This window comes from Sparus aurata, chromosome 5, assembly GCF_900880675.1.
Source record: "Sparus aurata chromosome 5, fSpaAur1.1, whole genome shotgun sequence".
Taxonomy (NCBI): domain Eukaryota; kingdom Metazoa; phylum Chordata; class Actinopteri; order Spariformes; family Sparidae; genus Sparus; species Sparus aurata.
The window spans coordinates 34897815-35039070 of NC_044191.1; the positions used below are offsets into that span (position 1 = coordinate 34897815).

Below are 141256 nucleotides of genomic sequence, written 5' to 3' on the forward strand. Positions count from 1 at the left end.
AGTGGCAGAGAGGGAATCTGTCTGAGATGAAGCACCAATCAGCCTCTTAACGGCTTCTTACAGGACGAATTAGTGGAATCTGTAAGAGCAGATGGAGAAGAGTGAGTGAATTAAAGTTTTAAAGGATGTGGGATACGTCTGTGTCTTTCAGCTAACTGTTAAAGCTCCACAAGTCACCTGTTCATTACCTGCCCAGCTCCAAAACACAAAGGTAGAGACGAGCTGGTGAACGTAGTCATTTATAACACATTCATGTGCTCATCCGACGGTCCAGAGTCGTGTCTTTGTGAGCCTTCTTCCTTAAAAAACACTGAAATATGTTTGAATATCAAAATACTTCTTACAGCTTGTAAAGACGTCGCTCTGAATAATGTAGGTCGCTCTACACAGACAGAAAGTAGCGTAGCAATATTTAAATTCATACAAAAAAGTTTCTTACCATCAATCAAACTGAATTTGCTTTCATCCAACATGTTTCTGCATGTCAGACGTCAAAGTCAGCGAGTGTTGTCTCTGTTGCAACCTGAGGGCGTGTTCGTGTCAGCCAGGAGCTCATTTCTCCAATTATTCCAACAGCACATGAACATGACAGAAGAGCCAGATGTTGCCTTCAGGGGTTTGTGGAGAACAAACAGAGATAAATATAGTGAATCTACAATTAAAAAAACATTGACTTTAAGTATTTTAATAACATTAAATTTAAATTTACATCCAGGACTGAGACATTAATCCAACATGAGCGCTAACGTAGCTTCAGAATCTGCTTTTGAAGTTTACAGTGATTCCTGTTTTATTTTGTACTGTTTTATTTTGTTGTGTTACTTCCTGTATTTGTTAGTTTTACCTGTCTCTCATTGGCCTGCTGTGTATTCAACTCTCACTTCCTGTCTTTGTTTCTGCGGTTCATTGTTCATCTCCATCTTTTCTTGGTTTGTACTTTGAGTTTTTGAATGTTTGGTTTTTAAGTTTTGGCTTTTTGTTTCAACGTTTGTCTGCATGTGGCTCATTTTTGACGATTGCACCTCCCTCAACTAAAGAAGTAATTATCCAGGTGTAGCACTAAGGCTAATAATGCTAATTATAAAGCTGAATCCTTTGTAAAGTCTTGAACTCAATGTGGTTATAAAATTCGCTGCACATCCAGGATCCTAATGTCTAGTGGAGTGCGTGTGGTTTGTTGGCATTTTATCCGTCATCTTCTCTAAATGTACGACTTTTATAAACACACCAAACAAACAAAGAAGCTATTGAATTAGCTTATAAAAAAGGGACCAATCAAACTCTGCTGCTCACAGACTGTTAGTCAAACTGCTATTATATCAAGATAATCGTGAAAATGTGAGGAAAATATTGCCCTTCATTGTAATATCCCTGAATAACCTCCTCTTACGCCTGAGCAGTAACTCTTTAAGCCCCGTCTCAACAAAGCCATCATCCCGTCTGCTGCGTGTGTTTTATGTCGGCGTCCTCGGCCGGATTAGACGGATGATGAGATGATACAAAAGAGCAGCTTTTGTATCCGGTAAGGCTTTAATAGCGCCACATCTGTTCACCTCAAAGTAAGAGCGAAACCATAATCTCACACCTGCTGTTGGCTTTCGCTCAGCTGCACCGACAGATAAATCTGGTGGACTGACACACACACACACACACACACACACACACAACTGTCAGTGTGAATCCAGACGTCTGAGGCTGAACATCTGGAACTAACGCTCAAGGAGAGACTCTGATTTTATTGAGTAATTCTCCCTCCAAGAAGAACTCTATCTGGTCAACACTTCAGAGAGACGAGCGTTAAACCGACATCTGCGGCGCGTCGCCACGAAGCACAAAACACATGAAGTGCAGCCGTCCTGTTTCTGAAGGGCTGAAATTTCCACATCACGTTTCCACAGCGATCCTGTTAGCACTGTCTAATCCGACTCAGACTGGCAGACTTGAAGGAGGCCTCAGAAACAGTCGGAGGATTACCCAGCTTCAGTTTTATTGACACCACACTTGGCTGCGACCGAGAAGGCATATTCAGGGAAAAAACACAATCGGGAGGAACTGCAGCCACGCAAACTGTACAAACTGTACAAACCACGGCTATTAAAAACCAAGAAGACAACAACAGACCACAGCAGACCAGCAATGAACTGAAAATCTGAAGAAAGGAAGATATTTTAACAGCTGTGACGGAAAGAAATCAGAAATAACAACGTCAGTAATAATGTGGTCTCACCAAATAACATAACAATTCCCCAGGGAATCTTTTTCTTCTTCATCTTCTTCTTCTTCTTCTTCTTCTTCTTTTACTCCTTTTTTTTCTTCTTCTACTCCTTCTTCTTCTTCTTCTTTTTTTACTCCTTCTTCTTCTACTCCTCGTCTTCTTCTTCTTCTACTCCTTCTTCTTCTTCTTCCTCTTCTTTTACTCCTTCTTCTTCTACTCCTCGTCTTCTTCTTCTACTCCTCCTTCTTCTTCTTCTTCCTCTTGGTTTTGTCTGTTTGTTTGTTTGTTTGTTTTTGCTTTCTTCCTTTTCTTTCTTGGTTGTTTAGTGCTGCTGATGCACTTTTTGGGTTTGAGAATAGCAAACTGAAAAAATAAAGCTATTTTTAAAGTCAAAGTCTTCTTCTTCTTCTTCCTCCTCCTCTTCTTCTAGTAGTACTAGTAAATAGTCAGAGTGACTTGGCGATTCAAGCCGCAACATATAACAGTAGATCCAGGGCTTTTATTGTGAAAGGGCACAGAGGGAGTAAACGTTTGCAGTCTTGGTTCTGACTACAGACGCTTGCATTATTATTTTATTATCTGTTTGTGTAAAGGTGTACATTTGAACTCTCCTTTGCAACAGTTATCAATAAAACCAGGTTGACCTTCCTCCTGGATGCTGCAGCTGGATGTGCTTCAGTAACAATCAGTTCCTCCTCCAGGAAGTTAAAATGTCACAATCACGGCAATTAAAGCAAATTCTGTTGATTCTGTGTGACCTTGCAATTTTTCTGCAAATTAGACAAATCAATATAGTTTCCAGTGACAATCAGTTAACATTAATATTCTTCCCCTGTGCAGAAAACTTAAAACTCACTTCCTCATTTGTGGTTGTGAAGATGATGTTTGTTTCAGCAAATCACAGAGACGGCGACTTTATATCGACGTTACTGTGATGCACACGTCTTATCACGTTACATGTTCATGAATCACAACCAAGGAGACCTCAGTGTGAGACACGAGAGAGGGCTGGCAGTAATTGGGAGGTTGCTGGTTTGATACTGACATGGATGAATGTGACAAGTGTTTCAAAGAGCTCCGAGTGGTCAGTAGACTGGAAAAGCGCTGCAGAGATGCAAAGTCCATTTAGCATTTTATCTTTGTAAATGTGACATGATCCACTGGATGTTTTAAAGAGACCTCGGATCTCCAGATGTGTTTGTAGGGACAACAATATATATTGTTGAGGAGAAGTCGGGATAGTTAAAACAGAAACATGATCTTTTTCTGACCATCAGCAAGTGGTTTTTGTACACAGCTTTATCTCAGACTAAATTAAAAACTAAACCTAAAGCAAGTTTCAACATGGTGGTTTGTAGAAACGTACACAGACAACATTTATTCTAAACAAACCCTGATGTTCTGCACAGAACCGGTACAGCAGCTGACAAATAGTTACATTTAAAGGGATATTCCGGTGTAAGTTTAATCCATGGTCTAAATCACCGTGAAACTGTGTTAGGCTCCCTCTCGAGAGATCAAGTTAGCAGACCGCTAATTTACGGAGTTTTATCAACCTCAGAAACGACCGTGCGACAACAATACACTGCAGTAAATGGATCCAAATATAAACCGCCACCAAAAAGCCACAAATAATGCTCAGAACAGCACCAAACTTCAGCAACAGTACAAATAGGGTCTCAGCACATAGTCCGGGGCATCTAACCTCCGCTAGCTTAGCTGGATTTCTATTGTGAAGCTAAAAACAGATTTCAACTCTCCTCCATCAGCTTCCGGGTCGGGGAAGACCCGACGCGACGATTACCGAGTGCGGTTAGAAATGCTCAATTCCGTTCTTTTCCCTGTCCGCTCTCGATAATAACTGTTATAAACTGGCAGGTAAGACACATATGAACTTTGATTGCTTTTCCATGGAGTCATAATCATACATTTTCATCCATGAGCCGCGGAACTCTACTGCACTCGGTAATCGACTCGTCGGGACTTCCCGTCAACAGGAAGCTGCTGCAGAAGAGTGGTAAATTTAGTCAGCTTTTCAGTAGAAATCCAGCTAAGCTAGCGGAGGTTAGATGCCCCGGACTATGTGCTGAGACCCTATTTGTACTGTTGCTGAAGTTTGGTGCTGTTCTGAGCATTATTTGTGGCTTTTTGGTGGCGGTTTATATTTGGATCCATTTACTGCAGTGTATTGTTGTCGTGCGGTCGTTTCTGAGGTGGATAAAACTCCGTAAATTAGCGGTCTGCTAACTTGATCTCTCGAGAGGGAGTCTAACACAGTTTCACGGTGTTAGACCATGGATTAAAGTCACACCGGGATATCCCTTTAATTGCAAAAAGAAATGCTTAAAAACATCCGAACATGCATTGAAACAGTTTAGAAATGCTGCTCTGGGATCTGTCTTTAAGGCCGCAACAATCCCAGAAAACCCTGAAGGGACGGACGTCTGTGGTCAGTGACATTCTCAAACTAAAAACGTCCGTTGTTGTCAAATGCACACATTAAAGACTGAACTGATGGAGAAAGAAGCAAAACAGCAGCAACAGAGAGCCGAATGCAGCACAAGCAGCATGCGCCTTCCAATTGTAGTCGACACTCGGGGGGCCGCGGTCTCACACGGCTTCTGAAGGCTGTCAGTGTTTGATATTTACCAGTATATCTACATCTGTTCCTCTTGTCTGTGCGGGTATTAGAAGTTTTTGTGCCGCAGCTCTGTTTCACTTCTCATTTAGCCGGCGCTGCCAACATGTCTCTCTGTCTGGCTTTCTGCTGTCCGTTCAGCCGCCCAGAGGAGAGGAACGCTAAATCTTTCAGGCAGCGGTCTATATCATGTCCGAGGTTAACACAGAGAGGGAGGACAGAGGAAACTAAAAGGTAGTCCTGCAGCACTGCTGAACATCGCAACTTAAAGTCATTATAGGTAAAACGCAGCAGATAAATGACTTTCTCCCTCATCCACTTACACAGCATTCATCAGAGAGTAGAATACATTAAAGCTAATTGAGCATTTTTGCCATTTGGGCTGTATTAATTGAAAAGCCATCACTGCCAGCCATGCACCAAATGACCACATTAACTGTCAACATTATGTTTGACATCCCACTAGATGAAGTAGTGCTCGGGGAGCTCTCAGAAACACCCGACGAGAGCGAGAGAGAGGGAGAGGAGTCGTGCTAGGCTTGTGTGTAGGTGGTCGGGCCTAAAGTCAGAGAACAAATTGCCGTCTCTTTGCGTCACTGGTGCTAATCAGCGATGGATGGATTTGCCGTGTCATCCAGGATTTGTGTCTGCCGGGACGAAAGCTGCACAAACTTTTCACGGTGCGTTGTGGGTTCAGACGGAAGCGACACAGAAAATAGAAAAACGAGCCCCGCAGTCTATTTAGAGACGAGCGCTTACAAACTGTTTTCTTCTATTTGCTCCTCGTCTCTGTTTGGAGAGCATCTATCATGTCATATCTTCTGCCTGCGAGATATTTTCACCCTCGTCGCTCCTCGGGTCTCACCCTGCTCGAGTTCGTGAGCTTGTGTTTCACAGTGGGGAATAAAAATGCAGATTCCTGTCTCCTTTGGTGCTCGCTGCACTCAGTCATGCGCAGCCCTGTACTGTGGGTTGCTTGTAAGATGACAGCGGTATTTAATTTCAACATAAAGGTATGTGCCAGATCCCCTCAGATATTCTCTGACTCGTGCGTTTGCTCGAGGATTATGTGGCATTGTGCGATGGAGAGAGCTCTGCAGGGAGGAAATAGCTGAAACAATACATTTAGAAACGCTCAGATGTTTTGAAAAAGGGGGAATCTCGACGAACAAACAAACCAGACGAGATTTCACGAACATGGACAGACGAGCAAATAAACACAGCACACGACAGAATGAGGGTTCATCCTTCCAAATGCACGTCGCCACATGTCTCACTGGTTATATCCGTTTGTATGTTGCTGTAATGTGAGAAAATAGAACATCTGAAACAGTTACATGCATTGGAATGTGAGATATTGGATGATAGATGAGAAGTTAGTCTTATATTCAAACCACAGCATGTGCAGCTCTGTGCAAATGTGTCCCTGGTGTGGTGAAAAAAAAAAAAGTTTTCTTTATTCCCAGCTCTCCAAGCTGCCGGATCTCCAGAGGATTCCTTCATCTGGAGACACGAGTTCACGCCTCTGATGAGACTTCCTCCACAGACTCTCATTTCCATTTTGGCTTCACTGCTAATAGAGAAAATACAGTGACGGGTGGAGACAGGATGGGGTGCTAATCTGGTGAACGAAGGTGGTGGTGCATCTTTGTTATTGTTGTGGGTGGAGGCCAGGGCACACGGGTAAAAAGGTTTGGATTAGCTGGAATTAATTATCATAAATTATCAGCGGGTGAGTCAGCGGATGGAGAGAAATCATGTCCAATCCTTTCATCTGTTTTAAACGCAGAGCTTTTCCCACTGAGGCACACTGAGGGTCTGTTAATGGGCTGAAGAGTCCAGAGGAAACCTGTGAAGTCTCTGTTCAGAGGTTCCATGCTGTATAATGTGAGACTTCCCTGTCTTTTTTTTATTATAAAGAAGGTGTCTGGTGTATAAACACTGTGACGGTATCAAAACGCTCATAAAGGCCGAGCTGTGAGGACTTCTGTGAGGTTGTCAGCTCGGTTCACGCCAGTGGACCGTTTATTCACAGTGATGGTGGATCATAGAGCTGCTCGATAGCTCCTGGAAGTTAGCTGCCAATGCTAGCAGTGCATTAGCATCCCAGCAGAACATTTATGAATTTATTGACCACTAAAGGGGCGTTTAGACCGAACGCGATAGACGCGAATGGAGCGGCAACTCTACATTGAAAGTTAATGTAAATGGCGCGATGACATGCGATTCAGGCGGCGGCGGCGCGAATGGAGCATCTGAAGCGTCTGAAGCGACGTGAATAAAGTTGAAAATATCCAACTTTTCAGGCGGCATCGCGCCGCAACATCCAGTCAGCGATGAGTTCAAGCCGACGACGTCACTTCCCTCACGTACGGTTGTTCACGGTCGCTCAGAGCAACGATGGAGGAAAAGCTTATTGTAGCTGTGTGTGGGCACCCGGTGCTGTACGACACCACTGCGGTGTTCTACTGGGACAAATTTTAAAAAGAGGAGGCGTTCAGACCGCTCTCTTTCCACGTCGATCATGGCTGATGTCACCACCGTTGCTGCACTGTACCGCCCCGCCCCGAGCTAACAGGTCCTCGAACTGGGCTCCGGTCTGCCTGAGGTACCGCTGGAACCGGTCGTCATCCAGACGGAGCTCCTGGAGGAGACAGTCAAATTCCCCCAGCTCCGTGCGTCTCCGGGGGACTTCATGAACCCAGACACAACGGCGGGTGGTTTTCCGGCGTTTCTGGGACTTGTACAGCAGGTACAGTGCAGCAACGGTGGTGATATCAGCCATGATCGATGTGGAAAGAGAGCGGGTTGAGAAATACCGGTTCAAAAATGAGCAAAATGATCAAGCGGTGCGATAGAAGCGTCTGAAGCGATTGTATTCGCGTCTGTCGCTTTCGGTCTGAACGCCCCATAATTACTAAAATTGGCTGCTCCTGGGACTGACTGAGGTTTACGTGACGATCAGAATGTTGAACTTGTTGTGGCGACTCTCTTTCGGCTCTGATTCAGAGAGCAAACAGGAAATAAACCCGGCAGCTAGAGTAGACGCCATCTTTGGGTTAATTATCCAGTTCTATTTAAAACCCAACACAATGGGCGGTTCCTGCTCAGGCCTGTGAAAACTCACCAATCAGAGCAGACCGGGCTTTTCAGGAGGCGGGGCAGAGCGTGAACAGAGGTGCTGCAGCGATGGCCTGTTAAAAAATAATGTTTTTTTTTTTAATTAAAGTATGAAAACCGATGAACATGAAGGTGAACATGTGTTTCTAGACATATTAAAGTCCAGCCGTCAGCATTTCCTCATTTGCAGTTATTAGACGTTTGCAGCGCAATTCATATAAAACATGTACCGAAGAACTCTGCAGGCTGTCTTTACTTTTTTAAAACTGCCCTAATCAATATTTTTATATCAATAATGAATCATACAGCTGTGAATAATGTGAGGCTGCACAACCCACCGAGAATTTGCTCCTGACCCTGCAGCTCTTAGTCGCCCGTTATTTGGGAGTAAAGCAGCTGTCGTAATGAAATAAAATGTTAAACAAAGTTATATCCTGAATCAAGATAACACGAGCTGAACTGTGTCTCTGATTAGACTAAAACAGGAAATAATGTGTTCTTTATGAGACGGTAAAATCAATAATACCCTAAATATAAACCATAAATCATGCTGTAATTAGAAACTGCATGTAATGCCTCATTAGACCATAAATTAAGTGTAATAAGACACTATCAAACTATATCATACTCTCATTAGAAACTAAACAGGAGATGCTAATAAACTACTGCACACTCTTATAGGAAAGCATGCATTATAAATCAACTGCACAACAAAAAATACAGCAGGAGTTGTTGAATATAGTACTTTTAATTCTTCACTGACGCTCACTAACCACGGATTAATAACGTCACAGATCGAGGATCATCCCTGAGTTTATCAGTGAATATTACACTCGTGCTAAAAAGGTTAACGTACATGATAAGTTGTTTGTTTTAAAGACAGATTAAGCCGTGGAATAAAAAACATGAGGATGCCATCAGGGTCTAATAGACCTGCTCAGACCTGCAGGAACACGCAGGTCCACAGACAATTTTCCAACAGCCAGATTGTAATCCTGTTATAACAGGCACTCCGCTCAGACAAATGAAATCATCTGCTGCTACTGGAGGGAGGCCAAGTTTACATAAATAAATTAGGAAACAGATTCACTTCCACCCCCTTCAGTGATTGCACCTGGATTCCCTGAACAGAAAAACAGCATAATTGAACTGATAAGGGCCTCTAAATAAATTGCACTCAAATCGCATTTGATTCAAACGGGTCGTCATGTTTTTGGTCCTGTAGAATTTGTAGTCTATTGTTGACTGTATGCAGACTGATGATTTCTGCAAAGAGCACGAGGAACGCGCTCTGAACCGTAAACAGATTAATTCAGCAGTCGAACGGGAGCATCGCATTATCGTTCTGCCATCAGGAGGAAACAGAAATGCTCGGGCTTCTTTGTATTTCTTGAAACGAATCACAATCGTCTCGGGCAGCAAAATGCTCAGGATGCAGCAACAATAGTGTTGGAGGGAGCTTGTTTTGATGAGCCTTGGTATGATAATGGTTCTCCTCTAAGCTAAATGACTGAATGGGTTGATTGCCAGAGTCTCCCACAACACAATAACAACATGTGTCACCAGTCCCAAAAACAAAAAGGCCGTCTCAGCGCACCAGCGCCAGGCGAACTGGACCTTTGCTGCACGGTCGTAGTTTGTGGAGGTCACGGCAACTACTTAGTTAGATTTAGGATCATTATTTAGGTTAAATAACTTTATTTATACGTTATATACGTGACAACATTAGTAAGATAAAATAACTCGCTGTTCACGTCTGGTTTCTTACGGCAGTGATCTCCTCAGTGAAGGTCCTGAGCTTGTTTCACTCAATTACCATCCCTGACCTCCTCCCCGTGAGGCCTTTTCTTCTCTTTATACTACGTCTCCTGAAGTCCGGTTGGGTCAACGACCCACGAGTGGCCCTAACGACTCTGAAACTCAGAGCTCACGCGTGTCTCTGTAAGGTCGCTCCCACTCAGAGGTTAAAAGGCTGCAGCTCCTCCAGTTAGTTAGAACTGATGGAGCCTCTTGGATGAGAGGTGAAACTCTGGCCTACGATACAGCACGTTTTTTTAAATACATCTGCTATAAATTGCATATTGACTCCATTCCCGCTTCCAACAAGCACCGCAGCCCGTCTGTGATTTGTATCTGAAGTGTTGTGCCGGAAACAGTTTTAACAGAAGAGAAAACAACAACAGAGCCATAGTGAAAGAAGCGTCTGTGAAACTTTCGATGAATTAATTTGAGCATCACAATCCCCCCGAGACACGACTCGTTTCACCGTCAGAGTTTGAGCCATTCTGTCCAATAATTTTGGAAAGTCTAGGAGAGCCACAGGGTTCAGTTATTTAATGATATTCAAATTAGCCGGGCAATAAACCGGAAGTTCCAGGTATTTCCACGGCCGTGAGGTCGAGCTTCTCATTATTGTTTCTTATTCAGGTCTGTCTTAGAAAAGAGACCTTAACCTCAATCACTGCGTGATTATATAAAGGTAGAAAAATAAATAAAATACAGAGGAGGAGAATAGAATATGAAACAGCCTTTATATCATTAAAAACTCAATGAAAACAACAAAATAGGACCAGTGCGTCAAAAGACACGCCGCCCAGGGAAACGAAACAAACAACCCCATGAGTCTCTTTATTAAAAGCCTATAAAATGACGTGTTTTCTCCTGCGGGACAGGAGAAGACACAAAATCAATGCTTCTCTATTATTGTGCGGGCATAAATTCTCAGAGTTTTGCAGGTGTGGGCGGGAGTGGACATACACATTGCGGGAGCAGGCGGTAATGGTCAGAAATTCAGCGGGAGCGGGATGAAGAAAACAGTCCCGCGCAGGGCTCTACTTCAAAACACCACCGAGCAGCTTTCATAGGAATGAACTGGGCTCCTCCTCCAACACTGTGTCCAGTAACAACACGTCCTTGAATCGACCGCGTCCCAAACTTCCTTATTTAAAGTGAAACTCTCACCAAAAGGCTTTTATTGTGAATGTATATGAGTCAAACCTTCACGTAAAAGCATAATTACAATGAAAGAGGCACTTTTGAGATTTACCGTATTTTCGTTTTCAGGTCAAACTCATTTTCAATGGGAGTGCTACGGGCACTTTTACGATAGCATCAAAATCTCTCTGTTTAAAACAGTAAGAAGTCTCGACACAACATGAAACTTTGCTGGTAGTATCACCAGGGTCTCTACACATGAACACGAGCATTGAGAACATTGTTTGTGTACACAGAGTTTACTAAAAAGAAGGTTTTTGAACTACTCACGTTAGCAGTAGCTTGTTCCGCTCGCCGCCGTCCTGCCAGTGGAGAAGTGTCGATCTCAGAATGTGACGTAACCTGGAGGACAGTTAAGGTGGAACGCTCCTAAAGCTTAGTTCCAATATAAATGCAGGATAATTCGTTGTTTTGTCGTTAGCGAAAAACAATATTGACCTTGAAGTTAAAAAAGGAGCCTCATATAAGAAACAACGCTAAAATCAAAAGCTGGAAAAGTCACGTGAGATCTCGCGTCACGTTGTTGGTGGAAGACAGTAGTTCCACCTTAACTGTCCTCCAGGTTACGTCACATTCTGAGATCCATAGTATGATAAGTCCGAAAGTTAAAGATATCTTAATTAAGTGCAGCGTCTCACATCCTGAGGACGGAAGCTGCTCTCCAGTCTGACGACGCGTCACTCAAAGTAAACGTCGCTCCGCCCTCGTCACCTTTCGTCCGCAGGAGCCTCCAGAATAAATCAGAAATAAAAACTTCCTCGTAGCTTTGAAAAAACATCCAGTTTAAAAGGAGTTCAAGTGAACCTGATGGGTGGTGTAAATGGAGACCTTGAATACAAAAAGGACCCATGTTGACAGCGTGGCGGTGGTGATAACACGCGCACGCTCCTGCACGCGCAGCGTAAAGAGGGAGTACATAACAAAAAGTTAATGAGGTTGAGCTTCAAGGCAGCGGCCGTCTCCACAGGGAGCAGCAGGAGCCCAGACTCTTACAGACTGAATGGATGGGGCTGTTTGATCGCTTGTTATCCAGGTGCGCTGCTCCAAGGTTGTTGTGTTATTGCATCTTGCCCAATTATATAAAGTCAATACCAAAGTGTTTTCACATCTGAATTCATTAGACCTGGCAAGGACCTTTTCCCCCGCTGCTACACTCACTGAAGCTAAACTATGAAAGTCCTGCGACTTCATTACGATCCCTGCACCCTGTTAACGGCCCGGCGTCACCGCAGGGCGTCTGAGCTGCTCCGGGCAGAAAATAAACTTTACTCTGGTCGTTCTGTGTGCACGTGTTTTGTGGGGTAACTAAGTGAGCAATGAGAGCCTTTGTTTCCTGAAATAGTTTCATTTCCCCTCTGATTTAGCAATGATAGATGGGCGCAATTTTAATTTAAAAATCCCTAAAAGGGGGAAGAATATCCAGCTAAACATTTCATTATCCTGGCCCTGCAGAAATGATATGATGAATTAAAAAACAGGAATTGAAATGAGGACTTCACTGACAACGAGAATTCCCATTAGTAGCCAAGAAAATGAAAGATCTTTCATCAAAGCCCGAGCTGACAGCGCCGTATCACTCACGTGGAGCAGCTGGAGGATCCTTTCATCTGCACCCACCTCAGATTAATGCTTATCTGCACCTCCACATTGTAATACTTGAGTTTTTCTCCTCCTATTTAATCTGATTATTTAGTGCATCCGTGGAGAACAATCTGCAACAATGAAGAAGAGAAACAGCCCGTTCCTCTTGTCGCGGCTCAATCCACTGAGAGGCAGTTCTGCTGATTTGAGAAGTGGATTTCATCACCTGCTTTTACTTCTTTGTGCTGCAACACGCAGCTATGTCCAATGCGAAGTAATGATCCCGAGTGTATTACATTTTAATGGTGTTATTACAGCATACGAGTACAATTAGTCCATCGGCCGAAAGAGGAGATAATTTCCAGCGGCTCAGCTCCGTTTAATGGCCGTCTCAGGGATGCTGGCGCAGCAGAATGAGAGCGTTCACCAGACGACTGCGACGCCGGCTGACATTTAGACCATAAACAGCTTCTTATAAGTTGTGATTGTGTCTGCAAATTACCTGACGAGCCGCTGCACTTAAGATTGGCTTCTTTTGCTCACGGGGGGAATGTATGAAATATGCGGAAATCACTCTGGAATTTAATGTATATTTAACGGCGTAATTTAGTTTCTGCAGGCAGGATTAATTCTGGCGCTGCTGCGTTATATTATCCTGCGATGTAGCGTCAAAAAAAAGGTAAGTTGGTGGAGATCGGATGATGCACAGCTCCGGCAACACCCATCCCATGACATCAATTATTCTCTGACAGCTTCACGGTTGTCGGGCCACATGTAACGATGTCCGATGGGTCAACTCGAGGTTGGACAGGTGAGACGGTATGTCACCCTGACGTGAGGACAACAGGAGCAGCAGGAGCTCTGATGGACGGAGAAATTGACTTATGGGTATTTTTACAACATTTCTAACCGGCGTGAAGATCATGCTAACAAAACCCACTGGAAGGGAACACTGAGACATGAAAAACAGGTGATATATAGTTTATTCTTGCTTGATTAAAGTCCAAATTAATGGTCAGGAAGGTGATTCTGAAGAAAGATAGTTGATTGTTGAGTCTCTTGAAATCCTTGCAACACTCAACAATCAACTCTCTCTCTCCAGAATCACCTTCCCGACCATCAAACAGGTAAAAACTGTCTTAAAACAAGTCAAATTATCTCACTGAATTACAACTTTGTCTTCTATCAGGTGTAATTGGATGTTAAATTAGAAATAAGATATACACTGGGTAAGATTTAGAGTTTTGCGGTTCATTTCACAAGTGATCGATTTTTTTTTTTTTGTAAAGCAATCTCCAAAAGAAGAAAACCCCGAGAGGAAAAGAGAAGAAGAAGAAACGTCTGGACTGTTTTTACTCTCCTCTGTTTATTACAGGTGAAGTGAATTAATGGTTTGTCGGGATCATTTTTACCAAGTTAATTTCATTTCGACTGTGAAAAGATGTGGGAGGAGGAGAGCGGGCCGGTCGCCAGGACCAAGTGTTGGCAGGTGTCGTTCTGCAGAACAATAAGTTAGCAGTTCTGCGGGTCTGTCGGGTCCAAACACCATATTGACAGTGAGACAGAGACAGAGAGGCGACAGGAAACAAGGTTGGCAAGCCAGTGACCACAGTTCAAGACTGTGTTCCCATATTCCTAAAGGCTGGGAGAGAGATGGCTGATTATTCAGTCTCATGGTTGAATACTGACCCAAAATCTCTGCATGTGATGACCTGAGACTCCAGCACCTCCGACCGTTAAAGTGAAACTCTCACTAAAATGCAACCGAGGCTTTTATTGTGAATGTACCCGAGTCAAACCTTCATTTAAAAAGCATAAGTACGACGAAAGAGGCACTTTTAAGATTTACCGTATTCTTTTTCAGGTCAAACTCATTTTCAATGGGAGTGCTACGGGCACTTTTACAATAGCATCAAAATCTCTATTTTTAAAACAGTAAGAAGTCTCGACACAACATGAAACTTTGCTGGTAGTATCACCAGGGTCTCTACACATGAACACGAGCATTGAGAACATTGTTTGTGTACACAGAGTTTACTGAAAAGAAGGTTTTTGAACAGCTCACGTTAGCAGTAGCTTGTTCCGCTCGCCGCCGTCCTGCCAGTGGAGAAGTGTCGATCTCAGAATGTGACGTAACCTGGAGGACAGTTAAGGTGGAACGCTCCTAAAGCTTAGTTCCATATAAATGCAGGATAATTTGTTGTTTTGTCGTTAGCGAAAAACAATATTGACCTTGAAGTTGAAAAAGGAGCCTCATATAAGAAACAATACTAAAATCAAAAGCCGGAAAAGTCACGTGAGATCTCACGTGGATAGTTGTTGGTGGAAGACAGTAGTTCCACCTTAACTGTCCTCCAGGTTACGTCACATTCTGAGATCAACACTTCTCCACTGGCAGGACGGCGGCGAGCGGAACAAGCTACTGCTAACGTGAGTTGTTCAAAAACCTTCTTTTTAGTAAACTCTGTGTACACAAACAATGTTCTCAATGCTCGTGTTCATGTGTAGAGACCCTGGTGATACTACCAGCAAATTTTCATGTTGTGTCGAGACTTCTTACTGTTTTAAAAATAGAGATTTTGATGCTATCGTAAAATTGCCTGTAGCACTCCCATTGAAAATGAGTTTGACCTGAAAACAAAATTACGGTAAATCTTAGAAGTTCCTCTTTCGTCGTAATTATGTTTTTACACGAAGGTTTGACTCGGTGTGAAGCCCCTGGATATTTGTGACCAGGGATCATATATACACCATTCCTCTTTCTGTCATTAGTGTGTCTGTATTTAGTCTTCGTCCGTTCGTTTCATGATGCCCTCCATGATGTTTCTGGTTTCCCCATCTTGGTCTGTCGTTCCTCGTCTCTTCCTCTTGGTATGTTTTTGGTTTTGGGTTCTTACTTCTCGTTTTGATTTGAACTATGTTTGAGCTCTTAGTTGCTACTTTGCGACTCATTTTGTTTTCTCTCTCTTTCCTGGTTTTTGTTCTTTTTCAGCTTGTTAAAATAAAGCTCACCTTTAGTTTCCACCATTTCCTGCCTCCTGTATGTGTGTGTGTGTGTGTGTGTGTGTGTGTCTGCATTTGGGTTTTAAAGCATAACCATAACTGAGAAGGAGAGCTCGGGACAATTTTCACCAACAAAATAAAATGACAATTTAGAGAAGTCATGAAATCTCCAGCTGTTCTCCCCGAGGCAACAAATCCAGATGTTCTGATGAGACATGGAGACAATTCTCAGCCAACAAGTCCAAATATATTCAGCCAAAACACGTAGTTTTCCCAAAACTGTGTCTGACCTGAGCAGATGTGAAGTTGAACATTTGTACCAGAGAAATTCAACATATCTGTGGTTTGCAGATCCAAACAGCGCCAGCAGTCGTTGCTCTTTAGTTTCCTCTCTCTCTTTTTTTATTCTGTTTCAAAAATATTCCAGAAGAGGCGAACCAGGTGAGGTACGAGTGGGCGACCTTCACCTGCAAATAAAAACACCTCAGCTAAGACAACAGTTGTCACAATGGTACGACCCAAACACAGAAAACACTCGGCAGGCTTCAGGATTCAGGAACCACAGACGAGTTTCATCAGACAGAAACTGAATGATACAAAAGAAAAAAACAAGAATCCGGGAAAAAAAACAAACACGACTCAAAAACAAAAAAAAGCATTTCTGTTGGATTGTATTTATTTCTTTGAGTATATTTTTATTTTACTCTGGATGAATTCATATCTTGCGTTGCTACTTGTTGTTTGACTGAATTTCTCCGACGAGGGACGAATGAAGATTCATCTCAACTCAACAAACAGTTGGAACAAATTCTGCACCTGGTAAAAAATCTGGTGTTTCACTGATAAAACACAAAATGTTTCCCGCTTTTTTTTCACAGAAGGGAAGAAAAATCTGCCAATTTCTTTTCCCCAGCTGGCGATTTATTTATCTAAAACATGTTTCACTCATTAAAACAAATAATTAAGTAAAAAAAATATCCTGGTAGAATCTTTTATCCACCTGTTGTTGGGTCAAAAACTGAACACCAGAATAAACGTTTCTCTTGTTTCTCAGCAGGTTTCCGTACGAATAAAAAAGCTTTTACTGGATGACGGTGTTTGTACAACATGAACCTCCACATCTCGATAGAACGCAGCACAAAAGTTAGATGTGTTATGAATGTGTGTTCAGAATAAAGACCTCTGAAAGCCTCAGTCGCTCTGAAAACACTCGCACTTCTTCCCTGAGAGATAACCGGCGCTGCCCGGGTTGCCATGGCTGCGTGGCGAGGAGCCCTGATGTTTATTTCCCCCCGCTGCTTTTAAAAAACTGCAGGACGGGAGCCGACTAATCAGACGCAAAGTTCCTCCATCGCCACAGCGAATCACGAAGCCTCTGCAGCCGTTGTTGCTGCTGCCGCCTTGTTCCTGTCAAGTCCTTTAAAATGATAAATGATTTTGCAATGTATTAAATACATTACCTTGAGCGTTGCACGACGAGGAGAGTGCTGCAGATCTGTGGGCGGGAGCTGATAAAGGCGTCCTTGAGGTATTTTTCATGCAGTGGATTAAAACAAACTTATATCTCCGTTCTGTGGAGCTGCGAGCTTCTGACGACGAGCCTGCAGAACCTCACGAGGCTCGGTTACCGTCAGCGTGCAGAAACACGACGGTGTCGAAGGCTTCAGACATTAGACGTGAAGTTACTGTTCGCTCGTGTGATTCGTTTTAACTGAGAGGAGGATAATTGATAATTGTTCCGTTGTTTAATGACACGATGAGAGAAAACATCCTCCGTCCATCTGTGACTCACTGTGTTCATCTTCCTCACAAACATGTTTTTTATTGCTGCGATTATAAACACAGACGTGAAGTCAGAAGTCAGATGTGGTGAATAAAACATATTTAAATCTGCCGTCCAGATTTTTATTTCGTTACCAGCCCCCTGATCCATTTATCATTCCCTCAGAAATCAAGACAAACGTCACAGGAATCATCTCACAATGTTACAGAAAGTGAGACAAAATAATCCTGGATCTTTTATCTGGATCGGCACCAGAAGTTCATGAGGAATATTCTGGGCTGAGACTCGTCCTTCATCCCAAGTTTCGGGGGAAATCTGCTCGGTAGTTTTTGTGTAATCCTGCTCACAAACCAACAAAACCAACAAACACACGACTGAAAACATGAACACACATCACATACATGAAGTGGAAGTAGCAGAAAATACACAATAAACAGACTTTGTTCAAGATTTAACTGATAAGAACGAAACGACGGAGCGCAGACGGACTTTAAACCTGCTGGTTGCAAAAAGAAGTCTTATAGTAGGCTTATGAGAAAATGACCTCACTTCTTACGTGATTTAAAAGCTCAATAAACGACATTCTGATGAGTTCATGGTCTCAAACCGGAGCTCCAAGTCTTCTTCAACACAGCCTGATGTTCATTCTGTAAATTATGTTCCTATTAAGAGTAAATTAGACGAGATGCTTTTGTACGTGACCGTCTTGTAAATGACAAGTCGCTACCGCGGTTAGCTTCGGATCAGTCGGGATGAGCCGCTAATTAAAGTGAAATAAATAGTTTTGTTGCTGAAGTGAACTGGATCCAATCAGCTGCGAGCGACGAACAGTTTTCTGTTTAACACACAGCAGGTTGTTAATAAACCAACATGTGTTTCTCTGACTGAAGACAAAAAAACACATTTATATTCAGTGTTTTCAGCCGTCAGAGGTCCTGAAGACCAATCAGCTCCTCACTGTGAGAACAAATAGGGTCTCAGCACATAGTCCGGGGCATCTAACCTCCGCTAGCTTAGCTGGATTTCTATTGTGAAGCTAAAAACAGATTTCAACTCTCCTCCATCAGCATCCGGGTCGGGGAAGTCCCGACGCGACGATTACCGAGTGCGGTTAGAAATGCTCAATTCCGTTCTTTTCCCTGTCCGCTCTCGATAATAACTGTTATAAACTGGCAGGTAAGACACATATGAACTTTGATTGCTTTTCCATGGAGTCATAATCATACATTTTCATCCATGAGCCGCGGAACTCTACTGCACTCGGTAATCGACTCGTCGGGACTTCCCGTCAACAGGAAGCTGCTGCAGAAGAGTGGTAAATTTAGTCAGCTTTTCAGTAGAAATCCAGCTAAGCTAGCAGAGGTTAGATGCCCCGGACTATGTGCTGAGACCCTATTTGTACTGTTGCTGAAGTTTGGTGCTGTTCTGAGCATTATTTGTGGCTTTTTGGTGGCGGTTTATATTTGGATCCATTTACTGCAGTGTATTGTTGTCGTGCGGTCGTTTCTGAGGTTGATAAAACTCCGTAAATTAGCGGTCTGCTAACTTGATCTCTCGAGAGGGAGTCTAACACAGTTTCACGGTGATTTAGACCATGGATTAAACTTACACCGGAATATCCCTTTAATACATCACAGAGACGACACAGAGGTCTGCGCTCACATCATCAACGTCGTCGTCTCATTGGTTTAGAGGAGTTGATGTCGGCTGTCACTCAGACGCCCGCGCGCTGCTGACGAAGCAGATTTACTGACTTCTCACAGTAAACGGTTCATAGATGTATTTTTTAAACTGTTGCTTATTTTTCATCTGTGAATATTTAATGTGGCAGAGAAAAATATTAAAGGATTCGAGTCGAGTTTTTAACAGTTCGTTCACAGAGAATCAACAGAAAAACTGCAAATGAGTTGTAAGAATACATGCTCCTTCTTCAGTTACCGTCTCTGATTATCGTCTGTATTCCTACAGATGGAACTTGATTATTATGTAAGACGCTGAATTAATCCACGACCTCGTCCTGCAGCTGAACGATGTCAGCTCTGTGTTAGATTGTATTCAGGCTTTTCTCAGTTTATGGCTCCATCACGAAACAGCAGCAACAGCTTCAAGATATTTCTGTGGAATAAAAAAAAAAACACCCACTCAGTCTCACACACACACACACACACACACACACACACCCCACACACACACACACACACACACACACATACACACACACACACACGCACACACACACAGACACACACATACACACACACACACAGAAATAAACAGGCTCAACAAACTAAACACATCTCCCAGAGACAGAAATCCACAAACACACACAAACAAACTGACGTGTTTCTGTGACTTCACTCTGTTCTGTTTTAACTTGGAACGGAGGAAGTCATGGACCCGTTCAAGGTCCATTATAGAGACTGGACCCACTGCAGGCGGTGTGTGTGTGTGTGTGTGTGTGTGCGTGTGTGTGTGTGTGTGTGTGTGTCCTCTCGCTTTAGGTCAACGAGCTTCAAAATCCTGGTTCTGGTCGGATGGAAACAAAATAACAAGAAGAAAAAGTTTCCAGGAACAGAAAATAGTTTTCTTTTCCTCAAACAGGTTCTGAGACCTTTACGCTCCAGCCGGTACCGACCCGACACCAGTGTGTTACAGATATATAAGATGTTTTCACGCAGATTGTGTGTGATGTTCAGATATTATGTATGAAGGTTTAAATTTAATTTACAAATTTACATTTCGTTTACAGATTACGACGATGAGAGACGACTGCCTGAGATCACACAAACAGGAAGTTATTAGATATTTTCCAGCTTCGTTAGTGAAAACAAAACCGTGATGACGCACAAACTGACACACGTGTTACTGGTTCAATAAGAAGTCTGCAAGGAACAGATGTTTGTCTCTGAGAACAACAAATATGTTGATGTTACACCTGAAACTTCACGTTTCTTCAGGTTTAATTTTGCATTTTTATCTTGTGACAACGCTGCTGACGCTCTGGTTAGGTTCAGGCACATAAACACCTGGTTAAGGTTTGGAAAAGATGACCTGGTTCTGGTTCTGTTGCCGGAGTTCAAGACCTAGAAGAACTTCCAGCCGTGCGAACACAACAGCTGATATCTTTGAGGTGAAGTTGACGTCTCCTGTCCTCAGGTTCTGTTCACACCAGCTGGTAATTCCCTTTAAAAATATCGAGTGGTGCGACTCTTACAAATGTTGAAACTGACCCGACCCGAGTCGTTCTCACCTCTAGCTCCACCACCTCGATATAAACATGTAACGTGAACATGTCTCGCCTGTCCGTCACCGTCCTCGTCTTCTCGTGTAACCTGAACGTGAAACGTACAAACGTAACATATCTGCAGAAATGTAAAATACCAACATTTCATTCTGCAGATGTGTCGGTTCCGACGCTGCTGGGAAGCATCAGAATCCCGTCTGTAATAAATAGATGACAGCTCGGTTCGGTCCGACTCTCAGATATCCTGACGTCTCCGTGTGGACGTAGAGAGAAACGATCTCTGCACGATGAAAGGATGAAGACGTTAATCCGTGTGGAGGTGCTCTTGATTTCTGCAGCTCGTGGGCTATAAATCGCAGTTCTAAAAAGATAATATTCGCTCCGTAGTCGGTGGAATATATATTTTCATTCACTCTCCTCAATGTGTTATTAATGTACAAGTGAAACAGCCCCGAGGAGCCGCAGAGGGCACGGCCATATCTGAGATGAGAAAGGAGAGAGGGAGGGAGAGAGAGTTGCAATAAAACCAAAGTAAATCCCCGTGATGCCATTTGGCAGACGGCTGCTTGATATACCTCAGGCTGGATATTAAAAATCTCAGATGGGCCGTCCGACTGACAACTTAATCCATTTAGAGACACTGAGTAAGCAGCAGGAAGCTGAGTCAGGGTCAGCGTGCACACAGGTCTGTCATTCCACACACCAGGCACGATGCGTTTATCTCAGGTGATCTATATTCCAGAGCTTAAAGAGTCGGACGCAAACAGCAGAGAAACGCAATCATCCCGCTCACATGTGACCACGGCGGGAAGCGAAGCGGGCCGAGGTTCAGACGAGGAGAACAAACGGTTCAGAGAGAGAGACGCTGCGAGAGGACGTCGTGGTGTTTCCTGGAAAAATCCTTGAATGTTGAAGGGCGGAGAAAATGACCTCGTTTGAAAACGGAGCAGTTCAATATGTTAATTAACACGGCCGTGTTCTCAGGTAGAGGCTGACTGGCCGCGGGGCTCGCCGCTCACTCTCACTCTCATATTAGCATCCGCAGAAAGATAGAAGGAGAAATTTGATCCAAATGGAGAAACGGTTCAGAACAAAGTCACACTGACGGTCGGAAAGTGAAGCCGGAGCTGAAGAGAGAGAGAGAGACTTCTGTCACACGTTAACTTCCAGATATTAAAGGGAAACTTAAAAGTGGAGTTTGACTGTTTCTGGCTGAGAAGAAGCTCTCATGTCTGCAGCTACACCAGCTTAGCTTAGCTTAGCTTAGCTTAGCATAGAGCTATCATGAGGTCAGAGTTTTTGGCACAGATTGTAAAAGTCCACACATTGTTTCCTCCAGTAGAAGTTCAGGTACTTGTGCAAAAACTGACTCTGATAAAAGTAGAAGTACTGATTCAGCTTGTTTACTCCAGTAAAGTAATAGATTACAGGCTCTGACATGTACTCAGAGTATCAGAGTAAAAAGTCTCCCTCTGAAGGACATTTGTGGTCAAAGCTAACTGAAGCTCACGTCATATTAATAGAATTCAAAGACTATTAAAGTTAAAGGTAGAATCAGTAGGATTTGTCCCAGCTGTTCCTGAACGCACCACAAAGACAGTTGATTGTTGAGTCTCATTCCCAGGACGTCAAATAGACACATGTTGGGTTGGTAAAGCGTCCCGAGCAGCAACAAAGAGAGAAAATCAGAAACTCTCTGCAGATACGAGACACTAACACGCCTTTTCTCCACATTCCAGTCTCCCTCTCTGTCTGTTTACGCCTTCTGACGGCTTTTACGTCTTTGTATCGTCTGTTTGTGTGAAAGTGTGTTCAACACTGAGCTGAGAACCTTCCTCATGCTAAGCTAAGCTATCGTGCAGATGTGAGCGTGGTGTTTCACATATGACTCTGAGGAGAAATGAGCTGATTCTTTCTTCCAAAATCTCAAAATATTAATGCAAATCAAATCTGGAGGAACGACACGTGTTGGGTTTCTGGTTCTGCTGATCTGAGCAGAAACAGTCCGGACGGTTGTCATGACGTCGTTTTGTGTTTCAGGGCTTCTGATCAACATCCTGCATTAAAGAAGAGACACCTGCTGAAATAATGCTGACTGCTGGGTTCTTCAGACAAAGCTTAGATAGAAAGATAGAAAGATAGAAAGAAAGATAGACGTCAAACTCTTGTTATCTTTCACTCACGAAGCCGGCGGCGGTTTCTCAGACACGACACACGAGTTTGTTTGTTCTGACTGTGAATATGAAAGCACACAGCCGGTTCTGTTAGCTGACGGTGACTCATGTGTTGAGAGAAGAATTTACAGTCGGTGGGTCGGAGCTCCGGCTCTGACAGGTGTCAGTGTGCTGCTGACTTCACCTCAGCCACAGACAGAGGAGGAGGAGGGTGGAGGCTGATGGAGGCTGATGGAGGAGGTGGAGGAGGTGGAGGCTGATGGAGGCTGATGGAGGAGGTGGAGGGGCCACACTGTCCCTCTCACATGGTTCTGATGAGATCAGATTGTGGACCTCACTGTGCGAGCTGCTGCTTCCACACTGCCATCTACTGGATAAAGTGGTTTCAGATCAAAGCTGTCACAATAAAAAACTTTGAGTTTGAGGCACAACAACAAAAAGACGTTTAAAAACTGCTGCTGTTTTTTTCTTTTGTGGTTTTTGATTATTAAAGTTTAAATTCTTGTTTTCAGACGAGATCCTGACCCGAGCTGACGGAGCTGACGGAGCTGACGGAGCTGAAGCTGTTTCTATTGAATGTTTTCAGACTTTTATCTGCCACGAATTCCCAGAACGTCTCCGTTGATGTCTGAAACAGAAACATGGGATTTGGTTATGAAGTGAATCTTAAACTGAATATAAGATGAATTGTCCACTCTGATGTCTGAAAGCTGATCTGGGACCAGCTGAGCTCTGCTCCAGAACCACCAGGTGACCAACATGTTGTTGGATCAGACCGAGCTCCCTGCAGCGTCAGCCATCTGACAAATGAGACAGTAAATTATTAGGAACATGTTACTCTGTATCTGCAATACACCTGTCTGAACTGGGCTTTAACCAATCCTGCTCAGTCTGTTGGTAATCACATCATACCTGGTGACAAAAATCAAAGGACTCACCTGCTGTTCAACAAACAGAACAGTTTTTGTTTTTGTTTCTTATTTATGTTCTTTATATTTTCCTGTTGCTCTTTTCCTGATATTTTGATATATTTTTAACGCATTAACTAATATATAAATGTTCATACTAATATAATTCATATTTTGTTTTGAAAGAGCTTACCGGAAATTGTGGGTGCTGGTGTGTCTGCATTGACGCTAACTTGCCTGTAGAGCGTTTACTCTTTGGCGCCCTCTGGTGGTCACAGCGTGTAACTGCATATGTATTTATAACACCAATGTCGGTGAAAATTTACTCATTAAACGTTGAGATGAACTCGTGATATTTGCTTTAATTCTGACATCATAATAAAGTATAAAACATCCGTAAATGTAATTTTAATAAAAGTAAAAAAATATGGAGTTGTAGTTACAATCTGTGACCACCAGAGGGCAGTGTGCATCTGCCATGCTGCCACTGTCAAGATAGACACGGTAGCATACGATCTCTTCCGGTACAGACCATCAAAATAAAAGTTCCTACTCTGACAGGAAATACTTTTGCTCTCCACACAAACTGTTTCTGACAAAAAGCAGAATATATTCTCTTCAAAAGTGTATCATCATTATTTTCACGTATCTGTTGTTCTTGTTGCAGTTGTTGTTGTTCTCTCGATTTTGTTTTAAGCGCGAAAATAAAGTTTAACGTAAAAGAAAAAAAATAAGAAGTCCCGTCCGTTGATGACGTATATTTCAGGGGACGGATGGAGGGCGGTTTGAACGCGAAGAGGCAACTTTTGTCAACATGTTTGAAATAAACCAAACAACCTGACACGAGAGAATAAAGCGTTCACTGTCAGCCAGATACGTTATCAGTAAGTTAACTCAGAATACTGGTTTATATAATTTAGCCTTTTTCGCAGGACTTAAACGTTTATTTATCTCGATGCTAGCTAGCTAGCTAGCTACCGTTAGCTGCCTGCTGGACTGCTGGCAGCTCTCTGACTTTTCTCTCCGCCGAGTGTTTGACAGTTTTGGGTTAAAATGGCGAGTGTGCACGAAAGTCTGTACTTCAACCCCATGATGACGAACGGGGTGGTCCATGCGAACGTGTTCGGTATCAAAGACTGGGTGACCCCGTACAAGATCTCCGTCCTGGCGCTGCTGTACGACATGACCGCGACCAAGATCACCTTACCGGAGAGGAGGAGACTCAACAAGCTGATCCTGCCGCTGCAGCAGGTGATGGATCGATCAGTGTGTTCGTGTTTGTGTGTGTGTGTGTGTGTGTGTGTCCACTGCTGTGCTGGAGTCGGTGCTCACGTTGTGTTGTTGTGCTGTTGTCAGGGTCCAGATCTGACTCTGGGTCAGTTCCTGAAGACTGTGGAGGAGTGCTGCCCTCAGGCAGCTTATGCTGTCAAACTCAGGTACACACACACTGCTTCAGGTACACACACTGCTTCAGTCACACACACTGCTTCAGGTACACACGCTGCTTCAGGTACACACACTGCTTCACGTACACACACACTGCTTCAGGTACACACACTGCTTCATGTACACACACAGCTTCAGGTACACACACAGCTTCAGGTACACACACTGCTTCAGGTACACACACTGCTTCAGGTACACACACACACTGCTTCAGGTACACACACTGCTTCAGTCACACACAGCTTCAGGTACACACACTGCTTCAGTCACACACACTGCTTCAGGTACACACACTGCTTCAGGTACACACACAGCTTCAGTCACACACACTGCTTCCGGTACACACACTGCTTCAGGTACACACACAGCTTCAGGTACACACACTGCTATAGGTACACACACTGCTTCAGGTACACACACTGCTTCAGTCACACACACTGCTTCAGTCACACACACTGCTTCAGGTACACACACAGCTTCACTCACACACACTGCTTCAGTCACACACACTGTTTCAGGTACACACACTGCTTCAGTCACACACTGTTTCAGGTACACACACTGCTTCAGTCACACACACTGCTTCAGGTACACACACTGCTTCACGTACACACACAGCTTCAGTCACACACACTGCTTCCGGTACACACAATGCTTCCGGTACACACACTGCTTCCGGTACACACACTGCTTCAGGTACACACACTGCTTCAGGTACACACACTGCTTCAGTCACACACACAGCTTCAGGTACACACACACTGCTTCAGGTACACACACTGCTTCAGTCACACACACTGCTTCAGTCACACACACTGCTTCCGGTACACACACTGCTTCCGGTACACACACTGCTTCAGGTACACACACTGCTTCAGGTACACACACTGCTTCAGTCACACACACAGCTTCAGGTACACACACACTGCTTCAGGTACACACACTGCTTCAGTCACACACACTGCTTCAGGTACACACACAGCTTCACTCACACACACTGCTTCAGTCACACACACTGTTTCAGGTACACACACTGCTTCAGTCACACACACTGCTTCAGGTACACACTGCTTCACGTACACACACAGCTTCAGTCACACACACAGCTTCAGTCACACACACAGCTTCAGGTACACACACTGCTTCAGTCACACACACTGCTTCAGTCACACACACTGCTTCAGGTACACACACTGCTTCAGTCACACACACTGCTTCAGGTACACACACTGCTTCAGGTACACACACTGCTTCAGGTACACATATTGCTTCAGGTACACACACTGCTTCAGGTACACACACTGCTTCAGGTACACACACACTGCCTCAGGTACACACACTGCTTCAGGTACACACACACTGCTTCAGTCACACACTGCTTCAGGTACACACACAGCTTCAGTCACACACACTGCTTCAGGTACACACACTGCTTCAGTCACACACACACTGCTTCAGGTACACACACACTGCTTCAGGTACACACACTGCTTCAGGTACACACACTGCTTCAGTCACACACACACTGCTTCAGGTACACACACTGCTTCAGGTACACACACACTGCTTCAGGTACACACACAGCTTCAGGTACACACACACTGCCTCAGGTACACACACTGCTTCAGGTACACACACACTGCTTCAGTCACACACTGCTTCAGGTACACACACTGCTTCAGGTACACACACTGCTTCAGTCACACACTGCTTCACGTACACACACACTGCTTCAGTCACACACTGCTTCAGGTACACACACACTGCTTCAGTCACACACTGCTTCAGGTACACACACTGCTTCAGGTACACACTGCTTCAGGTACACACACACTGCTTCAGGTACACACACTGCTTCAGGTACACACACTGCTTCAGGTACACACACTGCTTCAGGTACACACACACTGCTTCAGGTACACACTGCTTCAGGTACACACACTTCACATCAGCACATTCTCACACATAACTGTAAGGAAGCTAGTTTACCTGGCAGGGCAACAAATAATGTAATAAATCTGTGTGACATCATGATAAACAATAAATCTGCATCTCCTCTAAAGCGCCTCATAAAGGCTCAATACAACCGACATGATTTAGATATTCTTATATATTTCTTAGAGTCTGACCGACCTTCCATTATCTTCAGACAATGTTGATATTGGTGAGAAATGTATATAATGCACACTTACCTGCTGTATATGATGCATATAGTGTATAGTCCTTTCTATATTGTATCTTTCTTTCTCTTATCTAAATACCTTTTAGTATTTTAAAGTCTACTTATTGTGTGTCTGTCTACCTGCTGCTGTCACAAGTGAATTTCCCCGATGTGGGATGAATAAAAGTCTGTTCTGTTGTATTCTAAACACATCGGTGTCGATGAATCGGATCATATTCTGTGTCAAACACACACAGAAACAGAAACAAACAGGATGTTTATCAGTCACTGAAACATAAACGTCACCCAGAATTCAATAACTATAAATTACTCCGAGCATCTTTTCCTGTGTTATAATCTCCCAGAAGTTTTCACAGCAGCACATATTAGATAACATGTATACTGATACTGATTTCTACATGTTATTAATATCAGCCAGCTGACGCGTCGGTCGAGCTCTCCGATAAATCCGTTGATAAATCCATCATATGTTTGCATGCACACAGACAGTAAGTGTTATATTCAGCAGTACTCTGGTGGTTTTTGGATTTCTCTCATGATGTTTTTGACCAAATACCTAAAAATCAACATTGAAACAATATTTGAGGGATGACTGTCGGCACCTTCTCACAATGTTAATGCAGTTTTTGATCAATAATCATCAGTAATGTAAAGATAGAAAGATAAATCCTTTATTGTCATTGTATAGTTAACAAATAGAACATATAATAGTTGGTTTAGCTGCAACAAGTAGTTAATTAATCACCAACTCTTTTGATAATGAAGTTTGAGATCAGACTCTGTGATTCTTCAGCTTCTTCTCTGTGACATTAAACTGAATATCTTTGTGTTGTGGATGAAACGAGACACCTGAGGTCGTCTGGAGCTCTGGGAAACACTGATTGATGATTTATAGATCAAATAACTCAAGAAAAATAATCGATAATGGATTGAATCATTGGTTGCAACTGATGTTGACATGTAGTTTCTGTTTCTTCCTTCCAAGGCTTCATGAAATGGCCGACGGAGAGCTGAAGGACATGGAGTACTTCTTCTCCACCCTCCCCACACCTTTCACTGCCTTTGACTCTGAGGCCTATAAGACCAGTGTTGTCGGTGAGTGTTACAGCGTGCTGAAACATCACGTCATCGTTGTCATTAAGCAGATTTACATTCAGCTCCGCCTCGCGTCTCCTTCAGGTCTGTTTATGAGACACATGCTGCTGGCCTACAACAAGCTGTCCTTCAGTCAGGTCTACAAGCTGTACAAGTCCCTGCAGCACTACTACCACAGTCACTACGCCAAGCCTGCAGACGGACAGGCGGGGCTGCCGGCGCTGGCCGCTGACGACTCCGACATGGACCTGACCAGCACCGAGGACACTGTCGGGGACAGAATGGACAAAGAGGAGCTGGACGGCCCGCTGCACGAGTCAGAACTCCGGTTAGTAATTCACTGTGATGTGACGTTTGTTCTGTGTTGACCTGCAAAAGTGAGCAGCTGATGTTTGTGAACACCAGTGACCACAACATCACCAGACTCCATTAACAAATGTGGTGATTTTAAGAGTTGTTTCAGGAGGAGAAACTGAACAAACTTTATGAAACGGCTGCAACAGAATCTGAATCATTGTGTCCTTGTTGTAAATTCAGCATTAAATCTTTCAGCTGAAGTTGTTTGTCTCCTTGTAAAAAGTGTCAGTTTGTGGCAGCATGTCTGTACCAGCCTGTCTGCTTCTGTGTCTAAAGTGCTAAAGTCTTACCTGCCAACATTGATCAGCTGTTTGAACACACTGTTTACACTGATTTCACCATTTACACTCCATTTATGAAAGAAGAAACATGTTATTGATCTAAACATGTCACATGTTACAAAGACACTAAACAGTAACAATATAGGCTACTTCTTTGTCCCCGTGGAGAAAGTCACTAGACTCCATTTAAAAAAAGCTTAATTTAGTGAGTTGTTGAGTTGGAGACACTTTATAAACTCTGTGAAACTCTGTCTCTGACTCATTCTGCATTATTTGGACCTTCTTGTAAATTCGGCAAATGTTCTACATGAACTTCTTTCTGTCTTTGTGTATAAAACATTGTGTGTGTTTGTCTCAGTGATGAACATGTTGTGTTCTTGTTCTAGAAATGACAATAATCCCAGCAGAGGTCCGCTGTCACAAAAACAAGCAGAGTACTTTCTTGCAAGACAGGTGAGTGTTTAACCCACCAGATGTTCTGCTGCGTCACTGATTGGCTCGTACAGATCGTGAATCCGTCTCTGTGCAGGCGTATCTTCTGAAGAACGATGAGAACAAAGCTCTGAAGCCGGCCGCGCTGCAGGAGGAGCTCAACAACATGCTGAAGTTTAATCCAGATTTTGCTGAAGCGGTGAGATTCATGAACCTCCTACGTCAACAGGTGTGTTAGAGGAGGATCACTTCTTCATCAGCTCTGTGGTTTTCACTCTCTCCTCAGCATTACCTGAACTACCTGAACAGCATGAGGGTCCAGGACATCTTCCTGTCGGCTCACAGCCTCTTACATTATTTCGACCGACTCATCTTGTCTGGAAACGAGGGGAAGAGTAACGGGGACGAGGGCTACGGCCGGAGCCTCCGCTACGCTGCTCTCAACCTGGCCAGCCTGCACTGTCGCTTTGGACACTAGTGAGTACAAGAACTACTTGGACAGGTTCCTTCTGTATAAAGCTCAGATTATACAGCAGCTTTCTCTCCCCTCAGTCAGCAGGCGGACCTGGCTCTGCAGGAGGCGATCCGCATCGCCCAGGAGTCCAACGACCACGTGTGCCTGCAGCACTGTCTGGTAAAACTCTTCCCCTCCTCTGATCCTCTGACTTCCTGTCGCTGCAGCAGCAGGATGGATGGATGGTTCATTATGCCCCAGTTAATTCCTCCCCATCTCTTTGTGTCCCCCGTCAGAGTTGGCTCTACACTCTGGAACAGATGAGGGGATCTGACAGCACTGTGTTAACTGAGGATTCAGTGAAGATGGCCGCCCATTTCTGCCTGCCAGTGAGTGCAACATGAGCTCATGAATAGAAACGCCTGCATTAACATGGCTGTGGCGCTTCATGATTCTTTAATTACTTTTAGATCACGTTTCACTTTGAAAAATCTGCTGATTTTCACCTCAGAACCTCACAAAGAAATCAAAGTGATGAAGTAAAACACGACCTCGTCCGTCTGCAGCTGCTCTCTGGATTTATCTTATCAATAACATCGAACAATAACAGTTAATAGAGTGAATTGTCCATTTTAAAAGATCAATCTGGAAGCATTTTGTGGAAAACTCATTCAGATTACAGTTTTATTAAACTTTGTGAAATTTAATCATCACTTCCTGTTACTGCGTCGTTGGTTTGAGCCTTTATTCTGAAATTTTGGCTTCAAAGCCGCAATAAACTAAACTTGAGTTTATCAAAAGACAACGTGGCCTAAACACCAGACCTGCTGTCTGACTGTCACTGTTTCTGCTCCATATTAACCACAAAGACACCAAAACCTCAGAGGATTCAATATACAGCAGGTTTATGATCTAAACACATTAAATATAATGATTCTAATTCACACGACTACAACAAACAGTGAACTCAACATTTTGTCAGCAATCAAAAGGAAATCAGTAGTTTTATTTTTTACTGTAAAGGTTCCAGAAATGCTTGAAAACTCCCGAGTCATTGATTCAGAGATCTGTGAGCTCAGTAAAGATAATTAAACGTGTGTAATGAGCTCGCTGCATCCTGATGACTCAGCGTGTGATTTTAGACTTCTGCCTTTTCAAACTGTTGTAAAAACGCAGTGAAGAAACAGTCTCACAGCTGCTCAGAGCTCCAGACTGAACATTCAGGCTCATTAGCTGATAAATCGTAAACCTCAGAAAGTTTTTATACGACATCACACGCTGCCTCTCCTTCTCTCTGTCACCCTGCAGAGTTCAGTACATTTAAACATTAATAGATTAATAATCTGGAAAACTTCTGTATTGTAGTCGGCAAATCTTCTTTATATTTAAAACCTTTAAACAAATCACACGTCTTTATGCATAAATTTCCCACAAGTGCAACAACTTCTTTAAAAACACAATAAATGGAAACAATGAATTTCTCCCAGTAAGAGAAGAAACACTGTAGATTTAACATTATTTAAACACAATGTAAACTTTTTATCACTTGATGGTTTATATAATATATCTGGTTTTTAGAGGAGCTGCAGCTCCGATTGAGAAACTTGCAGAAAATTACTTTCTCTTAAAGATGTTGTTCCTCTAAATTGTTCAGTAATGTGTTGTGTTTTATGACGATTTAAAGCAACAAGATGTAACTTCTTATGTTTGGTGGTTGTTGGAAGTTACTTTTTGTTGCTTTAAGTGGTTTTTCTACATTTTGTTCTGGTTCTCCTGAATATTCCAGGAGGGAGCGGCAGCGCTACGGGTGGAAAAAGTCTTTAGTCTTATTCTAATAAACAGCTGTTAGGTGGAAGTTAAACATGTTTGTTGTCAGCAGTGTAATATTTGTGTTCTGGTGCACATTGTTTGTCTTTAAGTCAGTAATTCTTCATTAAATAACTGACAGGAATACACAGAAAGCTTCAAATGAAAAGAACGATCACTGAGTGAAACATTGCCTGCTACACACACACACACACACATTTGATATTTTTTCTCGTGTCATCCTCCACGCTGATTGATCCCTCCTCTCTGCTGCAGTACTTGGCCTCTCTGGGCATTCAGTCTCTGGTCCAGCAGGGGGCGACACAGGGCAAGACAGCCCACAAACTGATGGACGCCCTGAAGGACACGGACATCCTGCACTGGAAGCACAGTCTGTCGGAGCTGATCGAGATCAGCCTCGCTCAGACGACGTCCATCTGGAGGATGTACGGCAAGAGGTGAGAGTCTTCAGCCGGCCGCCGGTCACCTGACACGCCGTCAGTTCTGTTGTGTACTGAAGGCGGACGGCTCGTCACAACTCGACTTCTCCTCAGTCACAGAACATCAGCTCTGTGAAACACGCTCACTATGAGTCAGAAAAGTTTGTACAGTGCTTTAAGGGATAGTTCACCACAAATACTTCAGTTGTTTAACAGAATGCCTCAATATTTGAAATGAAACCATCCTGACCTCGAGTCTTTTTAATCTCCTGGCTTCAAAATTAGCAAGAATTTAATAATCGTAATCAAATCTTACAATCAGAGTTCAGAGTTACTTTAGATGTTTTGATAAAGGCCCCAAAGTTTTGAACTTTTATTCTTAAAAAGCTGCACAAACCTGTTTAACATTGCAGATGTCTAACACACACACGATCTTGTGTGTTAGTGTGTGTTAGTGTGTGTGTGTGTGTGTGTGTGTGTGTGTGTGTGTGTGTGTGTGTGTGTGTGTGTGTGAGTGTGAGTGTGAGAGAGAGAGCCAGACGAGTCCTTCATGTCTCCCTGCCTGTGTGTCCTGCAGCACCATGGCTCTGCAGCAGGCCCAGCTGCTTCTCAACATGAGCAGTCTGGAGCCGGTCAACTTCGGGGTCCAGCAGAACAACACCGAGGCGTTCGCCGTGGCTCTGTGCCACCTGGCCGAGCTGCACGCTGAGCAGGTAACACATTTTTGATTTGATCTCGCCGGTCTGCTTTCTGCCCCGCTGTTGTATATCCATAAGTCATTTGGCCCGCCATCGCAGGGAGGTTATAAACATCGATTGGGTCTTCTCTCCTGCTCCAGCTGAGTTAAACACTTCACTCTTTGTCCCGTGTCCGTTTGGCTTGTGTTGCAGGGTCTGTACAGCGCAGTGTCAGAGATTCTCCTGCATCTGAAGGAGCAGTTTCCTCCTCACTCACAGCATGCAAAGGTGTGTTCTCTCAACCACGATGGATCATTCAGAGCTGTGCTGCAAAGACAGAGAGCAGTCTCTGCGGAAATGTTGAGTTCTAGACAACAGGAGCTTAAAGTTTGGATGGTTAACTTTTTTAAACAGATGCTGAATTTTTTGTCCTGTTTGGTCTGTTTGTTTAATACAATCTGAACATATTTGTGCTTTAAAAGTAGATAAACTGAACCAAACCACATGAATCCAAACGCTAGTCTGCTAAGCTAACACAGGCAGGGAAATACAGAATATGTTTAGTTTTTAGCTTCAGCTGGGTCTAGCACACCAGCTCGCCTTCTCTTGATACAGCCCTGTTAACTGATCTCAGCTGTCTCACTGTGGTTTCCAACCTGTGGGTCCCGTCACCCTGTAGGGGGCACTAACATTCAACAGTGGCTGCAGGGAGTGTAAGACAACTCTTTGTAAAATAAACAGTAGGTCTGTATCTCAGCATCTCATCCATCTTATCCAGTTTGTGATTGGAAGTCAGATTCTGATGTTTAGTCAGTGTGATTTGATGCAGCAGAACTCATGAGAGGAAAAAACATACAAACTACTGTTGTTCTCTGTTTCAGCTGTGGATGCTCTGTGATCTGAAAATCCAGTTTGAGAGACACATGAACGAAGGAAAATACCATCTGGCCGAGCCGCTGGTCACCGCCATCTCCGCCTTAAACAAAACAGAAGGCCTCTACAGGTAACACCGCGGCACACGGCTGCCTCATAAACACGCGTGTGGTTTGTGTTGAAGCTGTAACGGTGTGTCTGCCGACAGGAAAGCTCAGGTTCTGAAGGCTCTGAACCGCAGCACCGAGGCGTACAGCATCCTGCAGCGTCTGCAGGCGCACTGTGAGAAGACTAAATGCACAGAGGTGGTCATCAGGTACGATCTGTGAGCCGTGATCACCCGCTGCTGTAGAGAGAGTGACACAACTGAACTCTGTCTTTTATTTGTGGAACTGAATGAGTCACCTTTTGTAGAGCTTCCATAAATATTTAATGTGTTCTGTTCACATTATGAATCCTCTTTGGACACGCCGACTGTATTTTAAAGAGACTGAAGAACAAACATGAAAAGCGTTTCCCAAAATATCTTTCTATTCCTGGTCTGTTCATGTGTCACACAGAGTGATGCTCTCCACCGCCGAGCTCCACTGGGAGTCTTCTGGCTTCTCCACCGCTCTTCCTCTCCTCCTGCAGGCCTTGGCTCTGGCGAGACAGCACCACCTCCAGTCTCTGGCCTCGGAGAGCATCCTTCATCTGGCCTTCACTCAGGTCAGCCACCGCAGCAGATCCACACTTTATTCAAACACTCTTGCTGTTCCCAAAAATGCAAATCAGTAAAGGAAATTATGCAAAACAAAAGAGGGACGCAGGCAGTGTCTAAAATTAACTTCTCCACTCAGTTAGTTGACTCGTAGATGGAAAAAAAAGCCCGGACGATAAACAGCTTGTTTTGTTTTACATGTTCTTCATTTCAGTACATTTCATCGAGATGATGCGTTATAATGTTCAATACACATCTGAATATTTATCAACGGTTGATCAATTTAAGCCTGAGTGAATCTCAAGAAGTCAAGATCAACTTAAACCACCTCATCAGACTCTGTCAGGAAAAACAACATATTGGGGTTAAATACATTTTTAAAATTAGCTTCTTTGGTTCTGATGTAGCCGGATCCAAATGTCCCTCTGGACTTCAGACTTCAGTCGAACATCCTGTGATGTGTTCACTGTCGCCACGTCGAGCCTGCGAGGGCGTGAGGATGCAGGCTGTTTAAGCTGCTAATAGCCTCTGTATCATAATGTGGTTGTTTTACACATTCCTAATAAGCTCTACAAAGTAACGTCTGTATTGCAATGAATTGTGGGGGATTAAATCAGTGAAGTGTGCAGAAAGTCTCCCGGAGTGTCCCCGTGGTCTGGATGAATTCTGGGTTCTGACCGCTCTCAGCACTCGCAGAATTCCCACGAGTCTTCAAGAGCAGTGAAGTTTGGACAGAAGTGATGCCGCCTGCAGCCGCCTGCAGCCTCCTGCAGCCGCCTGCATCCGCCTGCAGCCGCCTGCAGCCGCCAGCAGCCTCCTGTAGCCTCCTGCAGCCGCCTGCAGCCGCCTGCAGCCGCCTGCAGCCTCCTGTAGCCTCCTGCAGCCTCCTGCAGCCGCCTGCAGCCGCCTGCAGCTGCCTGCAGCCTCCTGCAGCCTCCTGCAGCCTCCTGCAGCCGCCTGCAGCCTCCTGCAGCCTCCTACACCCGCCTGCAGCCGCCTGCAGCCTCCTGCAGCCGCCTGCAGCCGCCTGCGCTCTGTTGTCTGTTGTCTGTTTTAAACTCCCCTGCTACACTTTTATCTGATGAAGAACACGTCACTAGTTACAACCTGTCGACTCTGACGGCTGCTGCGTCACAGAGGCTGAGCTGTGGTGAGACACATTCAAATCTTGTGATCTGTTTCTTTGATGACAACCACGTTCAGTTATCTCCAGTTACTTCTGTGAAGATGTTCCACGTCACAGCCGACAGGATTTCACTAAACGAAGGCGAAAGCAGCTTTAAAATCCGTCACTCATCCTTCAGCCAAACGCAGCACATCAGTAAAACTGTATTTCACGCCACGATATTCAATTTTTCATTTAATCCACCGTTCACATGAGTGTGGTACTGAGGGGGGAACAGGCTGCAGAGCACAGAACCGGCGCTCATACATACACAGAATGTCATCATCAGACTCTCAGCTTGTGTCGTCACCGTGCTGGAGTCTGTGACATCGACACAGCGCCTTAAAACATCAATATTTGATGCCATTTCTTTATTTGACTCTCTGAGTAGGAACATTTCCCTGCAGGTGTCGTGTCGCCTGCAGACATTCACACTCTGACTCTGTGTTTCCTGCAGTTGATGTTGGGGGTTCCTGAGCAGGCTCTGAGTGTTCTCCACGAAGCCATCGAGCCGGTCCTGGCTCACGGATCCGTCATGGACAAAGGCCGAGCCCTGCTGCTGACGGCCCGCTGTCAGATGGCGGTGGCTGGGTTCAGGCCAAACGGACACGGGCGAGCAGGTACCAGCACCGCCCCCCACCCACACACTGATCTCTATAACACTGTGTGGTGTTGTACATCCTCTATTTACACACTGCTGCTTGTTGTCGCCCTGCAGATTTGCATTTGGCGGTTTTGGCTGTTGACACTCTAAAGGAAGCTACAGCGTATTTCTCCAAGCTGAGCTGTAAGGAGCGTCTGCGGGATGTGCACTTCCTGCAGGCTCAGCTCCACCACGCTCTGGGACAAACCTCGCAGCGCAACAAAAGCGCCATGCTCTTCCGTCTGCTCGACCAGGAGCTGCAGTCGCCGGCACCACCGGTGTCCATGCGGCTCTGAGGAGTTCTTCTGGATTCACCTCCTCCTCTGACTGTGCAGCTGAGTCCCTGCTGCTCACCACTAGGTGGTGATAAAGATCTGTTCTGTTCTGTCGGCGCTGAAGCATTTCATGTATAAATATTTTGAACAAGTGGCATCTGTGGATGTGTTTGCATGCGGTACGAGGCCAATAATCAGAGAGGACAATGTCCGCAGTCATAAACAAGCCTGAGCTTCCAGTAAAGCAAGGATAAGGTCAATTATCTCTCTATCCCTCGTGGTCAGGTTCACATTTGAATGATTGCCTGATGACAAACAGAACATGAGCTTTAACAGCTTCCCTCACAGCAGGAGTCCAGTTTTATCAGACGGACTGAACACGGCAGACGCCGGTGCGGTAGAAATGTCCAAAGTTTATCAGGAGCTGTCACGGCGGCGCTGATTTACCCTGCCGCTTTGTGATGAATGAGGGTAATATCACAGTTAGCTGCAAGATGAATGTGTTTCAGTGGCCTGGATGATTCATATTTCGCCGGGAGAATACTGATGAAGCTGGAATCCGGAGGAGGAAATCGTGATCACATTTATAATACGACAGCAGAAACTGTCTCTGTATTCCACTTACGCCTGACACAATTTGTGAGAACAGTTTCAGCGGATAACGTTACATTTAGGTGTCCCGACGGGCGCGTCATCCATTACACACTGCACCTCTTTCAAGGAAATAAACGACCGGTTTCATCTCTTGTAGTTTTCAGTTAATCAGCCACAAGTACAGGAATTATTGTGAGGGGAATATATCCACAGTGGGAATATCTCAGTTCCAGTAGTATTTAAAGTTTGCTGCTCGGTCTGTGGGACTGACGACACGCATGTTCCCTCTCTGTGCCGACCCCCCGTCAGCTCCTGCTGGCAGAGTTTACGGCTTCATGTCCTGTAAAGCAGAACCAGACGGGCTGCAGCAGTCGGTCTGAGCAGCAGGCCTGTTTTTTATGTAAATATTTCACATGTGTGGCCGCCGGCTCTCCGCTCTTTTACGGTTGCTGGTTGTGTTTTAGCTTCAGGCGCAGGAACATATTCAGATCCTGTATTTACATGTTGGTCCTGATAAAGAGAGGCGGGCCGGTCCACGTGGTCCGTTTAGGATGAACCGATGCTCTTAAGGAAGGAGCATGTGTGTGTTCACAAAGAGCCGCGTCTGTTTATGCTTTAAGGGACGGTTCACCCCAAGATGAAATGCAGGTTTCCTCTCACCTGAAGTGTTATTTACCCATCTGGGTTGCCATAGAGATGTCTGCTCTCTCTCCAATATAATGCAACAAGATGGCGTCAAAAAATACATTTGAAAAGCTCAACAGCAGTGTCTCTCTCCAGAAATCATGACCCTGTTACTCAAGAAGATCCACAGACCTTGTTAAGAGCAGTTTCATGTAGGAACTATTTTTCTTAGCATGTCACGAAGCAAGAGAAAGAGTGCATCGGCTCACAGACAAGAGGCTCAACCAAAAATGTAAATCCAGTCGTCATTTCCTCCTCCTGATGATATAAAGTCAGATGAAGTGTCGTAGTCCACAGAACAGTTCTGGAGCTTCACAGTAAAACAGAGTGGCATTAAATCCAAGATATGCAGTAAATGGATCCAAATATAAACCGCCACCAAAAAGCCACAAATAATGCTCAGAACAGCACCAAACTTCAGCAACAGTACAAATAGGGTCTCAGCACATAGTCCGGGGCATCTAACCTCCGCTAGCTTAGCTGGATTTCTACTGAAAAGCTGACTAAATTTACCACTCTTCTGCAGCAGCTTCCTGTTGACGGGAAGTCCCGACGAGTCGATTACCGAGTGCAGTAGAGTTCCGCGGCTCATGGATGAAAATGTATGATTATGACTCCATGGAAAAGCAATCAAAGTTCATATGTGTCTTACCTGCCAGTTTATAACAGTTATTATCGAGAGCGGACAGGGAAAAGAACGGAATTGAGCATTTCTAACCACACTCGGTAATCGTCGCGTCGGGACTTCCCCGACCCTGGAAGCTGATGGAGGAGAGTTGAAATCTGTTTTTAGCTTCCCAATAGAAATCCAGCTAAGCTAGCGGAGGTTAGATGCCCCGGACTATGTGCTGAGACCCTATTTGTACTGTTGCTGAAGTTTGGTGCTGTTCTGAGCATTATTTGTGGCTTTTTGGTGGCGGTTTATATTTGGATCCATTTACTGCAGTGTATTGTTGTCGTGCGGTCGTTTCTTAGGTTGATAAAACTCCGTAAATTAGCGGTCTGCTAACTTGATCTCTCCAGAGGGAGTCTAACACAGTTTCACGGTGATTTAGACCAGGGATTAAACTTACACCGGAATATCCCTTTAATGTTTTCGTCCCCGTCATGAGCACGCGCCTCTGGTCCATCAGTGACTGTTGGTGGTGATGCATAACGAAAATTGTTCCTGCATGAAACTGGGTCATGATTTCGGCGAAGAGACGCAGCTGTTGAGTTTTTCAAAAGGTTTTTTTTTTTGTTTGCCACGTTGAGCACCACACGCTGAGTGCCATCTAGTTCCATTATACTGGCGAGAAAACCGACAGTACCAAACAGTCTGAGTGGATAAACAGTCTGCTACAGGAAAATCTGTATTTCTGATTTTGGGGGGGATTGTTTTCCATCAGGTTGTGCAGAAGCCTTTAAAGCAGGAAGCTTAATGTTGCTGCTGGTTACAAAGTGGTTTTAATGCAGCAGAGAAACTTAGACAAGCAGAGGGATGTTTTAAAAACCTGATGAAAAGAAGCGAAGACGATATTTTTACCTTCTGAAAAGTCATGAATGACAAACAGCCGACATTTTTCCAGATTGAGCCTTTTACCCCGAAGGCAAACAGACATTCTCATTGTGACTCCTACTCAGTTTTTCATTTGCTCAAAGAGCACACATGAGTGGAGATATTTACTGAATGCTGATTGAAACTCAGTGGACGGTGAAAGACTCTTCGGGGGTTCTGAGTCCTGCACAGGTTCTGTTTACCTCATTCGACCGTGACTGAACCCTCGTCCTCAAAAACGTTGTTCACTCTGAATGTTCTGGTGCTGAAAATGTGAGTGGATGAATCTATTTAAAGTCGTTAACCAGCAAAAATGTCAAAACCTTCAACTAAAAGATGAGATGTAGTGATTTTGTGCCAAATATTCCAGCACAGCAGCAGCAGCACAGAAATACCCAGAGGGCCGTCTGGTAAAATATAACATCTTTGTTCAAAATGTTTAATAACAAGCATGGCAACAAAACATGGCATAAGAACAATGCATGTTTAGAAAAATATATCTGCAAATGTATTTTTCAGAACACACTATACATTCACTGAACCTCTACTCGATATTAAACATTTACAGTTCAAAAGTAATCGTTTCAATAAAGAGTCACGGTAGAAAACAACACAGGTTCTGTTGCGTGGAGACGATCAGGTGGAACAAAACAGCCTGAGGTGTCCTTGTGTTCGTGGTTATACCTGCCTCCACGTCTACTTTATAATTAATTAATGGTTTGACATTAAAACGACCCCCCCGCCCCCCAGTTTCCAGACAAATTGTCCAATTATTCACAATCTTTTTTCCTTCGACAATAAAAGAAATGAAAATACTAAACGGACATCCTACAACCACTCAGATCCTTACCTAGAACATTTCTTAATTTTGACATGATCATTGGCCCTAATTATTATTGTTATAATTATTATTATTATTATTGGTACTTACTTGGTTGTTTTCAATGTGTGTGGCACTGTGTCATACATAAAATAGGGTTATTAAATAAAGCAGATGTCATCACCGGTTCCCAGTAGTGATGATACACGAGTCAAACTAGGTGCAACCTCTCAGTTTACTTCAAAACTCAAAAAATAATTCCAAAACAAGAAGTACTGCTGAGAAATTGAGTTTGAGTAAAAAGAGGTTCTGTGATGAGATTCATCTCGCCGAGTCTCTTAGCTTAAACGCTGCTGGAGTTCTTCAGTGCAGACTTTGTGTCGCCGCTCCGTCCGAGTGTCTTTGAGGAGACTGTCCAGACGAGAGCGGCGGAGGAGGACCTGAGGTCAGTATCCCGCTGGATAGCCTCCTTTCCTGGGGTCGGACTCGGCACAGAGCCGCTCTCCCTGCCGCACCACCGCTTGGACCACGGAGTCCGGAGTCCGCAGCAGCTGCGTTACGTGGTTCTTCTGGACCAGACCCTCCAGAACACTCTGCCAAGGTTTCATCAAGACACAAACACAGGAGAGGAGTGTGCAGGTAAAGGTGATACTGGTCTTCATACATGTAAACAACAGATTTCTGGCTATTTATTATCTGAACTATGACAACAACATTTCTGATTGATGTTTTTCTTCTCTGTGCCACATTTTCCTCCCTGTCAGGAAGTTAAAACACATTATAGATAGACCGATTGTCAGCCTGATATTCAGCATCAGTATCTGTGATTTTTCTGTTGGATTGCCCATAAAATAAACTAATTAAATAATGTTCATGACCCACCTGCAACAGTCTCTAATAATAAACTGAATCTGCAAAGTAACTAGAGAAAGTATAAAGCAGCAGAAATCGTGCCGAGCTTCACTTCATCAGTTTTGGCACTGAGATTAAAACTTTTACAGCAAATGTTGTTTATCGCTCTCCTTGATTTCTAATAAGCTGTAGCAGTATTGATGAATTATTTATTAGGGATCCTACATATTTAAACCGCATTGTGTGTTTTTGATTTGGGGTGAATTTTCCCTTTAATGTGATCTCAGACTAAAGAAAAAGAAATACCAGATTTGTTTTTGTTTCAGGTTTTCTGCAAGTTGATTTTCAAACTGACATGTTTGAATTAAACGTTGTCAATCAATCAAAGAGCACAAGGCATGCTGGGTAAGATACTGTAGGTTTGTAGTCTAACTAGCAGCGTCAGACACTGTTGTTGTTGGTGTGACTCACCTTTTCAAAGCCCTGCTCCACTACTGTCATATTTGGGTTGAGCTGATTGTGAACTCGCGGCTCCGTCACAGCTTTCTTTAGGTCGTAGTTGAAGAACAAGGAGTTCAGGATGACCTGGTTCAGTCAGACAAAAGGAAAGAGTTTCAAATCACTGACTGAGCGTCTGCAGGACGGAGACGTGACCAAGTCACACTTACTAAAGCGGTGGCCGTGGTGATTTTCGTGCCGCCGGACGCTCCTACCACCATTTTCACTCTGTTTTCTTTGTCGAAGATGATTGTAGGACACATGGAAGACAGCGGCCTCTTGCCTGCAACAGACAGACAAAATGTGGTAACCACTGCTTATAATGATGATGATAATAATAATGAAACATTTTATTTATGCAGCATCTTTCTTTCAGTCACAAAGTCCTGAACAAGAAAACAAGACCAGACGAGGCAGATTAGATGTAAATCACTGTGTACCAATCGGAGACCTTCTGTGGGAGGCCTGGCTCACATCCCAGTACAGAGCTTTACCAAGTCAAGCTGAGAGCAGATACAAGTATGTTCAACTCTGTAAATTCACCAGTGATTAAAAAAAATGACACATATTTTAGATTATCTTGAGCGGGAGGAAACGAGATTGAAACCCGGTAGTTTTATCCTTCTCTGTTTTGTAAAAGGGACTTCACCTGACTGCATCAGGTGTAGCAGACAGAATGTCCTCAGACTTGTCATCATTAAATTCAAGGACATTTTCAGACATTCAGGATTTCATGTTGTGAGGTTCCCCAGGATCAGTGGATTTTGGGGCATGTGTAGCTCAGTGTTGTCTTCATAAAAATCTTACAGCACGTCATGGTCAGAGTTTACCTCAGAGCGACTGTGCTCTTAAAATGAGACTCGGCTTTCTTTCTTCAGAATCGCTTTACATTAATTTACTTCTCCGCCTGTATGCGAGCACGCTGGTCTCCGTCTGTACCAGCAGCTTTATCTGGTTTCATCGTCTTCATGTGGCGGAAGCTTGTTGCTAATTATGTAGCTGATAAAAAACACAACGTGCACCAAACAACCTCACGACAACCAGGTCCCCGGGCGACATGGGGCACCTGGAGAGCCTGTGTGACCAACAGGAGACGAGAGGGACAGAGTGAGGGCTGATAGTTGTCACTCATGTCAGACAGATAAAAAAGTATAAAGTGCTAATATGGGTCAAGAAATATACATGGGCGGTGATTATTCGACTGCCCAAACACTGATCATTCTGGATAAAGTGGCTGAGAGACGGCGTGTGTATGGAAAACAGAAGGGGTCAAAGAACGGAGCCTCGAGGGACGCCACAACTCCTGAGAACAAAAAACAGAGAAGTTCTGTTGGAGAGGCCGATTGTACGCTTGAGACCTACACAAGTCGAGTCTCTACGCGATGCAGGAGGATATTAACCCGTTTGAAGTCAGCAGTACGTCATTATAGAATGGATAAACATTTAATCCCCGTGCCACATTAATTGAACATTTATTTAAAATGACTTCAAACAAACCAAAGAGCAACAGGAGAGGTTGGAAAACGACTCCTTTCTTTAAGAGCGCTGCTGTTTGAGAGCGATCAGACTTCCTGACAGTGACGGATGCAGGAACAAGTGAAAGGCTGGTGAGAACATCACCTCTGCCTCCAGATAAACGGTCCAACAACATCCGCTTTGTGTTTGTGGAAACAAAACTCTCCCATCCATCAACACAGACACGTGTCCATGAAGTCTAAACCTAAACTCGGAGTCGGACGAGAACGAGTGTGATAATTCAGTCGAGACACACCTGGTTGGATGAAATTGTTCGGTGAAGGAGGGATTCCAAACCCGTTGGTCATGTACGGAGAGCTGAAGTCGTCCATTTCATCGTTGAAAATGATCCCAGTCGATCGAGACATGACTTTGGAACCAAAGCTGGGGAAATGAAACGGCTTTGTAATGAGTGAGTCACAGATAATAATAGCCACAGCTCAGGAAAAGCATGTTTCACTCTGAAGGAAGGCGTAAAGCTTCTCACTATAGGTTGATGGTGCTGGTGGCCGCCACCGCGCTCCCGTCCTCCGCTATGACCGACAGGTGAGCCGTCCCGTGGTTGTCTGGGACGAAATAGTCTGGCTCGTAGTAGCTGTCTGGATGAGTCGTGTCGTCTGTAATTTTACTTCTTATTCCGTCCGCAAAGTAGTCTGAGGTCATGTTGTGGATGAGCTGAGGAGAACAAAACAAGTGTGTCATGAGCAAAAACACTATGAAGGCTCAATTATTACCTCTGCCAAGCTGGTTGTGTTTGCAGCAGTGTCTGTTTGTTGGTTTGTCGGCAGGATTACACAAAAACTACAAAACAGATTTCTACCAGACTTGGATGGAGGACGAGTCTCAGCCCAGAATAAAGCTCATTAAAGGGATTAAAGGGATATTCCGGTGTAAGTTTAATCCATGGTCTAAATCACCGTGAAACTGTGTTAGACTCCCTCTCGAGAGATCAAGTTAGCAGACCGCTAATTTACGGAGTTTTATCAACCTCAGAAACGACCGCACGACAACAATACACTGCAGTAAATGGATCCAAATATAAACCGCCACCAAAAAGCCACAAGTAATGCTCAGAACAGCACCAAACTTCAGCAACAGTACAAATAGGGTCTCAGCACATAGTCCGGGGCATCTAACCTCCGCTAGCTTAGCTGGATTTCTATTGTGAAACTAAAAACAGATTTCAACTCTCCTCCATCAGCTTCCGGGTCGGGGAAGTCCCGACGCGACGATTACCGAGTGCGGTTAGAAATGCTCAATTCCGTTCTTTTCCCTGTCCGCTCTCGATAATAACTGTTATAAACTGGCAGGTAAGACACATATGAACTTTGATTGCTTTTCCATGGAGTCATAATCATACATTTTCATCCATGAGCCGCGCAACTCTACTGCACTCGGTAATCGACTCGTCGGGACTTCCCGTCAACAGGAAGCTGCTGCAGAAGAGTGGTAAATTTAGTCAGCTTTTCAGTAGAAATCCAGCTAAGCTAGCGGAGGTTAGATGCCCCGGACTATGTGCTGAGACCCTATTTGTACTGTTGCTGAAGTTTGGTGCTGTTCTGAGCATTATTTGTGGCTTTTTGGTGGCGGTTTATATTTGGATCCATTTACTGCAGTGTATTGTTGTCGTGCGGTCGTTTCTGAGGTTGATAAAACTCCGTAAATTAGCGGTCTGCTAACTTGATCTCTGGAGAGGGAGTCTAACACAGTTTCATGGTGATTTAGACCAGGGATTAAACTTACACCGGAATATCCCTTTAACTTCTGGTGTGGATCCAGATAAAAGTGACGGATCCAGGAATGTTTCTCACTTTCCAGAATCCTGATAATGAGTTATGCTTGATTAAATTAAAGGGGACTGTTCGGCTTTTAACTAACAAAGTGTATCTCTGCAACTACAAGATCTATAGGTTTCATAATGAAGACAAAATGTTCGTTATCTGTTCAGATGTGTTAGTATACATCTCACTGAGTGAATTAAGTTGGCACGCAACATAAATGAAAGATTTGATTTCCGCCAAAAGATAATTACGATTTTTTTAGAATGAATATCCCCGAGGAACGATGCAGCTGCAGCTCCAGATCTCTGGCAAACGATACAAAACATCTGAACGTTACCTCCGCCAACGTTTCTGCTAATAAAGTGGATCACAGCAAAATTAAACAGAGGTTTTAGCACAGAGCACTCGGGCGGGAATCTCAGGTACCGAAACTATATAATTCACTGATGTTACCAGAGATCTTGAGGATTATTTTCCCGCTGATATGAGGTCAGTTCATCTCATCATCTGTTGATAAACTGTTTGTTTTGTCTCGATAACGCAATAATTAACTCGACATCTCGAGATGGCGGCTTTATAAAAGCTAAGAACAGATTTGAAGAACATCAGATGGAATTTAAAGTGAATGTATGTACAGTTTTGCATCCTGACAATAAAGTATAGCCAGCAGGAAATGCCTGATGATACAGAGTAAAGTGAAGCTGGACATGCTCCAAAATAAACGTCTGAAGGAGAATAATACGAAGAGGAGTTACATCAGTGATGTTGAGATATCGCGGGTCCCCCAGTCGGCTCCTCTTGGCGTAAGCAAAGCGAAAAGCCTCGACGATGCGATGGTACGTCAGAGTCTTCTTCTCTGCTGTCGACACGCTCGTGCCTGTGAAGTTGTATCCTGCAAAACATCCACAGGAGAAAGAAAAAAAAAAATAGAAAACCATGTCTGGAGTAAATTAAGAATCACATTTTCTCGGCCTAATGAGTCTTCTCCATCATCGTGCTAAAAGCCCCTCTCTCAGCTCAGAGACAGGTCATTAAACTGCCCGAACCGCAATTCTAATAACAACATGAAGCCTCTCAGCAGTTTGAATATGCGATCATACATGAACACATTAAGTCTCAGCCTTCATTTGAAGTTAATGATGCTGCTTTTTATTTAAAGCATGACTAAACACGCCGTGGCTGAACAGATGGGCTGCTGAGGGTGAATTTAATTTGGCGAGCAGAGTCGCAGCTCTGTGTTCTCGTCCAGAATCGGGACATTCCAGGGACGACCTGGGGAAACCTGACATCCTTTTCTTCTGCACGGCTGCACAAGCACTTGGCCGGCTCGCTCACCATCCACTATGTTGAGTATGAGCGCCAGCACGGGGCCGCTGGAGGGGGCGTCTGGGACGTGCATGGTGTATTCCCCAACGTTCAGCCTCAGAGGGTTTTCATTCAGCACAGGCTGGTACTCCAACAAATCATCAGGGGTGATGATGCCACCTGGGACGAGCACACATGTCAGAGTGAGTTTAAAACCAGGGGAAAAAATGCTCAAATGTGGCAGTGAAAACAGTAAAAAACAACACACGACCTGCCGCCTGGATGTCCTCCACGATGCTCTGCGCCATCGAGCCGTTATAAAACACATCCGGCCCCTCGTCTGCTATTCTTTGGTACGTGTCGGCCAGCTTTGGAAATTTAACGATGTCGTTTTCCTTCAGGATGTTTCTCTGAGAATCACAGAACACCTCGCTGACGAGAAAAACAAAGAGAAGACAACAAGTAAACTGTAGAAGTCTGTGGAAAACTGCAGACAGCACTGTGTGAGTGGAGGGTGAACATGTCTGTCGTTGGCGCCCTCAAAGACCCAACTGTCACTTTGGTTAACGTTCGACTGGAGAGCTAAGCTAACCATCTGCTCGCTGTAGCTTCACATCTCATGTACTGATGTGACGAGCGTGTACACCGTCACAAAAATAGAAAAAGCAGCAGAATCATGGCAGCTGTGTTTTCTGCCTTTTGAGACATCTTCCTCACCACATGTTGGCGTCTCTTTGAATGGAATCTTTGCTCTTGAAGATGGCGTGAGCCAACGCTTTTCCTATCGGGAAGCCGTCGCGAGCCAAGGCGATGCTGGGCTCGAACAGGTCCTTCCACGGCAGCCGGCCATGCCTCTTGTGTGCCATCTCATAACCGCGGATCTCCCCGGGGATGGCTATGGACAATCCACCTGTTATGAAACACTACTGTGAATTTCAGAAGGACTTTTGTTCTTTCTATCATACTGAGAGACAAAATCCAAGAGATAAAGTGTACGGCACACACAGATTTAGTGTATTATTGTGATGCAGGCAGCAGCAGATGCGAGAGAAGACACACACAGGTTGTTAAGCGTGATGAAACATCCAAGAGGGGCTGGATTTGATAGATTTAGGATTATTTATCCCCTTTAAATCCCTCTCGCTCTGTTCCAACAATACAGAGACGTGTTGCAGGAGCTGCAACAGCTTTCCAGACCACAATCAGTCGGATCAGCACTGAGTGAACTCGTGCCCGGGAAATCCTCCAGCAGCTCGTACCTGTACGAGAGAGCTTGGTGTTGTTGCCAAACATGTCTTCAGTGGCGTTCATGGGCGCCGTCTCCCTCGCATCGATGGTTTCCACCCTCCCTGTTCAGCAGAAATGAGGGCAGATGGGTGACTGTGCTTTTGCTCAGTAAGCTGTGTTGAGAAGTCGTGATGCACACTCACCTGTGGTCGCGTTGTAGATGACAAAGAAGAGCCCTCCTCCGATGCCCATGCTGTGAGCGTTCAGAAGGCCGACACACAGCAAGGCAGCGATGGAAGCATCCACGGCCGAACCGTTCTTCTTCAGAATGTCCCTGAAAACACGAGAATACACTTAGTGAAGCCGGCACACATTCAGAGACGGGAGTGTCGTGTCAGAGTCCTCTTACCTTCCCACTTCTGAACACTTTCCAGCATCGGCAGCCACAGCAGCCTTCGAGTAGAAGTGGTCCGAGGGGGGAGGAGTGTTCTTCTTCCCCAGGCCCATGAACACCCCCAGGAACAGGCTCACCGCAGCCACCAGAAGGACCACCAGACCAGCAATCAGGGACTTCCCAACCATTTTCCTGTGAACATCAACACACAGACGTCAGACCGGATCGTCTTCATCTGTCAGATCCAGAGCGGCGGTCAAATGTGCACATGACAGAACACATATATATCATGAGAAGCAGAAAAGTCACTCACCCACAGATAGACGGAAAATATCAGACGGACAGAGACAGAAGAGGAGAGCAGACCGTCAGTGTGTCAGTGATAACGCCAAGGTGTTCGGTCTGACCCGCTTCAGACTGCTGAGAGAACACGATGTGTCATCTTTGTTATTCAGGTGTGACGCTGTGGCGCTGATGAGCGCTGGTTTCTGGGTAATAAGCACGTTCCCTTATTTGTGTGTGTTTTAGAAAAGTACTGAGAGAGAGAGGAACACTGAACCACCTCCAGGATAAAGTCACACACTCCTCTCAAACTCCCTTCAGTCTGGCAGGAATCTGAAGTCTCTCGTGTTCCGACTGCAGCCACGAGGCCGCCAGTCCTGACTTCTCTCTGCTGGCTCCATGTCTGATTTAGAAATAATTTCTAAAGAAAATCCAGTCCTCCTCTCCTCCTCCTGATGATATAAAGTCCTCCTCTCCTCCTCCCGATGATATAAAGTCCTCCTCTCCTCCTGATGATATAAAGTCCTCCTCTCCTCCTCCTGATGATATAAAGTCCTCCTCTCCTCCTCCTGATGATATAAAGTCCTCCTCTCCTCCTGATGATATAAAGTCCTCCTCTCCTCCTCCCGATGATATAAAGTCCTCCTCTCCTCCTCCCGATGATATAAAGTCCTCCTCTCCTCCTCCCGATGATATAAAGTCCTCCTCTCCTCCTGATGATATAAGTCCTCCTCTCCTCCTCCTGATGATATAAAGTCCTCCTCTCCTCCTCCTGACGATATAAAGTCCTCCTCTCCTCCTCCTGATGATATAAAGTCCTCCTCTCCTCCTGATGATATAAAGTCCTCCTCTCCTCCTGATGATATAAAGTCCTCCTCTCCTCCTCCTGATGATATAAAGTCCTCCTCTCCTCCTCCTGATGATATAAAGTCCTCCTCTCCTCCTCCTGATGATATAAAGTCCTCCTCTCCTCCTCCTGATGATATAAAGTCCTCCTCTTCTCCTCCTGATGATATAAAGTCCTCCTCTCCTCCTCCAGATGATATAAAGTCCTCCTCTCCTCCTGATGATATAAAGTCCACCTCCTCTCCTCCTGATGATATAAAGTCCACCTCCTCTCCTCCTGATGATATAAAGTCCTCCTCTCCTCCTGATGATATAAAGTCCTCCTCTCCTCCTCCTGATGATATAAAGTCCTCCTCTCCTCCTCCTGATGATATAAAGTCCTCCTCTCCTCCTCCTGATGATATAAAGTCCTCCTCTCCTCCTCCTGATGATATAAAGTCCTCCTCTCCTCCTCCTGCTGATGATATAAAGTCCTCCTCTCCTCCTCCTGATGATATAAAGTCCTCCTCTCCTCCTCCCGATGATATAAAGTCCTCTCCTCCTCCCGATGATATAAAGTCCTCCTCTCCTCCTCCCGATGATATAAAGTCCTCCTCTCCTCCTCCCGATGATATAAAGTCCTCCTCTCCTCCTCCTGATGATATAAAGTCCTCCTCTCCTCCTCCTGATGATATAAAGTCCTCCTCTCCTCCTGATGATATAAAGTCCTCCTCCTCTCCTCCTGATGATATAAAGTCCTCCTCTCCTCCTGATGATATAAAGTCCTCCTTTCCTCCTCCTGATGATATAAAGTCCTCCTCTCCTCCTGATGATATAAAGTCCTCCTCTCCTCCTCCCGATGATATAAAGTCCTCCTTTCCTCCTCCCGATGATATAAAGTCCTCCTCTCCTCCTCACGATGTAAAGTCCTCCTCTCCTCCTCCTGATGATATAAAGTCCTCCTCTCCTCCTCCTGATGATATAAAGTCCTCCTCTCCTCCTCCCTGATGATATAAAGTCCTCCTCTCCTCCTCCTGATGATATAAAGTCCTCCTCTCCTCCTCCCTGATGATATAAAGTCCTCCTCTCCTCCTCCTGATGATATAAAGTCCTCCTCTCCTCCTCCTGATGATATAAGTCCTCCTCTCCTCCTCCTGATGATATAAAGTCCTCCTCTCCTCCTCCCGATGATATAAAGTCCTCCTTTCCTCCTCCCGATGATATAAAGTCCTCCTCTCCTCCTCACGATGTAAAGTCCTCCTCTCCTTCTCCTGATGATATAAAGTCCTCCTCTCCTCCTCCTGATGATATAAAGTCCTCCTTTCCTCCTGATGATATAAAGTCCTCCTCTCCTCCTGATGATATAAAGTCCTCCTCCTCTCCTCCTGATGATATAAAGTCCTCCTCTCCTCCTGATGATATAAAGTCCTCCTTTCCTCCTCCTGATGATATAAAGTCCTCCTCTCCTCCTCCTGATGATATAAAGTCCTCCTCTCCTCCTCCTGATGATATAAAGTCCTCCTCTCCTCCTCCCGATGATATAAAGTCCTCTCCTCCTCCCGATGATATAAAGTCCTCCTCTCCTCCTCACGATGTAAAGTCCTCCTCTCCTCCTCCTGATGATATAAGTCCTCCTCTCCTCCTCCTGATGATATAAAGTCCTCCTCTCCTCCTCCCGATGATATAAAGTCCTCCTCTCCTCCTCCTGATGATATAAAGTCCTCTCTCCTCCTCCTGATGATATAAAGTCCTCCTCTCCTCCTGATGATATAAAGTCCTCCTCTCCTCCTCCTGATGATATAAAGTCCTCCTCTCCTCCTCCCGATGATATAAAGTCCTCCTTTCCTCCTCCTGATGATATAAAGTCCTCCTCTCCTCCTCACGATGTAAAGTCCTCCTCTCCTTCTCCTGATGATATAAAGTCCTCCTCTCCTCCTCCTGATGATATAAAGTCCTCCTTTCCTCCTGATGATATAAAGTCCTCCTCTCCTCCTGATGATATAAAGTCCTCCTCTCCTCCTCCTGATGATATAAAGTCCTCCTCTCCTCCTCCTGATGATATAAAGTCCTCCTCTCCTCCTCCTGATGATATAAAGTCCTCCTCTCCTCCTCCCGATGATATAAAGTCCTCCTTTCCTCCTCCTGATGATATAAAGTCCTCCTCTCCTCCTCACGATGTAAAGTCCTCCTCTCCTCCTCCTGATGATATAAAGTCCTCCTCTTCTCCTGATGATATAAAGTCCTCCTCTCCTCCTCCTGATGATATAAAGTCCTCCTCTCCTCCTCCTGATGATATAAAGTCCTCCTCCTCCTCCTCCTGATGATATAAAGTCCTCCTCTCCTCCTCCTGATGATATAAAGTCCTCTCCTCCTCCTGATGATATAAAGTCCTCCTCTCCTCCTCCTGATGATATAAAGTCCTCCTCTCCTCCTCCTGATGATATAAAGTCCTCCTCTCCTCCTCCTGATGATGTAAAGTCCTCCTCTCCTCCTCCTGATGATATAAAGTCCTCCTCTCCTCCTCCTGATGATATAAAGTCCTCCTCTCCTCCTGATGATATAAAGTCCTCCTCTCCTCCTCCTGATGATATAAAGTCCTCCTCTCCTCCTCCTGATGATATAAAGTCCTCCTCTCCTCCTCCTGATGATATAAAGTCCTCCTCTCCTCCTCCTGATGATATAAAGTCCTCCTCTCCTCCTGATGATATAAAGTCCTCTCCTCCTCCTGATGATATAAAGTCCTCCTCTCCTCCTCCTGATGATATAAAGTCCTCCTCTCCTCCTGATGATATAAAGTCCTCCTCTCCTCCTCCTGATGATATAAAGTCCTCCTCTCCTCCTCCTGATTATGTAGTCAGGTGATGTCTGTGACTACGACACTTCGCCTGCCTTCACATCATCTGGGTTTTACCCCGACACATGTAGCAGAACTGTTGACCTCATGTGAGCCGGTTCTGAAGTCAGGGTTTCATCAAAATGTGGTCTCGCTTTTGCCATCAGGGCCCGTCGACTTTGGACCGACCAACCTGAGGAGGCGAGACTCACAGAATCAGCAGCAGCTTCCACTTTTACAGACTTCATATTGATATTTTGTGTCCTTGTCTTTACCTGCTTTTGCTTTACCTGTCAGTCACTTTGTAAAGTCAGTTTTTAAAGATGTTTTATGAATAAACTGATCATTATTATGATGGAGGAAGATCAGCGACGCTTTCTTGTGTCACTGCTGAATGTTTCTGAGCTCTCAGAAACATTCAGCGATGCGTCGAGAAGGTTTGAAATAATGACAGACAACCAAACATCCAGTTATTTACAGAAATCTGGATTTGTTGCCTTTTATTTGATCATTTTTTTAAATCTAGACGGCAGTTTTTCAGATGATGGATGCCTCCTTTTCCCCACTTTGAAGTGAAACTCTTGAATTTGTCTTTTCAGTCGTTCCATAACCTTGGATCCGTCTGATATCAATCTGGCAGGCTTGCCAAAGTGAAGGTGAGAGCGATTTGTTAAACGCAGGCAGAGCTCAGCCCGACTCGACTCGGGGCTCCGTGTGATTGGCTGAGCCGGCGGCGTTGCCACGCTCAGCAGCCGTGTCACAGTCGATTAAATGGCTTAAATTCTGGAGGCATCGTCAGGCTGATTGAGATGCCCGAGCCTTCTCCAGGCAGCGCAGGTCCAAGCTGGAAACGTCAGAGACAGAAGCTACTCGACAGCAAACAGTCCTCTGTGGTACCTCGGCTAATCCAGCGTGCTCTCCTGCTGCTGGGCCTCACTGATGAAGCACTTTGACAGAAGCCTGCAGGCTGCTGCTGCTGCTGCTGCTGCTGTTGTTGTGATTGTGTCCAAATCTAATCACTACTATCCTGCTCTGGATCTCCCAGGCTCAGAGCCGCCCCAGGATCAGAGTTTACTTAATGGATGGGGATGATTTATAGCAGAAGAGGACAATTACATATCTGTTTGTTGCAGATCACAAAAGCCTTCCTTTAGCTTTTGTGCACATGTCAATGTCACTGGAGGAGGAGGAAGAGGAAGAGGAAGTGGAGGAGGAGGAGGAGGAAGAGGAGGAAGAGGAGGGGGGTGCTTCATGAAACATCAGCTGGAGCTCGGCCGTATTTTTATCCCTCAGCTGGAGGAGACACTTCACACTCCTCGGGCTGTAAACGCACGATGTCCTCCTGCTGTACTCCAGGTAACAACAAAATCGTGACGTCAGAGGAAAATGGCCGCCGTGGGACTGCGGCCTATGTCTGTTTACTGAGCGGCAAATCAAATCACACAGCGTTGTTCCCCGGCAACAGGTCGAACCGGCCTGCAGAGACGCTCAGGCGGCCTCAGTGGAACACGGGGTGATGTCACGTGTTTTGATGTGTGGCGTTTTAATGGCAGACGCTGTGTGTGCTGCTGTTAGGAGGTCAGCTTCTTCCTCCTCAGCAGGGACGGACGTGTGTTTGTAGATGTCTGGCATGAATAGATACAGCTCTGTTGTTGCAGTCAGACAGTCAGATGCAGCAGAAAGATCCAACAAAGGTTCCTGACCCGACGTGAACCAGTGATGCTGCAGTTCATGAGCAGCTACTGACCTCGACCCGGTTACATCCACGTCTCTCTGCTGTGATGTCTTGAGAATGCTCCTCTTGTTTCCACTGTTGTCTCTTCAACAACAACCATCTCAAAGACATCTGGATCAGAACCGTCTGACCCAGCCTGCTCTTTTTATTCCCACAGTCCCTCAGTGGTGTTGATGCTGCAGTCAGTCATGTTTGCACATATTGTTAAAATGAGTTGTTCATCAGTGTTGCTCAGAGAGCCAAAGCTCTGACAAAACAAATCAGCAGCGTCGGGGATAATAGATTAAATTAAGGGCACAGACGATCATAATTACAACCTCTAGCATGAAACCCAGCCGGCTGAGCCCAGAGAGGAAACAGCAGCCAGCGTTCTGATCCACTGACTGAAGAGGATCCAGGATCAGAACAAAGACTGCACCCAAAAATAGAAACATCACAAACCAAATCTAATCTGAGAGAAGATGCCTTCATGTTTACAGGAAGAGCAGGTGTCGTCTTAAAGGAGCAGTTCACCACTCTGCTCAGCTCCCAGCAGCATGTTCACAGTCCTGTCTGTTTCTGCTCGCAAATTAATACCATTTATTTTTAGATATGTTTATTTGTATTTAAAAGACTCTCTAAGCCATCGTCCCAGGCTGGGGCTTACTGTTCCACACTGTCGCTATAATGACATGTTCAGTATGAGCTTTATATAATTTTCCTCTGTTTTAAAGGAGCAGTTCACCCACGACTTAAAATTCACTCATAATCTTCTTAAAAATGTGAAGTCAATCTGTTGAGACGGACGACAAAATAAAATCATTGTCATCATTTGAAGAACATCTTGGTCCTGATGTGCCTCTCAATCCAAGGAGGGAGCAGGGATTCATCCAGCTACAGCAGCAGCAGCAGCAGCTCTCAGTTAAAGGGACAGTTCACCCAAAATTAAAGGTGAAGTGTCGTCATCCACAGAACAGTTCTGGAGCTTAACAGTAAAACAGCGTCGCAGTGTTCTGCTGAACAACTGAAGCAGCTGAGACTTGATTTAAAACGTATTTCCACTCTGTTTCAGGTTGAACTCTTCCCTGTAGCTGCTGAGTAACCAGGTGCACCAGGTAACACCTTCAGCTCAGCAGCTGCAGTGAAGAGTTCAGCTTAATATCAGATTTTCAGATCAGATCTCCTCACATGTGCAGAACCTGCCTGAGAAACATCCTGTTTTTAAGTTGTCTTCAGTATCACAGTGATCCAGTGATAGTTGTCTGTACATCCACAGGTTCACTGCTAACAGGAAGTGCTAACAGATAATTCTGCAAAGTTTAAATGTAGTTTTGGAGAATTGCATTATGTTTCTTTGGTTGTGCTGCAGCTCCAGAGATGTTTTGTGGACTGTGAAACTCTGGGTGAACTGTTCCTTTAAGTGAGATACACAGTTAATGATCCTTGACATTGATTTTGTGGATTTTCTGATTGACAACAAGACTCCAGGTTAAATGGCTCATGGAGAATTTGTGAACTTTATTTTGGAGGATAAATCTGAAGCCTCCCAAAAAAAAACCAACCATGAGTGTTTGTGGTGTGTTTGTGGTTATTTCGAGGACTTGTGCATGATTTATCAGACTGAGCTCTGCTCTCCTGCTTCCCTCACATACTCAGAACAACACAGACATCTTTTTTTTCTTTTTTGCACGGAGGAGGGGGAGACAGGGAGACGCGCGCAGCAGGCACCAGATGCAGCGATTGGTCGGACGCTCCACGTTGCACAAACCTAAACAGCAGCGTAAAGGAGCGCGGACGGACGGACGGCTGGAGGATGAAGCAGCCGCCGGTGCATCCTCATCATCCCAGCCAGGCGCACGTAGCCCGAGGAGGAGGAAGAGGAAGAGGAGGAGGAAGAGGAGCAGAGGGGGAGAAAAACCAAAACAGCAACGTGTGACGGCTGAATGAGAGGGAGGACGGCGGTGAGACTGTGGAGGGACATCGTGTGCAGCGCTAGAACAACACGGAGCAGGAAAACCGAGCTGGTCATGGGTTTGTCCTCTTGCTGATATTCTCTTGAAGCTGCAACACACACACACACACTCACACAAAAAAAACGCGAAAAACACCACCATGGGTTCCAGACTGAGCCGGCAGAGCAGCCTGGACAATGAGAATTTCTCCAAAAAGCGACGCAAGCTTCTGGATGGCACCGGAGAGAGCGACAGGGGCAGCCGGGGCGGCGGGGACTTTCTGTTCGCCCTCATGCTGAAATCAGACAAGCTGCCGGGGATGCTGCGGAGGACCAACCACAGCCCGTACATGAGGCGGGTGGCGTGGATCAAGGAGATCCAGAAGCTGCTCCGGGACCGCAGGATCGAGCAGGCGACCGACGTGCTCAGATCTCTGAGGAAGGTAAGGAGGCGAAGTGCGCACCGACACCGACCTGTTTACATCCAGGGAGGCTGCTGCTGCTGCTGGAGGCTGCAGACACTCCGCTGCACTCAGCCCGCAGCAACAGATGGACAACAACAACAACAACAGCAGCTGTCTGTCTGTGTGTGTGCAGTTTAATGTCCAATATCTTGCAGCCACAGGTGTCCTCCTGCAGGCCCTGACCTCTGACCTCCAGCCAGGCATGCACCCTAAATTATCAGCCGGTTATGTCTCCTATCAGTGAGATTAAAGCCGATAAATAGAGACGATAATTTGAACCAAATTTCATGCATCTGTCCGTCTTTCTGTCCATCTGTTCCTCACATATCTCCAGAATCATTAACCTGATCGATTTCACACTTGGCAGGTTTGTTGCAGAGGGCGAGAGGAAGTGCAGTGTCGAATTTGGTGTGATTTGGCGAACTAGATGTTAAATATTTAACAAGTTGTTTCAGTAGCGAACAACAGCAGACTCAAAAAAGTGGCCACATCGCTACTTACTCATTACTTTAAGACTTAAAGGTTTTGAGTCTCATTTCCAACTCAGAAATCAACTTTTATACAAACAGGACCTTTAATATAATTCATATTATATAAAGAATCACTGCTGTACAGCTGCCATGAACAGGAAATCTTCTATAGCTACTGTTCCAGATTTTAAACATGTTTATATCCGTTGAAAAGCAGCGGTTTCAACATGGAGTCTTATGAGGATTGACTCCATTTTGGAGCCCAGCCTCAAGTGACTGCTAGAGGAACTGCAGCTTTGGTACTTCAGGGCTCTGCAGACTGAATCTGGACTCCATGATGCAATGGAGGTTAGCGCGGTGCAACAACGTGCTGCAGTAACGAGTTGTAGTGAGAAATAAACAGAAGCAGACGGTTAAACGAGCGTGGATCAACAGTAGTATGCTAGCTAACATTAGCCTGGAGGGCTGGGGTGTTTACTGTCGCTCTGCAGCTGCACCGCGACGCCTCAGCTCATCGGTTAATGATTGATTTTATAGACGATGAGTCTGTGAGCCGTTCAGGAGGCTTCAGACTGGATCTGTGATTCTCACATGATCAGATAATCTGTTCTGAACAACTTAACAGACGAGGCATCGACACACTCGTTTACAGGAGGTGGTGGAATGCACCTTTAATGACGAACAAAGACAAACAAGAACAAGCTGCAGAGAGACAAACATGTCAGTGTTTTTTTACAGTTTCAGAGGAAAACAACACAAAAGTCGCCAAGTTTCAACTCAACAAATCTCATTAGAGCTGTGAAACAATAATAATCCATCGCGGCTCCCTGCAGCTCATCTTTTCATACCGTCTAGTGTGAATAAACTCGAGGTTATAAACATCATTTTAAAATATAGAAATGTGACTTTATCTTATCGTATCAGCCATGAGAAGCAGGCAAAGTATCGGTACAGCTCGGGATGATATTAGATAGTATCGAGTGTTTTTTCTCAGCACTCCAGAGTTTAGGAGCAGAACCAGTGACAGACAGATGCAATCTATTGTAGACTATTCTGTTTATGTCTGCAGTTAGTTCTTTGCATTAAAGTTGTATTTTGTGATGTATAGGTGTTGATTGTGTTGCTGCAGAAGGAGAAGTAAAGAAAGCAAACAGCAAATCAAAGAAACACAGACGATGATATTGTCTGTTTGCTGTATTTGGGCCGGTCGATACGGTGATGTAATATCTTGGATATCGCCCAGTTCATCATCAGCTGAGGATAATCCATATCGTGCCTCTGTACCTCGTCTAACCCACCCTCACCCCTCTTCTCTCCCCCCAATGTGAGTCGACTGTGGGCTCCCGTCCTCGCTGCCTCGGCCTCTTCCTCCGGCAGAGCGTTTGTTTCTACAGAAAGTAGGCCAGTGGTAGAGCGTCGTACCTGTGACACACTGTTGAAGTGACTCACTCTCCGTGTGGGCAAACGTGCTCCGTGTTCACGTTTGATGTGAAAAGATAACCTGCGCTCTGTGTCGCTGCGTTATCCCACATCTAATTATCCTCACATGAGATGTGGATGTATTTCCACCAAGAGCGTACAGGAATAGACGCAGCATCGCCCCGACGCCACCATCCTCTCTACCTCGGAGCCTCACCTCTCCTTAGGCTGTTCTCGCTCCCCCATTAGAGCGACCCTCCCTCCCTCCATCCCTCCCTCCACCCCTCCACCCCTCCATCCCTCCATCCCTCTCTCTCTGTTATGTTCTGTGCTCCAGCAGCAGCACTGTAAGCCCTGGAGTGATGTGTTTCACAATACAAAATATTATTCCTCTCCGAGAGGTTTTATTAACTCTCACCTCGAGGAAGAAGGTCACAGAAATGAAAATCTGGGCCGCTGCTGTTGTTGCTTTAATATTGTTTTTTCCCTGTCGTACACGTGTGAGTCTTTGTCAATTTCTGGTGATTTTCACAGAAGGATTATTCTTTTCTCCCTCTCTTTTTTTTTTTTTTTGCCTTTTTGGCTGATGAAAATCTGTAAAACCCACAGGGATCAAATCAAAAGAGCTGTGACATTGAGCCAGAAATAACATTTTTGTGTATTGTTTTGAAAAAGCTTGTGATGCAGGAGGTTTGAAGCGCTCCTCTCCTCGTGACCGCCACAGTGGATGCGAGCAGGTGTTGTAGTCGTGAGTCGTAAACGATGTCGGATCTGGATCGGAGGTTTGATTCCTCGCCTGCAGCGCGACGTGTTGCACTGAAACACGTGTCAGAGAATACAGGTGCATGGAAGATGTGACAGCAGCCCCGGTGATCTCATTTGTTTGCTCGCCCTCAGGCCCTCTTCTGTCTTTTAGCTGTCGGCCAATCCGCCGTTAATTACTGTGAAGCCTCGACACAGGAGAGAGTGGAAGCTCCTTAATCAAGCCGAGGAGATAAACTGGCGAGCCCGGGCTCCATGACAGCCTCATCACAGGGGACACGGGCTCCCTTCCTCTAAATGAGCTCCACTTCTATTAAATAAGCTTTGCTTTATCTTCTCGCAGATGTCTGTGAGATTCTGTTCTGTGAATTTAGAAAAAAGGAGTTGGTGGCAGAGTTAATTGGTGTGTAACAGCCAGCTCTGCTCCAGATATGAGACAGATCTGAGCCGTGCTGCAGATATGCGAGGATCCGTGTCTTGCATGTGACAATCGATGGTGTCTAAACTCAGAAGGGAGATATTTTTATACGTTGTGTGTCAGAAGGGCAGCAGCAGCGGCTTCTCTCCGCCTTGGGTTCAGTCTGTATTTACTGTTGCCCTTGTTAGAAGGGGAGCCGGTAATGTGCAGCTGTCAGCCTCCCCCTCACTGTCTGTTACAATCAGTGCCGATTGTGTCGGAGAGAAAATAAATGTGCAGGTATGTGCGTCCTGTGTGCCTCAAAGGTTCGCTCCTGTAATTAAAGATTCATGGGCTGAACCAGAGCTCGTCATCATAGTTCTCCTCATTAGGACGAGCAGGATGGACGTGAGGATGTACAGTTCAGTCCACACAGCTGCACCGCTGGCTGCGGCTCGTCTCGTCACGCTCAGAAGGTCAGAAACCTTCTTCCTGCTCTGCGTCCGTTGGTTTGTTTTTACTGCACATCCTGTCGGGGAAGCTGCTGTGACAGCTGTCACTTCTGTACTCACGTGCTGCACAAACGTTTCAATCATGTTTACTCAAAATCTGACATTTAAAGGTGCCGCTGATGGAAAGAGAGAGAGATGCGTCGGTGAACAGCTGGCAGATTAAAGGAGCAGTGCAGCCAAAAATTAAATTCATGCATGATCTGTCAAAATCTGTTGAGACGGACGACAAAACAAAATCATTGTCGTCATTTGAAGAACATCTGGGTCCTGATGTGCCGCTCAGTCCAGGGAGGGAGCAGCAGCAGCTCTCAGTTAAAGGGACAGTTCACCCAAAAACGTAAACTGAAGTGTCGTAGTCTGGAGCTTCCCAGTGAAACAGAGTCGCAGCGTTCTGCTAAACAACTGAAGCAGCTGCAGACTTGATTTAAAACCTAAATGCTTTTCACTGTGTTTCTCTATTCAAACAGTCCAACACTGACATTTGCAGGCAGACTGAAATATTTTGTCACAGTTCTGTTAAAGTCCTCTGCTAGTCAATAGTGAAATATTTTTTTGCTTTCAGAGGTTTTGATTCAACAAAAAAAACACTAAAAATGTCTCCAGCTGGATTTGATTTGATTCGGTTTAAGTTTCAGGACTCGTTGGTTAAATTCTGCCTTTGTATAAATATATTGGATGTTGTTTTGATATTAGCATCCACATGAAGGCCTGTGAATTTCCAAATAAGAAGATCAAAATGGAAACTTTCACATTTTCAAAGAGCATCTGTCACTCACCAAGTGTTTGTCTTCTTCACTGTTGTGTTGTCGAGGTTACTGTTGTCACGGTGACGGTCTGCCCTCCTGACCGAGTCAAAGTGGACTTTAACCCAGAAAACAGCCTCCATCCCCACGACTGACAGAGCGGACAATTGGCAAACCACCATTAATGCCGCTTGTCTGTGTGAAAGGGTTCTAGTCTCTCTTTATGAAGCCAACATAAAGCAGATAATTCAAATGAAAATCGAATTGAACCAGAAAGTTGTTGTTTTTTAAACCCAGCCATAATTTCCGGTGTAATCCGAGTCTCCAGACGCCACGAGACCCCGAACTGATTTGAACAGACGTTATTTAAAACCTCTGAATAAAGTAAAAGTCTTCACATCAGACTGTGATCACAGAAGACCAGTTGCATGGAGACAATTTAGGTTTTTTTGGGTTGTTTTTCCGTTTTAAATCTGCTGCAACTCTGTTTCACTGTAAAGCTCCAGAAATAAAACATCACCTGACTTTACATCATCAGGACGGAGGAGAGGATGAGTGGATTTACAGTTTTGGGTGAACTGTTCCTTTAAATGTATGTGTGTTCTGTATAGAAACAGGGCCTAAACTAATCTCCACAGTCTTCCCTTCAGACGAGATTGGACGGGTCCGTGCGAGGCGCCGGTGCTGAGGCATGCTGGGACGTGGAGCTGTGATTATATATGCTACAAACATCGTGTTCCCTGCGCCTCCCTGCAGACTCCTCTCTCCTACAGTCGATGAAGACGCTCCTGTCTCCTTTAATGAATATTTAAAACAAAACACATCTTTTATCTCTCCATCTCCAGTCGCATCGCCCTCGACACAGCAGGGCCTCGTTTTCCCTCCACTAACGCACTTTATTCTCAGGTCCAGAGTCTCGCTGGAAGACACTTTTAATTGAGATCGCTGCACTGTTTTCTCTCCTGTTGTCTGCTCTGGTAGGATCTGGGTTTGGAAGGCACCTCACTCAACGACATCTTGTACAAGAACGCCGCCTTCCTCAACCTGGTGGACCCGATCTCCCACGAGCTGCTGCTCAGTCTGGCTCGAGAGATGCAGTGTCCCAAGAAGGTCAGATTCTTTTACAAAACACACATCTGGAGGACAATATCTGTAGGCCAGGACATCTGTGCATCTGTTCTGCATCTGTCATTTGATAATATTCCTTTTAAAGGGATATTTCCGATGTAAGTTTAATCCATGGTCTAACACACCGTGAAACTGTGTTAGACTCCCTCTCCAGAGATCAAGTTAGCAGACCGCTAATTTACGGAGTTTTATCAACCTCAGAAACGACCGCACGACAACAATACACTGCAGTAAATGGATCCAAATATAAACTGCCACCAAAAAGCCACAAATAATGCTCAGAACAGCACCAAACTTCAGCAACAGTACAAATAGGGTCTCAGCACATAGTCCGGGGCATCTAACCTCCGCTAGCTTAGCTGGATTTCTACTGAAAAGCTGACTAAATTTACCACTCTTCTGCAGCAGCTTCCTGTTGACGGGAAGTCCCGACAAGTCGATTACCGAGTGCAGTAGAGTTCCGCGGCTCATGGATGAAAATGTATGATTATGACTCCATGGAAAAGCAATCAAAGTTCATATGTGTCTTACCTGCCAGTTTATAACAGTTATTATCGAGAGCGGACAGGGAAAAGAACGGAATTGAGCATTTCTAACCGCACTCGGTAATCGTCGCGTCGGGACTTCCCCGACCCGGAAGCTGATGGAGGAGAGTTGAAATCTGTTTTTAGCTTCACAATAGAAATCCAGCTAAGCTAGCGGAGGTTAGATGCCCCGGACTATGTGCTGAGACCCTATTTGTACTGTTGCTGAAGTTTGGTGCTGTTCTGAACATTATTTGTGGCTTTTTGGTGGCGGTTTATATTTGGATCCATTTACTGCAGTGTATTGTTGTCGTGCGGTCGTTTCTGAGGTTGATAAAACTCCGTAAATTAGCGGTCTGCTAACTTGATCTCTCGAGAGGGAGTCTAACACAGTTTCACGGTGATTTAAAAAACGGATTAAACTTACACCTGAATATCCCTTTATTTGTGCAGCCATGTTTGAAACAAAGCCTTCTCTTTAAAAAAAAAAAAACCTCCCCTGATGGTTTTCCTTTTGTTCAGCGATGAGTTCTCAAGATCAGTGAGAATCCAAATCTGAGGATGTTAGCGACCTACATTTCTGCAGACACGTGTTCCTCACGAGCTGCTCGGTATTAATCCTCGACGTCTGAGCTTCTGTAAGCTCAACAGCACATGAAATATAACGGCTGTGTTTGTGCACAGAAAGAAGCTGAGTGTGTCTCGACCTCCAGCAGCGAGTATTGAATCATTGTGATGGAGGTAACGACCACCAGCAGCCGCAACACGAACGCCTAATGAACTGGATTCACCCGTGTGCACCGGCGGCTGTGTTGAATCTCTCCTCTCTTGTGTACTTCCTGTGTTTTTTCCCCCACCAATGCTCGCTGCATGTGATTAGATTTTCCTGCTCCAGCACGGCAGCTAAATTGTGTTTTGTTCGGGAGTAGCTGAAGGCGTGAGGAATAATAAACCGTTTTTATTCTGTTCGTGTGAGAGATCTTACGGGTCGAGGAGTTCTAGAAAATGGAGGGAGGATTTACAGGCTGGACGGTGTGAAACAAAGACGTCGTCTCGTGCAAACACAAGCAGAAAATCTCATGTTGGAAGCTGCTGCTTGTCTTTATCAAACACGTGTATTAAACATTAACATACTGGCTCTTTTTTAGTCATTATAAAGCACTTATTAAAGCCCCTGTACAGACTTTTCATTTAGTGTTGATTTTGGCGGCCCCGCTGGACGAAAGCGGTAGTGTTTTGCCGGAATGGAGACTGCATTTCCCATGAGCTCTAGCGCCCACTGTCGTAAAGACGTTTGTCTGGCCGGCGCGTGTAGATTTGTTTTGGAAACGTCGGAAAGACGACGGGACTTGCTTTGAAAACTTTTTTTTTTTTTTAGCAACTATCTGCAGCGTGCATATGGACGAGGTAATGTGTCTATTTGTATTTCTACTTAATATAATATGCCGCCGGTGAAACAAAGTAATGCTGCTGTTGCGCTGCAATTTCCCAGCTATATATATTACCCACGGTGCTACAGAGCTAGCGTTACAGCAAAGTCACAGTGATTGTGATGGATGTTTTGTTCTAAGTAAGAAACTGAGTCATTTATAATGACAGAGGATATTACCGATGCATCGTTGCAGGTCGGCTGGGCTGATACACACAGCTGAAATGGATGCGTGATCTAAGACGTTTGTTGTCGTTTTCACGAGTGTAGTATCTAGAGCTAATCTAGTGGTAACGTTAGCCAGCTTTGTTGTAACAACATAAATTCGTGTATTGCTGTAAACTACGTCCCGCATTACATTTCATAAATGAAATAAAATGTACAAACCTGTCTAGGAGGAATCGGGCGAATTCTGGATCCGACCCTCCCTTCAAGCCCCGCTACTCCCTTCATCTCTGGAAGGAATCGCCAATGTTTATCCGTGTTTAGCCCTAGCTCGATCGGATTCCCTCTCGGCCTTTAGTTGGTCTTCGGTTCGAATTCTTTTTCTTTTCTTTGTCTCATTATCAGCCATGACAAAAGTTTTAGCTCGGTTAGCACTGGCTAGCGTAGCAACAAAACAGCTATGCCGTATCCTGAATGTCGTCAGTTCCGGTCTGACTGCCGTAAATCGTTTCGTCAGTGGTCCGACCCGACCAAGGCCTTTCAGGGGCCGTCCACACAGGTGAAAACGATCTTTTTTTTCTCTGTCTTCCTCGTCATCGTTTTAAGAATATTTGCGTCCACACGTCTTCACTGAAAACGACTGAAAACGACCGAAAACGCTGTAGTTCATATTCCAGGCCAATAGGTGGCGCTTGACATTCACCAAAAACGGAGAAGAAGACACGGAGCATGCGCATCAAGCTTGCGCGCTGTAAACAGACAGTAGACGGAGAAACCGAACACAACAAGAAGAAGATTGAAATGGCGAGTGCAAGGAAACCAGAATCGTTTGTGTGGACCGTTAATGAGGTCAAACTACTGCTACGGCTCACACTCAACTACAAGGCATAGTAAGTTGCAGGAAAGGCTCAATATCTTCTGCAGCACGAACACGAGCATGCAGGCCGCCATTGTTGTTGTTGTTGTTATGGGACGTCGCGGGGTGGGGCGATGGCGTCATCGTTTTGGAAAGCATGCGGATTCGCCGTCCACATGAAAACGGGAGGGCTGCGTTTTCGGATTTCTCCACCCTGAGACCCGTTTTCAGGATCCGTATGGACGATCGGCCAAAACGATGCAATACATGTGCGTTTTCGCAAAACGGCGTTGTCGTCTGGACGGGGCCAGAGACACATCAGCAGAAACCAGAGACTTTTCTATATCCAGTTAAAAACTCCGTACAGGGGCTTTAATGCTTTATTCACCGTTAACATAATTCTACAACTGCTGTGTCATTAGCCGAGACTTCTCCCTCAATATCCTCAGAATTATTGCTAATAAGAAAAAGAAAACCTGGTCTGTCTATCTGACTTTACGAGGTCTTTCACAGGTTCTACTAGTGAATAAGTTATGATCAAGAACTGACTTTAGGACGGGAACAAATATTCTGAGTCAGTAACAATTTTACAGACTACGGACTTCTTCCCTGAAAAACTCAAAATACAAAGATCCCAAATTCGATCAATCGAAAAATGAAAAATGATCGCTAAAGTTCAGACATCCTGTAAAACGTTCCTCTCCTCTTTGTCCGGGTTTGGTGGCTAATCAGACTTAACCTGAGTTTTGGTTGGTTACAGTTGGTTAAATGGTTATTCGTGCAAAATGGATGTACACGATCTGATACCGCTGTGTCGGCGTGATTAATGTTGCTCTCGGATCATCACCACAACTGATGGATCTCATTTCTGTAACGGCTCGAGAGAAAGACTGGAATATTATGTGAACCACAGTCATGTTCTCCTCAACCTAACCGGGTATTTTTGTTCATCAAACCAACCAAACGGCAGAAAACTGATAAGAAATGAAAAACAGTCAGTGAATTTAATAAAATACAGGAGACTAAAATCCTGAATGAGTCCTAAACTGAACCAACGACAGCTTGATCATATGTGGACTTATCAATACTGAGCAAAACATATTAAGATCAGAATTTCTGCAGAACAACTTCCCTACTTACAATAAATCATCAAAAATAAGGAAAACGTGTCAATGAGCTCGTATTTTTTAAGACAATGTTCGTACTGAAGAGACATTAATAAGGACGAAAAGCTGCCAGGGTTCATGTTAATAATCAACAAGTTATTGATCGATATGTGTGACGTGTTCTGAACTGTGTCCGCTCTGTTCTGCAGGACGCCGACACCATCAAGTCCTCTGATAAGATCTGCAGACAGCTGATCTACCACCTGACTCCGCACTCCAAGTGGCTGAGGCAGAGCATGTCCAGACGGAAATCCCAGGCCTGGTAAGTCCTCCTGTCCAGACGTTCGGTGTGCAGTAAATCTTTAGCGAGCGGCGCTGTGCAGCTGACATTGAAGTAGGACAGCGCTGGCCACAGGCTGACCTGACGGGGATGCGCCATGGTTACCACGGTTACCACGGCCGTCAATCATCTTTTCTTTTTAAGTGGTCGTGTACGTGTGGTGGATGTGTGTCGCCGCCGGCCTCTCTGCATCTTCAAAAAGCGCCACAGCAACATGTTTTTCTTCCATGTGCAGGCTGAAGAGAGCCGCGTTCACATGTGATTACACTCCTCTCCACGAGAGAGGGAATTACTTCTGATGTGCAGATGATGAGTAAAGAATCAGCTCGTGTACAACTCTGTTTTTCTGTGTGTGTGTGTGGAGCTAATCCTGTTCACGCGCACACAAACAGAATATCCTAATTCATTCAGGAGCTATTGCTTATTGCACAGCTGCACAGACTGCTGCAAATAATACGTTCATTTTCTAAAGGATTGAAAGCAATCTCAGGGTTTGAGGACGGAGACAATATGAGAACACGGTGAGATGAGACAGGTTCATTACGAGTCAGTCGGAGGTCTCGACGTGCAGGATCAGACTCCTCGCTGTCGAGCCCGGTTCTGTTGTGCTGTAGACGTTTAATTCAGCCCAGAAGACGAACGGCACAGAGTCTAACCGACACTGACAGCAGCTCTGCAATGTGCACATACAGTCCGACTGCTGAAGGGTTTGTTTTATTTCGTATTTTATTTTTTATCTGAGTCATGTTCTTGGCTTCATAAGCATGCAGAGAGAGAGAGAGACAGTCTGACACCGGCTGAGACAGCAGGAGCAACATGAATCATTAAAACAAGAATCCACCTTAAAGCTGAATATTAATACAGCGGCTGCTGAGAGCTCTGACAGCTTCACCTGCCGTCGTGTTCCTGAACAAACACCTGTCGGGGCTGGAGGGAGACAGACAGGCCGGCCTGCCGCTCAACATGAATACTTCATTTTTAAAAAAGCAGTTGTGCAACAGTTCTGACTCTCCGGGTGCTCAGTTAGTTTTCCATTTATTGTTGTTAAAGAGAGCAGCTCGGCTCGGCCTGCAGTCTGTGGTACGGCTGTGTGTTCATGTGCAGGCGGGAGGATGATTTGTGCAACAGTTCAACAATTTATCAGTTAGAGAAGATCAATAACAACTGCAAACCTCTCACAAGTTCACCCATCGCCTCCAGTTTGGCATGATAGACTTTGACATATGATGAGAAGCGGATCCAACATCAGAGGTGAAAACTGCTCAGCGGTGCACGAAGCCAAGAGAGTTCAACCTCCCGGGTGAAGAATAACTCAGATCCACTGAGCGCCAACCACAACCTAACTTCCTGGTTCAGCCCACGGCTAACTTGAATAGCGATAAAAGCTCTTCTAATCTTATTGGATCGTATAAATCAAACAAGAGAAACAAGAGAAGGCCTCAACAAATATATCCATCATCCACTTTGGGTCGATATGCGTCACAAGACGTAGTTAAATCTGACAAAACGTTTTCATTTCACCTCTTCTGGTTGATCAGAAACTGAAAAGACGCTGGAAGCTGACAGTCTGGAGGGACACTGAGCCATATTTCAAAATAAAACAACAACTTCTATAACCCATTAGCTCACGTTAGCATTCAACTGCCTCCTAGCTAACATTATTCTTTGTTTACATCCAGTGTTTTTTACTTTTGCTTAAATAGAAATTGCCCAAGATGTACACTGACATTTTTTTGAAATAATTTACGCCCTTCCTGTTGTATTGTGTCACACTGTTGAACAGTGTTAGCTACCAAGTGTCTGAATGCTAACACGTATAGCAGCCTACAGCATGTAAACTTCTGAAATCCTTACAGAGATGTTCATCTGTGAAGATTATCTTTAACTAAACATGTAAAGAGGATAAACATGTTTCATCCACAGAGATTATTTTTTCTGCAATAATCCAAAATCAAATTTAAAAATCCTGTAGGCTTGTTGAGAGAAACCAGGGCGACGCTAACTTAAGGGCTAGCCTACAAAAAATACATCATCCCTGTTTCTCTGTATGTACTACAACGAGCAGATGGTTAGCGTAGCTTAGCATAAACACTGAAAACATGGGGAAACAGCCTGGCTGTCTAAAGGTAATGAAACCTGTCTGCCAGCACCTTTAAAGCTGAATAATTAACACATTGTCTTGTTTTAGTCATCAACACAGTTGTTGTCATGTTTACATATTGATTAATGGATGAAACATAAAAATAAACTTTATTACAAGTACACTGCAGAGCTGTAGAGGTGCTAATTCAGAGTCAGGCTAGCTGTTTCCCCCTGTCTGCAGTCTTTATGCTAAGCTAAGCTAACTGTCTCCTTAACAATGATATTAAATATATTTCCGGGTGGATTTTGTTTCCCTGTAACGACCGTCTTTGTTCGGCTGCAGGCAAACTGCCCTCGTCTGTGCAGCAGTCTCAGTTGTGAGAGTTTTCTCTGAGCTCGGAGGAAACAGAAACGGCTCAGTCGGCTGTAATGCTTCGGATCGTTCATCCCTTCATTATCCGGCATTAGCTCTGCGCACTGCTCGCTCTAAATACTGTACTCGCATTTGTGACTGAAATGCCACACTGAATTAATGTCTGAATCTCACTAATCCTGTTAATCTATCTAACTACTTTATTTGAGTTTTTTATTGAAAGAGCTCGACAATAAGCGCGACGGAGGGCCAGAAAAAGCTGTGAAGGTGCCTCCACCTCAAGGTTGAAAACACCCGTGTGACCTTTTCTCTCTTCAGCTTTCACACCTTTATCTTGTTGCTCCATCAGGCGTATCTGGCCTCACCATCACAGCTGTCACCCCGACGCTCTCACAGAAACAAAAACCACCATTTAGTGGCTTCTTTCAGTTTCCACATCACTTTATCTCCACCACAACGTGAAATCACCGTCTCTGTCTGTTCTCCGCCGAGCATTATGTGGTGCGTTGTAGCGTACGGTGCACATCGAGGCTTCCTCAAAGACCCATCAGTCATTTTTACTGATTACTTCTGTCGGCTAGTTGCAGAATAAGAGGCTGTTCAAGGGCCGGTGTCAACATTCATCCTGAGTGATCCGATCACAAGCGGACAGCTTTAAGTGCTGGTGTGAACGCCACCGAGACGCACTGAGGGCAAATATATATGTAATCATTCAGACCACATTGAGAGGTAGAAGGAGAAGAAGTTCCTTTACAAATGTAGTGATTTTAAGAGTTGTTTCATGAGGAGAAACTTAACAAACTTTATGAAACATGTACGACAGATTTTAAGTCATTGTCTCCTTCTTGTAAGTTCAGCATTAAATCAGAACCTGAAGTTGTTTGTCTCCTTGTAAAAAGTGTCAGTAACCAATATAGGCTACTTCTTTGTCCCTGTGAAGAAAGTCACCAGACTCCCTTTAAAAAACACTCAATTTAGTGAGTTGTTGACTTAGAAGAAGCTTTATATATATTGTGATGTGCTGTCAATGACAAATTCTTAATTATCTGAGCCTTCTTGTTAATTCGGCGTCTGATTGTCCCAGTGATGTCGCCTGTGTCTGAGAGAATCTGATCAAATATGGTTCCTCCAGACACATGTTAACGGATTTATAGCCGTGCACTGATGATGGGATCACTCAGGACTGAAGGTAATAACAGGTGTGAGCAGATAAAACCCTCATAAACAGGACAAAGTGGTCAGATCAGCTGCTCGGCACCGATTTTTGACCTAAACATCGATCAGACGAGAAGATACGGAGGTGATATAACTGTCTGGACTGTGAACTGTGAGGTTGGATTCCCTGCACCATGAAGGACAATGCAGTGGTGTGTGTGTGTGTGTGTGTGTGTGTGTGTGTGTGTGTGTGTGTGTGTGTGTGTGTGTGTGTGTGTGTGTGTGTGTGTGTGTGTCCCATCCACGTGTACGACACAACAGAAAATGAATTTGGAAAGTGAAATGTCAGGCAGCAGATGTGATCAGACTGCTCATCTCGGCTCTCTCGTGCAGTTCAGACGGCTGAAATGAAAAACGTTGCCGAGCTTCAGCGTAAATGACTCTGCAGAAAAACAAAACGTTGTGAGCGACGCAGTGATGAAACCCCAAGGAGAGCGAGGAGCAGACGAACCCCTGGAAAATACTCAGAGTTGAAATAAAATGAGATCATTATGACAGCTAACCATCCGCCCGCGTGTTCACACATGAATTTTAAATGTTCTTAAAAGTACTTCCATGTTTTTATTAATTAGCATCTCAATTAGCATCAGCTAACCCTCCAGACTTGAATATTTATGTTAATAAATCATAAGTATGATTTGATTAACGCTGACTCGTTGTATTAAATCGATGTCTGCAGGAGACTGATGAGCCTCCTCGCTGTTTAAGCAGGAATATTTAATAGGTGGCTTCATTAACTAATGTTAATTTAATTGATTACTTAATTGTGTAGCGGATATTTATTAGATTACTAATCTGTGCGTGCAGACTGGTGAGCATCCACTGTTATTTGTCTTTGTTCTGGCTTCAAATCACAGAGGAGTTATTTTCCCTCTGCCTGCTGCTTAAAGGAACAGTTCACCCAAAACTACAAAATCTTCTCAAAAAATTTAAATTCAGAGGAAGTGTCGGAGTCCACAAAACATTTCTGGAGCTTCACAGCAAAACAGAGTTGATTTAAAACGTAAAGCACAACCAAAAAATTCTCCAAAACTACATTTAAACTTTGCTGAATTATCTGTTAGCACTTCCTGTTAGCAGTGAACCTGTGGATGTACAGACAGCTGTCACTGGATCACTGTGACACTGAAGACAACTTAAAAACATGATGTTTCTCAGGCAGGTTCTGCACATGTGAGGAGCGTCTTTTCTAAGCTAAATTTATGAAGTCATCATCCTCCCTCCTCGCTGATGGAAGTCAGGGGAAGTCTTGTAGTCCACAAAACATTTCTAGAGCTTCACAGTAAAACAGCTTTGCAACATACAGCTCGTCCGGGTAAATCCAAGTCTCCAGAAGCCACGAGATCCCAAATCAGTCAGAAAATATGTTATTAACAAACTTTAAACGTGACGTCTCTTCAGATCGGTCTCATCGATCCTGCAGCAGATTTGAACGACAGCAGACGAAGCTCCAGAAATGTTTTGTGGACTAAAAGACTTCATGGAGGGAGGAGAGGATGAGTGGATTTTCATTTGTGGGGTGAACTGTTTCTTTAAGACATCTACGTAGCAACAAATATAAAGTGTGATTTGATTCACAGCCAAGAATCAGATCTGCTTCTTGTCATTTCACCGTGTTATCGGCGTTCTTATGGATGTAAAGACGACAGCGAGCCGTCGGCGGCACAGTCGTCGGTGACGCGGCTGTTCTCTGGTATCAGATGCATCTGGAGGCTCAGACGCCTGTTTTGTGCCTCCTGAGCGTGAAAAGACGAGTTTGTCTGAAAAAAGCCAGATAAAGAAGAAGTTGTGTGATCAGAGAAGCGTCTCTGCCAGGCTGCAGGAGGACGAGGCGTCTGTCAGGCTGCAGAGAGGGAGGACGTCATGAACATGCAGCAGCTCTGACTGATGAGCTACACCTGAACACACACAGGTCATTTAGTTACCAGCAGAACAGTGAATGATAGATGCAGACAGGTGAGCAGTGAGTCTGATTGTTCACTGCGTCTCTGCTGGATCTTTAAACCACCGTGTTATTTCTCTTTGTGCCCAGTTTTGTTCCGCTTGTTTGTCGTCGTTCCTTTTTTTCCTCTTTCCTTTGTTGAGTTTTAAGAAGTCTTTCTAAGAACCTGTCCAGGGGACAACGGTAGAAAATAGCCTTTTGGCAAATAATAGCATATAACCTGTCTCTTCTTAGATAAACTGAACATAACTGATGCCCTAAATAAGTTATTCTTTATAGGTTCAAAGGTTATAAGGACATTGAAAGTCCTAAAGAAATATATAGTAACATTATTACGTCTTTTTAGGCATTAATAACAGCGTAATAAATAGTTTATTGTCAATTAGAAGACATTTACAAGCACTTATCAGTTTATAGACGCTTCAAAATGTTATTTAAAGCCTCAAGAGTTCCTTATAAATGTTTATGAGCAGGCTTATTTATTGGATTTGACAAACTTACAGTTATCGTGTCATTGTTAAACCTTTACTAAGCTTTGTTGTTGTTTAACAAGGCTGGAATAATAATATGATAATACTTTATTCTGCATTTATCAACAGTCAGCTAGGCTTTGTTGCCTCGTTTTGTCTTCAGTACAAAAGCAGAAGATGGTTGTTTAAATGCATAATAACAAATTTAACTTCCCTAACAAGGCGCTGTTCCTGCTGGCAGCTGTGTTAAACATACTTAACTGTCAATAAGTGCATATTAAAGTATTTATTATTAATAATAAAGGAACAGAAATGTCTGGTGAGGGTTTTATAATGTCCTGAGTAAGAAGATAAGTTAGTCAGACTCAATTAATGTTTATAATTCTGTTACCAACAACTATACAAACCTCATGAGGCAGTTATTACCTATTATAAACTGTTTATTATCATTTATGAACACTTATATAGTCTTTTAAATGTTGATAAGCATCTTTGAAGGGCTTGACAGGTCGTATTATCTAAAGTCATGTTTATTATGAGACCTTAAAGGAATATTCTGGTGTTTTTAAACCTTTGCTTCTATATTTACATGTTTAAGTGAGTAAAAGTTTAGGAGATCGCTCCCGTGGATCGCCTCAGTGTGATCCTTTGTGTCTGACAACACAAGATAAGATCTGTTGTGAAACCACAAACACAAATCATGACTCTGACAATAAATTATTCTAAATAAACTCCAAACTCTTCTTTTCACCTCTGACATCACATTTCCACCGTCGTCCTCCTGCAACAACTCACCTCTCACGAGATTTCAGAGCGAGACTCGTCCGTGAACGAGATTTGTGTTTCTGTTTACAAAAAGGATCTTAATTAACTAACTAATCTAACACTTAGAGAAACGACGTCCGCCTGCCAGTGACGAACACAAACACTCGTAGCTTCGACAGTTGCTTTAAAAAAATACCAGGATTCCTCTTTAATTTGAGTTTTACTGATGACAAAGTTACTTTTAAATCTTTGTTTTGGAGCAGTTTATTCTATTTTTGCGATTAACACAGACGCTGACCTTTCTGCTCATCAAGCTCATCACCTGCTGCTGTGAAGAAGCCTCTCAGGGCACGTCCATTTTCAACGTGGCCAAAAAGACACTTTAAAGCATCACTAGTGACAGGTACTGCAGTGGATGTCACAGGAAGTCAGCGGGCGCCGGAGGATGCAATAATTCACTCTGACACCGAATCAGCGTTACAGGCCACTTCAGTTAGAGCTGGAGTTAAACACACCGCGTCCTCCGGGGGGGAAACAGGCCACCAGGAAGTGTGACCGACTGCAGACCAAAAAGGCCACAGGAGGGTGTGAATAATGCACAAATATACTCAGCAGCATTGTAAAGTAAAAGCTCGATGCCACGGAGAATCACGTATGTTCAGATTCAGCCTCAAATCCTGCTCGTGTTACACAACATCCTGAAACGGCTTAAAGGTTTTCAGAAGCTGCTGCTGAGAGTCTGTGCAGCAGAACAGACAGATTCCCTCCCACACAGCAAACCAGACGTCTTTCACTTTGTATAAATCACCTCAATATACCGAACAAAAAGTCACTGAGAGCTCGGCAGCCATTTTCAAACGCAGCTTCAATGAGGAGACAGAACAGACGAGTCGTGATGAGGCGACGCTGTTAGAGGTCAAATGAGCTCTGAAGTCTGAAACATCTGCAGCAGGAAAATGACACAAACACACGAATGCAGCAGGAATATTAATCCAGAGAACGTCTGATAGAAGAGGGAAACATTTCACTGCAACATCAGAACTTCTTTACTGTTTCATGTATCTGTATTTACTCGAGTATCTGTGAGACTTCTCCTCTCTACATGTGAACTTTCTCCTCCTCACAGCTTCAGAACAGCCTCGTTACTTTAGTTTGATGCATCTGAGGTGAATTCTGGATTATTGTTATTTTCCAGCATCAGCAGACTGATGTGGACCAATCAGAGCACATCACGCACGGCAGATGCAGCGAGACGAGACAAAGACGTAAAAGCCGTCAGAAGGCGTAAACAGACAGAGAGGGAGACTGGAATGTGGAGAAAAGGCGTGTTAGTGTCTCGTATCTGCAGAGAGTTTCTGATTTTCTCTCTTTGTTGCTGCTCGGGACGCTTTACCAACCCAACATGTGTCTATTTGACGTCCTGGGAATGAGACTCAACAATCAACTGTCTTTGTGGTGCGTTCAGGAACAGCTGGGACAAATCCTACTGATTCTACCTTTAACTTTAATAGTCTTTGAATTCTATTAATATGACGTGAGCTTCAGTTAGCTTTGACCACAAATGTTCTTCAGAGGGAGACTTTTTACTCTGATACTCTGAGTACATGTCAGAGCCTGTAATCTATTACTTTACTGGAGTAAACAAGATGAATCAGTACTTCTACTTTTACCAGAGTCTGTTTGTACACACGTATCAGAACTTCTCCTGGAGGACAGACTGTGAGGACGTTGGACATTTCTGATAGTGTGTCGTTAAGAACATATCTCACAGTCTAATTCTAAATATGAATATAGTTATCATATATTATAGTTTAATGCACACAGTTTGTGTTGTATTTTATGCTTGTATCTTTTATTTTTGCTGTCTCTATTTTGTTAGCATCCTCTCGTATCGTTTCCCCTCGAGGATCAGTGACTTATTAATGATTCTGATTCTTCTTCCCCTGTTTTACACCGTTATTATAAAGTGTTACAGACAATCAAACAATATAATTAATATCCAGTCGAGTAAGTGCAGTCGTTTGCTAGAAAAATCATGAAAGCGCTCAAAAGCACCTGATTTAGAAATGTCAGGAAAATCAACTTTCTACCCAATTCCACAAAAATCTCTCACCGTGTGTTGAGAAACATTTTTCTGACTTTCAAAGCAACACAAGATGAATCTCGTCTCTGTGAAACCAGTGGTCACGTATCTCTGTTCCAGTTTTATCTCCACTAAAAACACGTGAGCGTTTATCTTTCCAGCAGCAGTAAACTCCTCTGGCTCTGCGCTGTAAGAAGCTCCTGGCTGTCAGAGCTTTAAGCTCGAGCCGCGGCCTCGTTCGGATGTTTTGGCTCCTCTGTTTACACGAGTAAATCCCCATGCTGGAGTCTCTGTGTCAGCCTTCCGCTGCAAGCTGGCCTGGTCACCCACTCCTTTATACAACACAGGAAACACAACAGGGCCTTCACACAGATCCCGTCACCCTCCAGCTCGAACCGATACTGTTTTCATGTTAAAGAGTCGTCTAAATAACCTCCTCTCTTTGCTTTCCCCCCCACAGTCTGAAGACAACCCTACAGAAGAAGCTCTCCAGTGACTCAGTCGATCTATCCGGCATCCCCTTGTCCACCCGGGACGTCCGTCAAGTCGCCTTCTACCTCCAGAACAACAGAGACAGCGTGATGGCTGTAGACATCAGCTTCACCGAACTCCAGGACGACAACCTGATGATCCTCCTGCCTCTCCTCGCCTCGCTGCCCAAACTCAGCACCCTGGCTCTGAACGGCAATCGCCTCACCCTGGCAATCCTCAAAGACCTCACCGAGATGCTCAAAGACCCCAAGATGTTCCCCAACCTGGCCTGGATCGACCTGGGCAACAACGTGGATATCTTCACCATGCCTCAGCCGCTGCTGGTCGCTCTGCGTCGGCGCTGCAGCCTGAAGAGCAGCTTACCGACGATCTACGAGTACACCGAGGGTCAGCCCTACTGCTACCACCTGGAGACGTCTATCGAGGAGCCCAGCCACTACGAGGAGGAAGAGGAGGAGGAGGAGGAGGTGGAGGATGACGAGGACGACATGGGGAACAAGTTTGTGCTGGAGCCGTGGGCCTCAGGAGAGAAGCAGCTGTCCAAAGACTTCACCATCCACTACTGCGAGAGGTGATGGGGCCTTCTCTCTGCGAGGCTCTTTCAACCGTGGTTGAAATGTCGTCCCACGACACTCTGTTACTTCCCTCGCCCTTTCGCCCTCACACCACGAGCCCAGTCACCCTTTGAGGCACGAGGGAGAATGATGCCCACATTGTGAACTTCTCGTCCCGACACGGCTAACAAAGCTAACCCTAACCATCTCTGAGTTAACCCACACAAGACGACGGCGAGGCGACGGTGGACTTACTGTGTTGGTGGATGGTGCTCTTGGGAACGAGGTGCGGTTTCATTGGAGGGGGGCTGGAAGAGTCAACGAACCGGTGCTCTCTCTCTCTCTCTCCCCCTCCCCTCTCTCTCTCTCTCTCTCTCTCTCTCTCTCTCTCTTTCTCTCTCTCTCTGATAGCTGAAGAGCCAATCCCAAGGAGATTCAGATCAGTTGGTTGGATGGAGGAGCAGCATCCCGGCGGTAGCTGAAGTGGAGTTAGTTTGGAAAACAGAGGGACCCTGTGGGTTCTCTACCAGGACTGAGACTCTCTCTGGCAGGCAGGGCCTAGCTCCACATTGTGTGTTCTCTGTTAATCTCTCAACAAAAGCTATGACACAAGTTCAACAGACTATACAGCCGACGACCCGTCACGTGACGCCGGCAAAACTGCTAGGTCAAGACTTTTTGCGTTTTCCCCCCCTTTCCAAATGTCCACTTGTGAATACCCACGCTGCCCCTGTGTAGATGTAAATGAGGACACAAAACACGGCTCTGTTGTCCATTTTTGTGCACTTTTGGTGAACAAAGCAATCTTAGAAGACAACAGGTAGGACTCGACAATGGCTCGCTGTCACTGATTGTTGTTGAACTTGCCTAAATGCTGGTATTCACCTCTCTTTGTAATTACTGAGCTGTTGTAGTCGTCACCACAGTGTTTCAGTGTATTTACGACACTACAGCCGACTCGTCTGAGCGGTCGTCAGAACCGCCCGTCCTACTGCCGTTTGTCTCCACGGATGTGTTGTCGTCTCCATTTATCGATGTGGATGCCATGACTGTTAGAGTCCGTCTACTGTAGCACATAATGATCAAGTTAGACCGACCGAAACACTGCAGTGCACTTTAAGGCCACTAGTTTTTTATATTTCAGTTTGTCCACATCTCAAACGCTCTGTGTGCATCGTTTATCACCACTTATTGACAGAAGTGAAGCTGAATGCAGTTTTACACTGAGGTCCTTGTAATGAGTGTTAATTAATATGTTATAAGACGCTTTTAGGTCCTTATAAGATGGTTATTAACATCAATAAGACTTTATAAGTGTTAATAATAATGTAATAAAAATATTTATTGTTGATTATAAGACATTAATGAGCACTTTACAGTTTTTAGATGCTTGAAAACATTATTAAAAGCTTCTTGTAATTGTTTATAAGGCATAACAAACACATTTATTGATTTTAACTTACCTTTTATGTCGTTGTTTAGTTGCTTTATTATGCACTTATTAACAGTTAATTAACCTTGTTGCAGCTATGGGATCTAAAGTGAGAACACTGCCTAATTAAAGTTCCTAATTCTCTATTATTTACAATTTTTAATGATATTATAATTATTGGCTCTTGTTTTTAGCATAATAACATATTTAATAACCATGACAAGTCATTGACTTTGCTTCAGATCTGTAGCTGCACTGAACTGTTAACAAATGCATAATTAATTATGTTTGATCGAACTAAAAAACAAGAATCTGTCAGTCTGTTCTTCACATATCTTGAGAACCGTTCGTCCGATTTATTTTAAACTTTGCAGGTTTGTTGTCGAGGACCGAAGAAAGTGCAGCGTAGAATTTGGTGCAATTTGGACACCTGACGTATTCAATATCAATGCATTTTGAATTATCAGCAAACTAGGCTCAGTGCAGCTGCAGGGGCGTGGCTTCAGCACTTTGAAGTGCTCTATTGGGGAAGCAGACATAAACAAAATGGAGATTAGTGTAGTGCAACAACTGGTGAAGGAAACAGTGAACTGTTTCTGTCAACAGTAGTATGCTAGCTAACGTTAGCGTCAGTTATCTATCTTTACCAGCAGAATACATCTGCTCATTAAGTCCCTGCTGTTCTATACAACCACTAACTCCACTACGACATTCACTACAATCAGACAGAGCCGATCAAATACGAATCAACGTTTTGTTGCTGCAGAGCTTCGCGACGCTGCATCTGTCACCTCACATGTTTTTGGATCACACTGACAGTGAATTGTTTAGCACGTTTATGACCAGACAGCAACATCGTGAACTGTTTATCAGTGCAAACCTGACTGCTGATCCAACCAAATTGTGCTTATGACGCCATTTTTAACACTCATATAGTCTGATTAATGCTATTAAGCATTTATAAGGACTCATAAGAGCCTTATAACACATTAACTAACGTTTATCACAAGGACCTTGATGTAAAGCGTTACCGATGGTTACCTCTTTAAGATAAATGATGACCAAACGGCTCATGATTGTTAGAAGGCTCATTTAAAACCAACGTACCTGCGTCACCTGATATATAATCAATGTTTAAGTGTGTGTTTTAACGTGTTTGTGACAGTAAAACGTCTGATTACTGCTGTAATTATTTGTTTTTGGTGTTTTGTCATTTGTCCAGTTGTGTGATTATAATAAAGACTGTAATGAAACCGAGCGCCGCGGCCTCCCTGCGTGGAGAGCGAGAAGTAAACAAAAAGGGACGTGGCCGATGAGATTACACAATAAAACAGGAAGTAGTTCAGTCAGTGTACAAACACCTTTTAATGTCAGACGTTTAACCTGAGTGACGGAGAGCACTGTCCCTTTGGTTCGTAGTTTCTGTTCCGTGTGTCGATGTCCTCGTAGTCCTCGTGTACTCGTCTCATGCCAAACTCTGACTGCCAATAAAAGAACCAAACTGAGAAGTGGTGTTTGTTTTATTTTGAAGTGCTGCAAACATCTGGGTCAGGAGCAGAACCCGGAGCTGCTCACACTAACGGGTTTATTTATGCAGATTATTCTGTAAAGAAATGGGCCCGTGCTGTTCAGGATTGCTCGTTGGAGAGTCGTCGGCTTGTTTCTGGGCCAGCGGATCATCTGTGCCGCTGCGTGCTGTCAGGGAAACGCCTGAGCTGCTGCAGTTTGCCAGGGGAAAGCAGGGTGGTCGCCGCATGAGGTCCTACCCATGATCCTCTCCTGGAAACTTTTTGTTCCTGCTGCCAGACATGGTAATGTGGCATTTGCAACAGGTGGCTCCTATAAGGTCAGAGCACAGTGTGACTGTCACACCCCCCGAGGTCCAAACACCATGTGACAGGGCGACGCAGCCCGCCCAGAACCCAGCAGGGTTCTATTATTTGACCTTTTCCCTTCAGGATTGATTTATTTTCCTGGATGATGAGAAAAGAAATCCATTCGTCTTTTTTTGCTTTTCGTGAAGTGTGTTCGTGTCTCTGCACAAACTTTCCTCTCCTGTCGGTGTGACTCACTCTTCTGATTCGATCATCGTGCTCCAGCTGCTGCACGATGAAAAATAATTTATGAGAAAGCAGAGAAAGTGCTGCAGATTGTTCAGAACACATCTCAGGCACAGAGGAGTGGATCGACCGGGCTGTGACCTCGGGTCAGACGGATCGACCTTTTGGCTGACGGTCACTTTGATGCAGCCAGAAACAAAAGCCCGTCTCTTCTCTGGATGTTTGTCAAAGATTGCAGCCAGGATTTATTTATTTTCATGGGGTTTGTTGTTGTATTTCTTTATGTATTCGACCCTGAATTCATTTTTTCTAAACATCTTTATTGTGACAAACACATGAAGCACTTTTCTTATCATGAGTGTTGAACACAAAAATGGTTTCAGACGACTTCTGACGTCACACATTTCTTACAAAAGAATTAAAATAACTTGCAGAGTATTCATCAAAGTACATCAGACAAAAATAAGCAACGTTTTATTTGAATATTACAAATAATTCCATATTTCTTTCACTGTATATTCAACTTAAGAGAAACAAAACGACGATGAAAGATTAACTTCAGCACTGAGAGTGAAAACAAGATGATAACAGATTGATTGAAAGCAACATTATGTAACTATTTTACATTCAATATGATTTTAATGCCCTCTATCACCTGCTCCTGTGAAACACACTGCAGACTGTCAGTGATTTTGGTGAAACTGGATCATATTTTATGGAGAAAACGTCCTCTGGCCTCAACTCAGTCTCCTGAAAGTCAACCTTCATTTGTACTCGAGGGATCATTGAGAGGTGACACACGTTTACAATGAAATCGAGTCAAATAAAACAACAAGAAAAATGAAACATAATAACAAGAATAGCGATAAAAACATGTAAAATAACATTCAGTTATATAAAAACCCTGAAAACGATGCAGCTACACCAGATAATGTTTCAGATACAACACAGTTGAAACTTGATTTTATTTAATCTGTTGACCTCACTGAGACTCAAAGCCGAACCTTCTTTAAACCAATCACAGTCGTCCTGACCTCCCAGAGAAGCACATGTGGGAGAAAAATATGAATCTCCCGGCTCGTACGAATCTTGTACAGATGTAAAAGTCTGGATTAGGACAGTGACGACTGATCTACGAGCAATCTTCTCATCGTCTCTGCAACCTAAATACTCAAATCTACTGTAGATGTGTCTACAGGACAGATGTCTGACGAACAGAGCCGAGGTCAAGATAAAGAAGTCAGAGACAAACATGTAAACATAGATAGATTGAAGGCCTCCTTACGAAAACAGATTGCTTTGCTAAGATTTTAACGCCTGTACAAGATACGTATGAGCCGCTACTGTACGGAGACAGAACGACTCGGGAGAATCAGAGTTTTCTCGCACAGCGTGGAGCTGAGCGCTGACACTGAAGTGACTTAATCCCCACAAAGGAAAAGATAACAGCTGCTAGTCTGCTGACGTTTGTGCTGTTGGCGGACAGGTAGTCTGAGACTGACCTGCCTGTTTCAGCATGTAGATGAATAACTCGGAGGCTGTGACTTTGAAAACAGAACGTGTAGAAGGTGGCAGGACGGGAGGAACCGGAACATCTGGCCTCAGGTGAAGCTTTTCTTTTTCCACATGGTTAAAAATGCCTGAGTTTACTTTAAGAAATGTGTTTTTTTTAGGATATAAAGTCAAGACGTGCGTTTTGTTTGCAGTTAGAATGCAACGTTTCATTTCCGCTATGAAATTGTTACAGAAACCTGGGATTCACTGTCGCATTAAGAGACAGACGATGCTTTTTTGTTTTCCACTCCTTCAGTGTTAAAAAGGTTCTTGAGCATTTCAAATGTCTTAAACAGAAGCTCCTCACTGCTCCTGGAACGCCTCGTCAGTAGTCCCGCCTTTACCTCCGTGACTTTGTGACATCACACTCCGTCACCAGGTCACATGTTTGCATAACTAACGCTTATATTCACAGTAGAAGTGTTGCTAAAACAATAAGAGCCGACCAGGAGATAAAACATGTGTGATGATCTCAGTAGCCGGCGGGCTTGCCCAGCTTCCTGGCGTCCGACACGGCGCAGATGCAGCCGTCCTGCTTCTCCACGGCGTTGACCACGTTGAAGAAATGTTTGGCAGTTCCCTGTTTGTGTCCCAGAGCCAGCAGAGCCTCGATCACATCCTGGAGGGAGAGAGAGGAGATGAAGCTCGAGGTGGAGGAAACCTGATGTGATGCTTTCATAAATAAAGTGTATTTCGTGCGTCACCTTATCAAATCCGGGTTCAAACTTCGCTGTGTTTTCCGAGTCGACAAACACAACGGGAGCAGCGATCGCCTCCTTCAGGCTCTTTCCAAACCAGAGGTGGTTCATGAGCGCCTGGAAGAAGAACAGAACAGAACAATTCAATCTGTCTGACGATGATTACTGAGCGGATGATGGACATCTGAAGACTCCGGTGAGGGCGCCGCCTGCTATGACAACAGTGAGGGGCATTAGTCTGCAGCAATTATCTTGATGGCACTTAGTGTGATTTCCCTGGATACGCACCGAGGCCAGCCCGGTCGTGATCATGCTCCCGCCAGTCGATCCAATCACCAGCGTCTTCGACGGGGATTTGAGCACAGTGGGGGCCATGGAGGAGGGAGGCTGCTCCCCTGCAAACACAACAAAAGGCCTGAGTGACAGCCAGACGGCTCGAGACTCATCAATGAAAAGAACGAGGAGGAGATGATTATGAATGCTTCTGAACGACGGCTGAAGGGCGTATGTTCAGACCAGACATGTGATTTCTACCTTTGTTCAGTCAGACAGCAGCCAACGTTTCGTTCCACATGAACAAATGAACATCTGACTGTTCAGTTCTATAAATTGTGCTTCTACACTTTAGTTACGTCATCGTGTTCGTGCAACACAACATGTCATTTCTGCCACTGGAGGTGTCAACATTAAAACAAATCAAAGGATGTTTTGATGCAGAAATGTTCACAGGTATGTTTCAATTCGTTCTCCAGCTTCCTATTTTTAGCGACAGGTGACCAAATCAAACGCACCGTTACCCCGAAACAATGAGCACCACTCGATTAAATTATTGACGAAGCTCTTGTTGTTTTTAGGCTTTTAATTGCAGAAATCTTCAACAAATCTCTTTTCTTGCTCATTGGTTTCCTCCACAGCCTCATTTTCCCTCCACACCTGCTCTGCATCAGCCTTATTAGCTCCGCCCTGTTCTCATTTACCTCACCTGAGCCTTCCTGCCCCGCCTGCATCTCATCCCCTCCTCAGTTAGTTTGTATTTCTTCGTCTGTTTAGTTTACCTCCTCCTGACGTTAATGTGAATAAACTTGAATTTAATCTAAAGTGCTGTAACGCCCCTCATCCCTCGTCCTCGTTGAATATTTTATATCTGTTGTCACGTGTTCGATCAGCTCCCTGACGTGACGACGGATATGTCATCGTTCTCAAAGAGTTTGTAGTAAAAACAAACTCTGCGGTCGACCTGTAGGAGCCGCCATCTTTGGTAAGTGGAGAAACTTAACATCACTACTCAAGTCTGTGAAGATGGTGGGTGGAAAGATCACAGCTGGAACATAATCAGTGATGTCGTGTTTATTCTGATTGAGGTGTTTGTCCGGAGTGTTTTTATTCTGCGTGGGCTTTTAAACCGATCATCATCAGAATATTATCTGCATGTTAACAAAGCGAATGATCCGCCAACCTACAACACCACGGCCCGGTTCACATGCACACAGGTGTTTTTCTTTTAAGCTCTTTGTCTGAGTTTTAGGTCACTGAAGTCAGAGTTTACGTCTGGACAGGCAGAAATCTAAGTTCTCCTTCGTGCAGCTTCTTCTACCTGATAATCAATATGTATTCAAATGTATGTTGAAAGAGCAATCCTGGTAAATGAGGAGCAGCAACTTGCTCTGACTCGCGCTTGTATTCCAGGATTGTGAAATGAAAGTGGAAGATGGTGTCGTGCTGATCTGATTACCGGGGAACATCTTATCGACTCGCCCGCAGAAGTCCGACAGCTCGTTGTTCAGGATGATTCCGGTTCTGGGAGAGAAGATCTTTGAGCCGAATCTGTGAGAACATGCATCAAAAAGAATCAAATCTATTCTGGTGTAGTTTTAAAATAGAGGAGTGGAACTTGAATACTGTACACGGAGCTGTTAGGAAGCCTTTGGACTGGAGTATTTTCAGCTTTCCTTTTACAAAAACACTTTAAAACTGACAGCTGTGTTTGAGGCTGTGATCTGTCGCTGTGCAGCAGGATGAGTCAGATACTGACATGTGGTTGATGGTGCTGGTGACAGACACAGCGGATCCGTCCTCCGCCAGCACCGACAAGTGTGTGGTGCCGACGCCGTCCACAGACGGGGTGATGTTGTAAATCTCGGGGTCGAGCGTCTTGTCGCCTCTGATCAGACTCCGGATGTGGTCGGCGAAGCTGTCCGTTGTGAATTTCTTGGCCAGCTGGGAGAGAAAAATGTGTTTTAAAATCACAAATATACATTTTACAGGAACAATATGACTCTATTTAAAGGGGCACAATGTAGTTTAGGAGAAAAATTCAAAAATTCGATAAAGGAGCTGTTCTCAGAGGAAAATAAGGTGGCAGGGTCCGCCACATGTAAACAAGTTTAATTGTTCTTTCTCTGCTCATTAACATTTCTTGAACAAAACTACAGACTGCTCCTTTAAGGGGAAAAAGAAAAAACTGAATAATAATGATAATAAAAGTCCTTGTGGTAAACGTGAGTTCACAGGTAATAAAACAAAATATATATTAATATTGTTCAGAGGAAGCTGCATGTAATCTGATAAATCGCCTCCAGTGATGTCACTCAGTGGCTCAGAGCATTGTGGGTAATGTAGGCTCCAGGTTTTGAAAAGCAGACAGCAGCAAACAGTTTAAAAACAAATGAAATCGATACAGCAGGACCAGAGGTATCACCTTTTTTCATTCCACACATTACCCACAATGCAACTGAATCATTAACACTGGAGGCAGTTTATCAGATTACACGCTGCTTCCTCTGGAGCCACAAAAGGCTTCATACTCCTTTTTTCTTGTTCGACCTGCAAAAAGTTAAAAGTTCATAATAAACACAGGAACAATGTGAGAAATCAGCTGAAACTCACCTTTTCTGAGACGAACTTTGGATCTCGGATGTGTTTCTTTAACCCGTTGGCAAACTTGAAGGCTTCGATGTAACGATGGTAGGCCAGAGTCTTCTTCTCGCCACTCAGAGAGGCTGGACTCAGCTGATATCCTGTAAATAAACACCAGGAAGAGCAGGAAGAAAACACCTTCACTCCATCGCTCAGACTCCTCGTTAACCTCCAAGAGCATGAATTTGTCACAGCGTGCTCATTAGAGCGTGTGTGTGTGTGTGTGTGTGGTTGTGTGTGTGTGTGTGTGTGTGTGTGTGTCTGTGTGTGTGTGTGTGTGTGTGTGTGTGTGTGCCTTTCAGGATGTTCAGGATGAGGCTGAGGACGATGCCTCCTGCAGGGGGCGGGGGGATGTACATCTGGTACTCTCCCAGAGGAACGGCCCACGCATCCGTCACCGTTACAGCGTACTCTGCCAGGTCCTCCGCCGTCAGTGTTCCTCCTGAGCACAAACACATTGAAACAAATGGCTCTGCTGAGCAAAGCTGACTGAAAAGGCATCTCGGCTCCACGTAATCAGGACTTTTAATGGATCCGGGCGGGTCGCTCTGGAGTCTGAGAGCGATCGCTGCAGAGCTCCACGGGCCTTGATTGATTTGTTCATGTGTAATAAGATCATTGTGGCAGCAGAAATAGAAAATGGGTCGGGAAGGAAAAGAGCCCGTCTGACAATACCTGCCTCCTGTATGTCGCTGATTAGATCCTGGGCTATTCTTCCAGAGTAGAATCCGTCCGCTCCCTTCTCTGCGATCACCTCCAGAGTGTCAGCGAGCTTCTTAAACTTCACGATGTCGCCGGCCTTCAGCAGGTTCCCGCTCTGATCTGAAAACAGCTCTCTGACAGACACACACAGACAGAAAGTTAAATGCAGACAGGTGACATGTTGCTCATTGTGGTTTCTGGATCGTGCCGTGGAGTCATTGGTACCGTAGTTTCTGGGTGGCGTTTGAATCGATGTACGGGATGTAGCGACCTTGGACTGGAGGGACAGGAAATCCTTCTCTGGCCAGTTTGATGGTCGGCTGGAAGAGGTCGGCCCACGGCAGCTTCCCGTACATCCTGTGAGCCTTTTCATAACCCCGGATCTCACCTGGGACTCCGATCCAGTGACTACCTGGAGGACAGGATGGATGCAGGAATGCACAGGAAGGAACATTTAATAACAGATTTCAGTATGACTCTTAACCTCTGATAAGTAGCTTTCTATCAACTTTACTCTGGTGTGGAGATGATCTGATCTCTACATCTGGACTTGACATAAACAACTCTCCTGCTGGTCACATTGAGGTACTGCAGTTTGGGACTCGATCTAATCCTGTAGTGAAGCTTTAATGTGCAGACACACTTCCAAGCTGCGTGTTTGTTGCCACCAAATAAAACATGTAGCCTGCTTTAAAATGTACATTCTATATAAGAGTGAATTACAAAGCAGGTGTCCTCTGGTGTGTCAGTTACAAACAGGATTCTTAAAATCTGCTCGTAAAAGGTTTTTGTGCTCCGGCGTCTTTTCTGAATCGTAGTCAGAAATAATCTCAAGCGTGATTATGAGCTGCTTGTATTTAACTAAAGTTTTATAACTTGAAAGCTGAAGTTACTCGTTTCTTTTGTATCTGGAACAAACTCCCAGAACACTGCAGGTCTGCTCCAACTCGCCTCCTTTAACTTCACCGTCTGTGACTCTCATAACTTCCTTTACTGGATTGTTTCCTGATGTCTTCCTACTTGTTTTAAATGTATTTAATGTCATTTGTAAAGCGCTCTGAGTTGCCTCATGTCTGACTCGTGCTGAACAAACAATCTCACCCGAGCGTGTTTGACGAGTTGGCAATGAGACTGAACTATCTTACCAACAGGTCCAACAACAACACCCACCTGCTGCTCCACGTTAATTCATCAATAATAAAGCTGACAGCTGATTCATTCTACTGATAATACTTCTGGACTTTTACTGAGAAAGCTGATGATAAACATCTCAAAACAGAGTTTATGTTTCTTCATCTGTGTGATTCTGTCTGTGTCACATCTGGACAACATGTCACAACAAGACCAGCAGCTGTTCCCCTCAGTGTGTGTGTGTGTGTGTGTGTGTGTGTGTGTGTGTGTGTGTGTGTGTGTGTGTGTGTGTGTGTGTGTGTGTGTGTGGTCTTGGCTGAGAGCTCGGCTCCTGGTCTGAGTCAGTGTCGGGACTGTTGGGCCCCCGGTGTGTTTACAGTCAGACTCACTGCAGTGGCAGCTCAAAGACGACATTATCTCTCCAGGCGGAGTCGTGAATCTTCCAGCGTTATGATCTTATGTGGGGAACAGTTCTCCAGTGAACCGTGAAGGAGTGAGTGTGATAGAAAAGGCAAAATATTGAGGTTTGTCTGTGCTTCCTGCAGTGTGATGAGTCTGGAGTTGCCTCATACCGAAGAGACAGGACAAGACAAACAAGAATGAGGAGAGAAAGAAAAGAAAAGAGGTGATGATGTGATCTGTACCTGCCATCATCTGGAAGGTTTTGGGACACGACTGCAGCAGGTCACTTCTGAAGTTGCTGGGCACGGTCTCTCTGGAGTTGATGATCTTCACATTACCTTCAGACACATGAGAGATCATCATTAACTGTGTCTCCTCAGGGATAGTTCTGTTAGACCTGACTGAACGTGTCTGATACCTGAGCTGTTCATCACGGTGAAGATGGACCCTCCTCCGATGCCCATACTCTGCGGGTTCATGATGGAGGTGCACAGCAGCGCAGCGATGGCGCCATCTACCGCCGAGCCTCCTCTCTTTAGCATGTCCCTGGAAGAGCTCATGGTCAGTGTCGTGCGTTATGGGTTAGAGGCCAGAGGACGGAGAGGTTTGTGTTTGGCGACAGTTACAAAGGTGTGCAGTCACATGAAGGCAGCGAGGATAAACAGCGGGGAGTTGTTTCTGATCCGGTTCATCACGTTCTTTAAGATATAACGATCCTGCCCCCAGGCAGACGCCACAGATGATTATGTTCACTGATGCAACATAAAACATGATACCTGGTATGTTTGTTGGGACAAACACAACATACACGCACGAACAGGAACAACTTTCACAAGCGGATGCGACTTTGCAGCGGCCGTCCCGGTAGAAGGACTTTAATGAGGAAAAGAAAGTAAAAGTGACGTAAAAACACAGTAAATACAATAAAGCACATCTGTAAAGGTCTTTTAATTACGACACGAGAACAGGTGTGTTGTTGTTGAGTCAACCTGGATCTGTTGGCTCTCTAACTGCACCGAAGTGATCGAGTGTGCCGCAAATTCCAGCGGAGCTCGAGGGATTTTACAAACGCATCTGTCCGAGCAGAAGATCTTTGACGGTTTACAGAATGAAAATCAACCAAATCCAAACACTTTGAATCTTGTGTTTACTTTAAATGTGACAATGGTGGAAACAAGATTCATCAAAGTGTTGACTGAGCTGTGAAGCAGTTAAACCTCAGGGCAGATGTGAGAATATCTTCGATTTTCTAAACAGCAAGAAACAGTTAAACTAAAGCGGTTTCCAGCAGTTTAACGGAACTTTGTAACTTGTTACGTAAAGAACACCCAGTTTCCTTGTTTGTGCAATGTGCTGGATTTGGTTTAATGAGGATTATTTGTCCGAATTTAAGTTTCCAGCTCCGCACTGAGGTCTTTAACATTGTAATAGGAGTAGTAAGTTCTGTAGGTGTACCAGCAGGATTAAACAAACAGGTTTTTGATCATTCAGGATCAGAAAGAAAGTTTTAGTGCGTTCTAAACTTTGTGCGTAAAAAACAGACGGTGCGTAATTCGTGCGTAAAATGAAACCTGCCGCTTTCAGTCGGAGTAAAAGTATGAAGTTCTTCTCACCGTCCGATCTGTGAACATCTCTCGGAGTCTGCGGCCACAGCTGCGTGTGAGAAAGTGTCACCTGGACACTTTACAGGAGACACCCTCGTGAGAACAGCGATACACACGATGACAGACACCACGCAGAGCAGCATCAGCGCGCAGCACGCGTACACCTTCGCCTTTGACCTCGCCATGGCTGATCTGATCCGACGGCTCCGCGGGGATCATCAGAGCTTCATCTCACCTCTGCAGAGCTGAAATATTCAAACTTCACTGTCTCACTGGACCACCGGAGCACAGTTACTCTATCGGAGGGGGCGTGGCCTCCCCGCCTGGCACCACCCACCGCCCGGAGCGCACAAGAGAGGGAGAGAGGGGGCGGCGGACAATAACCGCTGAGTCATGATGGAGAAGGTTCCACATCAAAACACAGTGTCGACCACCCACAGTGATGTAACTAAGTACATTTACTCTGTACTGTACGTCAGACAGTTCTGATACTTCCATGTTCTGCCTCTTCTACACTTCAGAGGCAAATATTGGACTTTTTACTCAACTACATAATGTAATAATTTTAGTTACCAGTCGAACAGAACTGTGATGGAATGTAAGTGAGGCAGATATTGTACTTTTTACTCCACTACATTCATTTCATGACTTAAGTTACTTATTCTTAAAGTAATGTATTTCATTAGTAATCAGATGAGATTCAAGGTGATGTAATCATGTTTACTTCATTCTGTCTGTTACTCTGTTACTTCTGATACTTATAAATAAGTAAGTAACTTTAAGAGTTTTACTCAAGTTTTACTCAGATAAGCAGTGACGGGAATAACAGCATTAAAATAAACAGCGTTACTTTTTTCAGTAAAGGGTAATCGAACTAATTACTATTTCCATCATTACAATGCCGTTACCATTTTTGACAATTAAATGTGGCGTGTTACAAACTGAAGCTACTCATTGAAGCTGTTGTCTAGGGGTGCGAATTGATCCAAATATCGATAGTATCGATACCAAGGTGAGGATTGGTATCGGATAGATACTAGCACAATGAGATCGAAATTTTTGTTGTAGTTTCTCTTCCACAAGTTCAGCAAATCTTTTCTATTTCTTCACAGAGTTTGTGTGATCGCAGCGTCAGGAATTTTCAAGTAAAAAGTATCGGTATCAGTATCGGTGTCGGCAAAACTGGCCCTGTACTTACTTGGTATTGGATTGATACCAAAATTTGGAGTATCGCCCACCCTTACTGTTGTCATCCAACTCGGCTCTCAGCCACCAGAGGGAGGAGGGAGGAGGGAGGGGCGAGACAACCGCAGAAGTGATGATGATTGGCTGAGTTCGTAAACCAATCAGAGGCAGTGTTCAGTTTACACACAAACCACACACAAACACAAACACACTAGCAGAGGCTGCAGCAATGACTAGTCCGGAAGGAAAGTTGGCGTTTTCAAAGTGAAAGTACATAAACTACTTTAATCTCCTTGAGGTAAAAGGCATGAACATATGTGAAGTGTTCATTATGTCCCAGAGTGAAGTGTTTGTCCACGTCCGCTGTAAGCAACTCTGATCTAATGAAACATCTCTCAGCAGCACACGCTTCTACAAAACTAGAGGCCACAAACACCGTTGTTGACACTGTTGATGATGACAGCAGGCCAGAGGGGTGTACTGCGAAGCCAGTTTAGTGGGTTAGCGAGGTATGTTGAGTCTAAAGCCAGGCTTCCCTGTACTACAAAGGTGGCTCTCTTTTAACCCGGCTAGATCACCATGGTGATGTAACATAACCTGGTCCCGACCAGGTTATGTTCAGAGTTTCAGCCAAAAATCGTCTATAAAAGCGCCACTGTTTCACTGTGTAACTCATTCGGAGATGGCGTCACCATTCATTGAGAACCCGGTGGACCTGGGAGCAAGAATAATTCGGACAGCACTACGACGTGAGTGGCTTCTTCGAGATCGCGCTGATCCGCTGGCATTTCCTGATGAAATTCTCTATGAGCGATATAGATTTTCAGCCGAGGGAATACGGTACATTTGCTCACTTATTGAGCCGAGTGTCAGGAATGCCACTTAAAGAAGCTGTGCGCTCACTGTTGGGCAAACTGTTTGTGTAGCCCTTCGTTTTTTTTCCACGGGAACCTTCTTGCATTCAGTTGGTGATGCAGCAAATCTGAGCAAGAACACACACTGACAAAATGATGGGGCAGCTTGGCTACATACCACTTTGAATGATGTTTTTGTATTTAGCTCTAACTTGCTGCCATGTCCGACTGCTGCGTCCACATCTTAATTAAATGCAATATGAAATATTAATTAGGCCAACCTAATATTTATTTGTCACAGATAATGAGTAGAGTTAATTATTTCTTTGATGTGGCCATGAATAAACTGATGAACTGATCAATGTTTCACCCGTTGTAGGGCAGTGTACACCCAAACACAAATCTTACAGGCTTGAGCTATTTTCACTGTCTAAAAGCTCTTTATTGTCATTGTACAGGGACAGTAGCTACATTTGCTTGTTCATCCCGACACAGTAATAAAAAAAAAAAAAACACTGAGCCTACGCACACTCAGCCTCGCTTTCAATAAAACACACACGCGCATTCTATAACTGAGATCAGTAAAATGTGAAAACAATATAGACATCATTCAAAAATGAAAAAAGATAGTTGTTGCTTCAGTGTATTTATTTTTTAAATGGATGAGGGTTAATATGTAAAATTGCACAATGTTGAGCTTTCAGAAATTAAAACACTAAGGGCTTAATATAATATTGATCATGATATTAATCATTGTTAACTTACGCATTTACATGGTCAGCAGTTTTCTGCCAGCAGCCCTCCCTCTTCATAGTCCTGCATAATAAGAATCTGCTCATCTTGAGTAAAATATGTGGCCCTGGATCGATCCATTTTCGCACGGAAGTAGAATAATATGACGTCAAACGCCCCCTTTTACATGTACGCGCGCAGAGCACAAAGCAGAGAACCGGACTTGACAAATTAAGTTGATAACCACCGTCGCAGTACCGTTTAACTCTGTTTGGGGACTTGGGGCTTTGTTGAGCTGCATCATGAGCACAAAGCCTGGCTATGTTGAGTCCCCTTCGCAGTACAGAGGGCTGTACTGCGAAGCCAGTTTAGTGGGTTAGCGAGGTATGTTGAGTCTTAAGCCAGGCTTTCCTGTACTACGAAGGTGGCTCTCTTTTAACCCGGCTAGATCACCATGGTAACTTATGCTTAGCTCATAACCTGGTCCCGACCAGGTTATGTTCAGAGTTTCAGCTAAAAATCGTCTATAAAAGTGCCGCTGTTTCACTGTGTAACTCATTCGGAGATGGCGTCACCATTCATTGAGAACCCGGTGCACCTGGGAGCAAGAATAATTCGGGCAGCACTACGACTTGAGCGGCTTCTTCCAGATCGCGCTGATCCGCAGGCATTTCCTGATGAAATTCTCTATGAGCGATATAGATTTTCAGCCGAGGGAATACGGTACATTTGCTCACTTATTGAGCCGAGTGTCAGGAATGCCACTTGAAGAAGCTGTGTGCTCACTGTTGGGCAAACTGTTTGTGTAGCCCTTCGTCTTTTTTGCCACGGGAACCTTCTTGCATTCAGTTGGTGATGCAGCAAATCTGAGCAAGAACACACACTGACAAAATGATGGGGCAGCTTGGCTACATACCACTTTGAATGATGTTTTTGTATTTGGCTCTAACTTGCTGCCATGTCCGACTGCTGCTTCCACATCTTAATAAAATGCAATATGAAATATTAATTAGGCCAACCTAGTATTTATTTGTCACAGATAATGAGTAAAGTTAATTATTTCGTTGATGTGGCCATGAATAAACTGATGAACTGATCAATGTTTCACCCGTTGTCGGGCAGTGTACCCCCAAACACAAATCTTACAGGCTTGAGCGATTTTCACTGTCAGGAAGCTCTTTATTGTCATTGTACAGGGACAGTCGCTACATTTGCTTGTTCATCCCGACACAGTAATAAAAAAAAAAAAAAAACACCGAGCCTACGCACACTCAGCCTCGCTTTCAATAAAACACACACGCGCATTCTATTACTGAGATCAGTCAAATGTGAAAACAATATAGACATCATTCAAAAATGAAAAAAGATAGTTGTTGCTTCAGTGTATTTATTTTTTAAATGGATGAGGGTTAATATGTAAAAGTTGCACAATGTTGAGCTTTCAGAAATTAAAACACTAAGGGCTTAATATAATATTTATCTTAATATTAATCATTGTTAACTTACGCATTTACACGGTCAGCAGTTTTCTGCCAGCAGCCCTCCCTCGCACTATTGGCGGCGACAGTTTTACTTTCTGATGGTTTCTTTGAATTCTTCATAGTCCTGCATAATAAGAATCTGCTCATCTTGAGTAAAATATGTGGCCAGGGGTCGATCCATTTTCGCACGGAAGTAGAATAATATGACGTCAAACGCCCCCTTTTACATGTACGTGCGCAGAGCACAAAGCAGAGAACCGGACTTGACAAAGTAAGTTGATAACCACCGTCGCAGTACCGTTTAACTCTGTTTGGGGACTTGGGGCTTTGTTGAGCTGCATCATGAGCACAAAGCCTGGCTATGTTGAGCCCCCTTCGCAGTACAGGCCTCTGCTTTTGTGCAACCGGATCACGGATAAATTGAGCCAGGATAACCAAGATATCCCGGCTTAATCCCTTATCCTAGTTTTGTGCAATACCCCTCAGGTGTCTGTAGCTTCACACACCTGTCAGCTGATCATCATGAAAACATTGACATCACTGATGATGTCATGATGTCAGGAGCCAGGTGAAGAGTTCAGTTGAGGAGGAGGAGGAGCAGGAGGTGCACACTGCCTGCTGAGCTGCTGTGAGTGCAACCATGGGGAGCCGCAGTGCATCATGGGAAATGCTGTCTGCAGCCGTATCAAACAGCTTGTCGATGGGCGAGCCGAGAGACATGCGGAAGAGGGAGGCTCTGCTCTGAGCTGAGTGAAGGCGGCAGAGGAGACCTGATCAATACCGGATATAAGGTAACGCTGCCTTCACAATAAAAGATGTGGCCACAGAAATGCAAGGCAATTTATTTTGTTAAGATGAAGTCACACCTACATTATCAGAATCCAAAGTGTCTCAGTCCACAAACTGTACATAGCAACTTGTTCTTTAATGTTTCTTTACAGTGTTTACTTCACTGTTCATATTTTCTGATACTGTCTGTTTTTATCACGTTTGCTAATTTCGAGAGACAAACGCAAGAATCTGACTTCAGGATCGTGTCCTTTCAAACATCAGTGACTGTATGGATCAAACACCTGAATATTAATGGATTAATGTTCCGTTTGGGTTGAACTGTTCCTTTAAGACACAGAGCAAAGTCACATAATTAATCCAAGATCCCAAATTCCCAAACAGATCTTGGCTTCAAAAAAGATACAATAAACACCCTTTTTCTGAAACACATTAAAGTAGGAGTATCTCCAATTTGCACTAAAATACAGTGTTGTAAAAAAGAAGAGCTCTGGACAGTGGTGTGCACAAGGGGGGGTAATTGTTGAAAAACGCATGCTAAATGCCCTCCTGGGAGCTGTTAAAGTGCCCTTTTGGTTGGCAAAACACACTAAACTGCCCCCTTGGCTGATTAAAACATGATAAAGTGCCCTCTTGGAAGCAAAAACGCGCGCTAAAGTGCCCTTATTTTCGCCCCTTCAAAAAGTCTCCGCACGCCACTGGCTCTGGAGTAAAAGTCTTGCAGTATCTGATATAAAATGTTCACTGAGAGCTTTATTTTGGAGGGTCAGACCGGATGTGCGGCGGTGAGTTCCTGTGCGCTCTTGGCGCGGGGAGTCTTCCCTGGTGGAGCTTCAGTATTTACAACAATATTGTGGGAACAGCTCCTTTGTGACGCTGCTGTCGGCTCCAGACAGACAGACGGGCGGACGGACCGCCGCCGGTTCGGCTCTCTGCTCGGTTCCGTTCCCTGCTGGTTTCTCCAGGTTTCGTCATGGCGCACGGCTCCGGTTAAGACTTCTTCTGGAGGCATTTCGGAGTGATTTCCTATAATGTTGGCGACTGATACCCGTCTGCCTTGTGCACTGCAGTGGTGCGCAGCTTCGCCTGGAGAAACACCTGTGCGCCTCTTCGTCTCCAGCAGCACAGGCATGAATGTTGAGTAGGTATGGAAACAAAAACCCGACGCACCGAAACACGCAGGAAGCTGGAGAGCGTCGCGAGCGGGTGTAGTGAGGTCTGCTTGTTTATTGATCGTCAGTGTTTGTGTGGTGGAGGGAGGCAGAGGTTGGACGGAACCAGTGGAGGAGTGTTGGTGGAACAAGGCAGGGTGTGTGTGGATGGTTTGGGTTTTGATGGTCAGTGCGTCCTGGAGGCAGCGGGAGTGTGCGGGGGATGTGTGCGGGGGGGATGAGTGCGGGGGGACTGTGTGGGCGTCTTGGTGCTGTCAGACAGGATGTAGGAGAGGAGGTTTTTTGGTGAGGAAGCATCGTGGACTTCTGATCACAGTTGACGCATTGCACTCGTCTGGACCATTAACATTATATAATCACACTCATGTAATCCGGGTTTCCTTTTTGGACTCAAGCAGAATACGATTACACAGACTCCAGCTCGCCCCCCTCCATCCCTGCTGCCTCCCCATCTCCCCCTCAAGGATCCATTTATGCAGCTCCTGCCATGAATGCCAATTATAAATGTGGGTGGGAATCAACACTGCTTACGTTTTTTTTTTTACATAATTCACTGCTCGGTGCACCTGTGTGAGTGCGTGGTGCGCAAACATATTGTAATGGACCAGCAATAAGGAGTCAACCGTGTTTGGTTTGGCAAGCTCTGGTCAGAGATCAGCCACTTAATTAACTCACACATAGTTCAAAATCTTAACAGATGGAGGGTCTCTCCTGGCAAACATCCCCTCACTCACGGTGTCAACATTTTATCATCTCTGTCACCCATCACAATTTACCCACAGAACAACCGGTGTGCATTTATCTGCAAGCGTCTTAAACATCATCTTATTCCAAAACACATTCATGAACCATAATTAACCATAAACAATGACAACAACAGAATACCAACAAGTCCTTGTGCCACAACCCACAAGGGGCGTTACACTGCCCCCACCCAGCTGGATTAGCTGTCCTCAGCAAGCCATGTATCAACAACAAAGTCCTGAAGGTGCTGTGGAAGCCGGCACCGCCAACGTGTGCTACGCCGAGGGCCACCTCTAGTAGCCTGTGGGGGACTGGGTGGTGAGACTGGCCGTTCCACCTCCTCAGGATGCTCTGTGGCTGAGGCCAATGGTCGGTAAGGTGCCAGGCGGTCCCTGTGAAGGACCACCACCCGGCCCCTCTGCAGCAACTGCCACCAATACACAACATCGGACAGCTTCTTCAGGACGGTGCAGGGCCCCTCCCAGTGACTGTCTAGCTTAGGGGATCGTCCCTTTTTCCGCACTGGATTGTAGACCCACACGAGAGCACCAGCCACAAAGTCCTCCCCTTTTGTGCGGAGATCATAGGCTCGTTTCTGCTGCACCCCGGCCTCCGCCAGTGACTGCCTGGCAAGTTCATGTACCACTCTCAGTCGCTCACAGAGGTGGTAGTAATAGTCCAGCCCCGGTTCTCCCCTCACTTCCTGTTCCGGAGGGGGCCCAAACACCAGGCCCACTGAGGTTCGCAGTTCACGCCCAAACATCAAGGCTGCAGGGGTGCACTTGGTTGATTCCTGCACTGCTGTCCGATATGACCACAGGACCAGGGGCAGATGACGGTCCCAGTCTTGCTGGTGGCGGTCAGTTAGAATAGCAAGCTGTGTAGCCAGGGTCCGGTTAAATCGCTCCACTAAACCATCACTCTGGGGGTGCAGGGGGGTGGTCCGAGTCTTCTTCACCCCCAGGCGACAGCACACCTCCTGAAAGACACTGGCCTCAAAGTTCCGCCCCTGGTCACTGTGCAGCTCCTCAGGAACTCCAAACCGGCAGAACATCTTGTCGACTAGTTTCTCTGCAGTGGTGGTGGCACTCTGGTCAGGGACCGCATACGCCTCTGGCCATTAAGTATAATAGTCCATGGCCACAAGGACGTAGTGGTTACCCTGGTCAGTCGTGGGAAATGGGCCCAGGATGTCCACGCCCACCCTCTCGAACGGTGCCCCCACCCGATACTGCTGCAAGGGGGCATGTGACTGCCTCGTGGGGCCCTTTTTGGCGGTGCAGGCATCATAGCGGTGGACAAACTGCTCTACATCATGACGGCAGCCTGGCCAATAGAATCGCCCCCTCAGCCGGCGTAGGGTCTTGGCTACACCGAAATGTCCTGCCCCCGCTGAACTATGGACCAGCTTGAGGACGTGGCTCCTCAGGCTGCGAGGAACCAGAAGCTGCAGAACCTCACGTTGGCCTGCCGGAGATTCCCAGCAATGGTATAGGAGGCCGTCCTGGGCTACGATGCAGGGCCACTAGGAATACAGCGCCTTGGCCTTCGGGTCTAGCGCCGATACTGCTGCCCACTCTGGTTGTTGCCCGGCCCCCATCCAGGCATGAACCTTGGAGAGGACAGGATCTCGCTGCTGGTCCCTCTGGAGCTACTGGGGATCGATGGTCTCACAGTCGCCGTCGTCGGATGCCCCCGCAACTTGTGAAGCAGCCACCCTGGGGACTGGTAGGTAACGATCCTCCACACGTTGGCAGAACCCACCTTCAGCAGCCAGGTGAGTGAAGCGTGATCAGTCCGCAGGATGAACCTCTGCCCATACAGGTATGGTTGGAAGTGGTGAAGGCCCAGGACAACAGCCAGCAGTTATCGGCGAGTGACACAGTAGTTTTTCTCTGGTTTGCTGAGTGTGCGGCTAAAGTAGGTGATGACCTGTTCACCGTGCTCCCCCTCCTGGGACAGCGCAGCGCCCACACCCGTGTTGCTGGCATCTGTGTCGACAATGAAGATCCTCTCTGGGTCTAGGAAAGCCAGCACTGGAGCTTCCGTCAAAGCAGAGCGAAGTTGGGAGAACGCTGTAGCACAGTCTTTGCTCCACTGGAAATCCCAGCCTTTCTGAGTCAGCTGATGCAGGGGGCAGCGATGGTGGCAAAACTTTTGATGAACCTCCTGTAGTACGATGCTAGACCCAGAAAGCTGCGAAGCTCTGCCACGTTACTTGGAGCTGGCCACTCTCGAACGGCAGCCACTTTGGTCGGGTCAGTGGCAACACCTTCTCCACTGATGACATGGCCCAAGAAGGAGACCTTCCGCTGGAATAAGTGGCATTTCTTGGGGTTGAGACGAAGTCTAGCTTGGCGGATGGCTTGGAGGACATCATGGAGGTTCTGTAGTGCCCCCTGGAAGTCTGCAGCATGGGCTAGGAAGTCGTCGAGGTACACCACACAGCGGTTTCGGGGTATGTCGGCCAGGACTCTCTCCATTAAGCGTTCGAAGGTTGCAGGGGCGTTGCACAGTCCAAATGGCATCACCTTAAACTGCCACAGTCCCTGACCGATCGAGAAAGCTGTCTTAGGGCAGGACTCTAGGGGCGGCGATAAGAGCTGCTTGACTCCAGAGTCTCTAAAGGCCTGCGTGTGGTTTACGGCCCCTTTCAATCACCATCAAGAAAAGACGTGTTAACTGATCTCTCATCAGCACTTTTTTCCACCAGATTCAGCAGTCCGGTAACGAGCCGAGATGGAGTGGTCGCTAGAGAATGTGAGGGAGATGGTGGCTGGAGGGATGCAGTCTGTAAGGGAGTGTGAGATCTGTGCTTTCGCCATAGCCATGTGTGTGCTGCTGCTGTTTATGTGGTACTGCTACAGGGTGGGCCGGGAGCACGGCTCCAGCCCTCTGCATAGGAGGTACCTGGCTGGGCCCGGCCGGATCGGAGGGGTGGTGGGGGGCTTCATGAGTTCAGACTGCCGCAACCGGGGAAAAGGGAAGCACGGATCGATGCTAGAAGAGCAGAACCGCTTCGCTTTCTGCCAGTCGTCCGAGTGTTTCCGTTGTACCAGCGCCGGAGAGAGTCTGAACCAGAGGCTCTATCACAGCCTGCAGGATTACGCCAAGCGCTACACCTGGTCAGGTATGGGCAGGGTGCATAAAGGAGTCCGTGATCAAGGCCGATACCTGAACAGCCGACCCACCATCCAGCGGCCGGAGGTCTTCTTCCTCCCTGACCGCCCCTCAGCCCCGTTTTTCTCAAGGGAAGTGCAGAGACACGACGTGGAGCTGCTGGAGCAGAGCTTCCCCGCCCTTCTGGCCAAGTTCGAGAGCATCTACCACCAGCCTCCGGCCCGCAGCGGCTCCTCCCTCCCGCCGGGGTGGAAGGCCAACAACACTCCTCGTGGGCAGTGGTGGACCTACTACCTGGTCAACCAAGGCACCCCATTGGTTCTCAACGTCAGGAGGTGTCCACCTGCCTGGAGGGTGCTGGGCCAGCTGCGCACCTTCATCGCCAACAACGTGTTTGGAAACGCCTGCTTCTCTGTGCTGATCCCCGGAGCTCTGATCACTGAGCATTACGGTCCAACAAATGTCAGGCTGCGCTGCCACCTGGGTAAGAGAGTGAAGTGTGTAGTGAGCTGAAACTGATTGAATCATGGGATGTCTGAAGCTCAGGCTGAATTCAGCTTGACACAACAATTAGCATATTTGGACTAGAGAGGTCGAGCAACCCTGCGAATCAGTAGCTGTATGTAAGGTCCTTGTACTAAGTGTTGGATAATAGATTAAAAAAAAGTCCTTATTAGATGCTTAACGACAAAAATGAAAGCCTTGAAATTCCTGTTATTGTCCGGCCGTCCATGTTCTTCCACTTATTCTGCGGTTGGGTCGCAGCAGCAGGCTTTTCAGGGTATTCCAGACATCCCTCACCCGGGCAACACTTACCAGCTCCTCCTGGGGGATCCTGAGGTTTTCCTCGCAGAGAAAGTGCTGCAGATTATTCAGAACACATCTCAGGCACAGAGGAGTGGATCGACTGGGCCGTGACCTCGGGTCGGACGGATCGACCTTTTGGCTGACGGTCACTTTGATGCAGCCAGAAACAAAAGCCCGTCTCTTCTCTGGATGTTTGTCAAAGATTGCAGCCAGGATTTATTTATTTTTATGGTGTTTGTTGTTGTATTTCTTTATGTATTCAACCCTGAATTCATTTTTTCTAAACATCTTTATTGTGACAAACACATGAAGCACTTTTCTTATCACGAGTGTTGAACACAAAAATGGTTTCAGACGACTTCTGACGTCACAAATTTCTTACAAGAGAATTAAAATAACTTGCAGAGTATTCATTAAAGTACCTTAGACAAAAATAAGCAACATTTTATTTGAATATTACTGTAAAGAACAGTAAATTGTTTTGGGCTGTGACCTCAGCCTCTGTCTGTATTCTGTTTGTGGATGACCCTGGACTGCCATCTAGTGGCCAGTCTTAACAAGGTATAAAAGGGAGGAGACTATGAGCCCTGTAAGCTCACCTGTGTGCATCCTCACCTGTGTGCATCTCAATCGCCTTCTCCTTTGTCTCTGCTGGGTTGGCGTTGCATCTGTGCTGCTGAGTCACTCCTTTGTCTGGATTATTTGTGGTACTCCGAGTAAGTTTGCTTTGAACCATGTATTGTAATCACATACCACCTTTATGTTGATTAGGTTGCTGCAGTCTGTCTTAAGTTTGTTTTATTGTTATTAGGAGGCAGATGGCTTTCCGAACAGCACCTTCAACATAACAAACAATTAGCTCCCTTGGTAAAGTGGAACGAGGTATGTGGAATTCAAATTTTGGGCTATTACTTTTATCCTTGAGGTGTCTAGATTTATTTTTGGTGGATCAAATTTTTACATTGAGTGTAAACGTTTTTTAATGTATCTCTTTTATTATTGAATGGGGGTGATTGTATTGAGGGTTTGGAAACTGTATTCAAATTGTAATCAAGTGTTTCATGTATTTAATCTAACCTCTTTATTTTCTTTCTGTATTTCCTTTTCATAGTTTTCATGGTTTGAGCACCAGTCATGAATCTCTCCGCCTCATTTTGTTGACACCAAGGGTCTGCTACAGTGAAAACTCGACCATCACGTCTGAGCCATTCTCCTTTGTCACCCGACATCAGTAGCCGATGCAGCCTACAACCTTCGCACATGGACAAGATCAGTAAAGGAACAGTGCCCAACCTTTCAAGGTACAGCAAAATGCAGTGAGAGACACTGGACTGAAACAATAAAGAAACAGGAGAAAGCAAGGAAATGGAGCAACTCACCTCATGTCGTCTTTGAATTAAATGTCAAGAAATAAACTCATAGTTGGCGATCAGGGGTTAAAGAGTTAAATGTTTGGCAAAGGTTACAGTAGCTCATGTATTTTCCATCCTTAAAGGATACCTTTACAATGTATTTTTAAATGACAAGGTTGAAAGGGTAAAGTGCAATATAACCTTTTATGCTTACAGCAATTGTGTGTTCATTTTGGTCACAGTTTATGATATATTTTTGTCAAGGATTTTGTGAATGTGTTACTTTGTGAACTAAAAGGACCATGGCTAATTCTGAACACAACCTTTAAAAAACAACAATAACAAAAAAAAAACAAGCATTCAAAATGTCACTTAAATCACAAGGGGTGGATAACATCAAGGGTCAACCATCCAGGTCCAGCTCCCGTTAAAGAACTTTAACAGACAAGGGCCAAGAGTTGCGGGAAGAGAAGGCTAAACAATATGAAAAAAACTTAAGTAAGGCATACAACTCTTGGAAACAAACAGCAAGGGACTCCAGAATGAAACTGAAGGCATTTTGTGCACTAGATGACCTTGATAATATCCAACAAACCATAAAGACCAAACATGATACAGTGTGTGAACATTATGAGCCTATTAGGCGCAACTGCGTTTCCACCCCAGAAATTACTAAGAAAATGGATGCCTGCATCTCCCTCACAGCTGAGATCTGTGACCTTGTGTGTAAAAGAAAATAAACTATTGAAGAGGCGTTTAATGATGAATTGGAGAAAGAGAGGGTGAGGGAGATATTAAACAAAAATTATCATGGCTCCATTTTTGGATACACCAATACGGAGACAGTAATCTCAGAGGCATCCTCAGTCCATTCCTCTATTCAATCCAAACAAGCTGAGGCCAAAGCAGAGCCTTCACTAAAACTGGGAAAGGCAAAGCAGAAAACAGAGACATCCTCAATCCATTCTGCTCTCTCCACAGTCTCTAGCAAACGAGCCGAGGCTGAAGCAGAGCTTGCAGTAAAACTGGAAAGGGCAAAGGCAATGCAAAAGATTCAAGCTCAACAAACAAAATTGTGCAAAATGGAAAATGAATGGAAACAGAGTGAAGCAAAAATGTTGGCAGAAATAAAACAGAAAGAGAGAGAAGAAGAGAAGTTGAGGTTAAGACAGCTAGAAGCTGAAAATGAGGTGGAAGTGGCAGCAGCCCGGGTGAGAGCCTATAAAAATCTTGAAGGCAGTGTGCAGAGTCATGGAGAAGAGGGTGAGCCTGCTGAGATCCTCTCTGTGCACCAAAAGGTGGAGTCCAGCCATTCACTAAACCCACGGGCTTTGTCATTCCAACCTCAGACACCTCCTGAAATAACAAGTCATGACACAGCCGACCTAGCTCAAGCCATTGCAAGCTCTTTAAGTGTAAGCAGGCTGTCTCCCCCTGAACCGATAACAATCGCAGGTGACCCTTTAAAATTCATTGACTGGGAGATTTCCTTTATGGCCCTTATTGATCAGAAGCCCCTTCCAGTTTGTGAAAAGATGCTTTATCTTAAACACTATCTTACAGGAGAAGCACGCAAGGCTGTGGAGGGATTCTTTTACAGGAATTCTGAAGATGCCTATTACAGCACTTTGACATTGTTGCAGGAAAGATATGGAAATCCTTTCATTGTTCAAAAGGCCTTTCGTGACAAGCTTATGAAATGGCCCAAAATACACTACTCACAATAAGTTAGGGATATTGTGAGAGACTCAGTGGATTTCATTTACGGTGTTTGTTTCACTTCAGTGTGTACAGTGTGCCTTACATATTGGGGCCAATACCAAAAAACTAAAAGACAACCCTTTTCAATGTGGCATTCTGTGGGTATAAAAAGCTGATATTGTCAGTAAGTCATTCCAAGTTCATCATTCAAACAACCATGAACACACAACGTCACTTAACGGACAAGCAGCGCCACCTGGCCATAGCGTGCCTTCGGGTCGGTGGCAGATGTTGCTCGTGAACTTGTTGTGTCTCAAAGTGTCATCAGCAGACTTGCATCAAGACACAGAACTACTGGCATAGTTCGTGACAGACCCAGGAGTGGAGCCCCACGAGTGACAGACCGCAACGATGACCAGTACCTAAGGACCTATGCACTCAGACATCGTTATACGACTGCCACACAGCTGCAGGCCCAGTTACGAGATGTGAGGGGTACTAGGGTTTCCAGACAAACCATTCGAAACCGACTCCACCGCTTTGGCTTGAATGCCAGACGACCGTTGCAGGTGACTCCACTGACACCAAGACACCGCCGTGAACATTTGCAGTGGGCACAAGACCATGTGACCTGGACAATGCAGCAGTGGTCTACCGTCCTGTTCACTGATGAGTGTTGGGTCACCTTGCACAGAAATGATGGTCGTCAGCGTTACTGGAGAAGGCGAGGTGAGCGATACGCCGAGGTCAACATGGTCCCCAGGGTTCCCTTTGGTGGAGGAGGTGCAACAGTCTGGGCAGGCATCACCAGTCAGCGCAAAAAAGATTTGGTTATTGTAGATGGCTCAGTCACTGCACGTTCTTACCTCAGAGACATCATAGAACCCATCATCATCCCCCAATTCCGCCAGCACACCCCCAACTTTCTGTTCATGGATGATGATGCTCCACCACATCGTGCCAGAATTGTCACAGCTCGACTTCAGGAAGTCGGAGTGCCTCATATGGTATGGCCAGCAATGTCCCCTGACCTGAACCCCAAAGAGCACGTCTGGGACCAGCTGAAGCAGAGACTGGATGATCGTACCCCACCCCCACGTGACCTGGCAGAACTGCGTGTAGCACTTGTGGAGGAGTGGAACGCATTGCCTCAGAACAACATCATGAGGCTAGTGAGGAGCATGAGACGTCACTGTCAAGCTGTCATTGCGGCAAATGGTGGAAACACCCGCTACTGACATTGTCAATTTTTGTTATTTGAGGCTATCCTTGCTATTGTCTACATTTTTGGGGTAATAAATATTAAACTAATGAAAATGGTGTATCTTCTCATTCATTATTAGTAATATCAAAGGGAACTTTAACTTATTTTGTTAAAATTCAGACCAAATAGGAAAAGCACTCAAGTTTAACTCAAACAGGCAAGAAGTTCTCAGCTGTGTTGATCCCTCAGAAAGGGCAACAAGTGCTAAATCCCATGATCTCAGTCTAGATGTGACATCATTTGGGTGTGCGCTTGGCATTCAGTGGTCAATAGAACATGACACCTTCAGTTTCAATGTCAATTTCAAGGACCAACCTGCTACTCGGCGTGGTATTCTTTCAGTTGTTGCCTCTCTGTATGACCCACTGGGCTTTGTATCCCCTTTCGCCTTACGTGGAAAGTGCATTTTACAGGAATTGTGTCGCATGGGTAAGGGATGGGATGAGCCCCTTCCTGAGGATGTATACTCACAGTGGGAGGAGTGGAAGGGAGATCTCCAGAAACTGAGAGAAGTCACGATACCCAGATGCTATCACCCACACAACTTTGGTGACATCGTGAGGACGGAACTGCACCACTTTTCAGATGCCAGTAATGTTGGTTATGGTGCATGTTCCTATGTACGATACATCAACGACAGAAATGAGATCTACTGTAGCCTTGTGATGGCCAAGGCAAGAGTAGCGCCTATAAAAATCATGAGCATTCCAAGATTGGAAGTTTCTGCTTGCTGTAGTCTCTGCCAGAACAAGTGCCACGTTGAAAACTGAACTGGAAATGAAAATCGATGAGGAGTTCTTTTGGACAGACTCTCAAGTTGTGCTGGCATACATCCATAATGACTCAAGACGGTTTCACGTGTTTGTCGCAAATTGCCTTGAAGTGATAAAGGAAAAAAACAGATCCTGGTCAGTGGCATTATGTTGATACATTAGAAAACCCAGCTGACCATGCCTCTAGAGGCCTTCGTGTCTCTGGCATCTCCTCAACAAGCTGGATGTCAGGGAGCAAGAAGTAAAATCTAGACCTAACTTCTCTACTGAACTGCTGGTGGGTGACCCTGAAGTTAGAGCAGTTCAAGTGAATGTAGCCACTACCACCATCAGTGACTTGAACAGCATTCTCAGCAGTTTGAGCCGATTTACATCTTGGATAAAGCTCCTCAAGGTTGTTGCAAGAATTAAGAGGCTAGCCTCCAAGCAAGGACATCAAGGTAATCATGTGACTGTTGAAGAACGAGAGAGAGCAGCTGAGGTGGTCATTAAACTCGCTCAGCAGCAAGCATTTCCCCAAGAGATGAAAACCCTTGAAAGAGGAGGTAGTCTCCCAAGTTCCAGTCCTCTTTTCCGCCTTGATCCTATTGTGGATAAGGGTTTACTTCGAATTGGTGGGAGGCTAAAGCAATCATCTCTCAGTCAAGAACTAAAACACCCAGTCATCCTTCCAAAAAACTCTCACATTACCAGGCTCATTCTGTCCCATTACCATGCCAGAATTTGTCATCAAGGTCGAAGTCAAACTCAAATGGAGTTCAGAGCCAATGGGTTTTGGCTTATTGGTGGAAGTAAATCTGTCGCCAAGTTGATATACAACTGTGTGAGGTGTAGGAAACTCCGACGCCCAGTAGAGGAGCAACGTATGGCTGAGCTTCCGAGGGAACGAGTTGAGGTTTCAGCACCATTCACACAATGTGGTATGGATGTGTTTGGCCCGTTTATCATCAAGAGAGTACGCAAGGAATATAAGAGGTATGGATTGATCCTAACTTGCCTCTCTTCCCGAGCTGTTCACATTGAAATGTTGGAGGATCTGTCAACAGACACATTTATCAATGCTTTGAGGTCTTTCATTAGCCTCAGAGGAGCGGTACGTCAACTCCATTGTGACCATTGAACACATTTTGTGGGAGCCAGGAATGAGCTCAGAGAGGCACTCAAACAGTATGACATCACTCAACTCAAGGTTTACCTGGCTGATAAACAATGTGAATTAATCTTCAACACTCCCGCACCGAGTCATGCCGGTGGTGTTTGGGAACGCCAAATCCGGACTGTGAGAAATGTGTTGAGGGCCACTCTTTCTCTGTGTCCTGGTAGATTAGATGATGCTTCACTTCGAACTTTGTTCTATGAAGCTATGGCCATTGTTAACAGCTGCTCACTGAACACAGATAGAATCAATGATCCCACATCACTAGAGCCCTTGACGCCCAACCATCTTATTCTGATGAAGTCCAAAGTTGCTCTCTCACCTCCTGGGAAATTTGTAAGGGAAGACATATATGCGACAAAACGGTGGCGACAAGTGCAGTATTTGATTGAACAGTTTTGGAGTCGCTGGAAGAAGGAATACCTCTTGAATATTTCTACACGGCAGAAGTGGCATGTGCCTCAGCGCAACCTCAAAGTTAATGATGTTGTCATTATCAAGGAGGTCTTTCTCCCCAGAAACCAGTGGCAGTTGGGACGGGTGGTTGAACCCATTCAAGGAAGTGATGACCTAGTTCGTAAAGTCAAAGTGCAAGTGGGAGATCGAAAATCATCAGGGAGACTTTCAATTATTGAAAGATCCATTCAGAAGCTGGTGCTCCTTTTATAGAATGAGTGATTTACTGTTGCTATTATTATGCCAACCTGTTACCTATGTAGTTCAGTACAAGAATGTCAGAAGTTATGAGCGGGAGTTTTACATTTTGTCACTTATTATTTAAAAATCATGTATGATTCTTGGGTTAATAAATTCATCATAACATGATTGGTGGGAGTGTAAAGAACAGTAAATTGTTTTGGGCTGTGACCTCAGCCTCTGTCTGTTTTCTGTTTGTGGAGCATGTGAATGACCCTGGACTGCCATCTAGTGGCCAGTCTTAACAAGGTATAAAAGGGAAGAGACTATGAGCCCTGTAAGCTCACCTGTGCGCATCCTCACCTGTGCGCATCTCAGTCGCCTTCTCCTTTGTCTCTGCTGGGTTGGCGTTGCATCTGTGCTGCTGAGTCACTCCTTTGTCTGGATTATTTGTGGTACCCCGAGTAAGTTTGCTTTGAACCATGTATTGTAATCACATACCATCTTTATGTTGATTAGGTAGCTGCAGTCTGTCTTAAGTTTGTTTTATTGTTATTAGGAGGCAGATGGCTTTCCAAACAGCACCTTCAACATAACAAACAATTAGCTCCCTTGGTAAAGTGGAACGAGGTATGTGGAATGAAAATTTTAGGCTATCACTTTTATCCTTGATGTGTCTAGATTTATTTTTGGTGGATCAAACTTTAACATTGAGTGTAAACGTTTTTTAATAAATGTATCTCTTTTATTATTGAATGGGGGTGATTGTATTGAGGGTTTGGAAATTGTATTCAAATTGTAATCAAGTGTAAACTATCATTCCTTTTCATAGTTTTCATGGTGCTACAGCACACAATAAAATTTGAGCACCCATCATGAATCTCTCCGCCGCATTTTGTTGACGCCAAGGTTCCACTACAATTACAAATAATTTCATATTTCTTTCACTGTATATTCAACTATATTCAAACAAAACGACGATGAAAGATTAACTTCAGCACTGAGAGTGAAAACAAGATGATAACAGCTTTAAACAGATTGATTGAAAGCAACATTATGTAACTATTTTACCTTCAGTATCATTTTAATGCCCTCTATCACCTGCTCCTGTGAAACACACTGCCGACTATCAGTGATTTTGGTGAAACTGGATCATATTTTATGTAGAAAACGTCCTCTGGCCTCAACTCAGTCTCCTGAAAGTCAACCTTCATTTGTACTCGAGGGATCATTGAGAGGTGAGACACATTTACAATGAAATCGAGTCAAATAAAAACAAGAAAAATGAAACATAATAACAAGAATAGCGATAAAAACATGTAAAATAACATTCATTTATATAAAAACCCTGAAAACGATGCAGCTACACCAGATAATGTTTCAGATACAACACAGTTGAAACTTGATTTTATTTAATCTGTTGACCTCATTGAGACTCAAAGCCGAACCTTCTTTAAACCAATCACAGTCGTCCTGACCTCCCGAGAAGCGCATGTGAGAGAAAAATATTAATCTCCCGGCTCGTACGTATCTTGTACAGATGCTAAAGTCTGGATTAGGATAGTGACGACTGATCTACGAGCAATCTTCTCATCTTCTCTGCAACCTAAATACTCAAATCTACTGTAGATGTGTCTACAGGACAGATGTCTGATGAACAGAGCCGAGGTCAAGATAAAGAAGTCAGAGACAAACATGTAAACATAGATAGATTGACGGCCTTCTTACGAAAACAGTTTGCAGATAACGCTTTTTTGTTTTCAACTCCTTCAGTGTTTAAAAAGGTTCTTGAGCATTTCAAATGTCTTAAACAGAAGCTCCTCACTGCTCCTGGAACGCCTCGTCAGTAGTCCCGCCTTTACTTCCGTGACTTTGTGACATCACACTCCGTCACCAGGTCACATGTTTGCATAACTAACGCTTATATTCACAGTAGAAGTGATGCTAAAACAATGAGAGACGACCAGGAGATAAAACAGAGTGTGATGATCTCAGTAGCCGGCGGGCTTGCCCAGCTTCCTGGCGTCCGACACGGCGCAGATGCAGCCGTCCTGCTTCTCCACGGCGTTGACCACGTTGAAGAAATGTTTAGCAGTTCCCTGTTTGTGTCCCAGAGCCAGCAGAGCCTCGATCACATCCTGGAGGGAGAGAGAGGAGATGAAGCTCGAGGTGGAGGAAACCTGATGTGATGCTTTCATAAATAAAGTGTATTTTGTGCGTCACCTTATCAAATCTGGGTTCAAAGTTCACTGTGTTATTCGAGTCGACAAACACAACGGGAGCAGCGATCGCCTCCTTCAGGCTCTTTCCAAACCAGAGGTGGTTCATGAGCGCCTGGAAGAAGAACAGAACAGAACAATTCAATCTGTCTGACGATGATTACTGAGCGGATGATGGACATCTGAAGACTCCGGTGAGGGCGCCGCCTGCTATGACAACAGTGAGGGGCATTAGTCTGCAGCAATTATCTAGATGGCACTTAGTGTGATTTCCCTGGATACGCACCGAGGCCAGCCCGGTCGTGATCATGCTCCCGCCAGACGATCCAATCACCAGCGTCTTCGACGGGGATTTGAGCACAGTGGGGGCCATGGAGGAGGGAGGCCTCTCCCCTGCAAACACAACAAAAGGCCTGAGTGACAGCCAGACGGCTCGAGACTCATCAATGAAAAGAACGAGGAGGAGATGATTATAAATGCTTCTGAACGACGGCTGAGGGGCGTTTGTTCAGACCAGACATGTGATTTCTACCTTTGTTCAATCAGACAGCAGCCAACGTTTCGTTCCACATGAACAAATGAACATCTGACTGTTCAGTTGTATAAATTGTGCTTCTACAGTTTAGTTACGTCATCGTGTTCGTGCAACACAACATGTCATTTCTGCCACTGGAGGTGTCAACATTAAAACAAATCAAAGGATGTTTTGATGCAGAAATGTTCACAGGTATGTTTCAATTCGTTCTCCAGCTTCCTATTTTTAGCAACAGGTGACCAAATAAAACGCACCGTTACCCCGAAACAATGAGCACCACTCGACGAAATATAAGACAAAGCTCTTGTTGTTTTTAGACTTTTAACTGCAGAAATTGTTCAACAAATCTCTTTTCTTGGTCATATCAGGGATTTTGTGGTATTTCCTCCACAGCCTAATTTTCCCTCCACACCTGCTCTGCATCCGTCTCATTAGCTCCGCCCAGTTCTCATTTACCTCACCTGAGCCTACCTGCCCCTCCTGCATCTCATCCCCTCCTCACTTTCGTTTGTATTTCTTCGCCTGTTCAGTTTACCTGCTCCTGACGTTAATGTGAATAAATGTGAATTTAATTTAAACAGCTGTGTGACGTGCACAAAAGTGCTGTAACGCCCCTCATCCCTCGTCGAATATTTTATATATGTTGTCACGTGTTCGATCAGCTCCCTGACCTGACGACGGATATCTGTCGTCGTTCTCAAAGAGTTTGTAGTAAAAACAAACTCTGCGGTCGACCTGTAGGAGCCGCCATCTTTGGTAAGTGAAGAAACTTAACATCACTACACAAGTCTGTCCAGATGCTGGGCGGAAAGATCACAGCTGGAACATAATCAGTGATGTCGTGTTTATTCTGATTGAGGTGTTTGTCCGGAGTGTTTTTATTCTGCTCGGGCTTTTAAACCGATCATCATCAGAATATTATCTGCATGTAAACACAGCTAAATATCCGCCAACCTGCTGTCGTCTGTGTTTCTACACCGGGTTTATATTACAACACCATGGCCCGGTTCACATGCACACAGGTGTTTTTCTTTTAAGCTCTTTGTCTGAGTTTTAGGTCACTGAAAGCGAAGCTTATAGCAAACTCTGAAACGGTTTTCTGAGTTTACGTCTGGACAGGCAGAAATCTAAGTTCTGGTTCGTGCAGCTTCTTCTACCTGATAATCAATATGTATTGAAATGTATGTTGAAAGAGCAATCCTGGTAAATGAGGAGCAGCAACTTGCTCTGACTCTGACTCGCGCTTGTATTCCAGGATTGTGAAATGAAAGTGGAGGATGGTGTCGTGCTGATCTGATTACCGGGGGATATCTGATTGACTCGTCCGCAGAAGTCCGACAGCTCGTCGTTCAGGATGATTCCGGTTCTGGGAGAGAAGATCTTTGAGCCGAATCTGTGAGAACATGCATCAAAAAGAATCAAATCTATTCTGGTGTAGTTTTAAAATAGAGGAGTGGATCTTGAATACTGTACACGGAGCTGTTAGGAAGCCTTTGGATTGGAGTATTTTCAGCTTTCCTTTTACAAAAACACACTTTACAAAAACTGACAGCTGTGTTTGAGGCTGTGATCTGTCGCTGAGCAGCAGGATGAGTCAGATACTGACATGTGGTTGATGGTGCTGCTGACAGACACAGCGGATCCGTCCTCCGCCAGCACCGACAAGTGTGTGGTGCCGACCCCGTCCACAGACGGGGCGATGTTGTAAATCTCGGGGTCGAGCGTCTTGTCTCTGATCAGACTCCGGATGTGGTCGGCGAAGCTGTCCGTTGTGAATTTCTTGGCCAGCTGGGAGAGAAAAATGTGTTTTAAAATCACAAATATACATTTTACAGGAACAATATGACTCTATTTAAAGGGGCACAATGTAGTTTAGGAGAAAATTTCAAGAATTCAATAATGGAGCTGTTCTCAGAGGAAAATAAGGTGGCAGGGTCCGCCACATGTAAACAAGTTTAATTGTTCAGGCAGATAAAAATCAGCCAATGAAGATCTTTCTCTGCTCATTAACATTTCTTGAACAAAACTACAGACTGCTCCTTTAAGATGAAAGAGAAAAAACTGAATAATAATAATAAAAGTTCTTGTGGTAAACGTGAGTTCACAGGTAATAAACTTAAATATATAGAGCTCAACAGTGACCGCCCACTTTTTTCATAGAATCCTTATATAAAGAGTTTTAGGCCAATCAGCTAGGAGATGAATCGTGACCATAAAACATTTAATTCGGCGCAAAAAAATGTTGGAAAACTGAGAAAAAAGCAAAGGTACAAGACTGTGTACATAATTATCTTAAGAGTAAAGGAACTACTCATCCCATAAACCATTGCGAATGTAACAGCGACGTCTCTGATTGGTGGAGCTCGCTGTTACCATGGAAATGTTTACCGGACTCGCAAATTTTATGTTCGGGTGAACCCTTTCGAAACTTTTCTCCTCATCACTAAATGAACGCAGCAGGTCAGAAAGTGAAATCATGGCGGCTCTGTGGTAAACCATTGTAGAGTTCAGTGTTAGCAGTAACTAGCTAACATGAAAGTCGTGGGTTCAGTAAACATTTCCATGGTAACAGCGAGTGCCACCAATCAGATACGTCGCTGTTACACTATAGGATTGTGGGTAGTGTAGTACTTTTCCGTGACATCGCGAATAAAACATGTTTTTCTAAAAACAAGGTTGATATCAAACGGACTTCTGGCTTCTACAGGATCATATATCATTGCTTCACAATCTAATAGCTCATGGTGAGTCTACTTTGGATGGTTACGATATTATGGCCAATAATCGAAATCTCTATGCAGAATATGAATGGCATTTTCACTTCCTGAACCTCACTGTTGAGCTCTATAGTAATATATTTCAGAGGAAGCTGCATGTAATCTGATAAATTGTGAGTAATGTAGGCTGCAGGTTTTTAAAAGCAGACGACAGCAAACAGTTTTAAAAACAGATGAAATCGATACAGCAGGACCAGAAATATAAATTTTTTTCATTCCACACATTCTGCTTCACGTTCAAAATATGGAGCCTACATTACTATATAACTGAGGCACTGAGGGACATCACTGGAGGCAGTTTATCAGATTACACGCTGCTTCCTCTGGAGCCACAAAAGGCTTCATACTCCTTTTTCCTGTTCGACCTGCAAAGAGTTAAGAGTTAGATAAGAGATAAACACAGGAACAATGTGAGGAATCAGCTGAAACTCACTTCTTCTGAGACGAACTTTGGATCTCGGATGTATTTCTTTAACCCGTTGGCAAACTTGAAAGCTTCGATGTAACGATGGTAGGCCAGAGTCTTCTTCTCGCCGCTCAGAGAGGCTGGACTCAGCTGATATCCTGTAAATAAACACCAGGACGAGCAGTCAGAAAACACCTTCACTCCATCGCTCAGACTCCTCGTTAACCTCCAAGAGCATGAACTTGTCACAGCGTGCTCATTAGAGCGTGTGTGTGTGTGTGTGTGTTTGTGTGTGTGTTGTGTGTGTGTGTGTGTGTGTGTGTGTGTGTGTGTGTGTGCCTTTCAGGATGTTCAGGATGAGGCTGAGGACGGTGGCTCCTGCAGGGGGCGGGGGGATGTACATCTGGTACTCTCCCAGAGGAACGGCCCACGCATCCGTCACCGTTACAGCGTACTCTTCCAGGTCCTCCGCCGTCAGTGTTCCTCCTGAGCACAAACACATTGAGACAAATGGCTCTGCTGAGCAAAGCTGACCGAAAAGGCATTTCGGCTCCACGTAATCAGGACTTTTAATGGATCCGGGCGGCTCGCTCTGGAGTCTGAGAGCGATCGCTGCAGAGCTCCACGGGCCTTGATTGATTTGTTCATGTGTAATAAGATCATTGTGGCAGCAGAAATAGAAAATGGGTCGGGAAGGAAAAGAGCCCGTCTGACAATACCTGCCTCCTGTATGTCGCTGATTAGATCCTGGGCTATTCTTCCAGAGTAGAATTCGTCCGCTCCCTTCTCTGCGATCACCTCCAGAGTGTCAGCGAGCTTCTTAAACTTCACGATGTCGCCGGCCTTCAGCAGGTTCCCGCTCTGATCTGAAAACAGCTCTCTGACAGACACACACAGACAGAAAGTTAAATGCAGACAGGTGACATGTTGCTCATTGTGGGTTCTCGATCGTGCCGTGGAGTCGTTGGTACCGTAGTTTCTGGGTGGCGTTTGAAATATACTTGTGGATGTAGCGGCCTTGGACTGGAGGGACAGGAAATCCTTCTCTGGCCAGTTTGATGGTCGGCTGGAAGAGGTCGGCCCACGGCAGCTTCCCGTACATCCTGTGAGCCTTTTCATAACCCCGGATCTCACCTGGGACTCCGATCCAGTGACTACCTGGAGGACAGGATGGATGCAGGAATGCACAAGTAGGAACATTTAAAAACAGATTTCAGTATGACTCTTAACCACAGATAAGTAGCTTTCTATAAACTTTACTCTGATGTGGAGATGATCAGGGCTCGTATTCACAAAGAATCTTCAGGCTAAAAGTAGCTCTAACAGGCGAATTTAGGAGCAACTCCTAAAAATAATGGGCGTGTCAGTCGTAACTTTAGGACTCCTAATTTTTGAAAATAAGAGTTATTCACAAAACATTTTAAGCCTAAAAGTAGCACCTAAGTCTGGGAGACCTTAGAAGTAGTCCAGAGGACTCCTAACTCGCTAAGACCTGGTCACAGCCGAATGTTTTGGAGACGCTAAATAACAGGGAATTATTAAAATGATGTTGGATGGACCGTGAAGGGATTGAAGTTGTGGTTGAGTTTGTGAGAGACGCAATAACGTTCCCAACCAACTGAAACAATCCAATAACGCCGGAGTTAACCCTAACCCGCATGCTGCCATGCATGTAATCCATCTAATCATCTTTTGAGATTTCGCTCTTCTGATGAGCCTCCTGAATTTGCACCCAAAATACTGTCTAAACTTTCATTTATAATTCCCAACGCAGCCTCCATAATTCTCGACCGGGAAAAAGGCAGAAAAAAGGTGGAAAACACAAAAAACCTTAAGAAAAACAAAAAACTACCCCAAATCACAGAGATGCCGATTCGCACGGGACTAACATTATCACATGACCTCTGTGTTTGGTGAAATATGGTAGGTCATTTGCGGTGGAATTTTTACTCTACAAATTACGGACATGGCAGATTCACACGGGATTAAGATCACAGACGACCTCCACAATTATTACAAATTACTGGAGGTCCCCAGGTTATACTAGTCCCGTGTGAATAGGGCTTTTATCAATCGGAAAAAAGTTGCATTCCATCATGTTAAAATATACTGGACACTGTTGTGAAATGGGCCGGATCAACACACAATTCACAAATTTTAATGGCGAGTGGTTTGACGCAGCTTTTCTAGCAAATGCCGCTTTTGTTGGCAATTCGCGTTTTTCATCGCAATCTTCTAATTTGTATGTTTTTTTTGGGGGGGGGGGGCACTTAATTCTCCTCATAAATACATTTCTTTATCCAATATCTTTCCATAGGCTTTGTCATGGGCTTGTAGGCAACTTCCTTATTTTCACTTCATGCATTGCGTAGCCTAAATGACTTTTCAATGGGCTGCCCTGTCACTCAACAACCAATCACCGTTGTCACCGCTTCTAAGTGCGTCCTTATAAAATGACGTCATCCATAGCAACAGAGAGTTACTTCTAGTTTAGGAGTTCACTGTTCACCACAGAGTTCACCACAGGCCCTGGTCTCTACATCTGGACTTGACATAAACAACTCTCCTGCTGGCCACATTGAGGTACTGCAGTTTGGGACTTGATCCAATCCTGTAGTGAACCTTTAATGTGCAGACACACTTCCTGTTATAACTTGAAAGCTGAAGTTTCTTTTGTATCTGCAGGTCTGCTCCAACTTGCCTCCTTTAACTGAACTGAAGACCTTCCTGTTTGCTGCTGCTCTCACTGAAGCAGTTTGTTTGTTTGTTTTAAATGTATTTAATGTCATTTGTAAAGCGCTCTGAGTTGCCTCATGTCTGACTCGTGCTGAACAAACAATCTCACCCGAGCGTGTTTGACGAGTTGGCAATGAGACTGAACTATCTTACCAACAGGACCAGCAACAACACCCACCTGCTGCTCCACGTTAATTCATCAATAATAAAGCTGACTGCTGATTCATTCTACTGATAATACTTCTGGACTTTTACTGAGAAAGCTGATGATAAACACCTCAAAACAGAGTTTATGTTTCTTCATCTGTGTGATTCTGTCTGTGTCACATCTGGACAACATGTCACAACAAGACCAGCAGCTGTTCCCCTCAGTGAGTGTGTGTGTGTGTGTGTGTGTGTGTGTGTGTGTGTGTGTGTGTGTGTGTGTGTGTGTGTGTGTGTGTGTGTGTGTGTGTGGTCTTGGCTGAGAGCTCGGCTCCTGGTCTGAGTCAGTGTCGGGGCTGTTGGGCCCCCGGTGTGTTTACAGTCAGATTCACTGCAGTGGCAGCTCAAAGATGACATTATCTCTCCAGGCAGAGTCGTGAATCTTCCAGCGTTGTGCCCTTATGTGGGGAACAGTTCTCCAGTGAACCGTGAAGGAGTGAGTGTGATAGAAAAGGCAAAATATTGAGGTTTGTCTGTGCTTCCTGCAGTGTGATGAGTCTGGAGTTGCCTCATACCGAAGAGACAGAACAAGACAAACAAGAATGAGGAAAGAAAGAAAAGAAAAGAGGTGATGATGTGATCTGTACCTGCCGTCATCTGGTCGGTTTCGGGACACGACTGCAGCAGGTCACTTCTGAAGTTGCTGGGCACGGTCTCTCTGGAGTTGATGATCTTCACGTTACCTTCAGACACATGAGAGATCATCATTAACTGTGTCTCCTCAGGGATAGTTCTGTTAGACCTGAGCTGTCCATCACGGTGAAGATGGACCCTCCTCCGATGCCCATACTCTGCGGGTTCATGATGGAGGTGCACAGCAGCGCAGCGATGGCGCCATCTACCGCCGAGCCTCCTCTCTTTAGCATGTCCCTGGAAGAGCTCATGGTCAGTGTCGTGCGTTATGGTGCAGCCAGAGGACGGAGAGGTTTGTGTTTGGCGACAGTTACAAAGGTGTGCAGTCACATGAAGGCAGCGGGGAGAAACAGTTGTTTCTGATCCGGTTCATCACGTTCTTTAAGATATAACGATCCTGCCCCCAGGCAGACGCCGCAGATGATTATGTTCACTGATGCAACATAAAACATGATACCTGGTTTGTTTGTTGGGACAAACACAACATACACGCACGAACAGGAAACAACTTTCACAAGCGGATGCGACTTTGCAGCGGCCGTCCCGGTAGAAGGACTTTAATGAGGAACCGAAAGTAAAAGTGACCTAAAAAGACAGGAAATACAATAAAGCACATCTGTAAAGGTCTTTTAATTACGACACGAGAACAGGTGTGTTGTTGTTGAGTTAACCTCGATCTGTTGGCTCTCTAACTGCACCGAAGTGATCGAGTGTGCCGCAAATTCCAGCGGAGCTCGAGGAATTTTACAAACGCATCTGTCCGAGCAGAAGATCTTTGACGGTTTACAGAATGAAAATCAACCAAATCCAAACACTTTGATTCTTGTGTTTATTTAAAAATGTGACAATGGTGGAAACAAGATTTATCAGAGAGTTGACTGAGCTGTGAAGCAGTTAAACCTCAGGGCAGATGTGAGAATATCTTTGAGTTTCTTAACAGCAAGAAACAGTTAAACTTAAGCGATTTCCAGCAGTTTAACGGAACTTTGTGACTTGTTACGTAAAGAACACCCAGTTTCCTTGTTTGTGCAATGTGCTGGATTTGGTTTAATAAGGATTATTTGTCCGAATTTAAGTTTCCAGCTCCGCACTGAGGTCTTTAACATTGTAATAGGAGTAGTGAGTTCTGTAGGTGTACCAGCAGGATTAAACAAACAGGTTTTTGATCATTCAGGATCAGAAAGAAAGTTTTAGTGCGTTCTAAACTTTGTGCGTAAAAAACAGACGGTGCGTAATTCGTGCGTAAAATGAAACCTGCCGCTTCCAGTCGGAGTAAAAGTATGAAGTTCTTCTCACCGTCCGATCTGTGAACATCTCTCGGAGTCTGCGGCCACAGCTGCGTGAGAGAAATCGTCACCTGGACACCTTACAGGAGACACCCTCGTGAGAACAATGATACACACGATGACAGACACCACGCAGAGCAGCATCAGCGCGCAGCACGCGTACACCTTCGCCTTTGACCTCGCCATGGCTGATCTGATCCGACGGCTCCGCGGGGATCATCAGAGCTTCATCTCGCAGAGCTGAAATATTCAAACTTCACTGTCTCATTGGACCACCGAGCCCTGTTACTCTAACAGAGGGGGCGTGGCCTCTCCGCCTGGCCCCACCCACCGCCCGGAGCGCAAAAGAGAGGGAGAGAGGGGAAGTAGTACGGTGGCCGGGAGGTGCAAACCAAAATTACAAAATGTGAAACACTTTTACGAAGCTTGAGACAAATTTTCATTTTGGAAAACATTTTTACATATCATAAAACAAAATTACATTACCGAAACAAATTTAAATTTCAGAAAACAAATTTACATTTCAGAAACAAGAAGAGAGGGAGAGAGGGGGCGGCGGGCAATAACCGCTGAGTCATGATGGAGAAGGTTCTGCATCAAAACCACAGTGTCGACCTCCCACAGTGATGTAACTAAGTACATTTACTCTGTACTGTACGTCAGACAGTTCTGATACTTCTATGTTCTGCCTCTTCGACACTTCAGAGGCAAATATTGGACTTTTTACTAAACTACATAATGTAATAACTTTAGTTACCAGTCGAACAGAACTGTGATGGAATGTAAGTGAGGCAGATATTGTACTTTTTACTACACTACATTAATTTCATGACTTAAGTTACTTATTCTTAAAGTAATGTATTTCATTAGTAATCAGATGAGATTCAAGGTGATGTAATCATGATTACTTCATTCTGTCTGTTACTCTGTTACTTCTGATACTTATAAATAAGTAAGTAACTTTAAGAGTTTTACTCAAGTTCTACTCAGATAAGCAGTGACGGGAATAACGGAGTTCAAATATACGGCGTAACTAACAGGGTTATTTTTTTCAGTAACGGATAATCGAACTATTTCCAACTTTACAACACCGTTACCGTTATCGACAACAGGGACGTGCACATGACTATAGAGGGGCAGGGGCTCAAAGTCAGAAAAGGGCAGTACGTGCACGCGCGTGCCAAAAAAGATTTCAGGCCTTAATAACACAAAATGTAGATTAATTAATGTAAAATTAATAAACAAAGTACTTATAGAAAGCCAACTTCTTAGCTGTGTATGCTGTGTAGCTGTGAGTGATATGCAACTGCCATTTCTTTTGTGTCAACAAGTTATTGTCAACATGAGTTTATTCACATTATCATAAAACTGAGGTTTAGAAGACATGCAATTCAGCTGCAATTCTTTAAAAGCAACAAAACACTGATTTATTATCAGGCTGTTTATTGGAGGGCAAGTGCAAACTAGAAATACAGGCTACAAATCTAAAAATGTGACAAAACCAAGAAATGACTACTGTGACTGTTAGTAGAACAACAATGTTTACAACAGCAAAGTCACAATAAACTCAACATCTGGAAGAAGTTTAAGATTTGTGGCAGATAAACAGCAACACAGACAGCTGTCACATTATTCTTAACTCTCATTAACAAGCAGTTAGCTTAACAAGCACAAATGGACACTCTTCTGAAATATGACTCATATTTAAGCACGTTGACTAAGTGGAAGGCGACTTGTTAGCCCCCACAAGGAAGTTATGTTCATGGATTTATAACTCACAAAGGTTCAAGTCGCTCCACTGTCACGTCTCATCTACGTGGTGGTGGAGTTCTGATGAGGCAGCGGCTTCTCTCTCTCTCTCTCTCTCTCTCTCTCTCTCTCTCTCTCTGTCTTCAAAATAAGAGCTTTACATTGCACCCCATTGGAGTGTAGAACTGGGTTCTTGGCGGGGGGCTTTTAATTTGAAAGTAGCGACAGTTGGTAGAGAGAGAGAGAGCGGAGCCGCAGCAGACAGAGAAGCAGCTTTAGGCTGAACACACTCACAACACCATATTAGGTACGAAATGCGTACGGTATATAACCGTGGTGTTTTTATACCGCCTTTTTTGACATCCCTTTGCACAACAGGATAGTATTTATTCATTTAAAAAACACACAAAAAGGGCACTTTTTAATAGGAGGTAAAAAGGGCAGGGGCTCAAGCACCCCTTGGGCCTTATGTGTGCACCTGCCTGATCGACAATTAAATGTGGCGTGTTACAAACTGAAGCTGCTCATTGAAGCTGTTGTCTAGGGGTGCGAATTGATCTAAATATCGATAGTATTGATACCAAGGTGAGTATTGGTATGGAGTGATACTAGTGCGATGAGATCAATATTTTTGTTGTAGTTTCTCTTCTATAAGTTCAGCAAATCACTTGTATTTCTTCACAGAGTTTGTGTGATCGCAGCGTCAAGAATTTTCAAGTAAAAAGTATCGGTAACGGTAACGGCAATACTGGCCCTGTACTTACTTGGTATGGATCGATACCAAAATTTGCAGTATTGCCCACCTTTACTGTTGTCATCCGACTCGGCTCTCAGCCACCAGAGGGGAGAGGGAGGAGGGAGGGGCGAGACAACCACAGAAGTGATGATGATTGGCTGAGTTCGTAAACCAATCAGAGGCAGTGTTCAGTTTACACACAAACCACACACACACACACACGCACTAGCAGAGGCTGCAGCAATGACTAGTCCGGAAGTTGGTGTTTTCAAAGTGAAAGTACAGACACTACTTTAATCTCCTTGAGGTAAAAGGCAAGAACATATGTGAAGTGTTCATTATGTCCCAGAGTGAAGTGTTTGTCCACGTCTGCTGTAAGCAACTCTGATCTGATGAAATATCTCTCAGCAGCACACGCTTCTACAACACTAGTGGCCACAAACACTGTTGATGATAACAGAGAACCACACGGAGCCGTCCGAGCAGCTACAGCTGGATGTTTCTGCTCCAGCTTCACAGAAACTTGTGAAACAGACTGAACTGAATGCAATGATAGACAGGTATGTTGTTGAGAACATGCTCCTGTTATCAACAGCTGACTCAGACTCCTTCAGAGCCTCACTGGTAAAATATCAGGGAGAGCAGGAGCCGGTCCACCATGCAGAGAGACATTTTCTAAATAATGGATGAGTAGCTAAAATGAATGCCGAGCTCAAAAGGGGAAGAAAAAAAGTAACGCAATAGTTACTTTCTCTAGTAACTAGTTACTTTTACAGTGGAGCAACTCAGTTACTAACTCAGGTACTTTTTGGGAGAAGTAACTAGTAACTATATCTAATGGCTTTTTAAAAGTAACGTGCCCGACTTCCGGTTTCGGCCATGGTGGAGTAGGCAGCACATGTGAGGAGCTCCGACCTAACTTTCACGTTACTTTATCGAATTTAATATTAGGGTCTCAGGACTGAAGTTACATAAGAATTATTTTGTGTTATATGGCCACACGCAACTAATGGCTTCTAAAAAGCATAAACAGACTGCTTCGGCGACCGCAGGAAACACTATTGCTGACAAGCTAACAGCAATGGCTAATTCTCCTGCTAGTGACCGCTCTTCCAACGGCGATGGAATAACCAGGACACAATTGGTGGAAGAACTGACCAAACAACGTGCTAGTTTGAAAGAAGATATTTCAACACTCATTCAAGAATCTCTTGGACCGTTACACACTTCGGTGAATGCACTGAGAGAGACCGTGGACAGCTTTCAACAACGTCTCACTGCAACGGAATCCCTGGCTGGTGAGAACTTCGACAAGATTTTCGAAACCGAAGCAGCTATCAAGACTCTACGAGCCCAGAATGCTACACTGATGGACCGTCTTGAAGACTTAGAAAATCGGTCACGCAGAGCCAATTTGAGGATTGTAAATGTTCCAGAGGACAGTGAGGGTGTTGAGGACACTGTCAAATTTGTGTCGGGCATGTTGATGGAGGTTACAGGCAACGCGCTGTTTGAATCTGCCCCAGCTCTGGAGAGAGCGCACAGAATCGGCAAAAAGCCTGAAAAGTCTGGTGTACCCCCACGTCCTTTTGTGGTATGTTTTCACCGGTTTCAAGAAAAAGAACGAATGCTGCAATGGGCTAGGCAGCACACAGCTACATATCAAAATGCCACCCTGAGGATATACCCAGACTACAGCGTCAGTTTATCCAGGAGACGGGCTGAATTCAACGACGTCAAGCAAGCCTTATACCAGAAGGGGATAAAGTTCCAGCTACTCTACCCTGCTGTCTTGCGAGTCACGCTTGACGGGAACACTTTCAAATTTAACACGCCAGAGGAGGCAAAAGCTTTTTACGACCGAAAGGTGATGGGCGAAGACGATTAGGACTAACTGGACTTCGGACTGATTTTGGCTGCAGTTAGCTTGTTGCTAACACGTCTGAAGAACTTTCCCACATAGACTGAGAACCTGAATTTTTCGAGGTAAACTGTTGTTTTACCTAGCAGCTAACCCACTGGACTGTTTTGTTGAATCGTTTTCTTTTTGGTAAGTGTCACTCTTATTTTCTGTTTTTTTTTCAACTGATAATGGTCACCGGCTGCCACCTGTTGGATTTGGTCAACTAACGTTATACTTTGAACTGCTACAGTGCTAACCTAGCCGATCTTTTTGTTTTTGATCTTGTTTTTGTTTAACGTGCGCTATGTACGTGACTGACGAAGGATTTTGGTTATTTGTTTACTTGTACTGTGTGGTTAAGGTATATGAGAGCTTTGTATTATGCTATTTTGTTTCACAATGTTATTGCTAAATGGTCAAAGGCTCCTCACTGTAGGATAGGATGTACCGGAAGGTTCGAGAGTTAAGAGGGAGCCTGCAGTCTGCCCCTGTTCTAGTGGCAGACATAGGAGTGTTGAGGGTTAGGGGGGGGCCCACCAAGGCAACTGCTAGTGTTTTTTTTTTGTGTGATGCTTATGTTTTTGGAGGTTTTTGGCAAGTATGGGGCGCATTTTCTTCTTTTCTTTTTCCTTTTAACAGAACATGTCAGATGACATAACAAATGTCAGGGCTGAAGTAGGTGCAACATCAACTCATTTTATTACTTGGAATGTCAAAGGAATGAATGGGCCGAATAAGAGATCAAAGATTTTCTCCCACTTAAAGAAATTAAAAGCAGAAATAATATTTTTGCAAGAAACGCATTTGAAAGTAGCAGACCAAGTCAGGCTTAGGAAGAACTGGGTTGGGCAAAGTTTTCATTCTAACTTCAACACTAGAGCACGGGGGACAGCGATCTTAATTCATAAAAAAGTAGTATTTACTCCATCTCAGACAATCTCAGACCCCCAAGGACGATTTGTAATAGTATCAGGATCACTCTTTAATACTCCAGTAGTACTAGCAAGCATATACGCCCCAAACTGGGACGATGTCAGCTTCATAAATAAACTTATCTCTCTTATTCCGAATTTGAACTCACATAAACTAATTCTTGCAGGTGATTTTAACACCGTCATGGACCCAGCCATAGATCGCTCCAACCCTAAGACTTTAGTACGCTCAAAGATGTCTCTAGCTCTTAGTGAATTTGCAGATCAGATTGGTAGTGTTGATCCGTGGAGGTTCCTCTATCCACATAAAAAGGAATTCTCCTATTTTTCACATGTTCATCATACATATAGTAGGATAGATTTTTTCCTAATTGACAAAACACTCCTTCCTGCTTTAAAGAAGGTGGAATACACTGCTATAGTTGAGTCAGATCATGCTCCAGTGTCTCTTGATCTCTTGTTTGCTCAAAACCTGACACAGCGTAGCACATGGAGATTGAACACAGCCCTACTGACAGATAGTCACTTTTGCAATCTCATATCTAAGGCAATAGATGACTTTATGCTATTTAACAAGTCAGACTCTATATCGCCATCTACTTTATGGGAAACGCTTAAAGTAGTTGTAAGAGGAGAGATTATATCATACACTATTTCACGCAATAAAGAGAGAAAGCAGAGGGAACAAGACCTCATTTCGTCAATTAGAAGCATAGACCGGCAATATTCCATCACCCCTACTCCAGAGTTATACAAAGAGAGGATTGCACTGAAAACCCAATATGATTTATTATCAACAGAAAGGACTGAGAGACATCATCTGTGGTCAAAAGGTCATTATTACGAACATGGGGAGAAAGCAGGCCGTCTTTTGGCCTATCAACTGAAATGTAGGTCCGCTTCTCGCTTAATCCCACAGATTCGCAATACTTCACAATCATTGACCACAGATCCAGTAGAAATTAATAATACTTTTAAAGAATTCTACTCAGAACTATATACTTCTACATTCCCACAGGATAACTCAAACATGACCACTTTCTTGGATAGTATAGACATACCAACCATAGATGTAACTGCTAAAGACAATCTTGATAAACCCATACAACTGCAGGAGATTGTTGATGCCATTAATAAAATGCAAAGCGGCAAATCACCGGGGCTTGATGGCTATCCTGTGGAATTTTACAAAAAGTTTTCTTCTCAACTTGCTCCCATCTTACTTGAAATGTTTAATTACTCTTTTAATCAGAATTACTTACCACAGACTTTGACTGAAGCATCCATCTCACTTCTTTTAAAGCCAGGCAAAGACCCACTTGATTGTGGGTCCTACCGACCTATATCCTTGCTAAATTCAGATGTCAAAATTTTGGCTAAACTTCTTTCCTCAAGATTGGATAGTGTAGTATCCCAAATCATTTCAATGGAACAATCTGGATTCATGAGAGGCCGTCACTCCTTCACAAATATACGCAAACTCCTAAATGTTATTCATTCACCAGCATCCGGGGAGACACCTGAGGTTGTTGTCTCCCTGGATGCTGAAAAAGCATTTGACAGGGTTGAATGGTGTTATTTATTTGCTGTCTTGGGGAAGTTTGGTTTTGGATCAAATTTCATTTCTTGGATCCGCTTATTATATACTGCTCCTAAAGCATCAGTACTTACAAATAAATTATCTTCCCATCTGTTCTCTCTGTCAAGGGGTACACGTCAGGGATGTCCCCTCAGCCCTTTGTTATTTGCATTAGCTATTGAACCGCTGTCAATTAAGTTCAGAACAGCCCCCGACATTCTTGGAATTCAGAGGTTAGACACTGAGCACAGAGTTTCTTTATATGCAGATGATCTGCTTCTTTATATTTCAGATCCAGTGTCGTGTGTTCCTAATATTATTAATATCCTAAATGACTTTGGGCGGTTCTCAGGTTACAAATTAAACCTTTCCAAAAGTGAATGCTTTCCTGTCAATAATCTTGCCCTTCATATACCAGACAATACACTCCCTTTCCGTATGTCAAGGACCGGTTTTAAATACTTAGGGATACAGATCACCCGAGTTTTCTCTGATCTATATGTTAAGAATTTTAAACCTCTCTTACTCAAATTGGAATCAGATTTAAAGCGATGGTCTGTCCTTTATTTATCTCTTGTAGGTAGAGTTAACTGTATAAAGATGAACGTCCTACCTAGGTTTTTGTACCTATTTCAATGTCTTCCAGTCTTTTTGTCTAAATCTTTCTTCCAGTCTCTGAATAAGTTAATCTCCTCTTTTTTGTGGGCTGGCAAAAATCCTAGAATACGTAGAGAACTTTTGGAAAGACCCAGAGACCAGGGTGGCCTAGCACTTCCCAATATGGAAAAATACTACTGGGCGTCCAATATACAAAAAGTGACATACTGGTATCAGGCCCCAGAGCTAGATTGGTGCAAAATTGAGGCAAACTCTTGCTTTTCTACTTCACTCTCTGCTTTAATTACAGCAAAACTACCGTTCTCACCATCCAAGTTCTCATCCAGCCCTGTGGTAATCTCCACTCTTAAAATACTAGCACAATTCAGACGGAAATTTAAGCTGAAAGAATTCTCTGTGTATAGTCCAATTTGTGACAACCATCTATTCCCTGCATCCAGAATGGACCATACCTTCACTCTGTGGCGTAGGAATGGTCTAACTCTATGCTACCACTTTTATATAGATGGCCTTTTTGCCACTTTTACTGATCTTTCTGAGAAATTTCATTTACAGCGGTCAGACTTATTTAGATACTTCCAGGTCCGCCATTTTATTCAAAGCCAGAGTCCATCATTTCCTGCTTTACCAACAGATTCAGGACTTGAGAAAATTTTGCGGACTCCTATTCAGCACAGAAGACTGATCTCAAACATTTCAAATATAATAACCTCCCTCCATGATACGTCACTAGAGCGGCTTAGAACCGAATGGGCTGAAGAACTTGGGATGGAAATCTCTGATGCAGTCTGGGACCGCGCTCAGGCTAGAGTTAATGGCACATCATCCTGTGCCCGTCTCAGCTTGATACAGTTCAAGGTTTTTCACAGAATTTACTACACAAAATCCAAACTGGCTAGAATTTATTCTGACATTCAAGATAGGTGTGAGCGTTGTAATTCTACACCAGCAGATATGTCTCATATGTTTTGGACCTGTGCTAAACTAAGAGATTTTTGGTCTTCGGTTTGCAACACTTTAAACGATGCTTTTGGTACTAATGTGAAACCCTCTGCTGACATGGCCATCTTTGGAGTCTTGATTAACGAGATCTTGCTGCCCACAGATAAGAAGAATGTTTTTTCGTTTGCCTCTTTGCTAGCCCGTAGAAGAATAGCTTTACAGTGGAAATCTCCTGACCCACCTAAAGGGTCTGTCTGGCTCAGCGACCTAATGTTTTTCTTGAAATTAGAAAAAATTAAGTACTTTACCAGAGGATCAACAAGAAAATTTCATAAAATATGGGACCCGTTGATTCTGTATTTTGATAAGCTCAACACTCTCCCATAAGACAATAGGGCCCTGATGTGTGTTTCAACTATGTGTAACTGAAGGCATGTAAAATGTAAGAATGTGAAATGCCCCCCCTCCGTGTTTTTTTTTTTTTTTTTTTTTTTTTTTAAATAGCATATTTTTCTTATTTTTATTTATTTATTTTATTTAATTAATTTATTTTTCATTTTTTTTATCAATCATTATTTCACATTAATCCTGTTACAGTTATCATTATCATCATTATTATCATAATATACTTATTTTCATTTTCACTATTGTAACTCATTTCAACTTGTTTGATGGCAGTAAGTGGGTGTTGTGGGTGGGATTCGATTGACAAAACAATGTTAAACTAATTCAAGATATTGTATTGTATTTTAATGCATCCTGTACAGTATTACCTTTCTTGAATAAAAAATATGGTTTAAAAAAAAAAAAAAAAAAAAAAAAGTAACGTGCCCAACACTGCAGATAAGTAACTATGTTCTAGAAATAGTCAAGTAATGTGCTAATCAGTGTTGGGAGTAACGGCGTTTAAGTATAACGGCGTTACTAACGTCGTTATTTTTTCAGTAACGGAGTAATCTAATTAATTACTTTTCCCATCATTACAACGCCGTTACTGTTACCGACTATAAAATGTGGCACGTTATAAACTGAAGTTTCTCATTGAAGCTGTTGGCTGCTTTATTTTTCTCCGGTGAGGCAGGAGGGAGGGGCGGGACAACCGCAGAGTTGATGATTGGCTCTCTAAGGTAGAGTGCGAGTTCGTAAGCCAATCAGAGGCTGTGTTCGGTTTACACACAAACCACACAGCCTCGCACACACAAACTAGCAGAGGTGAGCTGCAGAAATGGCGAGTCCAGAGGGAAAGTTTACGTTTTCAAAGTGGAAGTACAGACACTACTTTAACCTCCTTTGTCCACGTGCAGAGAGACATTTTCTAAATACGTGGATGCTGAGAATGCTAGAATGACTGCTGAGCTCAAAAGGGGGAAGAAAAAAAGTAATGCAATAATTACTTTCTCTTGTAACCAGTTACTTTTACAGTGGAGCAACTCAGTTACTAACTCAGTTACTTTTTGGGAGAAGTAACTAGTAACTATATCTAATGACTTTTTAAAAGTAGCGTGCCTAACACTGCAGATAAGTAACTATTTTCTAAATGTACTTAGTTACATTCCCTCACTGATATAACCTATAGGTGTAAATATCTGTGTGACTGATGCAGAGATGGACGGGAGGCGGATTGTAATCTGCAGAGTAACTTGTAACTAAAATTATCAAATAAATGTAGAGTAAAACAAAACAAAATGGCTTCAGGTGTCTGTAGCTTCACACACCTGTCAGCTGATCATCATGAAAACATTGACATCACTGATGATGTCATGATGTCAGGAGCCAGGTGAAGAGTTCAGTCGAGGAGCAGGAGGAGGAAGAGGAGGAGGAGAAGGAGGTGCACACTGACGGCTGAGCTGCTGTGAGTGCGACCCCGGGGAGCCGCAGTGCATCATGGGAAATGCTGTCTGCAGCCGTGTCAAACAGCTTGTCAATGGGCGAGCCGAGAGACATGCGGAAGAGGGAGGCTCTGCTCTGAGCTGAGTGAAGGCGGCAGAGGAGACCTGATCAATACCGGATATAAGGTAACGCTGCCTTCACAATAAAAGACGTGGCCACAGAAATGCAAGGCAATTTATTTTGTTAAGATGAAGTCACACCTACGTTATCCAAATCCAAAGTGTCACAGTCCACAAACTGTACATAGCAACTTGTTCTTTAATGTTTCTTTACATTGTTTACTTCACTGTTCATATTTTCTGTGACTGTTTTTATCACGTTTGCTAATTTTGAGAGACAAACACAAGAATCTGACTTCGGGATCGTGTCCTTTCAAACATCAGTGACTGTATGGATCAAACACCTGAATATTAATGGCTGATTAATGGCTGAAAACAAAAGCTAGTTCAAAACTGATAAACAGGAGGGAAATGTTGGAAAAATGTAACCAAGATATTATCAGACTGGCATTATCCGGATGTACCACAAACGGTGTGAAAACGTGTGAAAAATAATAATCTGAGAAATAACTAGTAGGCTAATTAAAACTGTCAGACAAATGTAGAGGAGTGCAATAGTTACTTCTGTGTGAAAAGTAGCAGGAAATGGAAACACATTAAAGTACGAGTATCTCCAATTTGTACTTATATACAGTGTTGTAAAAAAGAAGAGCTCTGGACAGTGGTGTGCACAAGGGGGGGAATTGTTGAAAAACGCAAGCTAAAGTGCCCTATTTGTTGGCAAAACACACTAAACTGCCCCCTTGCCTGATGAAAACATGATAAATTGCCCTCTTGGGAGCCAAAACGCGCGCTAAAGTGCCCTTATTTTTGCCCCTGCCCTTCAAAAAGTCTGCGCACGCAACTGGCTCTGGAGTAAAAGTCTTGCAGTATCTGATATAACATTTTCACTGAGAGCTTTATTTTGGAGGGTCAGACCGGATGTGCGGCGGTGAGTTCCTGTGCGCTCTTGGCGCGGGGAGTCTTCCCTGGTGGAGCTTCAGTATTTACAACAATATTGTGGGAACAGCTCCTTTGTGACGCTGCTGTCGGCTCCAGACAGACAGACGGGCGGACGGACCGCCGCCGGTTCGGCTCTCTGCTCGGTTCACTTCCCTGCTGGTTTCTCCAGGTTTCGTCATGGCGCACGGCTCCGGTTAGGACTTCTTCTGGAGGCATTTCGGAGTGATTTCCTATAATGTTGGCGACTGATACCCGTCTACCTTGTGCACTGCAGTGGTGCGCAGCTTCGCCTGGAGAAACACCTGTGCGCCTCTTCGTCTCCAGCGGCCACAGGCATGAATGTTGAGTAGGTATGGAAACAAAAACCCGACGCACCGAAACACGCAGGAAGCTGGAGAGCGTCGCGAGCGGGTGTAGTGAGGTCTGCTTGTTTATTGATCGTCAGTGTTTGTGTGGTGGAGGGAGGCAGAGGTTGGACGGAACCAGTGGAGGAGTGTTGGTGGAACAAGGCAGGGTGTGTGTGGATGGTTTGGGTTTTGATGGTCAGTGCGTCCTGGAGGCAGCGGGAGTGTGCGGGGGATGTGTGCGGGGGGGATGAGTGCGGGGGAGATGAGTGCGGGGGGACTGTGGGGGCGTCTTGGTGCTGTCAGACAGGATGTAGGAGAGGAGGAGGATCCATCGGAGCAGGATCACCCGACCATTTTTGGTGAGGGAGCATCGTGGACTTCTGATCACAGTTGACGCATTGCACTCGTCTGGTCCATTAACATTATATAATCACACTCATGTAATCCGGGTTTCCTTTTTGGACTCAAGCAGAATACGATTACACAGACTCCAGCTCGCCCCCCTCCATCCCTGCTGCCTCCCCATCTCCCCCTCGAGGATCCATTTATGCAGCTCCTGCCATGAATGCCAATTATAAATGTGGGTGGGAATCAACACTGCTTAAGTTTTATTTTTTATTTTTTTACATAATTCACCGCTCGGTGCGCCTGTGTGAGTGCGTGGTGCGCAAACATATGAAAGAGATTTGTGTTAAATGCAGCAATGTGCCCATGACTCATGGTTTTACACAGTGCAGTACAAGGGTGTGTGTGTGTGTTAGTGTGTGTGGAGAGAGCTGGAATCCAAATTGTGTTAAAGTGTGTGTGTGTGTGTGTGTGTGTGTGTGTGGGGGGGGTGCGTGGGTGAGTTTCAGCAGGTGTGTTCACCATGAAGGGAGCTCTGCTGTCAGAGTGTAGCCGCACCTGAACTCCTCCTGCATGCGTTAACACAAACAGAGTTCTGAGCATCAAATCAATCGCAGCCAGTCAGTTACAGTATCCTCCTCCTCTTCCTCTCCTCTTCCTCTCCTCCTCCTTCTCCTCATCCCCTCTTTCTTCTCCTTCTGTCTTTGTTTTTCAGAGAACAGATTACCCTAAGGCGCGGTGTGTCTGTCTGCGTTTGTCTGAGAGGAACAAGAGAGGGAGCTGCACAAATGCCGCACAGCCAGACGTCATGCGAGCCGAGACCTTCCCTCGCTGCAGAGTGCTGAAATGTTAGGACTGACGAGCCGGTGTGTCAGATCTGTTTACACTAGGGGCGGCGATAAGAGCCGCTTGACTCCAGACTCTCTAAAGGCCTGCGTGTGGTTTACGGCCCCTTTCAATCACCATCAAGAAAAGACGTGTTAACTGATCTCTCATCAGCACTTTTTTCCGCCAGATTCAGCAGTCCGGTAACGAGCCGAGATGGAGTGGTCGCTAGAGAATGTGAGGGAGATGGTGGCTGGAGGGATGCAGTCTATAAGGGAGTGTGAGATCTGTGCTTTCGCCATAGCCATGTGTGTGCTGCTGCTGTTTATGTGGTACTGCTACAGGGTGGGCCGGGAGCACGGCTCCAGCCCTCTGCATAGGAGGTACCTGGCTGGGCCCGGCCGGATCGGAGGGGTGGTGGGGGGCTTCATGAGTTCAGACTGCCGCAACCGGGGGAAAGGGAAGCACGGATCGATGCTAGAAGAGCAGAACGGCTTCGCTTTCTGCCAGTCGTCCGAGTGTTTCCGTTGTACCAGCGCCGGAGAGAGTCTGAACCAGAGGCTCTATCACAGCCTGCAGGATTACGCCAAGCGCTACACCTGGTCAGGTATGGGCAGGGTGCATAAAGGAGTCCGTGATCAAGGCCGATACCTGAACAGCCGACCCACCATCCAGCGGCCGGAGGTCTTCTTCCTCCCTGACCTCCCCTCAGCCCCGTTCTTCTCAAGGGAAGTGCAGAGACACGACGTGGAGCTGCTGGAGCAGAGCTTCCCCGCCCTTCTGGCCGAGTTCGAGAGCATCTACCACCAGCCTCCGGCCCGCAGCGGCTCCTCCCTCCCGCCGGGGTGGAAGGCCAACAACACTCCTCGTGGGCAGTGGTGGACCTACTACCTGGTCAACCAAGGCACCCCATTGGTTCTCAACGTCAGGAGGTGTCCACGTGCCTGGAGGGTGCTGGGCCAGCTGCGCACCTTCATCGCCAACAACGTGTTTGGAAACGCCTGCTTCTCTGTGCTGACCCCCGGAGCTCTGATCACTGAGCATTACGGTCCAACAAATGTCAGGCTGCGCTGCCACCTGGGTAAGAGAGTGAAGTGTGTAGTGAGCTGAAACTGATTGAATCATGGGATGTCTGAAGCTCAGGGAGAATTCAGCTTGACACAACGATTAGCATATTTAGACTAGAGAGGTCGAGCAACCCTGTGATCAGTAGCTGTATGTAAGGTCCTTGTAATAAGTGTTGGATAATAGATTTTAAAAAGTCCTTATTAGATGCTTAACGACAAAAATTAAAGCCTTGAAATTCCAGTTATTGTCCGGCCGTCCATGTTCTTCCACTTATTCGGCGGCTGGGTCGTAGCAGCAGGCTTTTCAGGGTATTCCAGACATCCCTCACCCGGGCAACACTTTCCAGCTCCTCCTGGGGGATCCCGAGGTTTTCCTAGGCCAGATGAAATGTGTAATCCCTCCTGCAAGTTCTGGGTCTCCTCCCAGTTGGTTGTGCTGGAAAACCCTCAAAGAGAGGCACCCTGAGGAATCCGAATCAGAAGCCAGAACCACCTCAGCTGCCTCCTTTAGATGCCAAGGAGCAGCAGCTCTACTCCGAGCTCTGTACGTTTTGTCCGAGCCCCTCAGCCGATATCTAAGATTGTTTTCACGTTAGGTACGATTGTTTCGTATCGTGTCAGAGTAGGATTGCCCCCCCTCTCCCCCGCCAAATCTCCTGTACTCAGTGGCGTGCACAGACTTTTTGAAGGGCAGGGGCAAAAAGAAGGGCACTTTAGCGCGCGTTTTGGCTCCCAAGAGGGCACTTTAGCGCATGTTTTGGCTCCCAAGAGGGCACTTTAGCGCATGTTTTGGCTCCCAAGAGGGCAGTTTATCATGTTTTAACCAGCCAAGGGGGCAGTTTAGTGTGTTTTGCCAACCAAGAGGGCACTTTGGCATGCTTTTTTGGCTCCCAAGAGGGCACTTTAGCGCATGTTTTGGCTCCCAACATTTGGCACATTTTGGCTCCCAGGAGGGCACTTTAGCGCGCGTTTGTCAACAATTGGGCCACGAGGGGGGGCAACTGCCCCCCCCTGCCCCCCACCCCCCCCCCCCCCCCCCCCCCCCGTGCACATCACTGCCTGTACTAGATCTTTGTCGGTTCTGCCAAATTTCCCAAAGGAAAAGAAGCCATCAGCTTTCCAAACGGACCTGGGTAATGATTGCAAACCGTGCCCGGGTACGGTTAGACCTGTGGGGGTCAAGTGTGATCAGATCTGGGCCTTTGTCACTCATGTGAAGCACCCTCGGGCTAATCCCCAGCAACCTTACAGAGGAAAGTCTTTCCAGTTGATTATATCCGTGTCCTCAGTCTTTTGGTCAGTACACAAGGCTTGTCAAGGGTTGAAACGCAGATCAACTGGTAAATCGAAAGCGTTGCCTTCCACGTTTGATATCTAGATTTAATATCTGGATGATTAAATCGATACCTACCTAGATGGACCACAGCAACCAATCAAAGAGGCATCCTGGAGCCCTTGAGGCTAACATTAGCTAGCGTGCTACTATTGACAGAAACTTGAAATCTCACCTCCACTTCTCTCTCGTGTTGACTGCGTCTCCTGACTCATCCATCTCTTTAACCCTCTGCTTGTTTCCGTTGCAACAGAAAGTTGTTGCACCTCTCTTATTTCTATTTTGTTTACGTCTGCTTCCCCATGAGAGGGATCACACATGAGTCCAGATTCCAGGATACGGTCACACATATGCCAAAATCAACAGTGGTGAATATTTACTTAAGTCCTTTGCGAGTGAAGAATTCTTTACAACTTTGAATCTTGGCTTCAAGTTGAGTTTATCTTTGCTGAACTTTGTTCGGCACCGACCAAAAGCAAATGTTGAAAATTAACACTGCACATCCTTCGGTCCTCGGCAAGTGTAAAGTAGATCGGCTGAACTGTTCTCACGTGAATAACAGACAGACAGACAGAGATTATTTGCTTTTAGCGTCTTTAAAGGATTTATCACCAAATAACTAACATTTATTACAAGGACTTTAATATAAAAACTGAAAACCTGCACCCTCCTGGGTTATGACAGCTTCATTTTAGGTGCACATGCTATAATTTTTTATTGTTTTCATAGCAGCCGAGCTTCTGTTACCACAGAACCCTGAGAGATGACTATAAATAGACATGTTTATTGTTATGTTGGCTGTCTCTCTCGTAATGTGCTTGAAAGCAGCGTGCTGTAATAAAACAGGGCTCTCTAGGAACAGGGCATCACTGTCTGGGAAATGTCACCTGGGAGATTGTTTAGTACCACAGAATGCTTTTATTTTGTAAGTCCCTTAATGACGCATGAATGTCCTGGTTGTTCTTCCCTGGCAGGTCTCAGAGTGCCCCCCTCCTGTGAGCTGGTTGTTGGTGGAGAGCCACAGTGCTGGTCTGAGGGCAGCTGTCTGCTCTTTGATGACTCCTTCCTCCACCGGGCTTTCCACGAGGGTAAGCAGGGATTAAAATTTAATCTGTTACTGCACTCTGTCCCTTTTTATTTATTCCTTCAAGGAGGATTGACCTTAAAGTGTTAATCCAATACAGCCAAAGAAAATCGAGAGTCTTTTTAAAACGAGTTGGATCGAGATAATGAATAAATTTGGTGCTTTATTGTCCTCTTATTGTGTTTTTTTTTTTTGTGTGCAGGCGGTGCAGATGATGGCCCCCGGGTGGTGTTCATGGTGGACCTGTGGCACCCCAACGTGGCCGCCGCTGAGAGACAAGCCTTGGACTACATTTTTACTCCAGGCCGTTTAGACGACAAGGAAGGGAAATAGGTGTGAGTGAGAAAACCATGTCCGACCGAGAGACAGATGGCGTTTAGAGAAGTGTCTGATTGGGGGGAGCGACTCTTTTTTCTGCCTCCAGACCAGCTTTCACACTCGCTGTGTACATATTCTCCGTCTCATACAGCATCAGTCATAACTCCTCTTAGCAGACGACCAAACATTGGGCCTCTCTTATCAGCCGAGATCATGTTTTTACCGCCTGAATTGTCGAGTACAGCGTCGCTTGAAAACAGGACGGCGATCGTTTATGCAGCCATTTTATTTTTAACACCATGGCGGGGACGCTTTTTATTTTCAATCGTCGACTGTTCCTAGATGAATGATATTCGCACCGAATACAGTTTTTCACATTTAGTTTCGGGCCAGTTCTAGAGCACAATTACTGCTGTACGGCTCGTATTAGTTTATTCTACTATAACAGGGTGATAACAACCTCAGTGAAGACGGCACAGGGGAAAATTCTTATTCTAGTGGAAAGAAAACGTCCCTAAATAAAGATTTAGGTGTTTATTTTAGTTCGGATTTCTATTCTGAAGACATTGACGCCAATTAAAGCTCAGTTAAAGGGGAGCTATGTTGTTCAATCTCAGAGATATTGAATAAACAAACAAGATGTTCTCAGAGGAGAATCAGGTCTGAAGCTAGAAAGGTGGCAGGGTCCGCCACATGTAAACAAAGTTAAACAGTAATAAATTGTTTTGTCCTTTAAGGTCAGTTTGTTTGTTCAGTCGTGAAAACAAAGAGAGGTTGTTGTTTAGTTTGTTTATAATAGGCTCATTAACATTTAGTCAACTGAACTACAGACTGCTCCTTTAAATATAAGCCTTAAAAATATCAGAAAACGTGTAATACAAAAAATAAGTGTCTTAATGTAATTGTAAAGTAATATCAGTTGTTCACCTGTAGTGTTGTTTAGGTGATTTATATCACTTTACTGTAACGAGCCTTTAAAACCAGGAAGTACAGCAAATCATTTAAAATAATGATTGTGTTGTAAAAAAGTATCCAAACATCATAATCGAGTAAAAGTAAAGACACGGTGTTAAAATATTACTTTGGTAAATAAATGAAAGTCACTCATGAGAATGGTACTCGAGTAAAAGTATTAAAGTATCTGATATTAAAACTACTTCCATTCTTTCTCCAACACCTTCATGCATTTCTGCTAAGGGCTAAAAAACAAATTGTGATCATCGACTTTTCATATCACTCAACAGATCCAGTCAGACATTTGTCACGACGGACTCGAGTTCTGCAGAACAGTGACAGTGATGGTGGTGTTTATTCTACGGAAGCTCGGAGAGGAAATCAGATGTATCTAGTAATCAGTTTTCTGGGTCTGAGGAAATTGTTTCTCTGCTGTGTTTAAGCCTAAAAAAACAAACAGAATGTAAAACAGTTTAAAAAAATCAACCCACACTGTCGCAGTGATCCGTTAGCATTAGCGTTAGCGTTAGCTTTACTTTGGTGTAAAGAACACAGAATCCCTGAGAGGCAGAAAAGAAAACATAAATTTAGTGAAAAGTCTGATTGAAGTTGTTTCTCCGCTGTGTTTATGACCTTCAGAGATGAAAGAAATAATTTAGAAAAATTACCCTGACAAAAATATGTCCCTGTTTCAAAGATGAAAAATATATTATTGACAAAATAAAGAGAAAATGTCTCAGTCATATTTTAAAAAATAACATTTCTGAAAACTTTTAATACAAAACTATAATGTAAGAAATCAACTGGAGAAGTTTCATACTTAGATCTATTAGTTTTTTGTTTTTTTTGCCTGTGTTCGTAGATTAAATAATAAGTAATATAAAAAAAAAAAAATCCTGATCCTAACTGTAATTTAAAGAGATTAACCAGGAAAAAAAACACATTTTATGTCTGTTCTTTTGTAATGAACACAAGAAAGAAGAACAATTTCAATCAAACGTTTCACCAGAATTAGTTTTTCTCTTTGCCTCTCAGGGTTTCCGTATTATTTACATGGAACAAGGGCTGTCATCAGATTTTATACATGATTATTTTGGCCAAACGAATTCACGATAGCGACGTTATCTTGAGATGAAAGAGTCTGAAACCATCACTGTAAAAAACAACAATTAACATAAACTAATCAATTACTGGTGGAAAAGCAACCAGATGAACAAACAAACAAAAGATGCACAAGACCGAACATCTTATCTGGCTCATTCACATGATGTCATATTTATATATTAATAACATGATATCAGTATTTAATTGTTTTAATATCACAGGCTACATCGAATCGCAGCTAAATTAAAGCTAAAGCTAACAGATCTTTGCTGCACTGCTGGTTGATTTTTGGCCAAACTGCTGTTATAAAAACATGAAGCTATAAAAAAAGCTGTTGTTACATCCTGACTTTATTAGTTCACACTGACTCATGAGAAATCAGCCACATCAGTGTCATTCTGTCAGTCTAATTCTAGCTGAGACGCTTCCAGGAAGCACAATTATGTGTTTGTGACTAATCTGTCAAATGTTTGATTAGACGTCTAAACTAAATCGCATCGCAGGAAGTCTGATAACATTTCTCGTGTCGTCCGTCGTTACCGTTATGTCCTCTGATATCTGAGGTCCAATGTTGATCGCGACATGAATGTTTACAGACGCAGCTAACGTCTCTGTCACGACTCCCGCCGGCGTGGTAGTTTATCGTGCTCCCCTGTTTTCTCGAGACACGGTTAGATAAGCACATTTGGGCGGTCGGATGGTGTGAGTCTGTGCTGTAACGCTGGAGCTGAAGCGTTTTTGGTAAATTTACTAAACTCTTGTAACTTGGTTGTATTTGATATCAGGTTTGTATTTCTGTAAATACGGTCGAGGTTAAAAAACAAACAAACTGAGCGGTCTGAGATGTTTTGAGATGATTGTATTCAATGCTAATAACTATTGTGTTGTCTTGATTTACAGCTAAACGCGACTTCACGTCATTCTCCGTTCTCAGAAGCCATGAAGTCATTTTGATAGATTAACTTTGTAGATTCTGTAAAATGTTTATGAAGTACTATCTCTGTTGTTCTGTGATGTATTTCCTTTCTTTTTGGATTTTGCGACGCCCACATTGATTCCCATGATTAAAGCCACAATCCTCAAAACAGCACTTCATGGATATATGTGCACAGTCTAAAAAGGTAGTGAACATTTTAATCTCCCGCAGCTTCACAGGTCCATCGCAGTTCAATTCTAATGTTTACAAATGATTATTTAATAGCTGATTACAACATCGGACGATGCCGACACTCACATTGAGCTGTCCATAATTAGATTAAAATCAAGAGTGCTGTTAATGAATCCACTTAAGAGTATGAAAACTGTCATTCTCAAAGCATTTGCTTAACACATACGGTATGGTGGGGCAACCATTTTGTTTACATTTGATGAAGGATTTGTCCTTTAAACACATCCTTGTGTGGATTTTGAACAGTATTTCTGTACATTTAATAAATGGTCCAGTATCTTATTTAACCAGCCGGTGTCAGAAGTGTCACTTTTACACAGATATCACAAGAAAACAAGACTTCACGCTGAGCTGCAGCCTGCAGTTCCTCGAGTGGCCACACGAGGCTCCAGACGCGAGTCAATCCCCATCAGAGTCCATCTTAAAACCATTAAAAACTCACCCTCACATCTCGCTCATGTTTCCTAATGAAAATGTCAGATGAATAATGTCTGTCTGTGCAGTAAATTGGACTGACAGACGGGAGGGGAGGGACAGACGTCAGTGTTTTGAATTGACAAGTGACTCTGTGAGCGTCTGACAGCTGTTTTCAGCATTTGAGTGACAAAGAAGCACAAAGGAAATGATACAAAGAGTTTACAATACATGACTTCAGAAGTTTTGAAGTTTCTCACCATCAGCCCAGAGTTTTCTTCACGTCCATGTCCGTGTTTCAGCGTCATATGATTTCAACTCATGAACCAGAATTTTTTCCAACTTGAGCCGGCAGTCAGAAAAAGTTAGTTTTTCTAAATGTATTTTTTTACACCTGCTTCTCAAACTGTCCACAGCAACAATACTGTGATGTTGTGTTATTTAACTGCTTAATGGAGGGAAATGCACTTAATAAACCTAAAGAGAGGAGACGGACAAAAGAAAAGACTCTGCAGGATAACAGAAACAGAAAGAGACAGTGGCTGTGTCTCAGTTCAGGGTCTGCATCCTCTGAAGGACTCGGCCTTTGTGGTCTTTGAAGGCGTCCTTCAGAGAGACCTTGTTAACCTCGTCAGCCGTTGTTAAATGTGACGGTCTAGCCTTTGGAGCATTTCCTGGTTGCGTCACCAGATGTTTTACCCTTACGTCATGATTTCTGCCGCCCAGGCCCGCGAAAGTGACGATCTACGCCACGTGATGTCGCCATTTTCTCTCTTTCTTTCTCCTTTTTTGGCTCGCAAATATCTTGGGATTTGTGGGGCCACGAAGGATCGTAGTGGTGCATCCTCCCTTCAAATTCTGACAGCCTTCGCGTGGCGTTGTGATGTAATTGGCCTTCAAATGCTCCTCTGAAGGATGCAGACCCTGAACTAAGACACAGCCAGAGTCTCTGGTGAGTGCTGACTTCAGTCGGAGACGAAGCTGAACACACAAACAAACACCTGCTGTTACAGGTGTTGCTGTTCTCGCCTTCTTGTGGCTAATATTCAGTCTGTTTGTAGCAAATAAACCCACAATCAAAATAATTAGTTTCATATAGCTTGCGTCAGCCTGTTAGCTTGGTAACTTCCAGCTGGACTCGCTTCAGCTCCACCGTTCAACCACGTTAGACTAGCTGTGAGTTAGCTGGAGCTTCAGAAAACCTCTGTCCACAGCTTCACAGTGTGCATGTTGTTTCGCCTGTTCCTGCTGAATCAGACCTTTTATTAATCACTCCTCTGTGTCTGACACTGAATCTCAAGTCCAGGCTGCAGGAGCTGAGTAGGTCACTGCTGGAGAAGGATTAAATGTTCTGCAGAAATGCCACGCTGGTATTTGTACTCGACCCTGGAGGAGGAGAAGAAGAAGAAGATGGATGATGTTTGTAAAATCACTCTTCAATCTGAAACAAGAGGACAGAATAAAATGTGCAGGTGTAGTTTTGTGGTTGAGTCACTGGGAGGCGAAAGCGTGCAGTGATCAGACCTGCGCTGCCTCTGGAGGACATGAAGCGCTACAACACTGAACAGCAGCATGTTAAAGGAGAAGTTCACCCAAACATGAACATTCAATACAACTAATGTACTCTGCAGAGTCAGAATATTAGAGTAAAACTATAATAATCAGTTATACAGTAATTAAATCAGCTCCAGCTGTAAAAAATGAAACATGAAAACATTTATTTATACTGCGATATCTACACTGTATATGACAAACTGTTCATATGTAACACTTGTTGACTGATTTAAGTCAGAATAATGATTAAAAAACACATTTCCAAACCTTACTGTAGTGAAATGTAAAGTGAGACTGTATTATTATGTCAGCTTAAATCAACTTTAAGCTTTTTAATCGGTAGAAAGTGTGAAAACAGTAAATGATGTGGAGACGCTTCACTGCAGGTCAGTAGTTGGTGTTAGAGCTCCACCTGCTGGAAGAAACACCATCAACATCTCCAACACTGCTGCAGATCACTGAAACACTGAAACACTGAAATGAAGCCTAGAAAAGCACCAGGTGTAGGATTACATCTGTGTCGGGATAAAACATGTCTTTGGAAACCACTCTTATGGTTTCAACATGACAAAATAAGACCTGTGACACACGTAAATCCTCATTATTCAATTTAAAAAATCCTAAAAGAGCGATGTGTTGATGAGAAAATCATAAACAATGAGACATGTTGATCAGAGTATCAGCGCTGACGGTCGTGGTGCAGAATAAAGATCATGTTTCATGACGCGGTGAGAGAGTTAATGTAGCTGACAGCACGACTGACGTGTTCCAATTATCAATAAAACTTTATTTATACAGCACATTTCAAACCAATCAAAATACAGCACATATAAATAAAGACAACAGATGGATTTGTTGTTGAAAGATAAAATAAAAAGATTAAAATGATGATAAATTAAATACAACATACACAAATAAACAATAAAATATATATAAATATATAAAAATATATTAATAAACAGTTGTGTAAATGTTGAACAGAGGTCTCCCCCCCCCACCCTTTGAGGTGCCCCCCCCCCACGATAATAACGTGGCTCCGCCCCTGTCGGCCACATCAATGGAAAGGTGACGCGCTCCGCAGCGCGTGTGTGCCCCTCTGTTCCGCCGTCAGCGCGCGCTCCGGCCGCGCTGCCGCACACCAATCAGCTGCTGGATGTAGCCGAACTCACGCGGGCAGCTCTGCCGTGCTATGGGTCCATCATGGAGAGAAGACGGGGACTGATGTCGACGATGAGCCCGACAGATCCGCAGCGATGAGCTCCTCCTTTCCGAAATCGGAATCCACAACATCTTTACTGAAATCCTCCTCGGCGGCGAGGAGACCCGCACACCTGCCTGACCGCACCGCAGACAGCCGGAGAAGTCAGCACCACCATCAGCACCAGCACCAGCACCAGAACCAGAACCAGCACCAGCACCACCACCGTCCCGCCGCACTCCAGAGCAGCAGCAGCAGAGCCGAGGAGTCCTTCTGGTCGGCCGAGTGCGACATCAGCGCCCGGAGACCTCTGTGCCACCCGTCGCTCCTCGGCAGCCAGGACAGTCACAATGCAGCCACACGGGGCAAGTGCAAGTCACACGCCCCTCACAGCCAAGTTCCCGACCCGCCCGAGCCGAACGGCGACGCGGGCCGAGGTGTGAGGGAGCGGTGCCGGTCCTCCAAACCCACACACCGGCACCACCACCGCCGGAAGACCCACCGGGAGGAGCGCCCGCCGGCGGCGGCAGGACCTCCCGTACCCGAGCATCCCCGGCGATCCCGCCCGGTCCCCCGGGTGCCCTCTCTGTCGGACAGCACCGACGACCGGGCTCCCCTCTGCGAGCCGAGGGACCACAAAGGGGCCAGCCTGGCTCACAGCGGGGGTCAGGGCAGCAGTCCGTCCCCGTCCTCATGCTCCCTGGTGCCGCTGTCCAGCAGGTCCTCCAGGCGCTCCCGGAGGTCCAGCGCTGCCTCCTCCGCCTCTGACATCAACTTACGCACCATCCTCAACTCACTGTTCGGACAGGTAAGGCCCGGACACACGCGGGGATGTGAGGGTGAGGATGAGGGGGATTTTTGTGGCCCCTGACGAGCTGTGACCTCCCAAACCTGAACCAGATTTAATGTTTCATGTGAGGCTTCATGTGAGAATCTGATCTGGGATCAGATATGAGCCTCTCAGGTAGCAGAGGTGTAACTGTGACGTCCTGTTTACAATCATACAGCTGATGTGCTGTGTGATGCAGGCTGTCAGATCTGGACGGAAACACTTCCTCTACACATTCATTCTTCTTATGTAAGTTGTAAATACAGCAGCACCTCCTACAGACCTCCTCAATCAGCCTCACCGGAGTGCATGAGATGTTGTACTACACACACACACACACACACACACACACACACAGAGCAGATCTGTGATGTGCTAATGTGCGGCTGAAGGTTTGTCTTCATGTTTCCTGCATTATTCAATCAGGAGATCTCTTTGGTGTTCCTGCTGCTGATGATGGAGTTTTCTATTCTGGGCCTGAAACATATTTACATAAAAGACAAAGAGGCTCAGGTGGACGTGCTCGATGAGATTTACGTTAAAAAAAAACTGTCTCCGTTTGGGAACATCGTCCTCCTGTTTCCCCCTGGAGAGAGAATCCTTTTCTGCACTTGTAGTATTAAAAGTCCGATCTACAAATAATCTGTGAGTCAGAGCGACGGCCCGGCAGCTCTGTGGAAACATTAGCGTGACCTGGAGAAGGAGGTCTGCGCTGA

The 141256-nt window shown here is 44.6% G+C and overlaps 8 protein-coding genes and 2 long non-coding RNA genes across 15 annotated transcripts in view; 7 read left to right on the forward strand and 3 right to left on the reverse strand.

Moving 5' to 3' along the window:
• Positions 1-24416: 24416 nt before the first annotated feature.
• On the forward strand, positions 24417-37231 carry anapc5 (anaphase promoting complex subunit 5). Its single transcript, XM_030415664.1, has 17 exons — positions 24417-24911; positions 25017-25096; positions 28274-28383; positions 28468-28711; positions 29408-29474; positions 29551-29652; positions 29740-29930; positions 30006-30087; positions 30204-30296; positions 31990-32171; positions 32731-32866; positions 33044-33118; positions 33712-33833; positions 33912-34019; positions 34264-34411; positions 36026-36188; positions 36287-37231. The coding sequence occupies exons 1-17, from the start codon at positions 24714-24716 to the stop codon at positions 36505-36507; spliced, it is 2322 nt and encodes a 773-aa protein (XP_030271524.1). The 5' UTR covers positions 24417-24713; the 3' UTR covers positions 36508-37231.
• Positions 37232-39709: 2478 nt separating this feature from the next.
• On the reverse strand, positions 39710-60273 carry ggt1a (gamma-glutamyltransferase 1a). Its single transcript, XM_030417728.1, has 13 exons — positions 60099-60273; positions 47709-47885; positions 47503-47633; positions 47332-47421; positions 46790-46982; positions 46344-46504; positions 46103-46252; positions 45523-45659; positions 43474-43661; positions 43243-43370; positions 41642-41754; positions 41445-41558; positions 39710-40714 (listed from the first exon to the last, which is right to left on the reverse strand). Exons 1-13 carry the CDS (start codon positions 60245-60247, stop codon positions 40568-40570), a joined length of 1878 nt encoding a protein of 625 aa, XP_030273588.1. The 5' UTR covers positions 60248-60273; the 3' UTR covers positions 39710-40567.
• Positions 54912-78529, forward strand: lrrc75ba (leucine rich repeat containing 75Ba). Its single transcript, XM_030417729.1, has 4 exons — positions 54912-55741; positions 61047-61175; positions 65483-65595; positions 75004-78529. Exons 1-4 carry the CDS (start codon positions 55460-55462, stop codon positions 75608-75610), a joined length of 1131 nt encoding a protein of 376 aa, XP_030273589.1. The 5' UTR covers positions 54912-55459; the 3' UTR covers positions 75611-78529.
• Positions 78530-79529: 1000 nt separating this feature from the next.
• On the reverse strand, positions 79530-88357 carry LOC115581941 (glutathione hydrolase 5 proenzyme-like). Of its 2 annotated transcripts, XM_030417541.1 has the most exons (12): positions 88098-88357; positions 86903-87030; positions 86727-86822; positions 85177-85363; positions 84925-85085; positions 84545-84691; positions 84220-84350; positions 83366-83550; positions 83066-83157; positions 81622-81728; positions 81340-81450; positions 79530-81254 (listed from the first exon to the last, which is right to left on the reverse strand). In XM_030417541.1, exons 1-12 carry the CDS (start codon positions 88271-88273, stop codon positions 81108-81110), a joined length of 1668 nt encoding a protein of 555 aa, XP_030273401.1. In that variant the 5' UTR covers positions 88274-88357; the 3' UTR covers positions 79530-81107. The 2 variants fall into 2 exon arrangements, with proteins under 2 accessions (XP_030273401.1, XP_030273402.1); XM_030417542.1 differs by lacking the exon at positions 79530-81254 and having other exon boundaries at positions 81428-81542.
• On the forward strand, positions 82340-86181 carry LOC115581944 (uncharacterized). Its single transcript, XR_003984083.1, has 2 exons — positions 82340-82591; positions 84552-86181. It is a non-coding gene; the product is annotated as an uncharacterized LOC115581944 (long non-coding RNA).
• An 8866-nt stretch (positions 88358-97223) lies between the features above and the next one.
• On the forward strand, positions 97224-100539 carry LOC115581943 (aspartate beta-hydroxylase domain-containing protein 2-like). Of its 3 annotated transcripts, XM_030417545.1 has the most exons (3): positions 97224-99688; positions 99784-99854; positions 100084-100539. In XM_030417545.1, the coding sequence occupies exon 1, from the start codon at positions 97785-97787 to the stop codon at positions 98676-98678; it is 894 nt and encodes a 297-aa protein (XP_030273405.1). In that variant the 5' UTR covers positions 97224-97784; the 3' UTR covers positions 98679-99688; positions 99784-99854; positions 100084-100539. The 3 variants fall into 3 exon arrangements, with proteins under 3 accessions (XP_030273405.1, XP_030273404.1, XP_030273406.1); XM_030417544.1 differs by having other exon boundaries at positions 97224-99854; XM_030417546.1 differs by having other exon boundaries at positions 97224-99854; positions 100141-100539.
• A 3124-nt stretch (positions 100540-103663) lies between these two features.
• Positions 103664-106767, forward strand: LOC115581945 (uncharacterized). Its single transcript, XR_003984084.1, has 3 exons — positions 103664-106318; positions 106414-106484; positions 106687-106767. It is a non-coding gene; the product is annotated as an uncharacterized LOC115581945 (long non-coding RNA).
• A 401-nt stretch (positions 106768-107168) lies between these two features.
• On the reverse strand, positions 107169-116901 carry LOC115581942 (glutathione hydrolase 5 proenzyme-like). The gene is made up of 12 exons (XM_030417543.1): positions 116661-116901; positions 115474-115601; positions 115319-115414; positions 112763-112949; positions 112511-112671; positions 112131-112277; positions 111819-111949; positions 110215-110396; positions 109910-110001; positions 108360-108466; positions 108078-108188; positions 107169-107992 (listed from the first exon to the last, which is right to left on the reverse strand). Exons 1-12 carry the CDS (start codon positions 116834-116836, stop codon positions 107846-107848), a joined length of 1665 nt encoding a protein of 554 aa, XP_030273403.1. The 5' UTR covers positions 116837-116901; the 3' UTR covers positions 107169-107845.
• Positions 116902-126902: 10001 nt separating this feature from the next.
• Positions 126903-136835, forward strand: asphd2 (aspartate beta-hydroxylase domain containing 2). Of its 3 annotated transcripts, none has more exons than XM_030417618.1 (4): positions 126903-127124; positions 129408-130598; positions 132892-133005; positions 133204-136835. In XM_030417618.1, the coding sequence occupies exons 2-4, from the start codon at positions 129734-129736 to the stop codon at positions 133332-133334; spliced, it is 1110 nt and encodes a 369-aa protein (XP_030273478.1). In that variant the 5' UTR covers positions 126903-127124; positions 129408-129733; the 3' UTR covers positions 133335-136835. The 3 variants fall into 3 exon arrangements, with proteins under 3 accessions (XP_030273478.1, XP_030273476.1, XP_030273477.1); XM_030417616.1 differs by lacking the exon at positions 126903-127124 and adding an exon at positions 127984-128350; XM_030417617.1 differs by lacking the exon at positions 126903-127124 and adding an exon at positions 128648-128706.
• Positions 136836-139565: 2730 nt separating this feature from the next.
• The window catches only part of cabp1a (calcium binding protein 1a), a 12612-nt gene continuing 10921 nt past the window's right edge, over positions 139566-141256 (forward strand). Inside the window, exon 1 of the mRNA XM_030418390.1 lies at positions 139566-140519. Within this exon, the coding sequence (XP_030274250.1) occupies positions 139767-140519 (753 nt within the window). The 5' untranslated portion in view covers positions 139566-139766. The remainder of the gene's footprint in view (positions 140520-141256) is intronic.

Coding starts and splice junctions, on each gene's coding strand:
- anapc5 (XM_030415664.1), top strand. CDS start 24,714: ATGGCGAGTGTGCACGAAAGTCTGTACTTCAACCCCATGATGACGAAC. Junction 28,712..29,407: donor CTGCACGAGTCAGAACTCCG/GTTAGTAATTCA, acceptor TTCTTGTTCTAG/AAATGACAATAATCCCAGCA. Junction 32,867..33,043: donor CCGAGCTGCACGCTGAGCAG/GTAACACATTTT, acceptor CTTGTGTTGCAG/GGTCTGTACAGCGCAGTGTC.
- lrrc75ba (XM_030417729.1), top strand. CDS start 55,460: ATGGGTTCCAGACTGAGCCGGCAGAGCAGCCTGGACAATGAGAATTTC. Junction 55,742..61,046: donor TGCTCAGATCTCTGAGGAAG/GTAAGGAGGCGA, acceptor CTGCTCTGGTAG/GATCTGGGTTTGGAAGGCAC. Junction 61,176..65,482: donor AGATGCAGTGTCCCAAGAAG/GTCAGATTCTTT, acceptor TCTGTTCTGCAG/GACGCCGACACCATCAAGTC.
- ggt1a (XM_030417728.1), bottom strand. CDS start 60,247: ATGGTGGTTTGCCAATTGTCCGCTCTGTCAGTCGTGGGGATGGAGGCT. Junction 47,634..47,708: donor AAGTGTTCAGAAGTGGGAAG/GTAAGAGGACTC, acceptor TCGTGTTTTCAG/GGACATTCTGAAGAAGAACG. Junction 45,660..46,102: donor CATACTCAACATAGTGGATG/GTGAGCGAGCCG, acceptor GATGTTTTGCAG/GATACAACTTCACAGGCACG.
- LOC115581941 (XM_030417541.1), bottom strand. CDS start 88,273: ATGGCGAGGTCAAAGGCGAAGGTGTACGCGTGCTGCGCGCTGATGCTG. Junction 87,031..88,097: donor AGATGTTCACAGATCGGACG/GTGAGAAGAACT, acceptor GAGCTCTTCCAG/GGACATGCTAAAGAGAGGAG. Junction 86,823..86,902: donor CACCGTGATGAACAGCTCAG/GTATCAGACACG, acceptor ATGTGTCTGAAG/GTAATGTGAAGATCATCAAC.
- LOC115581943 (XM_030417544.1), top strand. CDS start 97,785: ATGGAGTGGTCGCTAGAGAATGTGAGGGAGATGGTGGCTGGAGGGATG.
- LOC115581942 (XM_030417543.1), bottom strand. CDS start 116,836: ATGGCGAGGTCAAAGGCGAAGGTGTACGCGTGCTGCGCGCTGATGCTG. Junction 110,002..110,214: donor AGCAGCACCATCAACCACAT/GTCAGTATCTGA, acceptor ATGTTCTCACAG/ATTCGGCTCAAAGATCTTCT. Junction 107,993..108,077: donor TTGAACCCAGATTTGATAAG/GTGACGCACAAA, acceptor CTCTCCCTCCAG/GATGTGATCGAGGCTCTGCT.
- asphd2 (XM_030417618.1), top strand. CDS start 129,734: ATGGAGTGGTCGCTAGAGAATGTGAGGGAGATGGTGGCTGGAGGGATG. Junction 130,599..132,891: donor CAGGCTGCGCTGCCACCTGG/GTAAGAGAGTGA, acceptor CTTCCCTGGCAG/GTCTCAGAGTGCCCCCCTCC. Junction 133,006..133,203: donor CCACCGGGCTTTCCACGAGG/GTAAGCAGGGAT, acceptor TTTTGTGTGCAG/GCGGTGCAGATGATGGCCCC.